Here is a 144,179-nt window from a genome sequence, read left to right on the forward strand (position 1 = left end):
GCAAGGCTCTGTACTTTCTCCGCTCCTGTTTAACCTTGCCATGCGAGGTCTTCCTCCCCTTCTGGATCAGATCTCGGATGTCAGACATGCAATTTATGCAGATGACATTACTGTCTGGGTAACGAAAGGCTCCCTCGGACACATAGAGACTCAGCTACAAGAAGCCGCTACTACCATCGAGCACTACGCCCGGCGTGGAGGCCTCACCTGTTCCCCCACGAAGTCAGAATTACTAATCGTGACCAAACACGCTCGCGGACAGACCGACCTCCCCATTACCATCACATTAGACGACAAACCCGTCCCGCGTAAATCGGCCATACGGGTGCTTGGCTTTGTGTTACAATCCAACGCCAAAGCAACTCAAACCCTCCATCAACTCACCACCCAGTGCAACCAAATTATGCACATGCTTTGTCGCGTCTCAAATCGTCGGCATGGCCTTAAAGAGGCGGATGCCCTACGCCTTGTCCAGGCCTTGATACACACTCGCTTAACCTACCACCTTCCTTACCACAACCTCACCCAGACCGAACACACTCGTATGTCTGTATTGCTGCGGAAGGCGCAGAAACTTGCTCTCGGCCTCCCTGTTCGCACAGCCACCGTTTGCCTCGACAGGCTTGGGGTGACCAACACTCTGGAGGAGCTCATGGAAGCTCATCGGGCTGCCCAGTTGACGCGCTTGCGCTGCACGGCTCAGGGGCGGGCACTCCTTGCCACCCTTGGTTTTCCACCCTGTCCCGCTACCCTCGCAGCTGAGGGTCTCTCCCCCGCTGCGCGTGCCAGACTCACTGTGGCTCCCATCCCCCGTCATATGAATCCTACCCGCCACTCGGCTCGGCGCGACCATCGCTCGCGCTACCTCCGACGCGCGTATCCGGTGGGTTGCGATACCGTTCGTGCCCTCTTCACGGACGCCAGCCCACAGGGTGTGCGCGGGGGTATTACAGTTGTCGTGGACTCTGATCTCAGGACAGTCCACGCGGCAACTGAGCGTGGTCTTACTGACGTCTCCATCCTGGAAGAACGAGCGGTCGCCAGGGCAATACTTTCTACCTCCTTTCTCTCCTCCTCCATGCCCATTCACATTCTCACTGATTCGCAGACGGCCTGTCGGCACTTCCTATATAACACCTTACATCCTTCCACTGCATCTTTACTCGACCAGTTCCTATCCTCCACCTCCCACAATTTCCGGCTGATATGGGTGCCTGGGCACGCAGCCGTCCCCGGTAATGAGCGCGCTCATGCGCTCGCCCGAGACCTCTCACACCGGGCGCCAGGGGAAGACTTTGTCAGCATCCAACCAGCCCCTTACTCCTACACCACTCACCTCGCAGAGCTACGCCTCGCTCGGCAGCATTATCCGCTTCCTCACCCTTCCCTTACTCGCAGAGACGCCGTCATATGGCGACAACTACAAACTAACACTTTCCCGACCCCCCTCTTCTACTCTTACCTCCACCCGTCACTCAGCCCGCCTCAGTGCCCGCACTGCGGCGACCGTCCCAACCTTTTTCACATGGTCTGGCAGTGCCAGCTCATTCCCGCCGTCCCACCCAATTCCAATCCCACCCCCACCTCCTGGGAGGAGCGGCTGACCGATGACACGGCCACTGGCCAGCAATCGCTGGTGGACCGCGCCAAGGCGGTCGCCGCCACATATGGGGCCCCGGACTAGGGGCTCCACCCTAGAGTTTGTCACACGTCGCTACAATAAAAGTTTATTCACTCACTCACCGGATGCTGAGGGGGCATTGGTTCGTTCAGCTTACTGCTAGAGACTCCACAGCGAGCGTTGCCCAAAGCGCAGCTCGAATGTCGGGAGGAATCGGGTTCATTTTATCCCCGGTCAGACCTACTGAGCGAAGTCATTCTTCGGCTCAGAATAACTTGGCAAAGGGTGAAGCCTACGTTTTCTGCGAGCCAATCAGAGACTCTGAGCGAAGCACGTGATAACTAAGAGCAAAACTCCGTTCCAATACTATTTTGTCCCGTGACTCGCTCCGACACACTGATTTGCTCGCCGATGGGTTTGGCGCCACCGTTTAGTAAGTTGCGCTAAGAGTGCGGCATGCTGGCTCCATCGCTTTTTGCCAGTCAGGTTTTGCTCCGCTCGTAATTTGAGAGCTGTGCGGAGGTGACCGCTTGCCCAGTCGTTCATGACTCATTCAATGGCGCTTTGATTCTCACGGGGGAGAGGTTCTCTATAGTAAAACAACATTCGCAGGTGGCTGCGGGTTGATGGACGCCAATTATAACAAGAACTTAGTCGTTGGTTTTGCGGCCGAAATGCCAAACGGCGATGCGGTCGTTTTTTGTTTTTGATTTTATCCCCTCGAGGTTTGAGCCCTGCATGACCTGGCGGCCCTTTCGGCGCCCCTCTATGAATGGCGCCCGGTGCAACTGCATAGGTCGCCCACTCCAAATGCCGGCCCTGCCTCGACCGAGAGAAAAAATACGAAAAAAGGCCTGCTGGCGGCGGACAAGTATCTCGTATCGGGTGGCCCCGGTACAGCGACCTTGGCTGGTATCGTGGTGGGCGCCGTGAACGTCGCTTTTGGGCTATGGATGACGAAGCGGCCTGGCGTTGATTGACGCCCACGGATTCACAGTTGCAAAAGTTATGGGGCTAAAGCCACACGACTGGAGTTTGTCGAAATTTCCGAAAATGAAAATGCGCCTCAGTGAAGTCTGCTGGCTGGTCGAGATTTTTAATTTTTAAGTATTGTTAAGGTTCTTTTTATATTTTTACGGCACACGCAATCACAAATATTCGCCACTCGCTACCTTGTTTCTTTCCTCGCACAACTTCCTGCGCGTCAACTTTTCCTAGAGTAGAGGATCAATCTCTGTAATCTGCGGGGGAAGCTCGGCGAATGGCGAATCCGAATTATTGTTTCGCTCTAAAAACAATGTCTTTATGACGGACAGACAACAGCCGTGTCATGCCTCTGAGTGTCCCCTCGGCGACTATTTTTCAGTCTAGACACATCAATGGCTTCGCCATTCGCCGAGCATCCTCCGTAGCTTACAGAACTGGCTCTCGAATTGCTTTGGGGAAACACAGACACACGGGAACTTTTTTTACCGAGGTATTCATTTTGGACCGGTGTCGCCCACTGTTTATTTGTTTTACCTTTATCTTTAAAATATTGAAAAGTGTCGACCAGTGCGTTTCCTCAGCAGTTGTGCACCAGCTTTCTGTATATGTACATACGCATGTCAGTAAAGATATATGTAAATATTTCGTAATTATACTGCGTATTTTATGGTATGTTGAACAAGAGGGCGGGTAAACCCCTTTTCTCCTGTGTCGCCAGCAATATGACGGCAGGAGGTTCGCTTGAAACACACAAATAGCAAGGCTTCTACGTATCTCAAATACTCTACTCAAGATACTGTAATTAAGATACTTTTGTCGGTATTTTGGTATCAGATACATTCGATTGAGAGTAATTAGCACTCTATCTTGACTACATTGCTTAGTATCTTCTACTCAGTATCTCAAATACCTTTTCCGGCGTACGAAGAAGTTTGTCCCCAAAGGGGAAGTACTAAGACTAAATGTTCTTTCTTTCTCCTTTGCACGTGTGTAGGGGGACAAATGAGGTGTACACTAGGAGGTCATCGAACGATATGCGTTTCAGCTAAGTTAATATAATCAAGATGCCCCCATTTTTTTATTTAGTTGTAATAACTTCAGCTCGTCGCGCGCTTATAAAGTATCTTCGAAAGTAATTCAATTATTTTTCAAAGTATTTGCACTTTACTCAAAATAGTTTGGCGCAAAAGTAACTTGAATACTACTCTAAATACTTTCTCACTTGGGTATTTAGTATCTTGTCTTAAATACTTTTGTCGAGTATCTTGAACAACACTGCAAATCGTTGACACCTGCACCATTTGAAGTATAGATAAAATAATCGGTTCAGATCGCCTAGACGCTGCAAACGAAAACCGCCTTGGTGTCGAAGCGCGAGGCAGTTGATCGGATTTGGTCGGACACAGTGGGTCTAACGAATACTGGCAAGTGGGTTCCTAGCGGGTTCCGGGAGGGTTGATGAGGTGATGATTTCAGCAATCCACCAGCCGGATTTCGGTGCCACACGAATCATGACATGATAGTCAGCTCTATGTACGCGAAATCATTAAAACATCCACCAAGCAAAAAGTACAGTACATTTCATTCACATCCTTCAGTCTTATCAACGAGAAGAATTTAGCACTATGATTTCGTCTCGTCCTGCGATGGTCGTCAGCCGACGCCACGGCCCGTTAGGTTCAATCGGGAGCCAGTCACGTAATGCATTACTTCGACGCGCGTATAAGAAAAGCACGCTAATGCACACGTGCCTATAACTGGTCTGTGATTGGACCTGGTGGGCCCTAACCTAGGTTGTAGATAGGGACTTTAACTTTCGGACAAATGCTATAAACTCCGTGAAACACTCGCCGGTGAAACTATCGCGAATTCGGATTTATCCGAACAACTCCGAATTCTACGGCTGTCAGTTGTAAAATCTTGAGCGGTCTTGACCTTTTCCAGGGATCCGAGGACAAGTTTTGCAACCGTTTTTCTTTGTTTTTCTTTTTTGTTTTTGTAAGCGTCAAAAGAAGCGTCTTTCTCTGCACATATTCCTTTGTTATCCTCGTGGGCAACATGAATTCAATAATCAGTCAGACTTTCGAAGTATCCGCACGGAAAAGGCAGGACTCTGCCAAGGAATACAGATATTTTGAAGTAACTGACAGAGACATTGTATTGCCTTTGAGGCTTTATCATACAACTTGAAAGTTTAATGAAAGAAAGAAAAAAAAAAAAAAGAACACCCGGTTTATAAATTAACTTCTAGAGGGAATATGGTATCAAAAGGCTAGTTCGTTTCACCTTATGGGCGAGCGAAGCCAACGCTACAAGCGCGAGCATGCTGCTTGTAACAGCGCCTGTGGTGCACGTACGCACGTGCGAAGCCGGCACGCTCGGAGCCTTGGGCTCGCGCTTCTAGCTTTGACTTCGCTCGCACATGACGTGAAACGAAGTATATACACCGACACGCGGCTCCGACGCCGTCCCTCTGCGGTGGCGCTGCCTTGAGTACGGCGCACCACGCAGAGGCGGCTTCTCTTCAAAAACGAGACGCTGCGATTCCGCAGTGCCCACACCCGGTGTGGGCAAAGCAAAAACCGTGTTTGTAAACAGGGCGGTCTTCGCGCGCTCGTCTATAGCCAAAATTGCGGGCTCGCACCGAGAGATGCCAAAGCACGTATACTCTGCATAAACAAAAAAATAAAATAAATAAATAAAAAAAAGAGGTCGGGCAGTGAAATCGCCGAGATGTCGCCACTCCGCACAAGCGAATGTGTACGAAGGCACCCTATTAACGGTGGCGAGACAAAAAAGAAAATGAAAAAACGCCTGCTCCCCGCAAAATCAACCCGCAAAAGCCTGCCGGGTAAACGCGGGCGCAGACAACTGCAGGTCTTCCACGCGCGCGGCCGGGTCTCCTCACTCTCTCTCTCTCTCTCATTCTTTCTCTGCGTGTTTTTATTTATTTCCCCCTTCGTTCCTCTCTTCGTCGACCCTCCTTTGCCCCGGGTTCGTGGTATGTTCCGTTTCTCCTTACGATGGACCGCAGAGGACCCTACGAGCTATCGGAGCCAATCCAATGCCGCGTGAGCGTCACGTCAGCTTTAGGACAGACACAACGAAGCACGAGGCGCGTGGCACGTTCATATGCGCTGGATTGGCTGCTACGACTTGTAGCTCCAGTTCCGGTCCATCGTAAGGTGCGTGCAACGGCCAAGAAACTCGCTCCGCGAATGGGCACGTTGTTTGAAGCGAGGATCGGTCGGGCAACCACGCGCAGTACTCTCGGTTTGAAGATGCACTGCCGTTGTTCGTGGGAAAGAACGTCGTCCGTCGTCACGTACGGCGACGCGGGGCTTGCGTCCTCGCCGTCGCAATGTTTAATCTTCGTCTGGGTCTTGCAGAGCCCATCTGGCTCTTGCAGAGCATAACCAACGTGTATGCTCTCAAAATAAACACCCAACTGTGTGGACAACAATCTAGACAAAGCGGCCCCTATATTTCGATCCGCTCCCCAATAGTCCAATTCACGAGACGCTCTCACTGTTCAGTAATTATTTCTAAGCCAGTTCATTCATGCTCTAACGAGTCGTAAAAATCCATCAGCCTTGCTCTTCCAAACGATAAAACGAATTCCGAGTAGGATAAATTTAAACTCGTTTCAAAGTACACTACCAAGATAAAGCCGCCCATATTAATTGTCTCTAAAACAGCAGTTGCAACATGACGAATCACGGAATTAACTCGAGATATTTAGCACATCTTAATTCAGCGGTTCTCAAACTGTGGTCCGCGGCGACGGTTGAAGGGGTCCCGGCTGATTCGAGGATCACCCTGTATATGTGTTCATGTGAGTAAAAACAGCGGCGCACAGACACAACTAAAGGGAAGAAAATTAAAACAAATGCAAATTTAATAATTCGAGCAAAATAAGCGAAACTGCACTGAACGTACGGTTGAATGCACTGACCGTGGATTCAAATAAACACTTGTCAACTACAAACACATGGGACACGAGGCGACAAAGACAATCAAAAGACATTACTTCAAAATCCGTCTTTACAAGTGGACCGGCGTGGAGAGTTCGCCAGTAGCACTGTCAATATATAATAAATATTTTTTTAATTACACAATATATTTCTCGCGATACTGTATTACATAAATGGCATTGATAAAACACTATCAAATGATCTATGCCGCGAGAGGCGCTCCGGAATATTATTTCTCACTATAAACATTGTGTTTGCAATTAACACGCTATTTATTTTGTACGAGGGGTTAGCGAGTGATTGCTTTATTCAACTATGCAGAAATAGCGGTACTGCGATTCCCGTGGCCAAACGAGCCAATTATGTTTTGGCCATAAAAAAACTGAAAACCTAGATACTTAAAATCCCTTTGGGTTTTAGCAATACGTCCAAATTTATTTACCGTCTAATGACTTTAAATATATAATTGCAATACGAGCTATAAACCCGCTCGTGGGAAACTTGATTAGCAGATTTTAGTTATTTACCCACCCAGCTTATCGCTACAATGATCTCCCATGTGGTGTTCGCCGAGCCCCCTAAAGGCACAGTGAATACGGCACTAAGGTAAATGCCTCCCCCTCTTTTAAAAGAAAAACACGTTCCAGTTAAGTAAAAACAACACTGTATATTAGGTACTTTAAAAATAAATACATAATCGAATACATATATGACAAACTACCGGCATATACCTTCGTTACTTCATCACAACTAGCCATCAGCACTGCACAACAAAGTATTTTTATACAATTTTTCACGACACTGATTGTTTCTTATAGTATTTCATAGACAATTTGTAATGATTGGCGACCGGGCAGTTTTTCATGACTTGAGAACATATCTTCCAATAGTCCTGATCCCCACAGGTTCTGCTCCTCGGAAGACTTCGTAGAAGGTTGAGCACTTTCGTGTAGTTCGTTCCACACTGCAGCAGAATCGTTCAATCTAAAAAATAAAAACAGAGAAAAACACCATGAACGGTTATAGGGTCTAGTCACGTGCTGAGTCATCGCCCACAAACATGACCACCAAACGATAAAGCAAAACTGATTCGGGAGAGTTGTGAAAATTGAAAGACAAAGCAAACTCGCCAATGGGATAACTGCTTTTGCCTTCGGTGGCCATACTTCTGTGTTGTGACTCGGCATCAAAAGGCAGTCTGACGTCATATAAATACTTGTAACCTCCTTGCCTACTAGCCCCGAGAACGAACGCAAGCGTCGCTGTTGTTCGAGGCGTTCGAGATCGTTTCATAGGTCACAAGGAAAGGGTACAGAGAGTTTAATCGCAAAAGATTACAATCGCACGAATAGAAATATAAAAAATGGCGCTAAACATAAAGCAAAAAGTTACGGTGAAGTTATCAGCGGCCAATCACCAACCGTCCGCAACGTGAGTACTAAAGGTGTCGCGAACCAGCCGACGTTCGAGTTCGACCAGGTTCGAGCTTCTCGAACCTTTCCCGCAAGTCCGACAACGTGCGTACTTGGGCACACGTACGCCCAAGTATGCATGCGCCCACTCAAACACGCACGAATTAGGCACTCATACGCATGCGCGAACACAGATACGCGGATACACGCGCAGGCACGGATGCAAATTCACGTACACACGCACAAGCACACCCGCGCACACGTACGCACGAATTACACACGCACGTGCACGCGCGCACTCGCACAGGCACGCGCACTTATGAGCAGGCAAACGCCCACGCGTGCAAACACGCACGCAGATGCACGTATAACACGCACACAGATACGCGGGTATATATACTCACGCGTAAACATGAAAACACGCATGTGCACGGGGGGCACGCACATAAGCATCCTCGCTCATGCAGGCGCACACGCAAGCAGACACGGACGCGCAATTACGTTCGCAAGCGCGAGCTCGCACGTAATAGAAAAACTAGACGAAACGTCACAAGGTGTATCGATGAAACGAACGCCGGCTATTTCCGATGGAACGATTTATCCTTGAAAAAGTGCAGCTTCGAAGAAACGAGCTGTCTAAAACGTCGTCTGACGAACTGACTGCATGGCACCGCGTATATTCGGAATGTATAGTACATAAAACAGCGGTCACTAAAACAAGCACACAAAAAGCATAACTGTTTCCAGTGCTTCGTGAGAAATCGTCACCCCAGTTGCCGAAACAAATCTTGCATTCACAGAAATACACATACAACAGAGAGGGATTCTAACCACGGTCATCTCACCATAAAAATAAACTACGCATTGCCAAATGCTCAGCGTCCGCCCAAATGTAGCCTAGCAACAGAGACTAATGTATTTTCGTGGCGAGAAAAACATGCTTCGGATTTCTTTCGAACGCACTCTAAAGAAATGTATATTATATCTACGATCAAAATTCGCGCCCCTTTTAGAGGAAGAAATGTAGTACTTACCGTACCAGAAGGAGCGTCGTTCTTGTGCCTGTACGATCGCTTTGATCACGCACAGTCTGCAACGACGGTAACAAGCGGATAGCCTTCGGCATCGATCTCGCCAGATTCCTTCGCGCGCCTCGCTTCTTCCACTCCGGCCTGTTGCATGGCTTCCCAAGCGGCATCTTCAACACCCCGAGTCAATTCGTTCTCGCAGCGCGACGACACAATGACTCAACCTCACCTGAAACCTCACCATCCGTAGTTTCAGCAGAGGGTCGCTTACGTGCAAACTCTATTTGCGACTTCGAGACCTTTCGCTTGCCATATTTATACCTCTTTGGACCCATAGCTGCGAGAACGGCCTTTCTAGTAGTGATGGGACGAATCACCGGAGATTCGGATTCGGGCAGATTCGGAAATTTCCGAACTTTTCGCGACGAATATTCGGCAGATTCGGAGATTCGTCAGATTCGTCGCTGGATGCAGGCGGCAGCATGTAGGTTGTGTCGTAAACCTCGCGTATGCGGTCAGTTGTGCGCTTCTTAAATACTGTTCCTGCATATAACCAGATATCGTCTTGTTTATTTCAACGTATGGTATGTACTGTACTGTCATTGTAAACCCTGGCACGCGCCCAGGTCCAGCTGAGCTGATCGATGTGGTTGGCGTAGGCCTAACCAATGCACGGTCTCGCTTTCTGTGCGGTTTCGCGGTGATCGGTGAAATGTAGCGAAACGCTGAGTATTATATGTAATCTGGCGCAACTCACAATAAATATATATTCAGGCAAGGAAATTATTCGTCTCCTTCTCTAGAGCTGCGTATGTCTGTACCTGTAAGGCGCGAGAGCGAGATGAATGTTGCTCGTCACAACTTAGGCCGCGTACTGGCACCGGTGGCAAAGAAAAACTGTCGTTTCTCCGTTCTCGGCAGCAAGTTTTGTGTACATGAACTTTATTTGATAAAAAAGAAACACAACACAGGGGTGTCCAACACAACTTCATTGTTCGGAAACAAACACTTAATCGGAAAGCCTGCATTAACCAGGAGTTTCAGATTGTTTCCCCGTGTTCCAATAGAAATACCTCAGTGGGCACTCGTTGGAGATAATCGAATTAAACATACTCACTTATGTGGTGTGTGCCACTGCGATAGTAATTATGGGCACGAAATGTGTCTGTACCGAACAGCATGTACGGCATCGATCTCTTGCGGCGATGGAAACATGCGCATGTGTTTCCACGTGCGTGCACCAACATGCCTATTTGGGTCGTGATCCGGAACCGAAACCAATTTTTCCGCGATGTCTGGCTAGGCTACCGTTCTCGATAAACATCCAAAATAATTATTAACAAAGCGGAACATATTATTTATTACTCTAATATTATATTACAATATTATTTCGTGCACTTTGTAGAATTTATTTAATTTAATATCACGAAAAGTTGAAACACACATCAACGTGATTTGGCAACCATGGCAACGCTCCGAATCTTTCCGAACTTTTCCGAATCGCTTGAGATTCGGCTACTTTTCCGAATCTTTCCGAATCTTCAGATTCGTCTCCGAATCTCGATTCGGATAAAGATTCGTCCCATCACTACTTTCTAGTTATGAAAACACGCACAGCTATCCGCCTGACAGAAAACACGCACAGCTATCCGCCTGACATCCCACCCCGAGAAACAAAACCACTCTGCCTGGACGGGTCTTGCCGTCTCTGGACCACCACAAGCGCGTTACTGAAGATCGCATGCGCGCGGAGTAATACAAAATCAGAGCAGCGTGCGTGGCGAAATGGTGGCGCCCTCACGCGGCGCTCGTCGAACTAGTCTTGACCGTCCAAACGAGGAAAACAAGCCACAACACCTTGGTTGAGTTTTTTCGATGTAGTTAAAGAACGGATGTACTTACAGCTATAATTTTAATATAATTGAATTCCGTGTTAAATTCCGCAGATATCCCACCAGACACATTTGTAGTTAAAAATTCACAGGTTTTTAAAAACGCGTTCTAACGTAAACACGTCAAAACAGCCAATTCCGACCGATTTCACGATTTAATATAAAATATAATAAATTTTTTGATGAAAAATATGCTCGGTGGGATAGTTGGACGAAGAATCAATCTTTTTATAGCAAAAAAGTTTGAAAAAATCGGTGTAACGGTTATTAAATGAGAATTTTCGTAAAATGGCAGAAAATCGCGTGTATTCTCTATGGGGCTTGGAGGAGCGCTCCCTCTTAACACCGTGTGCCCTCGCGATGAAAGCGATGCTAGAAGTGGTCCAAGAAAGTACTGAATATGATTTTTTTTTTTTTTGCATTCTTAGAGGGTCGATTTTTCAATTTTCTACTTCCTATAAATGCAGTTTAGAGTCAGTTCTTGACAATTATAACCTATAAAACACACGTTGTTTTTTTGTTGTTTTTTTCTCCACGCAACCGCGACGAAGACGCTTCTTGGTCAGCGGCATTGCGTTCGAGTATTCTTGGGAGCCCCTAGTGCCATTAGACTGGTGTAAAATGCGAAATGTTCCTACCCAATATCGTTGCACAACCTCTATAACATTTCGAGACAACCACCCCTTCCGCCCTCTCTCGTAAGGTTTCAACAAAACTTAAAAAACAAAAATTGTTTTCAACCGGACAACGATATACGTTGTAATATTCTCCGGAAGAATCATAGAGATCAATATTGCAACACTAATCAATACTAATCGTGAACTCGGGAAAGTGTACGTTTTATTCCTAGGACCGACATATTTGTTTACAATATTCCGTATATTTTCACTTTTGCAAAACCTTGCAGTTCTGGCCGCCGCCATGAGTAAACTCGTTATTTCCGATGGCTGCACTAGTGTGAGACTCACAGCACATCCAAAAGTTAAGATTTTATTGTTTCTATAATTACCTTCTATTCCTCAGGAAGTGAATAGACCGATCTCACCCAGCGTTCGGCGCACGGGTGACGCCGCCATAACTTTAGTTCGCAGGAAGCAAACGGCGGTGCACGAGATGATAACTCGTGCTGTCTTGTAGTCCGCACGTGCAGGCCTCTAGCGAGGTTGTCGGACGTGCAGAGAGTCTAAAGTTCCCTCGATGAATTGCGGTAGCGGTGACGTAGTCAAAGTTGCTGGTGAGATGGGTCTATTATCACAGGGCAGAGTATACTAACCTCTGTATCGATACCTCTCCCACGTACACAGCCGCACTAAGGCGAATCAAACTTTACGAACTCTCATTGTCATAAGATGGATGGTAGGAAGCCTTGTAACTCCGGTAACGTTTAGACCAGTGATGGCCAATTGATCGATTACCCTACCGATTAATCGATTAATGTTGTAATCTCGATTAATTGTTTTAATCGCTTTATTAGCAACATTTTGACGAACCAAGATAAAGTAAAAATTAAACGCTTTCAGGGCGCAAGACGCGGACGAGAACACCTGTTTGAAGGGCAAACTTTGGGTGAAATATTAACCTCAAGTAAACTGTAGGGGCGAGATTTGTAACTCAAAACAAGTGCAAAATGTCACCAAAAAAATTTACAGCTTTTTTTTTTTTTTTTTTTTTTTTTACCGCAAAAATGAACTAGGCATCGCCGAACGCTCATTCTCTGCCCAAAGGTAGCCCTAGAGGTCACAACCAGATGCCAAAGTTTCAGCCCGATCCGATACCTTATTCAAAAGTTATAAGTGATTTTCTGAAAAGTTCAATGGGAAAACGGCGGCCGACGGAGTTTTCGAATACATGCCGCTCAATGACACCAGAATCTGAAAACGATGGGGCAAAAATGGGCTTCATTTTCCTCTTGAAATTTTCAGAAAATCACTTATAACTTCTGAATAAGGTATCGAATCGGGCCGAAACTTTGGCGTCTGGTTGTGACCTCTCCCGCTACCTTTGGGCGGAGCATGAGCGTTCGGCGATGCCTAGCTTATTTTTGCGTAAAAAAAAAAAAAAAAAAAAAAAAAAAAAAAATTTTTTTTTTTTTGACTTTTTTTTAGAAAGAATGTTGCACGTGTACGGGCCACTCCAATGCCGTGCGAGTGTTCGTTTAGCGTAGCAGAGACTATTGAGGATGATCGAACTACGCCACGCTTGCCGGAGAATAGATATCAACCAACCCCTTTACCTCATACAGCTGAAGTTACAATCTGCGAGTGTGAGTGCTTTTAACTGCTCTCAACTACACATCGAGGTTGATACATAACTGAAATTGGATATTGCGTCGTTTATCACATATTCACCAAATGCAAAGAAAAAAGCCGTAAATTTTCCGTTTTAAAATTATTATACATAATAATGAAGGATACAAATTAATCGATTAATTAATCGACCAAAGGGTGGCGATTAATGTCGTTCAATGTTTTCATCGACGCCCAGCCCTAGCTTAGACATCACGTGGGGCCTCGCAACGAAGCTAAGTGAAGGTCTCACATCGCTTGCCATGATTACTTTTTATTTATTTATTTATTTGTACATACTGCTGGCCCGTGGGGCCGTGGCAGGGAGGAACAAACACACACACACACACACAAAAGAATATGACTCATACCTCCAACAGAGCTACGAACAATAAAGTGGTTACAAGATTAAATACAAAACGCGCCGAGTGCGCAAAATAGAAAACAAGAGCATTAAATGCACGTAAAAAGTGATTTGGTTTGTTTCCGCCTTATTCCCTCTTTCGTTTTCTTGTACAGTCGCGGAAGATAAGAAAACATCCCAATCGAAAGCGTGGCTTACAAGACCTTGCGCGCTATATCTGTCAGAAGAAAGTTCAACCATTATCGAGGCTTTAGCGGCTGTTAAATATTTTAGCCACACCCCAGTCGACAAGCTGCTGCTCTGCTATTCGTGCCGATGTAACCGAATATGGAGGCGTCCCGCGATAAATGAAAAAAATAAAAAATAAAAACGTGGCTGAATTCACTGGGTCGACATGCTGAGCGATCAATTTTCGGACGTTGGATAGGTTCACGAGCTAAATGGCGATTTTATTTATTTCACCGAACACTACTACTATTTGTGTTGACTCAGCAATCGTCTGCCGAGCAAATGGGGAGTGACGACAAAAATCGAAAGCCGCTGAAATACGTCTCGTTCAAACAATAGCCTCGATGATATCTCAACTTTCTTTAATCAGATAGTACTAGCGATATTCGGAGCCACGCGCTCACCCGTGATTTTTCGTGTCGTCTCTGACTCCACAAGCGCGATTTGTTCACAAGCCTAGCCAGCGACAAATAAAGTCAAAAGTTTAAAGGACATATTTTTTTTTAATAATGTTTTTCTTTTTTTTTGTGTGTGTGTGTTTTCTTTTTTCCCGCGGTCATGTTTGCCCTTATGCAATTAGTCTCCTGCTGAAAACCAAAGATGGCCCGTAAACTTTAATCTCAGATTGTTTTATTGAAGGCATATCGGGCAAAGGCGGCACATGAAAATCAGAAACCACAGTTACTTCGCGTCACTCTTCAGGATTCGATTGGATTGAAATGAATGGTGTTAGCCATTCCCTTTGTAACGGGTGGACAAAGTCCGCGCTCTGTCCCCAGCCAAAAAAAAAAAAAAACTACTTCTCCACTCTCTAACCACTGCTTGGTTGGTTCGTGCATTGCTCACTATTTCGATGAGACTGCCTCGGATGATTAACGCGGACTGTTTCTCACCTGCTGGAGTCGGGAAGTTTTAAACGGGTAGCCGCGTAGCGTCGCTCTCCCATTGGCTAAGGGCGTCGATGTTACCCTTTCTCAAGCTTTCTCTTTCGTCGCAGTAGACGTTTTTTAATCAGTTTGAATGCGCGTCGGCCACACACTCCGTTTTCCGTCTGCTACGCGGGAAGGTCGTCTGCTCGCCGTCGTCTGCTCGCGCGCTCGACCCGCGAAATCTACGCGTGAAAGAAGAGAGAAAAAAAGTAGTTGATTTAAGCCTATGATCAGCGACGGAATGTTTGTGAGTTGACGGTGCGAGGTGCGCGCTACGTGATCAACTTTTTTCTTTCTTTTGTTTTGCGATGAAACGCGAGTTTGTGCCAAGAAGTCATCAGTGGTCTGAGTCGAGGCCTTCCTGGTTTATGATCTAACTGAAGATAAAAGTGATTGCACCAGTGGAATAGACTGCCTAAAAGGTGAGTAATGTTTTGTTTGTAAGTTCGTGTTTTCTTTAAAAAGAAATTACTGGGTATTTTATGAAGCGCTTGTAAATATCAATCATAGAAAATTATAAACACATGACAGGTAGGCACGCAAATGCCCTGTAAAGTTAAAGAGATGAGATATACTTTAGCATAGTTCGGTTTCGGTGCTCTTGAGTACAAATATTATTTACAAAAGGACGATCAAACGTGTTCGTACTGTATGTCAACGAAAGTCTTAAAACGTTTTCTATTGTACTTTTCTCTATTGTTTTCTCTCCTTTTTCTCTTCGTGTTTAAAGGGACCATGAAATGATTCTCAAATCGAATTTCATACACCGCACGTCGTAAAAGGTGTGAAAAAAAAAACCACAAAAATAGGGAGCCAAAAAATTATTCGCTATGGAACTTTTAAAAGAAAACTGAACTCTTTGGCGCCTTCTTTCCTTCGAAAGCTCTCTGCCTTTTCACTGCGATGCATCCGCGGAATCGCTGCACGTCAGCCGAATCCACGTCGCCTATTGAGTAAGAGCCTACCTCACCAGCACCGCGATCGTAAACAATAAATAGCCGGCCAATGTTTCCTAAAAGTTTTGTTAAATAATATTCAGATCCACATTTTGTAGCATAATTAGAGATGTGACGAAAATTGCCAAATTTGATAATGCTGAGAGCCAAGGGCCATCTATCGTGCGGTAAACGAAGCAGGGGTTGTAGGGCCGACGGGCCGACAGCGTTGGGCTCAGTTACTTGGCCGAGACGATCAAGGAACGTTCATTTTTCTACGTGTTCTTCTCGCGCGTCCCGACTTCAAGCAGCATGAAAAAAGTACTTGAAACAGACCACGACGAACAAGAACGCTGAATCCACAAACACCCGAGAAAAGCCAGAACGGCCACGAATTCACCGACCCGCGACCAAGCGAGCTCGGCAGATAGGCCTAGCAGGCACTCCGAAGCAGGCATTCCGACTCCGGCGCAGCGTTGCTTCGACGGTACTTGGCCAAGACCGTCTTCCCGCGACCGGCTGGCCTGCTGAATGGAACATGCCCGCGCGACCCTTGTGTGCCCTTCCCGTATTTTGATCGCTGACCTCAATTTTAGATAAAGGGGTGAGGTCAATCTCTTCCCCTTGTTTTTCGAGGCAGTGTTGACGGAAACTGTAGTCGAAAAGGGACTCTCGTTGATTATATCTTCTTGTTTTGTGTGGTATAGAGCTCAAATAAACGCCGTATGGATTACCTTCGTAACACGGTATAAACACTTTGTTACTAGTATGCCATTTGTATTCTGACAGACTGCACGTCACTGTCGAGCTATAACAGTTCGTGGGAGCTACATGCAATGCCGGCCCAACCTTTTTTTGCCGAGTGTCGCGTCAGTATCGAGTTGCAATCGTAAAAGATCGGTCCCGAAGCGCTTACCAACAGCGCGAATACAGCACTTCCATCAAACGCGCGCGTCCGCTCCGAGTGTGAACAAATATTTACGTGGCTCTTGCTGGCACTGTCATAGTTCAAACGTATCTTTTTTGACGTCGGCTCGCTCCTGCATCTCCGAGGCCGCGAAAAACGCCGCGGCCTTTTGTCTCTTAGATCTATGTCGCTCTGCAAACGCAACAATGACAGTTGGGTTGACTTCTGGAGTCTTCACCGGAAGACTCGTCCCATTTCCCAAAAGGCATACCGGCGTATAAGACTAGTCCCATGCTGCCGCTGTATAGTGCAACATATCTAATTGAATCTCGCTCAGCTGCGATGTGTCCATGGCTATTGCGGCGATGAGAGGTACCGATTCAGAAAATACGTCGGTGACATCAGCGCCATCACTGCAGTAAAGCCTACCGGCACACCGCCAACTCGCCGCCGCTAACTGCCGCTAACGCTCCCATTCTCCTACTGCCGAGAGAACTTCTTGTTCCGGAAACAGGGTACGTCACGACCGTCAAAATTACGCCGCAGCTTGTTTTGCGGTCAGTTGGAGAGAAAGAAAAAGTCGATATTTCATTAATTTTTTTGTGTAGAAGTTAATAAACCGAGACGAAAACGGATGCCTGTTCGGCATTCAGTGAACATTGACGGTTTAATGTAAAAGTTATCTGGCAAAAGTAAAAAGGTCATTTTATGGTCCCTTTAACGACGCGAATACTTTCTTTGCTTTCATCGCTTTGGGTTACAAACCTCGTGCTACGAATAACTATACCTTTGTGATGCGGAATCGATCGTGGTTGAAGCGAGCCCAGCACGCGCTCGCTCAGATCATCAAGATGGACACTGGGTGAATTTCCCAACTTGATCCAGTATCGCCGTATCAAAGGCGAAACGACCTCATGGCATCGGCAGCCTGCTGTCGCTGTCTAAACACCCATGTCCGATTTTCTTTACTTGCTTCGGAATTTAGGTTGGTAGCCCGCGATCACAATAATATTCCATCGTGCTCTCTGCCGTTCTCAAATGAGTCACCAATAGTATCGTATAAGATCACTATTGATAGCCACACAGTGTGTGTCGTCCCAACGCTCCGCCGGAAAGAGGGCTGTCCTCAAAGACAACAAGACCCTTGCACATTGGCCGGGAACGTTTTCGCGCACCGGAATACGAAATCGTTCGTGCCAAAAGTCGGTGTTCCGAAAGTCGTGCTCTGTGAAGAGAGCCTTCAAAAGGGTTGAAATTAGAGGCGCACACGAAGGCACCCTAGACCTTCCCATTCGTTTTATCTCATCCACTGCTAGTCTTTTCGTGCTGCAAGAGACGATAATGAGGAGGAGGATGATGATGATGATGACACCGGCGATAATTATTATCCTTTGCAAAAGTGCACGCCATGTAGTAACTGCTGCTCCAATTATTCAGTTTTGGCAAGTAGTAATTTAAGAACATGGTACTTAAAGTACTACTTCAAGTAGGTTTAGAAAACTTGTACTTTACTCGAAGTATACACTCTGAGTATTTGTACTTGTACTTAACTTTTGTCTTTTTTCCTTTTTTTGTGTGTTTGTTTGTACTTTCTGAGGAAAGTACAGTTCCCGAGTTTCAAGAGAATTCCCTAAAATTGGGTTTCTCTTAAATATGTATTACAAAATGATGCTTTGTCAGCAAATACGTGCCTTACAAGTTGATTGCGCTAAATGGTTCGTCAGCGACAGTAAAACAACCAGACCTTGAGCCATCTATAGCGTTCACTCACTATCGTTCTGATGTCATTCTGATATCGTTCTGATGTCATTCTGATATCGTTCTGATGTCATTCTGATATCGTTCTGATGTCACCGCAACACCTGCGCACGAAGCAGACGACTTGCCGTCCGCATCACCGACACAAGCCAATCACGCACAATCAATGCGTCGCAATCCATTTTTTTTTTGCACGATTGGTTTAGCTGATAATATGACACACCCACATAGTCGACGAGCCCCGCGACGATGCACTTTTTGATTCTGCTTGAACGACTTCATCGTATCCAAGCGATCGACATATACGGTTCGACTCAAAAGTTCAAACGTATCAATCAGGCTTCCATTTTTGTTACGCACATATAAGTGTAAGCGGTTCACTTTACGCGCCAGCTCCTGCTTGTACACGACACTATAGTAGGGATCTTCTTTATTACGTTGAAGGTGGCCACGCAACTAAGAAAACGGGGCCTCGTTTGACTCTTGGGATGTATAGTTAGCGAGACCCATTGTGTACTCTATAGTCGCTCTGTCATCCTTAGGCCACCGCGCGAACCGTCCGCCGTTTGTTTTTGAAGAGATGCTCCAAGACGCCACGTTAGCGTCTGTACCGCGGTTGGATGCCCCTCGTTCTTTTCATGTAGGCAAACTGCGCGACATTGTTAGCCCAAACACAACATCGGATCATTTTTTCTTTTCTTCTCGTGCCCAGATTAGGACCCCAGTTGTACAACTTATTAAAATCGCTAATGTACGTGTTACTAAGTGAAAAAAAAAAAAAAAAGTAGTCGTTTTTTTTTATTATTTAGTGCAAAACTTTAGCTTTTTATTTTCTGTAGTCTTTTATACGTACTTTAGCTGTTTAATATGTTTTATTGCACCGTCATCGAGCCTCTCATAAAAGTTGGGGCTGTAAGTTCGACGTCACTCCGTTGTACGTCGAACTGAAGTTTTGGGGTGTATTACACGTGACGAAAGGGTGTAATGGCTACACCCTTTTTATTTTTAGAGCCCATACGCTTGCTCTCGTCTATAGAGTAATTGTTAAGTCGCAATCACACGGCTCGTACATCACACAAAATACGTAGTGTTCGCCTCAGGCCTGTTGACAGAACTGCCCGCGGGCACGTTTCACGCATGTCGGAAGTTTGACCGCTTCGTACATATGCAGGCATAGAACACGCCTCCAGGCAGTTTTTGCACAGTCATACAAGGAAGGAACACGCCTTTCTCTCTGCAGACTTTTCTTTTGTGCGACGTGTTGGCAACGCGGCCTCGGTATTATGCATTTTTTTCCCCGCGAGTCGATTTCGCGCCGCCGTAGAACTGACCTTCAGCTGCCTCGCGGAGAGGCCCAGCCAACCCTGCCTCCGATATAAGATCACTGCGGTGTCTATGGAAGGTCGACAAGTTGGCGTGCGACCCCAGCGAGGAATCGAAAAGAAGCAAAACGAAAGGAAACAAAAACAAGGCTCAGTGAGGGCGGTGCTCGCACACAGCTGCCCAAGAAATGAACTCCGTGTTTTCTGAGTTTAGTAGTTCTCGTGGAATTCGGAGTGTGTTTTTTGGAGTTTATTTTTCGCTGGGGATTCGGGGTTTATCGAAGTTTATTTCTGTTAGATTCCAAATTCTTTGAAATTGGGAGTTTTTAAAGAATTTGAAATAACAATAAATAAGGTCCGGGTGCCATGACCAGGCCGTTGTCCCGGGGAAATCCCGACGTGCTAAAAGGTAAACCCCTTTTTTCGGCAGTTGTAGCTTTTAAAGGAAACTGAAATGGAATCTCCTCGGGATCACTGACCTTGTGCTCTTATAATGTTTAATTGTAAAACTCTGTCTTTTTTGCTGTCTATTTCGTCGCTGTGACCACGAAATTCAGAGTTTTCTTGGATAAATTCGAGTTGACGGAAAATTTACCGGGCAGTATTTTCCAATTTTTTTTTTTCAGATTTATCCAAAAACACAGTGCCCTACCTATGCGATGCAGTAAATATTATATCTCATAAAGTAATGCACATGCAGTTACTCCAGTGAGACCGCACGCTCATATTGGTTTGTTTTGTTTAGTTGAGTACCGGACATCTGCACAGTATTGTTTACTTTTTTCATTATAGTGTTGAGACGTTTGTACACTAGATTTAATGAAGGATGAGAGGAAATACGGCCAATATTAATGGCGGTGCAGCATTCAAGTGGCGGCCGTGCTCAGCACGCGCTTGGTAAAACCCCTGCCTGTCTGTCGTGCCACTTCTTCCTTACAATATTCTGTAACAGTAGACCGATCCCACCAGCCAGTTTGACTATACCACCGCTGCCGTAATGCATCGAGGGAACTTTAGTCTTTTTGCACGTGCGACAACGTCGCTGGAGCTTTGCCCGTGTAGAACATGAGACTGCACGAGCCCTCGCGTGCACGGCCGTCTGCTTCCTGTGAACTAAAGTTACGGCGGCCTCAGGCATGCGCCGAACGCTTAGTGAGATCGGCCTATTGCGTTGGGAGCTGTGAAACCCTCTTGAGCATGCCTTTCTTTTCCCCTCTTTTTTCTTCTCCCTCTCTCTCTCTCCCATTCTCAGTCCATTTTTTTTTTTTTTTTTTTTTTTGTGTTGCCAGCTATGTGAAAGCAAACTTAAAGTCCATTCAATCATGAGAACTACAGAATTTGCTCCGTCCCCGGAGTTTCCTAGGGAGAAATAAAGTCAGAACACTACATACACTCTACATAAAGCCACGTGAGGTTCGAGCCCCACCCCTGCCCGTTTCGATCTGCATGAGCATCGTACCGGCGTGCGGTCGTGTATCACTACTGCGTGATGCACGTTAAAGACCCCAGGCTAGCGGCTGTACCGCACTGGCTAAATTTCTCATCTACAGCTGGGAGACGCGTCGCCCCTGTGAGGCAGACCAAGTTCTAGGCTGTATAAACACACACACAACACAATTATTAATAAAGCCACGTGAGTGCAGGGTCAAAGCTATAGCATGGCGTCACAGCCGCCCATTGTACCTTCGCAGACTGCATTTTTCTGGTCTAGCCGTATCCTATAGCTTCATCATGAGCTGGTATCCTTCAATATTTTGCTCCGATGTGCTGTATTCGTGTACTGTAAAAAAGTCAACTCACATACCTTTTTTCGTAGAGTGTATGGTCACAGATGAAGAAATGCAGAGCTCAGGTATCTTGCTTGGTTTTTTTTTTTTTTTTTGTTTTTTCATCGGTGTTTTATTAGTTTTTATTTTCTTACTAATAACCTAGAAACAATACTAAACCGCGGTGCGTGTTTCACTTTCTCTAATTACTCTCGTTTATCGAGCGTATCATCAAAGAAAACTCACTAAAATCTCCCCCACCTCGTCCTACGGAGAACAGTGTCACGATGTAGCTCTATTTTGCAAAATTCACCATTATAACCAATCACTAAAATAAGGTGAGCTTCTTCCTCCATCGTCGTACTTCTCCTCTTGTACAGATCGCTGACATAAAGTAGATGTCCCTAATTGGCGTACCAACATGTTTTTTGTGTGTGTGTGTGTGTGTGTTTTTATTCATTTACACCAAAGACCAGGCTGCATATAGAACCACCTGCCCACCTCAATCGCCACGATCATAGATATGTAATTTCTCAAACTCGTAATTGAAGTGTTTTTTTTTTATGTAACTTACATGTACTTTTTACTTCTTGTACCTTGCCAATTTCGTGTATAGTTCTGTCCACTTTCCACTCCCTTCTGTAACGCCCTCATTGCCTTGAAAATGATAAAATAACTAAATAATCAAATAAGCCATAATTCTGAAATTTTCTTGCTTGCTGAGCGATAATAAAATGCACGGGTGGCGCCTTAAGCTTTTAATGAGTATTCGCAACTCTCACGGCCCACAGGGGGCGCACTAGTTATTTCAAAATGCCTGCCATCTGAATGACCGTCGTAGGACAGCAGTACCAGGTTGAGTCTGCGACGTGTAAGTAATTATAATCTTGCGAGATATGAGTGATACAAGGGCCCTACTTTATACCTTTACGTCAGGAAGGTGTAAGCAAGCACTTTTGTTCTAAGGTTCGGTTGTCAAGGGGCTAGGGAACGCGATTCTCGCACCGCGGTATACCATCATCGCTGAAAGTTGCGAGTAGTTCAAACGCGCGGCTATAAAGTCAAAGCTCCGGTCAACGCGTAATGCGTTTCGTCTCCTTGTGCGTTGAGGGGAGGTTGTTTATTTTTTATGTACGTAAATTTAGTTTTTTTTTTTTTTTTCTGGAGTTATTATTCTGCAACAACACTATAGCTTCTGAACTTTAAGAAGATAATTTTAGTGTTGTCTTTTTTTTTTTTATCTTGGAGCAAATTCTCATGATTTAGGGCCTGCATGTGCGGTTTGACAGCCGAGCCTATCCAAATTGAGACAAATATCGTGTACTTAATGAGCCATAATTTCTCTCTACTTTTCCAAGCACTCCAAGAAACAAAAAAAAATTAATTGTGTCTACTGACATTTGAGGTCCTCCATGGACTTAGAAAACCAACAGCAGAGCTTTGCGGGTACAAAGTCAACTAATTAATTAATTTATTATTTTACTTATTCATTTGATTATTCATTCACTGACGAGTTATTAAAGGGGTGCTCAATCAAAATTTGGATTTCACGAAAATAAGGCCGCATAAGCGTCGAACGGGACGCGAACTCCCAAAACCTCCCTCACACATCTATATCTCAAACGGATGGCCGTATTTTTGGAAAAGAAGGGCGCGATCACGTGAGGTCTGTTACGTCACGATCCTGGTGGAGAAGTAGAGAATGAGGCGTAGGGGCTTTGTTTCTCTCCTCTTCGCTTTGCTTCACCTGCTCGAGAGGACGAAGCAAAGGGAGAAGGAAAGAATCGTGACGTGACATATGATATCTCATCGCATCGTCGGCCGTGTTCAATCGGGCACTTCTTTCCCAAAAATACGGCAAACCGTTAAGCCGGGGTGGGTCACACTGCTTATACATCATACAAACGATATTCTGCATACAGATTCGAACGTGAGTCATCGAGAGGTCCGTGCTTCCAATGCCGCATGGTAATGAGTTCAAGGTGGAAACTTGGCACGCGGCATTCAAACCACGGATATTGCGGTGATTCGTGTTTGCAGACTGTCTTTTGTATGATGGGGTGCGAGCAATGTGACCCCGGCTTGAGAGATATCGCTGTATGAGCGATGTTTTTGTGTCTTGCAGCGTCCCGCCTATCGCTCCAACCTTGTTTTGTGAGCTCCGAATTTCGGTTCATCATCACTTTTATCGAGGGCGCCACAGTATCTGGTGCCCCAGTAGACACCTGCTGTGTATTTATTTGTTCTTTAACGAGGTGCGCCAGGGGCGGTCAAACGTGCATGCTTTACAGTACTCAATAGCAGGTTCTCGGGAGCCGACAGCGGAGAATTGAGTAAGGTCTGCAGGTTCAGTCCACCTCGACAAGACTACGACCTGCGCATTTAAAAGAGTGGACTGACGGGATGGTTGGTTGGGGACAGATAAGGTAAAAGAGTAGCGCATAAAAGACGGGGCACAGACGAAGAAAAACGCAAGACGAGCGCTAACTTGCCACTCAAAGATTTATGAAAAAATTCCACCGAGAGAACATAACTATCGCACTCACACACGTGGCACAACGTCACAGCTATCTTGGTGAATAAAAAGGACACCGCGTTTCGCTTCCTCTGCGTCCCGTCTTTTATGGGCGCCACTCTTTCACCATGTCTGGCCTCTACGACTTCCCCCTTGTCGCGGAACATGCATGGTACAGCTAGGGCACGTGTTTCAAGCGAGACACAATGCAAACCTTTCCCGGTTGCGTCACAAGGCCGCGATTTCCAGACGCCCGTGTAGTCAAGTAGGCGTGTCTTTAGAGACGGCTTCCCCGTATTGCCAGAGGTCGCTTTAGCCCCCTTCATCCAGTAAGCTGACAGCGCGGGGGAAGCTACGTACACTCGTTGGACCGTCGTACGTCTATCTTTCGTCACGTAATAACGCCACCGCCCATGCCCACGCATGCAGAGATCGGGGTGATTCACGCAACACCTCCTGACCGACCGCAGCGGATGGTACAAGCCGTCGAGGCCAATCCAAGGCCTTGTGAGTGCCACATGACCTTTGAGAGAAGCCAGTGAGGGTCGGAGACTGTATAGTCATAGCCTCCTCTATATTCATAAAGCCGCGTGGCAGTCCGGCGACGGAGCCATAGAGTGCCCGGTCGCAGATTTGGAGCGCGAGGATCTGGTATAGCACATAGCAAAGAAGGTTCGTTTCTCGGGGAGCCTGGACGTCAGCGCACAGCTTTTGCAGCGGCGAGGACCCGAAACACACTTGTTCGCTCGGGAGAAGTGTGTTTCGGCGTCTCGCCGCAAGGGGGCGCCTGTCACGTGGCTTTCCTCTGATCCGTTGTCTGCCGCTCCGCTTTTTCCATTTCGGCGGTTGTTTCTCGTGGCGATCCGCCAGGCTTTTTTCAGTATATAGGAGGCTACGGTATATCACGTGCTGCTTTCACGGAGCAGGATTGGCTGAGATGGCTCGTAGTGGCCGCTACGGTCAGACGTATGGCGAAACGAATAATCGAGGCCTGTTCGCTGGAATTATGACGCCATTACAGTGAGATCGAGCGAAGGCATGGATTCGACACGACTAGCGCTGCGTCGTCGTTCGGTTGGGTCTCCTGTTCAATCAACGCATCCCAGGACGCTCGGCATATCGGGCTCGTGTCCAATTGCCGAGTTGGAGACATCCGACTGCTGAGGCGGCGTTCCACGGTGGAAAGCGAGAATGTTTGCATGTTTTGACGGGCGTAATCTTAAAACGCTCGACTCCGACGACTCCACCTCCGCTCGGTTGTGTGGAGTAAAAAAAGGACGGCTCCTCTCAAGAGTCATTTGGTTTCACGGACGCTTCTCGGCGATTCCTCCAGCAGAAATTCCACGAAATTTCGTACTCCACTCCAGTGTTTCTTGGGGATAACTGTGATAACTGGTAAAACATAATTTTGGTGCGAATATGATGAAAAGATGTGTTCGCTATATTTAGAATGTTCCTCTCAATCACTGAATTCGCGGATTTCGAGCTTTTCTCTAGACAGCGTGAACATTTTAGTTGTATTCTCGTTAAAACATATATAAGCGCTTTCCAGTCTGGCAAAGGTGGGAGAAAAAAAAAAAAAAAGAACAGCGGCCAGATTCTTCTTACTCGAGTTCGGCTAAAAACTAAGCCATTTTCGCATTCTGCTCCCTTGGAAGAAGTGTGTTCTCTGCTTTAACGGGGGGGTTGGTACAGACCGGGTTGTTCAGAGTGACACGGGGATAGAGCCGCTGATACAACTACAAAGGTTCAAAGAGCCGCGGGAAGAAAAGAAAAGGGGGAAAGTGAGGGGGAAGGCTATTTTTAAGAATTATCTAGAGGGAACAGTCCTTTCCCAACGGGACATGTATAATTGCCGACTACAACAAATACCACCAGGCAGCAGAACGTTTTTTCAACGGCTAAGCAAAAATTAATGCATGGTTCGCTAGCTAGGCACTGCCCCTGATGCCCGTTATGCGTATACGGTTCGAATGTTTTTCTAGAACAATCAAGGAAACAGGGTCACTGGACTCATCTGTGTGCCAAAGAACAGTCCTCCTGTATGTACGTAGTGTAATCTGCCAAGACTGTGAGCTTTCTTTTTATTTAATTCTAGAACTGTTATTTTCCTGGGGACACAGGAGGGGAAGAGGGCACGCTTACCAGAGAGCCGCGACCCATACTTGAACCGGCAAAGAGCCGCATGCGGCTCGCGAGTCGCAGTTTGGCCTTTGACCGCCGCCATGTCTCTGCACGTGCGGGTAAGCCCATGCGATTGCAAGCCAGTCAAGGCACGTTCACGCACACGCTTTGCGTGATAGTGCCCATTAAGGCAATAGTCGGGCCACTAAGCTTGCAATTGTTTTTCCTTTCACCTAATCTGCGAGCTGAAACGAAGTATAGACAGTCGCAAGTTTGGTGGCTTAGCGGAGCACGTGGAACGAAAGCTTGCGCTGTAGAACCCCAGGATCCTGGGTTCAATCCCCATCCTTGCCGGTTTCGATCTGGATGAGCATGGCGGCGAGATGTTTCGGTGGCGCCCTCCTGTGGTTACCTTTCGTGACGTCATTACCTTGTGAACAACAAGTTCAATGGTGTTTTTAAAGAACATGGTGGAAGCTTGAAACCATAGCACTCTCAACCCAACACTGCCAACACCGTCAAAGTTGAAGTTCTTCCATTCCTCTTATTTCCGTCACTGGGAAATCTTTTGCTGACGTCATAGTCAGCATTCGGGCTATCGTGAAAGACCGATCACAGCGACGCTTTCGATCGCTCACGTCGCCAATACCGGCGTACCGCACGTTAAAGACCCCAGGTTAGCGGTTCGAGTTGCCCTTGTGGCACAGGTATTATACCCGTGCCACACGGGAAACTCGAATGCCATTTACAACGAATGACATTTGAACAATCGGCGAATCAGCTCGCAATCTGTCGCGCGTGGAATGCGGTACGCCCGGAGTGTCGCGCGCTGATTGGCCGTCCGCTCAAATGTCATTCGTTGTAAATGGCATTCGAGTTGCCCGTGTGGCACGGGTATTAATTTCTCATCTACAGCTGAGACACCAGACATCCACTTGGTAGACTAACTTCCGGCTGTATAAACATACGAGCACCAATTTATCAGCAACCGAAGCCAAAACCAAGCGCGAGACCAGCGCTTTTTGCGTTTCTGCCCCGCTCGCGCGCTCCAGCAAAGCACGAACGCACGGAGTTTTTGAGTTCCCGCTTTTATACTCTGTTCACCCTTAAGCTGAGACTGCAGTCAAAGCTACAAGCGCGAGCTGACTTGCGCTTCAGGCTTTGAGACATGCATTCCTAGCGCTAGAGCTCGTTCCTTGGAAGAACGCTTCAGACCAGTGAGCTCAAGCTCTCGTGTTTGTGGCAATGACTGCAGAATAAATACTTAATCTCACCTTAATATGGACTAATTCCGAAGGCTGTGCAAGCGCGAGAGGCTAGCCTTGACCGTCTTGACTGGAGCACTCGCTGCACGAGTGCTCGAGCAGCCGCCAAGGCTGCATCTAAAGCGCTCGCTTTTAGCATGCGTGGCCAACAGTAGTTCATGCTAAGGTGAGACGAAGTATAGCTTTGTCTTCGCTCGCGCATAAGGTGAAACTAGGTGAAACAAAGCATAACTAAACTCAGCGTCAACTATTTTGTGCTGCGTTGTCAAAACTAGCCTAGCTTCCACAGTGCTCCAACTCTGCCGAAGCTATAGTCGCGTGAGCGCATGCAAATGAGGCGTAAAAGACAAATTCACGTGCTCTCGCAGCAGTGAGGGACTGTTGCACACTAAACTACTCTAGCTTTGGCAATGTAGCACAAAATAGTTGGCGCAGAGAATAGCCAGCTTTTTATCCTTGGCATGCCGTCGTAACATAACAACATAGCAAATACTGGTACCCCCTTGATGACGGCACAAATGATGATGATGGCACGGTGAAGTCTTCGCCATTTGGCACACACACACACAAAACATACTGGATCTGCCAGTGTCAGTGCGACCCATGTATTCAACATTTAAATTCCACTCCAAGCTTCATACTTAAATTTGGCACTTTGCATGTGAGGGCTGGAAGGCGTATGCTTGTCCGTAGAATAGCTGTTGCTGATGAACACATTTAGCTGCTCTAGAATGCTTTCACATCTGCATGTAGGCACACAACCCGAATGAGTTAAGGTCGATTCAAACAGTAACATTTAAACAGTAACGTTTTTTGACTTGGCATGTTAATATGACTGCGAGGGACGTCCGCGCTATGTATATGGCCTGCAGAGCTACTCCATAAATATACATTTTGCTCAATTACCCACTTACCAAGCAGCATGCTGCGAATGTATTGTAACGCGCGCTGCACGTGCTGGCGTCTGCAGCAGGTAACTTAGACCAAAAGCCTAAACAAGTGGCATCTTGCACGCGAGTTCGTCAACGCCTTCTTCTTATTCCATTGGTTGCCACGCCCGAACCACGGATGTCCCGGTATCTTGCGAGCGTAGCGTGACGGAAGCTCTCATAACGTTGATTGAAAACACGTTTTTTTGATGCAAGACTGGTACGACCTTCACTCTTGCTCTAGGTAGTCAAGCATAGACAAATGCTACTCGTGAAAAGGCCTTTAGTATAAACGCGAATTCACCTCTTTGCCACGCTTCACGCATACAGTGTTAAACAAGAAACATTACTACTTAAGTTCCGTTTATAAAAGTCTCATATTCCGAGGTCCAAATCCGCCGCGCTCCCTGAGATTTTAACAAGAGCGTGGAGCAACGTGTTGGCTATGAACCGCGACACCCGGCACACTGAGGGTTGCAACATATTTACCAGGTCGCCGATTCCGTGCACCTGAATCTCACATCGCCGTCGAACTGCGGTGCGATCAAGAGCTGAAGCATTGGAGGGACCGCCAGTCCACGATCGTTCCCGCTCTCCTCCAGCCACCGGGACTTACGGAGGCTCGCCACCGTCGCTTTCATAAAACAGCGAGAAATTCGCGGTCGTCGAACACCTCCCTCCCGTTCAGCAGGTTTCTCAAACGACGCCGTGGCGCTGATAGGCTCTCGTCTTCGCTGTCTTGTAGGAGTTCTTTGATTCTATCTTCTGAGGACAAAATCCACGAAATCGGTGAACGGAAAATTGGGTTGTGTGTATGTTTATCCAGCCTAGAGCTTGGTCTTCCTCAACGGGCGACGAGTCTCCCAGCTGTAGATGAGGAATTTAGCCAGTGCAGTACAACCGCTAATACGCGACCACCGGCCGGTACGATGCTCATCCAGATCAAAAACGGGCAGGGGTGCGGATTAAACCCAGGATCCTGGGTTCTGCAGCGCGAGCTTTCGCTTGGTGAACGGAGAATAGGTTGTGTTGGGTTAGGTGACGAATGGGGGCGGTCGATTGGTCCCGCCAACGTGTAGCTTCCAGCGCACCGTCAGCTATAGGAGTGAAACGATGTATAGACGAGTACGCGCGTCATAATAGACCCCTTTTGAAATTCAGTTTTGATCCCTATCATTATCTCAGTGCATGGAATCTGTGAAGAAATAATGGCGGCCCTCTTGAGGCTGATGAAGGAAGAAATTGAAGATACTATGAACGAGTTATGTTTGTACGTTCGACCCGTCAGTACAACACACCGCACCAAACATGGGGAAACAACTTCTCTTTGTTAGTTCTTGCTTTAGAAAAGTGGGATTAGCCCAAGAAGTTTGAAGGCGGCTACACCTGGGAATGTCCATGGTGAACGCACCTTGGACAAAAATTGCTGGTTTTTGCTACGAGCACTTTCTTTTTTATATATATCGTTTTGTTGTGTGAAGACTGAATGCCCGTTGTAGCTGGGTTTGATTCTCGTCGGGACGACGTAGGTCAACCTCCTGACTCAGAGAGACGCGTGGCTTTGTGTACTATGGTCCTTGGGGGGTTATCCCCGTGGGACATGACGCCAGGCGGGGCGAGCGATAATTAGCGAGTCAAGCACGTTCACGGATGTCATTGTTCGCCGACGGAACAATGGGTCGGGCCGGTCTTTCTCGCAACCGGGTAACCCTGAGTCCCACGGGAAAAAAAAACGGCCCTCTTTTTTTAGACAGAAGCGGATGACGTCACCCGTCACTGTCGCGGGGTCAACCAACACCACGTGCGTGCACAAACACGCGGTTCTGACGTCACGCCGCTGGGGTGGCCCTGGTGTCGGCCCGGCCCTTTCGGACACGCTTCACTTCAAGGGAATCTGAACCGGCTTGCTAGAACAACGTCTCAGCTGAGACTGGCTGCAAAAAAGCGCTGCAAAAGCTGGAGCGCGCCAGCATCTTGACACGCGGCTTGAGCCCCGCTGAGCTCGTGCGCCAGCTTTCGCCAGTGCCATAGCTTCCTCGATAATCACAAAGCCTGGTAGATCGACGACGGAGCCATAGAGTAACCGGTCGCAGATTTGGAGCGCGAGGATCTGGTAGCAGAGGGCATTTCTCGGGGAACCTGGTATTCAGCCCAGAGCTTTTGCAGCGGCGAGGACCCGAAACATGGTTTTCAAACCCGACGAGAAAAGAAGCGGTAACGCGTGGAGCACTAGCGGACATTCCATCGCTCGGGAGAAGTGTGTTTCAGCGTCTCGCCGCAGCGGGGCGCCCGTTACCTGACTATCCTCTCATCCGTTGTCCGCCACTCTACCTTTTCACTTTCGGCGGCCGCGCCTCGTGGTGATCTGCCATGCTTTGTCAGTATAGAGGAGTCCAAGACAGTGCTTTCTTTGCCCTGGTCTCAGCTTAGACGCGGTTTCTAGCAAGTCGACCCTGGTTTCTGCGCGCGCGCGCAGTGCACCAACACCTGGTGTGGGCGAACGCCAACTTGCTCGTAAACAGCGTGTAGGAGGCTGGGTTTGCACGAACACCATCGTTTAGCGCGTGGGATCGAGCCTGCAGGGTCCGATCAGACGCGCCCAGCCCCCCTACTTTTTCCTCTTCTAACCAAACAAAACAGCGCATGCGCAGTACCGACAGCAGCGCCACCGCGGCGGCGTCACGTCAGAGGGTTGAGTTGGGGTATATGACCGTCTGCTGACGTTAGGCTTAGACCGAGTAACGCAGAGTGTGGAATAATCGGAACCTGCGAAACAGCCTCCACGTAACATATCCTCGCACTCGGATGATGCTATAACTCAGCCGGTGCCCGACGCCAAGTGCCTTCGACGCGTTGACTGGACACGAGGTCCAGCCGAACGATGACGTAATACTCGGGTCCAATCTCTGTCTGCGCATTGATCTCGTCGTGGTGGCGTAACGAAATTCTGATGCGCGGGTTTTTCATTATTCTAGGAGGCGTTGGGCGGGGCCCTCGTGCGCGGGCGTTCCTTTTGGTGAATCATATTCAAGGGGTCGCGGGAGTGAAAACTAAAGTGCCTCAGTCGGCTCTGGCGTTAACATTGTAAAGCTTAATCTAATGCGGAGCGCGAGTTTATCTGCTCCGTGCAGGGGGTAGCGATGATGTCAGAACGCCGAGCTCTTATTGGCTCATTGAAAAACAAAAATAGTGGGTAGACCTAAGGCATTTAGCATCGGGGTCCACCCACTATCTGTTCAATCAAAGCCAATCAGAACTCGGCATCGTTATGACGTCACCGGAACCCCTGCGCAAGAGGCAGACGACTTGCTCCCCGGATTTTAAAATAAATGACGAGGATCAAAACTAATATAAAATTTTCCTTGGAAGAGCCAATTTGTATAGAAAAAAAAAGAAAAAACAACCCCGGTGAAGTCTATAGCCACGGAAGTGGACCCGGAAATCAGTGCCAGTAGTTGTTCTAGTCTTTATCTATCTCTCTTTCTTTATTTGTTTTTTGTGTCTCTTTCTTTCTGTTGTTCTTATAGGTGGTTTTAAATTAACCGTACTTGGCCACACTTGCACGTTACTCATTACGTAATCAAATTACTCGCAATCGATTACTTTTTAAAGTAATTTTGTAATAATTTGTTTACATTCACCGTGAAGTAATCGCGAGAGTAATCTTATTACTTAATCGGTGTAATGAATTACTTGTGACCGTAACTTTTTGCCCCTTCCTTTTCTAACGGCGTCCTTGGTTCATACAAGTATCCTATAATGGAATGCTCGAACCAAATCTCTGACAGGAGGACGGTTTACCAAAACTGGTGGATGAAGAAAACAAGTAGATCACAAATCGACAATTCTAATCCAACAATGAATGGTACGAGAGACCCATTTTTAAACCGGCCGAAACCTCTGCCGTTTCAAAAACCTGAAGTAATCGGAGAAGTAACAGTTACTCTTTCGAGCAACGGTCAACTACTTTTTTTTTTGTCTCGTGTAATCAAGTAATCAAATTGAATACTCTTTTTTGAGCAACAGTTATTGTAATTGTACTCGATTACTTTATTTCGAGTAACATGTGCAAGAGTCATGTTTAATACATCCCCTTCACAAATGCGCCCCTCAATGGTGGGCTTTTCGTCAGTTTCGATTTGCACAGCATCATGGGACAGCAAATCATCGCCACGTTTCGGTCAGCTTCCTCCACGATGAGGTGCAGCCCTACCGCGCTCTTGCATCGGAACTATTCGGAACGTCGTGTCGTCATTTCGTGATATTTCGCCACACGCAGTTCTCTTTCTCGTCATGAGCGACGCCGCCGTCAGTTTCTGCAGTTCTCACCTCGCTGTAACGTACGCAGCAGACGTTAATCACCTCATTGTACGCGGCAAATGTTCGTAATTCCTCCACTTCTGACGCCATCTTTTATGCCATCATACTAATGGGCATAGGCATCGCGGTTCCTTGTTTCATTCGAGTCCCGCTAGAATCGATCTGCCTCCTCTTGCCCTGATCCTAGCTCGTTCTGCAGCCATCGGGCGTGGTCAGCCGACACTCTACTTCGGCGAGCGTGAAATGCTGGGCAGCGACAGCGTTGCGGCGTGTGTCGTCTGCTATATAGTGACCTAAACATGGCGGCCTGTCCTAGTTCCTGTGCCCGACACTAGGGGCGCCCTTTTGCGCATGGGGTCTATTGGTCCTTTTCTGAATGATCTCATTTAGCCCCAGCCGGACGCTCATGCAGCGTTCGTCTGCTTCAGCGGAACGCTGCATCGGAAGCCGACATTCAACATTCATGTGTTGCCTTCCCCGTGGGTTTAGTTTTCAACGCGCGACGGCTGTATACCCTCCCCAAAAGACAGAGCCGGAAAAGCGCTCACTTTGCGCTTTATCAGCGCTGTATCACAGAGCACTCCGCTGCATATGACCCCGCCTTTTCCAGCATACACGGAAATTACGGCTCTTATACTCAGCGCTGAGTGAGCGCTGACGCGGTAGCGCTCATGCGGCACTCGCTTTGCATTGTCTCAAGCGCTGGGATACACGTGCGAACTGACTTTAATTCGCAGAGTTTAATCAATGTTGCTCCATTGTGACCTCCGGGGGAATACGCGAACACGACTTCCGGCTTCACTAACAATGCACACAGCGTAGGCGCCAAAGAAAGTGAGGTCGCATTTTTTTTTTTCATGTTTAGTTTCTACTTTACACGTGTACCATGCTTGCGGCACTTGGGGAGACTCATTAGAAGGCAATCTTGGTAAGATTAATTTCCATTCCCGGAAACCCCGTTTGAGCAATTCAACGCGGCCAATGAAATGAGCTAAAAAAAATTGAGATTACTTATTAAGCACGAAGAAGATGTTCCTTATCAAAAGAAAAGGAAAGAACTACTACATTCGTTTTCATTCGTAAGCCGCCTTAAAAAAGGAATATGTAAATGATTATCGTGAAGCGTGTGAGTAAGAATAATTTTAAATGTTTTGTGTAACTTTGCATGAATTCTGAAAGAGGAGCTCTAAAGAGTCTAATATGAAAAACAAATTACTAAGTATATGGATACTCAGAAGTATATGAAATGTTTACTTGCACTTATATTTAGCCATCTGACGGTCGAGGCCGCATACATGTACGGCGGGGATTGGAAATTTGAAAGTGCCAGCCTAAACGCGAAACTTCGCATGCCGAGGAAGGTGTTGCTCTTTGTTACGGCTTTGATGAACTATAAACGCGATATTCGCACGTTGTTTCGCATTACAGGGCTATTTATAGTTTTCAAATTAGACGCTCCGCGCACATGTTGCTCACTTCGCATACCGGCCGCTCTAGCGGTAGTGCCGATGGAAGCACTGGCTCTCTCGATTCAAACTTCCAACTCTTTTCGGAATTAAATTCAGACATTAGAATCTCATCATCCCAACGGAGAAGTTCAGTAAAGTACCTCCGGGAATCCGCTGGAATGTCACGGAAGCGAATGCGTCAAAATAATTCCGAATGCTACAAAGGTATAACAACGTTTCGCCTTCAACTTTTTTGTTCAATGCTCCTAAACCTAAACAGCTTGCAAGCACGGTAGGTGCTCCCGCTAGATAATTAAAAAAAAAAAAAATGCGCATTGACCCTTCTTTTTACTTTTCGTAGATTCGTAGACTCCACCCTGCCCACGGAAAAGCCCTATTGGCGGGCTTCAAATGGCATCATATTTGAAGGGGCAGTACAGAAATGCTCGTACGGTATTGCAGTTTATATAGTCGCACGACACACTACAAACTATAAGTCACTTGTAGATAGTACTGAGGTAATCAAAACTCGCCATGCCCATTGTTTTTTTTGTTTTTTTTAAGTTACTGTTTTATTGTTGGTGTATCATGCAATAAAGACGGTCTGGAGACATCAAGATAAAATTGTTTGGGGACACAACTCGAGTATGTTCGAAGCACGCTTATCATGACGATAATAAACCCTGGAGAAGACAAACAAGGGGGACAAAGGACAAACAGAACTCTCCAAATATGATAATAATTCATTAATTGCATCATCACCATGCATATCTTGCATACGTATGCGCTACGACCATGTGTGCTGAAAGCTTCCGTGCGACCAATGTGGTATACGACCGTCACACGAGGAAGACACACGCCTCAGGCAGTGGGTGCCTGCTGTCTGGATGGACGGATAGATGGATGGATGCCAACGGCTGTAGCCTTTATATCGGGCGGCAGCTTGCGCCACCTAGCCTAAAGGTTAAGAACCAAAAGTACGATTGCTTGACGGATCTCTTTCGGGGACTCGCCTATCGGCAGCCGTACGTCTCGGTAGAAGATCAGGTCAGCCCAAACTTCTTCGAGGCAGGACTGTTCGTCACACCGAATCCCTGCTGCCTGCCGCAATTAGAGACTTCTTGACCATACCATTAGCTTCTCGTAGCCCTCTGCCCACGTCGCACAATGCATCCCAGGAACTTTGCAATGTATTCGCTAGACTAATGCCTTCGCGTTTGCTGCCATCATGATCTTCACTCCCTCACCCCCTCCTCCTCTTGAATCATAATCATCACCATCGCCATCGTCATCAGCAACATCATCGTCATCACCACCACCTCCATCATCACTTCCATCATAATTTTAACGCTTCTAAAGCTGGGTAGTGCTGTAACTCCCAACGCACACGGCGGCAGGCTGGCAGACGCACACGCGTAAGGGTTTTTGCCTATCTGCTTTGCCTGGCACGCCGCCGTGTGCGCACCAATTTAAGTGCAAATAAATCACTCACTCACTCACTCACTTTCCATCGCCAATTTGCTTACCCTCCGCAATTTCGTAACTATCACCAGGCGGTGTGGGATATCACAGGGACTATCCGTCTTTTTGTACGATGTTATTGGCAGTATGACCACGGCTTTACTCTAACTGCAACTTATAATCACTCGATGAAAGGTCCTTTTACTACTCCGTATACATTACGGGCGGCGGCGGCGGCGCCTCCGCTGATACTCGAAAGGTTTGCAAGCGAGTGACACACGAACGCGTGGCCGCTCGTCTTCCGCGTGTTCCTTTTTACTGCGGGGCAATCAGTGTGACGCCATAAGGAGGGGAGAGGGTACGCCTGAGATCTCCGCCTCCGTAAGCCTCACCCTCGCCGATGAACGATTCAAGGACGTGTGAGTCGCCTCGTTTCTTTACTTTTGGTGGTCGCATAAATAAGACGGGCGCTCGTATGAGCGCCTTCGTTTTCTTTTATTTTTTTTTTTGTCGTTATCGTGGGAAAGGCAATAAACGCCGTTTCCTGAAGTCCGAACCATTCCAATAGCCGCCTTCTGCACGCTGCCAGCTTTGTTTACGGGGCTGTAGCAACACCGCCCAGAAGACAAGGCCCGTAGTGCTGCCATTTATGCGTCATCAGCGAAGGCGAACGCCGGACACAGACTGGAAACGAGTGCCGCGTCAGCGCTTGGCTGCGAGTCAAGTTTGAGTGGAACGTTGACGCAATCGTCGTGTCCAATCTGTGTCGAGCGTCGTCCTACGACATCTCTATCGGCACCACGGCTTTGTTATCCGGAGGTAAGGCTGCGGGAAGCGTTAAGGGGTGCGCAGTAAAATGTTTTATAACGCTATCCCCCTCCCCCAATCTCACAAGAGGGACTTTTCGTCAGTGTCCGTGTGAAAAATACTCAACAAAAGTATTTAATATAAGATACTAAACGTTCATTTGAGAATGTATTTAGAGTAGTACTTAAGTTACTTTTACTGCGAACTATCTTGACCAGAGTACAGATACTTTGAAAAGGTAATTGAGCTACGTTCCAAGATACTCGGCAAATAGGTTACAAGTTGGTAATAGAAGAATAAAAAAGTCAAAGGGGGTGTTCTACTTGCGACGACTTTGCTGAAAATTACATTCTGCTGTGACCTTTATGATTTTCAAGAAGCGACTTAGCTGTTGCAATCGAAGTTTATTTTGAAATAATTCCGGATATACAACATAGTAGGCACCGAAATATTTTAGGAACAAGGGAGACTCATGTATTGTAGACATGGTAACATACTTGCTTTAGTTTGGCGGTAGGGTCGGCCCATGACGCATTCCGCAATGAGTTTGTAATATGCCTTGACGCGATTCGACGGACTTGACACATGTCAGGCATTGCATATCCTTAACAGCCGAACTAGAAGTTGATCAGGCAGCCAGACTTGATGCCGAGCACACGAGTGAATGACAAACGTGCACGCACAGGAGAAACATCGGCTAGAGGACAGGAGCTTCTGTCGCTGATCAACAACCAAGTGCAAGTATTTTGTAGCCTGTACCTTCAAAACTGTCAAAAAAAGATATTAGGAAGGTCAGGAGGGAAACACAAGTAACACAAATAACACAAGTAAGTGTTTACGAAACCGCTTTCAGTCCCTGTCTCCACCTGGCAAAGAACTGGATTTGAGGATTATAGGAATTAAACAATGTGCTCATCCGGAAGGAGATAAAAGTAACTCTTTTGAAGGAGCTTGCGATCCAAAGTTAAGCCACACTAGGCACGCAAGGGGCTTTGGAGATGCCCAATCTAGGTCACTGCAATTCAATAAAACCAGCAGGATCTAGTTTTTTTTTAGTCGAGGTAGTATTCGTTCTCACTTGAAGACGTGCTCGCGCATTTTCATACCAGAACCTCTTGAGCCGGCCATTTCCGAAAATGGTCCATTGTGACCGTACCAAGCGCTGGCGTCACACTCTTTCGCTGACGACACCGCTCCAGCTTCAGACAAAAGATGTAAAATCCCGATGACGTTACCAGCACTTTGGTAGTTCCAAGCGTAAAGTAGACAGGAGGATACATAAAGGCGGGTGTACTTGTACTTGTTGGCACTTGGAGACTGCGCTTTGCTCGTGCCTTGTTTCCTGCCCTCTGTTTGGTCGCTTGCCTCCAAGTCTGCAATCGGTTCAGCCTTGGCCAGGAGAATGACGGTCCCTGGTTATGTAGATTGTTCTTGCGACAAATGTTTCCAAAGGTTGAAAAATGTGTTTGAGGTGCTGAGTACAAGATAGTGAGAAATGTAATTAAGATAGAGTAGCAAATACTCATGAAGAAATGTGTTTGCAAGATACTGAAGTACTGATAAGAGTATTTGAAATACAGTACCTTGAGTAGAGTGTTTAGGATAGGGACAAGTCTGGTTTTCGTAGACCGCGTTTCCCCTTCCGCTAAGCCCTCCGCAACGAAGAAGCCGCTACTGCGCCTGCGCGCCGATGACCTCGGCTGTAGAGTTCCGGGTGTCGTAGCGAATTGCGGAAAGTGTCGCGGGACGCCAAAAACGATCTACGAAAACTCTCTATTATAGCTGCCCGTCCGCCCGTGCATTTTCCGCTAGATTTAGCGGGGAAGGGTGCGTCACGTGACTTGTATACACGTTGGGGAAACTGATGTCACGTGCCCGAAACGTCGACTCAGTTTCCTCGCCAAATTTAGCGGCAAAATTCGCCTCCTGTGGCCAAAACATCAATTCAGTTTCCCCGCTAAATTTAGCGGGAAATTGGCGTCACGTCACCTACACACCAATTTTGTTACCGGCTAAAATTAGCGGGAAAATTTACGTCTTGTGACCTCGACACCGATCCAGTTTCCCGACTAAATTTAGTGAAGAAAATCGGCGTCCCGTGACCCATACAACCATTCGGTTTCCCCGCTAGATTTAGCGGGAAAATATACGTCATATGACACACCAATCCACTCACCAATCATGCATTATAGAACTTAAACATTAAAAGTCGCTGCCATTTTTTTTTTTACAGCATATTTGATTTTGCCCATGAACCCACAGCCAATGGACTCAGCCTTTTTGGCCTTAGTAAAGAGCGCTGGAAAGGTATTACGGCATGCAAATTCGTGCGCTCCTTGTACACCTCGCGGCTTTGTTTACTCCTCAAACTCGTCCACGTGCTTCTGCCCCCCCCCCCCCCCTCCGACCTCAACCAATGACGGTGCGTGCGTGGCTGCCTCTTCGTCGTCGCGCATTCTCGGCGCCGTCTCCATGTTGTCCTCTGATTGGCGCGCTCCTCCTTGCGTTTCGATTCGACAAAGACGCAATTTGGAACACTTGCTCGCCGTATATTCGCCTTTTTTTTTTGGCAACAAACTCAGTGGTGTTATCTATTGGGTAGCCCCGGCACACGTCCGGTTCACGTATATTTCCTCATTTTTTTTTTTTTTTTTACTTATCATTCTTTTATTGTAAGGGTGAATTAAGTCTGGCAGTGCAATATAAGTGGCCATATCCAGAACGTACGTTGCGTGTATATTTGATTTCGCGAATACTGGTCAAACCTGCCGTCTATATAGTACAGGACCGGATCAACTCATATGGGGCACTACTACCTATACCAACCTCCACAAAATCTTTATGCTACAAAAAAAGATATTAAGAAGTATCTCTAATGTGCCACTAGAACATCCAACCGATGATCTTTTTTGTAAGATTGGTGTGATGAAAATTTTTGATTTATATAAATATCGTTTATGTGCAAGGTATAAAATAGAAACAAATTTATCCCAATGTCACCTTAAAAACTTAGCGAAGCTAACAGATAAAATTTATAGGTACCCAACACGAATTAAAGAACCTTGGGAGGTACCCTTTTTTAGAACAAACTACGGCCACCAAAGTTTAAAATATACTTTGCCCTCTACCCTTAACCAGCTTAGTAGGCAAGGCAATGAGCTTAGCAATATATCGGTGAGCATCTTACGAGAAATGTTTATTTCAAATGTTTATTTCGAGCCAAATTGTCCGTGATAAGCGCTAAAATCTTTTGAATCGATGGTTTCTTTCGCGTTTATTTCAGTGGTGTTTAACGTTCTGTGTGTGTATTCACTATTGTGTAAACTGTATCAATATGCTACTTATCTTGTTTAGCGTCAGTTCTTTCTTTGTAAAGTTGTTCAAACATGTAGTACACATGTCATGTTTCAATTTTGTATAAATCTTTAGTGCCTGCATCGCGACTGCTGGTGTAGGTGGTTTGGGGCTCGTCAAGCTGTTTTTACAGCTTTTTTCCCAAGTCACCTTTCCAACATTGTTTTTGTTGGAAAAAATAAAGGTACTAATTTTATTATTATAAGTGGTCGAGGTCTATCTGCACACTGGCGCGACCACGTTTCAACTCGCGTGAAAGGAATCTAATAGGCTGCCTGTACTGTACGTATTACAAGTAATAAAAAAACCTTGTAATCGACTCCTTTATGGAGTAATTTTTTAGTAATTTGATTACATTTATTGGAAAGTAATCAAAATACTAAGTTGCCTACTTTCGGAAGTACTAGAAATTACGTGTAATCGATTCCATTTTGGAGTAATTTCATAATTATTTCATTACCTTTATTAGTAAATAATCAAAATAGTAATATTTATTTATTTATTTATTTATTTATTTACTTCATATACCGTCAGGGCCAATGGCATTAGAGAGGGGAGTGGGTACAATGCATAAGTATAAATTTAAAAAAAAATGCAGTGATTATTAGTACAGTAAATTGACTCCGAGTTATACAATATTAGCTATGGCGTTCTTGAACTGTGGGTGATCCTTGATTGTTGCTGTGGGGGCGGGAAGGCCATTCCTCTCCACTGATGTGCGAGGAAAGAATGACTGAAAAAAAGCATTAGTTCTACACGATGGAATCCCGACTTTATGAACAGGATCATAGCCTCCTCTATAGAGGAGGCTATGACAGGATCTAATCGAGATGACATGTATTGGGGGGGGGGGGGGGGGGGGTAAAATAAGTTTTAGGATGAAGAAAAAGGATGAAGAAAAAGTTAGTGAAAGAGACAAAGACGAGAGGTTTTGCGCCGGGGTGTTAGGGAGGGCAGATCAAGGTTAGATTTCATTGTACTGATGCTTGCAGCTCTATTATAGTTAGACACTATGACACGAACAGAATTATTTTGAACCATTTCAAGTGAGTGTCTCAAGTTTTCATGGCTCGGATCCCAAACTGAAACAGAATATTTGAGTTTAGAGCGAATTAAGACCTTGTATTGTAGTAGCTTTAGGGTTGAAGGTGATTTTGCAAAGTTACGTCGAAGATAACCCAACATGCGGTTAGCGTTAATAATAGCGTACGAAGTGTGAACGCTCCAAGTAAGGTTAGATGAAATCTGAACACCAAGGTATTTATAAGAAGATACGGCGTCTAAAGGCAGATTTTTAAGCGAGTAAACGGGTGAGTTAATATTTTTTCTAGAGACACGCATAAGTTTACATTTGCTAATGTTTAGTTCCATGCACCATGTTTTGCACCATGCAGAGATGGCGTTAAGATCAGATTACTTTCGGAAGTATTAAAATTACGTGTAAGCGTTACTATTTTTTGTCTCCCTTTTTCAATGGCGCCCTTTGTTTCTACAAGTTTACCTCCCAAGGAATCCTCGAAACCCAGGATGTTTTGCCAAAAATTGGTGGATTAAAAATATAAGTAGTTTATAATTCGGTAATTCTAGTCCAATAATGAACAGAAGGAAATAACCATTTTCAAACCAGCAGAAAAATTGGTCATATTAAAAATCGGAAGTCATTAAAAACGTAACGGTTACTTTTATCTAAGTGAAGGCCAATTACTTTTTTTTCTCTCTCGAGCATCGAGTAATCTAATGGAGTGCTTTTTTAACCAACGGTAATGGTAATTGTAATCGATACTTGTTTCGACTAACGTGTACAAGTCTGCTGTAACCTCTAGCTGAACTGGTGGACGCGTGTTCTCAGCATGGGCAGTAGGTTTATTCAGCTTTTTTTTTTTATTGTGTAGAATATTTAACTACTTGGTCACAGTGTATAAAGGAGCGGATTTGTTTGCCGGTGCCGTGGCCTCAGCTGGGCCCGCGCGGAAACCCGTTTTCCGAAGAGCGATGGCGTCTGTGCAGGCGCCAGCATCACTGTCTCGGTATGACGTCAGAAATATGAATTGGTAAAGTATGCATTAAAATAATGCGACAGGAGGGTTTTTAAGACCAACCAGTCGTTGGCCTATCTATAAACTTAGAACTGAAATGCAAAAACGTTTTCCGTATAGTGATACATGATGGGGAAAACAGCTCAGAAAACACGGACAACGAAGAAGAACAAGCGCGACAGGACAATGCCGTGCTCGCAACTGAAGAATTTTAAGGAAGGAAACAAAGGCAGAAAAAACATACACAGTATCTTAAAAGATTGCACACAACAAAGGACCACACTCGCCAAACGCGAAGGTTCACTACGTGACTCATTTTTTTTTCCCACAGGAAAGATATCTATCTTGCTGGCAGCACCAAAGAAGGTTCACTAACACATGAATGCCCATGACATGAAATGTGGAAGGCCTCTATAATCTCTCTCATCACCCTGTTCCTGTGTGTGCCCAGAATGGTGACCCTGCCAAAGTCAGGCCGACAATTGCAGTCGTTGTAGTAAATTGGCAAAAGCCCTCCCAACCGTGACTTCGAGGGAATAAGAATGTTCTCGTAATCTACCATTCAAACATCTTCCTGTTTGTCCCAGATAGCACCTGTTACATGGCAAAGGGATCTTATACACCACACACGAAGCACAACTGAACTGTACGGGGGGGGGCAGAGGCTCTGTCAGGCACCAGGCCTTTATCTCTGCCCCCCACGCGGATTTTTTCCGCAAAACAAATAAAGGAAAAAAAAAAAAAAAAAAAAAGTGACAAAAGGTTTTCTTTGCGCCTTCGTGCACTTTCCACTCGAATGACCATCAGCCCCCGCACCAACCCTGGAACATATCTGGCCTATATTTTGGGGCACGGAAAACACTACCGGTATTCCGTATCTACTACCAACTTTCTTCAAGTTATGGGACGCAGGGTGCAGGTAAGGGACCACCACCATGCACTTATTTTCCCTTTGCGCCTTCGTCCTCTCTGCCCCCTTCGATTTTTTTAAGAAGTATACTCGCTGCTTCCGCCAAGAGTGCCAACGGAAACCCCGACTCTTTCAGTCTCCCAATTTGTCTTCCAATACCTTCTGTGATCTTGTGGGCAGATGATTTTTTGAGGGCCGACCCTAGGCATGATGCCGCTATGGCCCTCTTGACCACGTTTGAGTGGGAAGATTTAAAATCCAGAATCGCCTTTTTAGAACGCGGGCAAAACGACCAACATATAGTTTTGCCACCCACGTAGTCCGTGCTTTGTGAGCTGCTTTCGCCATCATGTATAACGTCAACAACTGGCCCAGTTCACCACCTTATTTCCGTTTAGTGAGCCTTTTTTTTACATTTTTTTTTGGGGGGGGAGGAGGGGCTGTTATTATGATTCGATTAAAGCGTAGCTATAATTACTGGCACTTTTAGAAACGCTTTCCACGATTGAACAGTCTCGGAGAGGCCACCACATCGACGCTCCTGGTCACCCACTTCGCTGATAGAAACCTACAGTTCTGCTAGCGTTTTGATTCGTCAAGAAATCTCAATTCGGCTGAAAAGTTTATATTCCGCCGCTCTTTTTATCCGAAGCAGCTAATGGGTGTCTCAGTTCGACTCGAGCATCTTGATTCGGTCGTTGCCGGGGGGAAAGCAACGTCGTTCCGAGACGTTCTTGAGATCCCCCTTCAACAACGAGAACGGCAAAAACAGGGGCGCCTGAAAGCGCGCTATATCTATCGTTTTAAAGTGTCCCCGCAAGCGTCGAGTTTACTTCTGCCCAATTCCATCTAATTCCGCCTCCTATACTTCCCGTTCCACCTGACGTTGGACCGCGGAGAATGTTACGGGCCATCCCAGCCAACCCGGCGCTCCGAATGTGTCGCGCGACTATACGCGATCCACGCGCCTCCCCGAAGTCACGTGACACTGACAAGGCACGTGGATTGGCTGGGATATGGCTCGTAGTGTCCCCTCTGCCGCACGGTATACGTTGGAGCGGTAAACGTTGTCGGCAGCACTGATGGAAGGTAAACGTCGAAGGCCATTTACCAGAAGGCCGCCCCGTTTTGATAGGCATCTTATCGCACGATCCGCGCACTCCACGGCCTCGCTTTACGCGACTTCCTTCCTCCATGGACGCTATTGCTTGTAATTTAAAGAAAAACAAAATGGAGACTCGCTCGTGATCTTCGGTGCTTTGGGTGCGCGGTCTTGAAGTTGACCAGGGGTGCAGTGTCGACGTATACGCCAGCGTTGAGATACCACAGGACTCGGCCAGAGAGCACCGCACGCGGCAACCGAAACGGCGCACCACGCTCGTTGGCAAGTTCAAGGACCGCAGTTTAAAAGACGCAGTCGCACCTTATAATACGTCGTATACAAAGGAAAAGTCTTCAGTCACTGTCTGGGGCATGACAGTCCTGTCACGTTGGACATACAGAGAACAGTCTATGGAAGTGTTCCAAGCAGAGGATCCTTCGAACATACTTGACACGCAGACAACTCGTCCATCATGTCTGCAGACCGCGGGTTTTTTGTCTGATCTACGAGCAGTCACACTGCGCATACATTATTCATTGGGCCCTTCCAGCCCACATTTCGTTGACAGGGACATGGCCGGGGAAATCCCGCTTAATCGTCGACGTTACACGCATGACTTATGTCGCCTTTGAAAGAAAAACACATTTAGTATTACTACAACGAAAACACCACTTGCGGTGCTTTGGGAGTGGTAACGTCTTGTCTTCTAGGCGTTATAGTTTGTAAGGCCATGTCCTTTAGGTGTTAGTCTTTTATACGTCCCCCTTTCGCCTCCTACATCCGTCCAAAGCTCAAATTATGCCCCCCCCCCCCCCCCCCTCAAAACGGCCCGAATTCTGTACGCAAAATGCACAAACCTTTTGTGAGATTTGTACGATATTCTCATTACAAGTGATCGAATTACTTGTAATCGCTTACTTTTTGAAGTCTTAATGTAATCATTTCGGAACCATTATTAGGTAGTAAGAAATCACGAGAGTTATATGATTAAGTTTGTATGTACTAAAATTAATCGTAATCGCTACTATCTTTCTTTTTCCTTTTCAATGACTCCCTTTGTACGAGCTTTCTACCAAGGTATTCTTGAACAACGTCTCCGACAGGAGTATCTCTGAAAATCTGAAGTAATCGGTAAAGTAACGATTACTTTTTCAAGTAATGGCTCATTATCTTTCTTTTTGAGTAATCGAGTAATCTAATTCAACACATTTTTAAGCAAGAGTAAGTGTAATTGCAATCGACTGCGTTTTTTTAGTAACGTGGACAAGACCACCTCTAATTCTCTCCCCCAGCAACCCCTATCGAAATTTTTAACACCCCAATTAGAGTGGCAAATCTATACCATCTCCCCTGTGCCATCACTGACTTAAGCTATTTTTGTTGCATGTATAGAGAGGTCGTGTACTACTGTACGGCCTTTCGAGCCCCTCGTCAAAGCGGAACTCAATTCCACCTACTCGTTTTTTTTAATGCGCATCGAATAAAACTAGTCCCTATAATAAAAAAAAAAACACAGAAAAACAGACTGATTCGAGGCAGAGTCAGGAAACAACCGCAATGTATTTATTTTATCTGCATACTAATAGAGACAGGATTAAAATCGATTTGCCGCTTTTCAACATGTACACTCAGTCTCCCCGCGTTCAAGACATGTGCACCATGCAACGCTTCACCAAAGCGTTCACGAGGAATAAATCATCTTACTGGTGACTCTGAAGCCAAGTGTGAACTTTTTTGGGTGCATGGGTCGAACACCTTAAAAGTGCTCGGCGCCAGGTTCTTTGAGTAAGAAGAATGCAAAATGTACTAAAAACGTAGACACTTCTCTTTTTTTTTTTTTCGCTATCGTGTGGGGGAGCACATTGTGATGACGTATCAATGCACCAAAGCTTAGCATACCACAGCGTTTTCACCTGATAACTAGACTTTAAGTGGTTCTCAAGCAGTTCTGTAGACACTGAATTCCCTGGGGATGTATTGTTCAATGATTGGTTCTTTAGTGTGTCCCAGAAGACCGCGAGCATAAACCTTGACCTTCATCCGAACTGCCCGGAACTTCTTTCATCTTGGTGACGAAGTGTGCCTCCACTCTTCGCTGGCCCGCACCATCTCTGGCAGATTGAAAATTCCTCCCCAGTAACAACGCGTCGAAGAACATAATCTCCCTCGGCTCCATATCGTCAGAGAAGTGCTTCGCACACATCCACACGGCTCTCTTGAATGTCTGTCTCAAGTTGTCTTGGTCCCCACATGGCGGACACCTCATGGTTAGGCAGAATATCGTGAATCATTTGGTTCACCGAACAACGACTGGTGTTCACTTCTGAGCCATATTGATGAGAGGGACACGGTGGTTTTTCTGTATGAGCCATTCAGCTTCTGATATTGAGTGCGGCGTCGTCAAAGTGCAACCCCGGCCGGAGCGAGGTTCGTCAAAGAGACTTGACTCCACGCTTTAAAAAAAAACAAAAAAATGTGTGTACCCACCTGTCGAAGTGAGATGCAGCGCCTCCATACTGATTCAACTTTCCGCGATAAATACCCGCGAAGGTTTTTGCCCCCCTGCACCCAAAAACCGGATTACTGAGTCCCCCCCCCCCCCCCCGTTGCACAACTTTCAAGAAGGCGGCCGATTTGAGAGTGCTGTGGTCATGTAACTATTTCCAGCAGGACGATAGGCCGATGTCCACAGCTTACGTAAGTGAAGCACCAAGCAATAATTGAAGCACAGCACTCTTTCGTGTAATTTGGACTTCTTTTTTTTATATACATAAAAATAAATAAATTAAAAAAATTATAAATAAAAAATAAAACGAAATAAAAAAGTGAGAAAAGAAACATTTGTTTCGTAGTCCATTTAAATCTCCCTTGGCTTAAGGCCGCATTCAATACACAAGACTTGGTAACGCCTTTCTTCGGATGATTTTACTTACTGACCTTCGCACGCGACGTTTCCAAATCTTTACGATGCCTTGGTAAGCCTGCAAGTCTGAGTGTCCTCCAACAAGACACATAGTAGCGCCTAGTTCGCCAATCTTGTACGTAAAATCCCTGCTCGCATACCAATCACGAGTTTATATGCTCCAAACTGTGTTATATCTTTCTTTTTTTTTACTTTTGTTTTGTGTTCACTTGTTCAATAATTATCTTTGAATCTTTATTTATTTTACCTTTCTCAATAAGGTCGCTACGTCTTGGGCTATCTTTCCTGGTGCTGGCAGAACTGGCTTCGATACATTAATTAATTAATTTATATTATCAACAATAAACACTATGAAGGTACATAGGTAAAAGCTCTAATACGGCGAGCCACCGAAATAGCAGACGCGGGCACCAAAATGATTTACAAATTAAAATAAAGACATGAATGCAGACCATATACACCAGAGACAAAGGACACTATACAAAACCATTGGTATCATTATAACATAAATCAATCGATTTGAACAGACTAGATCATTAACAGGCAAAGCGAGGCTAACAACAACCTCAATCTTTAAAAATCAGCACTTATCGTCTGTCAGTTTTATTTGGTTTGGTTTAAGATGAGTATGTTTAATTCTCGTAAGCTGCTCACCGATACATTGTTGAGTTCTATATTTGCTCTACTGAACTGATTCAGTGTAGTCATGGGTGTATTATGTAGTGTGTGACCGAAATTGTTATAAACCATGTTTCTACATTTCGTGTTGGATATGTATATACCCTTTTTGTTAAAATTTCCCTAGTTCTCAAGATGATGTTGAGATAACCTTTGTTCTAATATATATTTCGAGCATAAACGATATTTGTATAAATAAAAACTTTCCTATTTTAAGTTGACTGAAAGCAATGTTCATAAGACAATCTAGTGTAACATGAGAAATGCTTCTTAACAATCCAATGTAACATAAGAAATGCTTCTTAATATCTCCTTTCTTTTGTAATATAAATATTTTGAAGATTGGTATATGTAGTGGTTCCCTATATAAGATGACTATTATTTATATGTAAGTAAAATAATAAATTATATAGTAACAACTTTGTCTTAAGAGGCAAGATGTCTTAATGACGATATAAAATACCAACGATGCTTGATAATTTATATACGATGCAATTAATATGATCGTCTCGTGACATGTTTTCTTGAAAAAACAAAACCTAAAGTTTTAAGCATGGGTTTAATTTTTGAAGAATAACGAAACTTTGTCTTAAGAGGCAAGATGTCTTAATGACGATATAAAATACCAACGATGCTTGATAATTTATATACGATGCAATTAATATGATCGTCTCGTGACATGTTTTCTTGAAAAAACAAAACCTAAAGTTTTAAGCATGGGTTTAATTTTTGAAGAATAACGAAACTATTTGGTAATGTTGACACGCTTATTTCTTAGTCGGAATAACACTCCCTTTGTATTACTGGCGTTTATTTTTAAAGCATTTTATTTACTCCAACCATCAAGTTTTTTCTAAAGTTCCATTCGTGTCACATATAAGCTCTGTAACGTTTTCTCCAGTAAAAAAAAACAAAAAAACTAGCATTATTAGCGTAAATATTGAACTTCGTAAACGAACTAAAGTTTACTATGTCATTTATGTAGATATTAAATAAGGAAGGTCTCAAAATACTTCCTTGGGTAACGCCCGATTTAATAGGTTTTACTTCAGATGCCTGACCGTTGATGTCTAAAGACTAACCAAGCAGAGGGCTGCCGAATGTAAACCTTCAATACTGTCCACGGGAAGACAAATAGGAATTCAGAAGTGATACTAGGTCACAAAATTCATGCTTATTTAATTTTCTAATTAGCAAATTAGGGTGCAGATAGTCAAATTCTTTAGTGAGGTCAACGCATAAACTGAAGGTAAGTTTTTTTATCCTCAAAAGTTTGAAGAATTGGTTCTTTCTGGGCTCGAAGAGCGAGTTCGGTAGAGCGCTGTTTCCGGAAACCAAATTGACATAAACCTATATAGGGTTATGGTTATCCGCAACCGTTGTCATTCTACACAGTATAAATTTTTCTAGACCTTTTAAAAATACCGATAGGATTGAAACAGGTCGGTAATTACCTAGGTAATTTTTATTACATTTTTATATCCGACTGTTAATTTTCCTGGGAAATCCGCCGACTAGCAAGCAGAGATTAAAGATGTGCCTTACGCAAGGAGAAATAAGATCAATTGCATGTTTAACTGGTATGGGAAATGTCATACAAGCAATCATTTCTGTATGTCATCACTTTTGTGATTGATTGATTGATTGATTGATTCGAATGAATGAGAAATATAGCGGGTTTCCTTGCCAGCCATAGTTGCTGGTGTAAGAGGATAGAAAAAACGAAAGACAGTCGTGAAAGCACTCGATGAAATGATGACGACGACAAAAACTAGAATAGAAACGATACTACAAACCCCTTCCACGTGCACACAAAGCACACCTAGAAAGCAGGTGATAGTACCGTATTTGTAAGGAACAGTACCCAGGGTCTTGAATGCCTTTGCAGATTTGCCTGTCGTGTTACAGCTGTCAAGCCCCTTTTAAACACGAAAAAAAGAGTCACACACCTTGCAGCCTTCGGGGATCATATACAACAACTCATCTCTGTGACGTCACGGCGCGGTGGTGGCGCGTCGGTCGCACTTCCGGTCTGGGGCGGTGGGCAGAAGTCCCCATGCCAGACGTGTATTCCTGCGTTGTTTTGAAAGGAACCAGACAAAAACCTGCCTTCTCGTCAAAACGCCGCGACTGGGGCCGTACCAAAAGTCTCGAGAAAGGTTTGAAGGTCAGTTTTCAGGTGCTCGATTCGTCCGAGAATCTGGATATGTGCCGTAAAAAGGAAAAAGCAGACGCCTTCGGACAACGATTGCTTGGGCGGGAAGCACTTTGGGTTGAATTCACGGATACTTGTGGTCATCAGATTTATTTGTTTTGTTGCAACATGAACGCCAGAGAACCATCAACTTGTACGTACCACCATGCGGACTACGTTCAGTGCGTCTTCAAGTTCAATCGGCCGCCTGATCGTTCGAGTTGTCGTCTGCTCTCTCAAACGTTTCTGCTTGTCGTCTGCTCTCTTAGACGACGCCGGCCCGTATATGTTGGCCCGGTACTTGCGATAAGAAGTAAGTGCAGGCCTCAAAAGACTTACGTTTGAAGGTTGGTAAGCAAGCTCGATGTAAACAGTAAATAAAAGATGTTGATCATTGTTACCAGTGACTATCACTGACTTGCTTTGCCTACGGTAATTGACTTGGTCCGATTCTGCTTGCGATTTTCAGTATCGACGTCGACCATCTCAGCTACTGTTCACGCTTTTGCAGCCCAAGCGGCGTCGCGACTGAAAATTGCGAGCGAAATCTCATCATGCGAATCAGGTTTTATCGTTCATACTGCGGCGTCCACGCGGAATGAATCGCCACATGTCACATTATTCGCGCGAAGTTTCGCGGTGTAACGAGCCTCGGTAATTTCGCTGACGCCGCTCAAGTAGTCGGACATCGCCAGGAAGACGTAAAATCAACAATTCGAACGCGAAAAAGAGCAGGGGGACTCACACCGACGCCGACAACATCGCATTTCAATGGTTTGTCTATGGGCGACGGCGAGCTTTTTGCCCACACCCCCCTCGCGCATGCGCGGCGCCGGTGGCGTCCGCTAGGGGCGCTCCGGTTTGTTTGTAAACATGAGTTGGTGTATAGGCTCAGTCCCTACCCTAACCCCTTTCGATCCGGATGCGCATCGTACTGGCGTGCGATCGTGTATCACTATTATTGCGTGATGCATGTAGACCCAAGGCCAGCAATCTTACATTCCACTGGTTAAGTTTCTCGTCTACAGTGCGAAACAATATTGCCCAAAACTCTGGCAGACTGACCTCACGCTGTCGAAACATCCAACGACAAATTTGCAACATATCTCACATATCTATCCGTCGCAATGTCCAAGGCCTGCTGTTGGCCTCCACAATTGGGGCTCTCACGGGGAATGTGAGCTATTGATCTTGATGCACGTCGAAGGTTCGGGGTTATTTTTAGAATACAATGTGGGGCTCGAAGATAAGAACAAAAGTAGAACTGTGCAACACTACGCACTCCACACACAGGAAAAAAGGGTATATTCTTACACCCCTTGTCATATATAGTACGCCCCAAAACTTCAGTTCGATGTACAGCGAGCGCACTGACGTTGAACAGAAAGGTACCAACTTTCACGAGCGGATTGATAGCCGAGTTGTACAACTTATTAAAATATCTAATGCACGTATGACTCAATGCAAAAAAAGTTATCGGGGTTTTCTTGGCCCTACTGCAAACCCTCAGTGGTTTTTTTTTTTGTTTTTGTTTTTGTAGTATTTGATACGCAGTTTATCTGTTTAATAGGTTATATCCCACCGTCATCACGTTCTTCTTAAAAGTTGGGGTCGTCAGTTTGACGCCGGTGCGTGCGCTGTTCGTCGAACTGAAGTTTTGGGGTGTCTTATGTGTTACAAGGGGTGTAATGGCTACACCCTTTTTTTTTTAGAGTGAAGGTTCAACAACAACTAGGGTGACCACCTTCCTGCAGGCGAAATGCGAGACACCCTGAGCGGGGGGGGGGGGGGGGGGGGGGGGGTAAGGAGGGGGGAGTAAGAGGAGGACGGTATTTTTACGACTCAAGAAAAAAGTATTAAAAAAGATTCACCATCACGCACACTCCGATATCATGTGCATGCAGTCCGAAAGCATAGTATGCACCTGAAAATTGTGTGGCGGCAATTAAGCTAAAATAAATTTCCCTCACAGTGATATATGCTTAGTGTAATTGTAATGGTGAGTATTTCATTATGGGTGTCTAAGTTTCAAACGTAAAAATCGGCTGCAGCAGATCCCAATGCACGAGAGGGAAATAAGAAACACTAAATCTTTTTCGACTTATTATTTCCTCTTGATACTTACTCTTATACTAAAATGCTCTTACACAAAAGTAGAACCCTACGTTGTTGCTTTTTCGACCCTTGTGAGTTGCACGTTTTGGACCTGTGTGGCGGTCTTCACTAAGAAAAGCTTTCCAGAGCAGCCCTTTTGCATGACACGGTACGATTTACAAATAATTACAATAGTTTATTTTTCAACTTTTGGTGAGCAATTTTCGCTCGCCATACTTTGCCATCAAGAGGAGAGGCACAACGGGACATGCGCGTTAGACTCCTGCAAGAACGACGGTCGCTTCCCGCAGTGCTTTGCATGCCATCGAGATTCACACGCTTATCCGCGACCTCCGCGCTACCCCATGGCCCGTTCTTCGGAAGCGCCGTAATTAACATAGTGAACACTCCGACAATGTGAAATGTGGGACATTTGAAAGATTTTGCTATTTCTTGACGGGACGCGGGACACGATCCATTAATGCGGGAGAGTCCCGCGAGTCACTGGAAGGGTGGTCACCCTAGCGCCAACTCGCTCAACGACCCGCAATATTCACTTTTAATTAACAGTACATCAGGACTTTTTTTTACCAATAGCAAACAGTGATGTCCAGTTCACCTCCTTTTGTCCCTGACTAAGAGCCGCTACCATGCATTCTATATAATATTTCGCACCAGTTCGCTCAACAGTCAGCACTACTTAGTCCCAAGGTAGCAATCGCACTGCACTGGCCATATGGACGCTCTGTAGCTGAGACGGGCATCGCGATACCTGGAAGCGGAAGGATACACTTGTTTTAATTTTCGTGCAAACAACTTTGTTATTGCACGAGGAATAAAAGAAGCACTTCCTCGTGTCCTCACTGGCCATGCTTCCTGGTCCGCTTGCCTGAACCTTAAATGCCATGCGAAACATGGTGACAACTTCTCTTAAGAGTGATTAAAATAATCCCTGGAGAAGGGGAACAAGAGGGACAAAGGACAAAAACAAATCTCCAAACATAGCTAGGTGACTAATGAGCGACCGTAAAGAGCTTCCTCCTGCTTAACTCCTTTTCCTTTCACAATGTGACTTTCTGTGCCACGTTCAAGGATGGACGTAAGAAAAGCTTTCTACCAAGCAACAAAACGAAAATAATTCACAATTCCCAGACACATATGCTACCTTTCATACGCTTGAGCCTAATCGATGGGCCGCAGAAAAGCACGCTTCAAATCCGATTTAAATGGGTAGCAAAAATCAGTTTGTTGATGTATCGTGCTGCGATTTTCTACAGAGGTTCGGCTAGGGGGTGGAAGCTTGGAGTTAAAATATCAATGGATAAACTTACCTTCTTCAAAAAAGAAAAAAAAAGAAGCTGTTTCCAGCAATCCATGGCAGCCTTCGCAGACGGTGTCATGATCCGCGCACTCGCCTAGGTGTATTTGCCGGCGACAGATGGAAGCGTTGAGGGCGCGCCGTAGAGAGCCTGTGTTACAAAGAGTTTCCAACTGCTAGATCGTGGTCACGTGGTTTGTGGGCCGCATTTGCAACACGAGCTGGGACGAGGTGACGAACGCGTTGATCGTCTGCAAACGCCTCCGCCTTTCCTCCTGCTTCTCTCCTTGACGAAAACGCAGCGCCTGCGCACTTGCGAACCGATCGCCGCAAGAGGTGTCCGCCATTAAATTGCAAACGCTCCTTCAGGGTTCGAGAAATTGAGTGGCCCCTCTCTTCAACCTAGGCTCTCTGGGGCGCCGAAGCCAAGCTTAGCATGCGGTCAACTTAAAAGATTCACTGTGCCGACGCTCGTCTATCTAATGTAGAACTCTAAAATTGCGATAATTTATTCGTAAAAAAACTAAACGGCAAAACAGATATCTAAATTCCTCGTGGCTCTCGCTTCTCACGTTGCGCCATCTGTTGGCGGCAAATAGACGCTTTGCAGCAGCTGTGCATGAGCGCCACCTTAACCGACCTTCCGTTTTTGTTTCCTCTTATTCGGTTTACTTCACTTCATCATTACCGCAGCAGCACAGGTTGTTGCCCTTTTAGATTCTACTGTGTTCTAGCTTCTCCACAGCATTGGCCTTTGTTGAGGCTCGTCAACGCCCGTTTCAGTGGCTCGGTATCTCGGTTAAACAAAAGAAAGTGAGCAATGGCGGATGTAATATGGCGCAAACTGGGCGAGCACGGGCAGGACATCGTCTACGAATGTTGTAAAAAACTGCCCAAAAAATGTTTTATTTTTTTGAGCGATGCGAGTTTTTTGTTCGTGTTTTCTCTCCACGCTTCCATCCACCCCACTGCCGCATCTTTGTAGTAAACCGTAAGGCGATACGTTGAGAAATCGATTTTTACTGTTCTTCTTAAGTGGGTTCGAAGCAGGATGGAGAAAAAATCAACATGATTTAAATGATTATTTAAATCATGATTTATATTGTGATTAGATCAGATCAGTTTCACTAGCTGTGATGATTTAAATCGAACCTTTGCTGAAAAGTAATCCCGCAAATATTTCTTTATTTACTGTTTGTATATCATTTGAGGCTTTCTGTGTGCATTTTATGTTTGTCTATTTAAAACATAAAAACGCCCTTCTGATGAAATCAGAGCGTTGGGCTTGATTTTAACCTTTCACTTCATTTTTCACCTACGCAACGTAATGTTGCAACAAAATCAAAACGCAAAATCAACGAAAACTCGAAAATTAATGTCATATTCCAATCAAGTATGCCCTCAAAACAAATATAAAAATATTTTTTTTTATTTATTAGGAAAAATACATTGTCTTCGTTTTAGTATGGCGGGGTTACAGTAATAAAATGTGTTAATTAATTTGCACCTTACATTTGCAGTAGTTCTTCCTTCCGCATTGTTGCGAGTGATTGGACGAATATATCAATCAATCAATCTGTCATGTCTTTATCTAGTGGTAAATAATCAGTATTTTCCAGCTAAAATGATTTAAATGAATCTAATCTGATGTAAATCAAATAAATCTAATTTTTGTAATTAATATTTGTTTTCCTTTTTTTTCTTTTTTTAATTTGATTACAAAAAGGCTGATTTTGCAATGTTGGGAGACAGAGATTGTTGTGTCGTACTCAAATTCGCCTCAAGAAAAAAAAAAAAGTTCTGCGCCCCGTTCAGACGCATCGCGAAGTACTTCTTACGAGATTTGGTTGCTGGAGGCACGAAACGATGCATTTAGCTTTTGAAACGATGTACGTCTTGATAAAGGTAACATATATCTTACCTCGAAAGCACCCACATATACCTTAATTATCTACAGAAAGGGGGAATTCGGTAGTGCTGGGCGCTCGATAGATTAGCCTACCAATCAATCGATTAATGCTTTAATCGCGACTAATTTATTTGACTAACAAAAAAGTAGAAATGTAACGCTTTACCAGGCAGACGTGGACCTGCATGAGGGCAAAACGTTCGGTAAAATTTCAAACTTTTCCGCTTACTCTCTCCCCCGACCGCTAAGTATGGGCGACGGAATAATAATCCAACGTTTCAACCTGCAAATAGGAAAAAAATAAAGGGGAGGCAAAACGAGAAAGTGCGACGGTTACGCTTAGATCCTAAATGCCTTCTATTGGCGTGGCAAAGGCAAAACAATGTTTTCGCCCATACTGGAAGTGACGTCAATTCAAGATGGCGGCGCACTGTAACTCCAAACAAATGCAGAAGGTTCTACATGTCCCGATAACTTCAACGCCACGCGGGTGTCCGTTTAGCGCAGCAGAGGCGGTCGTAGACGATCAACGGAGTTCGCTATTGGCGAAGATTACCTCTTTTCCTCCGCTGCTCAAGTAATAACTTATGAATAGGTGTCTTTTGACTGTTCTCAACTACACATCGAAGTCGATTTAAAATCTGAAATTGTACATTTTACCGTTCTTCCCATAAACAGTGAAAGCAAAACAAAATGTAATTTTGAATTTAAAAAAAAATTATTATGCATGGGAATGAATGCATGGGAAACCGATTAATCGATTAATTAGTCGGGTAAAGGGATTAGAAAAATACAAAGCCTAAAGCACATCATTTGTTTTGTGCCCAGGAAATTGTGACCGAGAATGTTGCTTGATGGGGTTAGAGCAATTACGTTTTTCCCGCTAAATCTAAGGGGGAAGTTACGTATTACACTTTCGCTTTAAACGTTTAGGGGACTTTTTTTTTATGAAATTTTATTTTTAAAGAGATTGGGAGTAATAAACGAAAGCAAAATTCTCTGGGTGAGGAAGGTCACGCTGGGACCGTAAGTTTGCATACAGAATGTGTTTTATCGGACGAATAGTATGAGAAAAATGTCACCAAGAACTGACACGAAGGGCATTGACGTCGCGTGACATCGTCACGTCACGTTCGTGGCACCATTGGCGTTGTGTAAAGGCCCGTTCACACACTTGCGACCTCTTAGAATCGAGTGTCTTGGAACCCCTTAATATCTCTTACGACGACAGCAGAGCCGTGTATATAGAGAGTTTGGTCAATGGGAGGCGCGGGCAGGGCCAGGGCGTGCACCAGACTCAGAAAGAGGGCTTGGCGTGCTCTCTTGACCAACCATGCAGAAGCCGAAAAAAATCCCCTAAAGGTGGTAGCGAGAAACAGTTCTGATCGAAGGTGTATGTTCGTATGTGGTTTGAATAATCGCGCATGAGTGAAGTGTAGTAACTCTGCGTGGTTGAATATAGAATGCACGTGATGTTTTGATCATGATCATGCAGAAAGATGTAAGAAACGAATGCGCCGCTCAACTCCTTTTTTCTCGGACAGAGTGTGACCGCTCGGACGGCAGATTCCAGGCCCTCGGCGCTTGGCGTAAGGATTATGTCGATCGTTCCGATAGTCGCAATCTTCCATTGTCATTTTGGATGAGCGTGATTGAAACATCACGTGTACCATGTTTTCAGTCACCGAGAGTTACTCCGATGCAGTTATCAGATTTGTTTCTTGCGACCACCGCCAGGGTATTATTTGCGGCTTCTGGTTGGTCACATTCGAATTTGTGAAGACGCCCTGGAACACGCCCAGCCCGCTTTTGGCCAATGGCGCCTCCTCATTTGTTTCCTATACTTCCCCAACGAATGGCCAAGCTCTCTACATATACGGCTCTGGACGACAGGACACACTGGCGCCATTTATTGGGTAGCAGTGTAAACTTGGTGGTCCGGCATATTTCCTATTTTTCTCGCGTATAATCCTTTCTTTCTTAGCTCGAAAAACTTTTTTCAACGTTATGAACGAGATTTTCTCATAGTTATTACACACATTTTACCTCGGAAATCCCGCAAAACCTTCGCTCTAGTGAAATGCAGTTGCAAGGTCTCCGCATAGATGGCGCCAGCGTGCCAGTGTGTTTTCTCGTCCTAAGAAATTTAAAAAGGTTTCAACGCGTCTCATCTCTCTCGGTCGTACTCGGTTGCTAGTGTGTGAACGGGCCTTAACAGTGACGTGACGCCCTGATGTCACCTGACATCGCGACATCCCAAATATCACGTGACTCTGTGACGTCACGATGTCACGTGACATTACGAGACGTCACGTGACGTCACGCACACATAGCATGTGCCCGGCTCATTCACAACACATTTTGTGCTTCCCGATCATTGTCATCATAGTCGGGCTAATGTAATTTATGACTTTCTTCTTTTTTTGTGTGTTAATCCGATTCAGGTGCGCGGTCAAGATGCCGAGTGTACAGTTCTTTGGCCGCCGTTGGACGATGGCCAGCGACGACTTCCTCCTTCCCCCAATCTTCGAGGCTCTATTCCGAGCAGGATGGTAAGTGCTGGATCGTCCGACCTTGGAGCGCAAGTTACGCCACCTTTGTTTTCCTTTCGTCGCCGTAATCGGGGCTGGAATTACAGACACGCTTGGTCTCTCCGTCTGCTCTGGTCCTTCACCTTGTTTGCGCTGTTTTTAGTTCTTAAAGACCCTCGCTCGATTACGCCAGGATGATATCTCCCGGTCTTTAGGCGGCTTTAGCCGGGGTCACACTACTTACACCATCACACAAAAGACAGTCTGCAAAGATTCGAACACAAGCCAACACGAGGTACGTGCTTCAAATGCCCCGTGGCAACGAACTCATGGAGATCGAAACTCGGCATGCGGTATTCGAACCATCGCGTGTCTGATGTTTGCAGACTGTCTTTTGTATAATGGTGTGGGTAGTGTGACCCCTCCTTAAAGGCCCGCTTAAACACTGCGTTTGGCATCCGAGGCTCACGTCGGGGATAGGAGGGAGGGGGGGGGGGGGGGGGGGGGGGTAAGGCCAAAGCAGCACCGCAGGTGCGTAAAACGTGGAATACGACTAAAACGTGCTTCCATTCAAACCCCAGCCTCCCTCCAAACCCAGGAATTTCAGACATTTACATGTATACATTCAAGGGAAGCAAAATGGACAGTTAGGCTAGTGTACATCGAAAGAAGAATTAGCGCCTCAAAGACAGGGACAGAGAACAAGACGACACCGAGCGCTACTTACAAGTTACAAGATTGTTTAGTGAAAAACGAAAGCACACCTTATTTATACACCTTTGCAAGTGGGATCCCGGCTTAACCTCGAACCGCGCGCCAAGGTGAGGCGGACCTACTCTCCAGCCAGGACGTTTGCTGGTTGTCGTACAATGTTGCCAAGCGTCTCTCGCCGGAGCGTACACCACTGAGCGCAGAAAGAAATTAAAAAAATAATTATAAAACGTACACGTGTCGTCTTCGACCGCGAAAGAGCACGGACAATTAAATAGAATGCCTAAACCGGTAACAAATAAAAAAATTTCAAAAATATCTGAAGTCTCAAGGCGCTCTTCAGAATGCGCCACAAGTCGCATGGCCTTTGCATCAACGATGGCTGCGCTCGCGGCAGCTCTGGTTTCCACAACATGCAGGAACAGAGGCTGCGATCGTTATAAAGTCGACTCCAACCCTTAAAGATGTCCCGTCCTACAATATGTGATGCTACGATACTGTGTGGATACCTCCTCCTGCGTTCCGAGACAGTAAGTGTGCCGCTAACTTTAGCCATCGGCGATGCAGCAAACGGCACCATCTTGTCATCGCGCACCCCACTGACGTGCCCCTGGCGCACCCCAGCATGGCGGAAACGGTACGGGGCGCCAGCATCGCTCAAAATGGCAGCGCACAGGAGCCTTTCTTGCAAACGTGTATACACATCGTCATGTTCCCGGCACAGGAAGGCGAATGTCTTATCAGATAGGTGCAGTGACGGTGAACTTACACAGTCTGTCTTTCCCCTCGCCCGCATGTTATACGTAGGGTTCTGTTTTTGTTTTTTTTTGTTTTTTTTTTCGGTAAATACCGATAAACCCCGATAATTAACTTCCGAGACGGTTTTATAAGAATCAATGAAAACCGAAGAACCCCGAACTGGAGCTCTCCTTGACTAAGAAAAGCCAAAGCTGAAAATTTGTGTTTGCAGTTTCATTTTGTGTTAACCCTAAATGTACGCCTCATTGAACTGTCCGTGAGGCTGCTTAATTCTTTAAAAACTCAATCCCTGTCCCATTTCTTTTCTTCTTTTGTTTTTTTTACGACACAAATACGTTCTTAGATCATAACCAGTATTCTCTGCAGGCTGGGAAATCCAATTCCCGTGTTTTATTTTCTGAAACTTAAGTCCCGGTAAACGCCGATTCCTTTACTGACTCGAAAAATTGACATCGAAAAACACCGAATCTGTGTGTGTGTGTGTGTGTGTGTGTGTGTGTGTGTGTGTTTGGGGGGGGGGGGGGGGCGTAGACCTAAAGAAACACCCCTGATTTTGACCCAAAATAAACCCCCAAACCACGGAACCTATAATTATACGCTTCGGAAATTTCCCTGTCAGTGTTATTCTTGAGTTTTCCTATTATTTTTTTGTGTTTATTGCAGATACGAATTACTTGGGCATCTGTCCAACACCTGAATTTTCCTACATCCCTAAGGAAGGCCACCGTAGACCGCATATTGGATACGGCGTCAGAGTTCGGTTGGATCTCGGGTCCAATCAGTGAGAACAAGACTCCCAGCCGAACGCTTACGTCATAGTCGCGTCCAATCTCTGGCCTGCGGTGGCCTTCCTTAGTGAGGCAGGAAAATTCAGCACTTAGGATTTCGTATCGAGGAAGTGTTGATCTTTCGTGGTGCTCGGCGAGGTTGCCCGAACGTAGACACCGCACGCTGGCGCATCTTGTCACCGAAGCACCTTCCCGTCCGTCCCATGTGCCCATTTATACACCTTGTCGCACGTCATTGAGATTCCATACACGACTGGCGTAGCACATTCAATGAACGGAGTGGTGTGTTTCTTTACAAATGTTTTTTTTTTCTTTTTTTTTTTTTTTTTTTATTCTTTCGCAGAGAGAGGTAGAGAGAGATAGAATGCCTTTATTCAAACTGCCCATGTCCGGGCTGTGGTTACTCATAGTGAGGCCTTCTGGTGGTCCTTGACAAGGGTCAGGTCGGAGCTTGGGGGAGTGTTGTCGAGGTCAACGGGTCCCGCACACGAGAGATGTGCAGCGCTAGGCGAGGCCAGAGGATAGGGCGGAGGTCCAAGAAGAGAGTAGCCCAGATCGCCGCAGGTAAAGGGAATGGGGGAAGCGAGGATATGTGAAAGAAGAAAGTGTGGAGATTGGTGGGCGCGAGGACAATACCAGCAGGTGTGTCTGGCGTCGACGCGTCACGCACCTGACCGGGGGGGAGGGGGGAGGGGGTTCCGGCCAATTTTTAATGTGGTAGGTTATGACTTCGCACAGCAGGGAGAATGTCTGTGCCTGGCGAACGTATGCAACCTTGCGGCGTGTGAGTTTAGGGATGGGAGGGTGAAGGGTCCGGGCGGGAAAGGCGGAGGTCATTCAGGCGCTCTCTTCGAGCCTTGCAATGGGTGGTACGTTTTTCTTTGGGATTGTAGTCCGGGGGACCAGGACTCAGGGTTGCTCGGAATCTCGTTTGCGCGAGCAAGGACGTGGGCCTTTTCGTTTCCTGCGATTCCTTGGAATCCGGTTACCCACTCAAGAAAGACGTGGAGATGTGGCTGCCATGTAGGAGGCCAAGTCGTGTTTTATGTGTGCTGGTATGCGGAGTTGGTTTAGAAGTCTCTGAGGGCTCCTCGATTATCTGAACGGATAGTAATAAAATCGGACAAGTCGGGCTAGTAAGTGTATGGCTTCTCATATGAACTGTGCCTCTGCCGCTGCAGGGAAGAGTACATGTGCATGGTGTCAGACTGTATCTCTTTTGAGGCTATGACAGCGGTAGATATGCCATCGGAGAAGCGGCGTCCGTGTAATGCAAAGAGAAAGTCGTCTGCTTCTTGCACACGGGTTGCGGAGACCTCAGAATGACACCGAGCTCTGAATGGCTTTAGTTGAAAGAATAGTGGGTATACATTAATGCTAGATGCCTCGAGGTCTACCCACTATTGTTTTCGATCAGCCAATAGGAGCTCGGTGTTCTGACATAATCGCAACCCCTGTGCAAGACGCAGACAGACTTGCGCTTTGCATATACATCGTGCGGTGCATGGTGTGGGAAGACGAGGGGCTCTCCTTTGTCGTCTTCCGAGATCCACGGTGGGGTTCATCTGTCGAGGAATGGGCTTGACCGCAATGCGAGGAATCGTATCCCATGGTGGGGGTTTTTCGGGAAGGGGAGAGAGGTGGGCAATCGGATATCCGAGGGTGGACACAACGGCGCGGCTTTGCTTGGACATGGTGAGTCGGTGGTATTGAGCAACGACGTGGGCTTCCGTTTTCTCCTCGAGGCTGTTGTGAAGAGCAGTGGCCGTGATGAGGCAGAGACCGGACAGCTTTGACGGGGCGGAATAAACGACGGGCGTCTCAAGGTGTGCGGCAACTCTTTGTAGATTGTGCGAAAGCTGATGAACCACCGTTGTGGCTTTTGCATAATCTAAAAACAGTTTCCGCACACTTTAAAGTAACCGTCGTTTTTTTTTAAAGTTGTTTGGTTTAAAACCTACTTGCGAACGCTACTTCGTTACTTTCTTTATTCAATATCAACCGGCAGCGCCTCTATCGGGCATTATCGCGGAGGTGAACAAACATTTAAAGAAAAATGTTTCCGCATTTGCGGCACGAGCAAAGCATTCCATTCCTTGATTGTCTTAACAAAAAAAGAATTCTTACCCGATTCCGTTCTGTTACAGAGCTCACGCATTTTTTTAGAAATGGCGTTTACGTTGTAAAATATACTTTGGTGGTAAAAGGTACGAATAACTATTGATGCCAGTGGTTTTATGATAGATACTATATAAGACCTTTAATCAAGTATTTTTTTTCGTCTGAGTGACAATGAATTTTATCTTAGCTTTTTTATTGTGGCAGTGACGCTTGCATAACGGTCGTACCGTCCCAGGACGAAGCGAGCAGCACAGGCTTGTAAGCTCTTCAGATTTTCAATTTCGTTTCTTTGGGAAGGGTTTCAGCCAGTTCAGGCTTACTCCAGAGCGGGAAAAGCCAGGCAACATATGCAAGCTTTTCTTTCTTTTTTTTTTTTTTTTTTAAATTGGGATAATATTTTTTTTTAATGTTTTGACGCAGAAAGGTAAGTGCTCGTCCGGTCATCATGACAACATCGTCGATATGTGCGTTCCATGTGCAGTCAGCTGAAAGTGTGACATCTAGATATTTTATTGTTGTTTTTGTTTGGCACAACTCTATTGTGTAATTATTATTGCGTTTCAATTTTATTTTTATTATTCCGTGCAAAACTAACACGAAGACATCTCTTTACGGTGAGGTTCATCTTCCACTCATTGCGCCATTGAGTAGTTCGATTCAAGTCATTCTGAAACTGTGTGAAAATATCCTTTTCCGTTACATATCGATAAATGACATAATCATCGTCAAACAGGCGCACCTTTCAACTCATCCCAACATTAATATCATTCACAATATTAAAAATAACAAAGACCCCAGCACGCCAGATGCAACGGCAATAAAATTAGATTTTCCACCGTTGAAGATGACATATTGACGATGCAATAGGTCAGGAGTGGCCCGGCTGACCGGGCCTAAGATCCGCAAACAAAACCACGAAAGCTCCAAGAGCCGGGAAGGGGGTGGGGGGGGGGGGGGGGGGGGGTAAACTTTTGTCCAGAGCAGTAAACGAAAGTCGAACTACTTTTAATCAATCTGAGTCAAAAGCAGTCCAACTGCACGTAAGGTAGCAGTCATAAGACTCCAAATTGCAACCTGTCTTTCGATTTAGAACGCGTTCCATTTCTCTTTTTGTGAGAAGGCTCGTGTGGCCGGGAGGGAGGCAGAAGAGCCGTGGGGGGGGGGGGGGGGGGGGGGGGGGGGGGGGGGGGGGCGGGGCGGTGCCGCGTGTTGCACTTCAATCGCGATGAGCCGCTGCTTGGCCACCCCTGCAATAGATACACATTTATCCACTTAAAAATGGCAGTGTTTATGCTTAAAAAGCTCTAACTTGAGTAATAACAGTGAATGTGATACACCGTCGAAAGTCTTCCTGAATTCTGAGAATGCACCGTCAGTCTGTCCACCTCCATCAACACTTACAATTAGATCATGATACAGCTCAGTCGATTGCATTACACACGAGTACCCCTTTCTAAAACCATGTTGGGGACTAATAAAAAGTCATGTAAGCTTAGATGTTTCATGATCTGACAAAATAAAACATGCTCAAGTAATTTACAACATATATCGATGCTGGTGAAATTGATCTGTAACTTGTTATATCTTTCTTGAGTCCTTTTTTTTTTTTGTGCAGGCACTACATGTGCCACTTTCTAGTCGTTTGGTAATAAGCCGACAGGCAATGATTTGTTATATATTATAAAAAGGTATGGGGCGATTGCGTCGGCGCAGCATCTTAAAATTCTGGGTGAAAATCCATCTGAACCAATTGGCTCAGCTTCATCTACGAAGCTGCCCTGCACTGTTCAAGCTAGAGCCCCTGAAAGAGTAATTAAATGGCTGTTTATACTCCGACGTCGAGTGCAGTGAATGCAGCGTAGCGCAGAACGCGGGCCTTTCATTGGTCGGCAACCAGGAACTCGATATCTGCGACCAATCAATATCTGTGCGCGCCGCGCTACGCCGCGCCCGTCGACGTTACGTTGGAGTATAAACGTACCTTTAAGCTTCGTGGTAATAACAATTCAGCCATATTGGCGCTAAAACGGGCGATGCAACGATTTTTGTATTTTGCGAAAATACCGCTTAGAACGGATCCCTGACTTCAATGACCTGTGAAACACCCGTTCGTTTTTCACCACACAGCGTCGAAGTCGAAAAATGAAACAAAAACGAGCAGCGTTCACCCCAACTCGCAGCCAGAGCAAGGGGCCACGTGATCTGGAGCCGATTATAGACGCTTTCAGGCAGCTGTGCATGGGGGCCACCATAGCCGACCTTCAGTTTTTGTACCCTCTTATTCTGTTCTCTACACTTCATCATTACCATAGCAGGCCAGGTTATTGCCATTTTACATTCTACTGCGTCCTTCTCTCCAGCATAGGCCATTGTGGAAACTCGTCAATGCATGCTTCAGTGGCTCGGCATCTCGGTAAGACAAGAGAAGGTCGGCTATGGCGGCTCAATCTGGCGCGCGCTGAAAGCGTCTATATGCCGCCAATGTTTCTCATAGCCACGCCTTGGGGTTGTCAAGGCACAGGACACGCGCTGAGTTCCAGGTATTGTTATGGTTCGGCTATTTTCGCCATTGCAGCTATTGAACACGGGCCACTGCCCGAATGCTTACCGAGTTATCGAATATCAGGAGCCAAAATCGAGTGCCCACACAATGATCGGGTCCAATCTATGAGCCGCATTCAAATATCGTCACTGGGCAGTACTGCGACCGTCCAGCTAAGTCATCAAGTTTCGCGAAGGAAAGATTGAATGAAAACGCTCGCTTTTGTCCTTGAAATTACACCGCAACAAAGGAGTTTCTTGGCCAGTGGCATAGCCTGCGAGTATCCTTGAGCCCCACTAGTGCCAGTAAGCTAGTGTAAAGTGAAAAACATTCCAAATTAATATCATTGCACCGCCCTTTTAAAATCACTGTCGTCACCTGTCTAAAGCTTTGTCTAAAATTGCAAAAAAAAATCTTTTTTTTTTCAGATTAGTTAACAACTGTTTGCGACAGAGCAAAATGAGGTTGTCTGAGCTCGCTAACACCGCATTTAAAGCTCACGAAGTCACATTTTCGAATCGTCACAACCGCCAATAAACCAGTTGCCAAATTATGCCCACGCACCAAGGAGCAGGCTGCGAGTGTATCTAGTCTTTTCAGCAGCTGCGCATAGGCACCGCCGTAACCGACCTTCAGTTTTTGTTTCCTCCGTTTACTTCATTTCATCATTACCATGGAAGCTCAGGTTATTGTCGTTTTAGATATTAGCCAGTCCTTCTCCCCCAGACTTGGTCTTTGTGGAGGTTTGTCAACGCCCGTTTCGTTGGTTCTGTATCTCGGGCAGAACAAAAGAGGTCAGCAATGGCGGATGTAATCTGGCGCGTTTGCAAAGCGTGTATAGTTACACGCGCTGCTTTAGGTTTCTTGAGCAAGAAACCTAAAGCAAGTGGCACTTTGCGCGGTGCGTTCGTCAACACCTCATTTGGATTGTTCACTTCTGATCTCTTCCACCGATAAGTCGAGCTTGTGGAGCACGTGTACCTATACGTCTCCAACATCCTTCTTGGGTAATTTGGCGCAAGGTATTTTCGCAGCGGAAGTTCGTCTGCGTCTTTAGCAGGGGTTGAGGTGACATCAGAAGGACGCCAAGCTGTGACTGGTTCTGATTGAAGGATAGCGGGTAGACCTCCAGGCAGCTTGCATTGAGGTCTATCCGCCATCCTCCTAATCAAAGCCATTCAGAACACGGCGTCCTTCTGACCTCACCAGAATCCCAGCAAAAGAAGCAGAAGAACTTGCGCTCCACATAGGCGACGCTGCATGGATCCATTATTGATGATGTTTGTTGGTTACGGTGCCGGGAGCGCGTCTCCGGTTAACGTGTTTACCCCGTCCAAAAAACAAAAACAAAAGTGGTCCCTTGATTTGTTTTGCTTGGTGACGTTATAAAAGCGCCATGCCGTCGCTGGCCGCGACCCTGCGTCAACAACAGCGGTGACGCAGGTCGCTTTCCCGGCTTGAAGGTCCAGGTTCGACAGCCATGGAGTCGGGACGCAGTGAAATATGGCAGCGACACTCAGGTTCGCACGGTGCTTTTCGCCGGCATTTCTACGACCGACCGCCAGGATCGTGACATCCGACAGCGCGACACTCCGACTTCCGCTGTGACGTCATTTGCTGCCGCTTCCGAGACCTCTTCCGACCCTGCTCAACTTGCCGGTTGTAGAAAAAAAAAGTTGGGTTTTGTGTATGTTTATACAGCCTAGAACTTGGGTTTCCCTCAACGGGCCCGTTGCCTCCCAGCTGTAGATAAGACATTTAGCCTGTGCAGTACGACCGCTAGCGCAGTGCTACACGACCGCACGCCGGTACGATGCTTATCCAGATCGAAACGGGCAGGGGTCGGGATTGAGCCCAGAATCCCTGGGTACTGCAGCACGAGCTTTCGCTCCACGTGCTCCACGTTGGTGTGCGCTAGACCACTCGGTCGCCAGGCACAGCAGTCTGTGTGTGTGTGTGTGTGGGGGGGGGGGGGGGGGGGGGGGGGAAGGGAGGGGGAAGTAATTGATTACAATTATTCTTGCTTAAAAGCACTCAGTTAGGTATATCGATTACTTAAGAAGATATTGAGTCTTACGACTACTCTTAGGTTCCTTCCGATTTTCTAAACGGCAGATTTATCTGCCAGTTTAAAAACGGGTGGGTCTTTCGTGCTGTCCATTGTTGGATAAGAATCACCGAATTAAAAAACTACTTATATTCTTAATCCGCCGATTTTGGTAAACCACTCTTCCCATACGTATCACACTTGGTTCGAGGATTCATTGGTATGAAACTTGTACGAACAAAGGACGTAAGTATATGAAGGGGAGGGGAGAATAGTAATGGTTACATGTAATATTGGCACTTCCAAATGTAATCAGATTACTCTCGCAATCGCTCCTAATAAATGTATTCAAATGATTACGAAATTACTCCAAGAAGCTATCAATTACGAGAAATTCGATTGATTGAGATGGAGTGCCGTACCCAAATCTGCATATATATGCGGGTGGCTTCATCTCAAATCAATTAGCAGCATCAAAGAGTATAAAGTTTAATTTTAACAATATATATATATATATATATATATATATATATATATATATATTTTTTTTTGGCAATTCCTAAATGACGGACGGCGCAAACCGCATGTTCCCCAGATTTTTTGCTCTCGAGTTAGGAAGCGTAGAAGCCGCCGTCGCAGAAACAAGTATTTTTGACTGCCGTCGCAGGTTGCGTGCTTGACACCCTCTGCTGGTGCTAGTGTTTTCCTTCTCCCTCTTAACTTTGCCCTCATTTAATAGATATTTTAAAGGTACCTTAACGTATTCAAATATTTTTTAAGAATTTTATTTTTTTCTATAAAAAATGTCAAAGTGGTCGTTTAGGTCTATTTTTCATCAACTTTGCCAGGTCCTTAGTTTGTACTTTAGGGGGATATGGGGCTTCAGAGTAATTTTCTTAATTATGAAAGTATACTCATCGTATATGCACTGGTATAACGCATCTCGTACTTATTCCAAATATGCAATCTGATATTGAATATCTTTACTGAAAGCCGAGTTATGGAAGATTAGTCTAATTTGATTAGGTTATTTGTTACGGGTCGTTAAAGAAATGTTATTCGTAAATTATCGAAATTGGCAATCCAACTACATTCACAAAGGTGTAATTTGTGCGGTGATTCTACTCTAGATCTCACCTGAGATGGTTCTGTTACTAAAAGACGATTGTAATTATAGTGTAAAGGACGTGCTTCCTCGTCATTTAAGAAAGTAATCAATTGAATATAACTCTTAAGTTGGAAAATTATAAAAATAGCATCACTGCACAGCCCCATTCTTCCCGACTAAAATAGGCACCAAACGTGTTAATATTGTCCAAGACGAACTTCAGAAAACGCCTGTAAGTCATCGGTACTTGTGAAAGAGAAGGGAAGAGAGAAAAAACATTTGAAGTATGCGTATTCCTACTAACTATAGTTCATAGAAAATCAAGACTTCATATTTTTTTAATATTTGAAAATTAGATAGAGCAATATTAGTTTGTACAGAGCTGGGTGGGTATGTCTAAATATCAGAAAAGCCGTTTTTTTTTTTCAAAAAAACCTTTTCCCAACTTTTTGCTATTTAAAGACCAGCCTCCCTCCTTCAGGGAAATTTTCTTTCTTTAGCATCAGAGGAAGTCCAAAGCAAGCCCATAATAGACATAATAATATCATTATGATCTGTTGACTAGCTGCTCTGCCACATTCACGTAAATGTTCTCATAAATAACAAATGTTTAAAGTTCGAAGTCGATTTTCTCAAAAACCTTAATTTTGTAAATTTTTATTTTTTTTATATTATTTAGTCGACTACAAAAAAAATAGAAAAAATCTAGAAATATTTTGGTTGCATGTTCTCTATTTGAGCCGCAGTCGTGTGAAATGTGGGCTTATTTGACTAAAATACAGCAACCTTACCGGCAATGTGCGCCTCTATGATTTCAAAAATATATTTTCATTAGAGTAGATTGTTGGGCTAGTTGGTTTTGGAACTTGGAATACATTTTAGCGCTCAAAAAACATGGACAAAGAGACGAGAAACAGACAGCACAGTGCGCTACTAACTTCTTATTTTGGTTAAAGATTTTGCAAAAGACCCCTTCGCAAGACTGCTTCTTACTAGAATATGAAGTCTGTTTGAAAAGGAACGACGCATCGTTGGCTAAGCTAGGACTCCAACTCGAAGACGTACCGGAGCTTGCCTTGTAAAAATGCAATAAGTTTTTAAAAAAACAATTCGATGTTACGTGTTTTTTTAACGAGTTTCAGAAGTGGAAAAAAAATGCATTCCCGACTTCTTCACCAGACGGGCCCAGCAAAAAGTCATATGGCTAGGGAAAGTGCATGTGAAGTCACGTGCTGTCATCTTGCACTTCGATTTTGCTGAAAACTAGAGCGTCGTGATCCAGCGTGCGGTGCAAGCTAGACATCACTGGAAGAGCAAGATGGTTTCCATCTTTACCTGCGTGGCTACGACCGAACAGGGAACGTTAATCTTCGTCGCAGTGAGCGACGACATCGTCTACGACTCGTCCCACGCGCTCTTTGCGCTCAGCGCCGTCGAAGGGCGGCTGGAGGAAGTATTATTTTCAAGCAACTTGTTTACATTTCAGAGGGCGCTCCAAGCCACTTCAAAAACAGGCACCAGGTGTACGAATTCAATAAAGAGAATGTCGTCACCAAGTGGATTTCCACATCAGGGCACGGAAAAAGCTCGTATGATAGAGTTGGCGGCATGCTCAAGCACCAGGCATCGTAACTTGAAACTACAGAATTGTGCTTCATAACGAGAATGTATGTATGTATGAAAAACTTTATTAAAGGTATATCATGAGGGAGGTAGTTTGAGGTGGCCCGGAGGGGGCCATCTCTCACAAGCACTAGGTGGACTCCTCAGTACAGGAGCCCATTGGCGACTGCCGCGGTTCGGGCTCGGTCAACCAGGGCCTTCTGGCCCTCCAGGTCGGAGCAGTCGAGCAGGGCTGCCTCCCAGTCCTCCCGGGTGGGGTTGGGTTTTGGGACGAGGTTGGCGCAAAGCTTCGTTGAGGCACTCAGACCGAAAGTCAACGGGGTCGTTCTACTCTCAATCGCCAAAGTGAAGCTCACGCGTTTCCGGGAGCTAAAGAAAAAAAGAGTGGGAGGAGGTAAACCTACCCAAGGGGCATCCGATCCTCACACGAGTGGAGGAAGACACTCGAGGAAGGCGCCTTGAACGTTGACCTAGAAAAGATTTACGAAAGCCCAAAGTACCTGCGCACACGTGTCAAGGCATGCACGTACCGCTTTATGTCCCGAAGTTTAGAAGATCATCAGTGAGTGCGTGCCGGCATGTTCAAAACTGCAATTGTGGACTGCGTGGCTCCTACACAGGGTGAAAACTGATGCACAGTTACGTCGAATTAGTAAAAAAGTGTACTGCCTTCAAAAAACGTACCATCGATGTTTTGATGTTTTTTTTTTTTACTGGTTCTGTGCGCGCGTTTCTACATTACTGAGGTGCAAGAACTGTGCAGTCAACCGTCGATGATCTGCAAGATGTGAGGAGAACAAAACCCTGCGCATATTTCCAGAAGATTTATGTACAAGATTTGAAATTTTTTTGAGAGTTTATCGTTTTATCGTAATAGGCTGGATAATGAATAGCCACCTTCGTTTACTTTGAACCGTTCTATATAGAATTCTTTTTTTGACATGTTGCGTGGCCTTTTGATTTGTATATTCTTGTTACTCATTGTTTTGTAGTGTGCTTATATGGCTTCTCTCTAATTTCAAGTTTTAAATTACAATGAGTAACACAACTTCGCCTTCTTTACGTTCAATTTAAACAAAATAAACAAAATTAAAAAAAAAAATTTTTTTTGAAATCGTAGAGGCTCACAATGCCGGTAAGGTTGCTCTATTTTACTCAAATGAGCACACATTTCGCACAAATGCGGCTCAAATAGAGGAAACACAACCAAAATATTACATCTCTAGATTGTTATTTTCTTGTAGTTAACTAATATTTCTAAGTGATCTATTTTTGTTAATTTACAAAAATGTGCTTTTTGAGAAATTATATTTCAAACTTTCAACATTTGTTATTTCTTACAACGTTTACGTGAATGTGGCCGACCGGCTACTTGACTGATCATAATGGTATTATTGTATCTATAATGGACCTTCCATAGAGCTAAAGAAGGAAAATTTACCTTACGGAAAAAGTAAGGACCTGTCAAAGTTGGTCAAAAATCGACCTGAACGACAAGTATGATATTTCTACTTTTTTTTCGAAAAAATTATAAATATTTGAATACATCAAGCCATCTTTATAGTATCTAATAAATAAGTTAAAAAAAGCTAAGACGGTGGAGGAAAAAAACTAGCGTCAGCAGAGGGTGTCGAACACGCGACCTGCAGCGGCAGGCAAAAATATTAGTTTCTGCCACTACGCCTTCTACGCTTCCAGAACAAAAATCTGGAGAACATGCGGTTTGCGGCCTCTTTCATTTGAGAAATGCCCCCGTAACATTTTTTTTTTTTTTTGTCAAAATAAAAAACTAGACCCTTTTAGCCTGCACGATTTGAGATGAAACCACCCAGATGGTATGGATTGCGTCCGTTGTGCACAAAGCATCAGAATGGCGGCGGCAAGCAGAAATTTGGGGAATCAAGTGCCGATACTCGAAGCACAGCTTACTTAGTCTCTTGTTGTAGCCTGAAGCAGTGTTGTACACGTTCCTCAGAAAAAAAAAAAAGAACCAAAGCTCGCTCCTCGTTCCTTCTGATTTTTGGAACGCGTTCCCGTTACAAGTTCCACCTGCGAGAAAGGAACTCGTTCCCGTCATAATTAAACAAATGGAACGTATCGTTTCATATACGTTACTTTTGTATTATGCCAATTCCTAGATCAAACGATGTCTTTTTTTTTTATTTATCTATTCTATCAAATGGCAACATACGAATTTGAATGCCGTGATGGAAGGACACCAGGGAAGAAAACAAGCGGAAACAGGGTGTTACTTGTTAATATATTCAAGTTTGAAATTGTTCACCTTTTAACCATATTCATGTTTGTGGTGGACGATTTAGACGAACCAAATGTACGGTTACCCCACTTTGCACGAGCGTTTCGCAACAACCTCACATGTTTACAAAAGTATCTTGTTCGAACTTAACAACAGTTGCTTCTCGATGTTGCTGTCCGCAGGTCGAGCAAGTAAAGAAGGGGTTAGGGCTTTTGGAAGGTCAGTCTTGAAAACTAGAAGTGCTTCTTCATAAATATTGGATTCGTTGTTCAATTTGAAGGTGGGGGACAAGGGGAGAAGGAATGAAGTAAATTTTTGGCTATCTCTTCACTGACCACTGTTCGGGGCGCATGGGTGCGTCCGATGTCTGGTAACCTGTTATTGTGTTGTAACTGTACGTCTCGTTGTGGTAGTTTAGTGATGGCTGTAGTCGGCCTTACATATCTCGGAGTATCAAGATCCGTGGAAGCAAAAAAAGTAGCTGAGTTTGAAACGTCCCTCTTTCTGTGTATTTTCCTTCGACTAAAGTTTTGCTCTTTGTACGGCAGTGGGGCACTCAAAGAAGATTCAATGTTCACTAGCTCTCCTGCACCCGACTGTTACCAAGCGAGGACCACACAAGATAAACCCTAAGAGAAGTAACCAAACAGTTAACGAGATCCTGCTCTTCGTAAAGATATTGTTTTCATACTTTTAGCATTTCCCTCTTGGAAATAAAATAAAAATCACTCCACTTAACGAAAAAAAGAAATGCCGTTCCTTTTTCCGTTCCAGTAAAAATGTAACAAGTTCTCGTTCCACTTCCACGGATGCAAAATGGAACGGTGGCGTTCCTTCGTTCCTCCTAAAAGGAACGCGTTCTAGGAACGCCGTTCCGTACAACACTGGCCTAAAGTGTGCCCCCTCTGGAGTCTGGACTCACGGAGGTCACTTCTAACGCAGGTTAATAGCTGCCTCGCTCCTCTTCTGGGATCACCAAGACTCCTGGCTGTGCCCGGAGTCCCTGCACATCTACGTGTACCTGGCCGGCGCCCAGGTCTTTGCCGCCGCAGTCATTATTCTGTGCATAATCTGCGTTCTGGTCAGCACACGGGGCACGATCCTCCAGGTAAGCCGTGGGCGGCGACGTTTAAACTGCTGCAGTAGCAAAGCCCCATTAATAGACCCTTTTCAAAAGTGCTCGCCATCTGGTGGTTTGTGCGCCAATTACCCGAGTCCGCCATTCTTTGGGCACGTGCTCTGAGCATGTATTAGACGCGAGAGCTGAGTCAGCGTTCGACGTGAGCTCGACTCAGTTCGTTTCAAAAACAAGTGGTGCGTCAGCGCTCCGCAAAGATTTGGATCCCGTCCTCGCGCTAAGTGCCCAATGGATAGATGAATGGATGTTAATGGTCATACCCAGAGCGTTCTATGGACTATAGAGAGAGTTTGGTCAATGGGAGGAGCGAGCAGAGCCAGGGTGCACACCAGATACAGAAAGATGGCTTGACATGCCCTCATGGCCAACCAAAAGCCAAAAAGAATCCCCTAGTGGTGGTAGCGAGAAACTGTTTTAATCAAAGGCGTATGTTGGTATATGGTTTTAATAAGCGCGTAAGAGTTAAATGTAGTAACCCTTCGTGGTTGATAATAGGGTGCATGTGATGTTTCGATTATGATCGTGCAGAAAGATGTAAGAAACGAATGTGGCCACTCGAACTCTGTTTTGCTCCAACAAAGTGTGGCCGCTCGGACGGCAGGTTCCCGACCCTCGGTACCTGGCGTACGGATTATGTCGATCGTTCCGCTAGTCGCGCTCTTCCAACATGATTTTGGATGACCGTAATTGAAACATAACGTGCACCATATTATCAGTCACCGAGAGTTACTCGGACGCACTTATTAATTTTGTTTCTCGCGACCACCGCCAGGGCATTATTTCCGGCTTCTGGTTGGCCACAGTCGAATTTATGAAGACGTCCTGGAACACGCCCAGGACGCTTTCGGCCATTGGCGTCACCTCATTTGACTCGTATTCTTCCCAATGAATGGCCAAACTCTCTGTATGTATGGCTCTGGCTATAGCCTTTATAACGGGCGGTACCTATAGCGCCACCTAGCCTAAATCTAAAAAATAAATGGTGACCGCCATTGTTGCTTAATGGGATTTTGAAAAAACAATGTCTGTTAAAGCCCATTTCACGTGCTGCGTTGACTGACGTGCTCCGCAACAAACATTGCAGCCGCACTTTCGCAGCGGTTTTATATATTTGCGATCGGTGCAAACGCTGCCTCACTAACCGCAAGTCGCGCGGTGACGTGTCACGTGACCGGAAGAAGCAGAGCAGAAGCTGCGTGGCCGGAGTCACTCTCTGGACAGTTGTTTCAGCTGCTCTAGGGGAGCATCGAGAGCGATATTTATTGTAGCTTAGAAGGGTCACGGATTCAAGACCCAAACTAATATATGAGCACCTTAAACCTTTTGTTCGAATGATGTAAAACGCGTAGTTTTTAGTTACTTAAACATTAAAGTCCAACCTTTATGTCGTTTACGTTTCATCACAAGCAAAAACAACCGCACCGCAGCAAGCAAAGCAGCAATCTTATGGTGGATGGGGCATGTGAAACCAATCATTGCAAATAGCGTTGCTGTGCAAACTGCCACATCTATGTTTTCTGCAAGGGCGCTGCATGTGAAACCCCCTTATTGCGTGACCACTAAGCAGCCAATGCCATCGCAGAAACACCCGGCAACGACAATCATCCAGTACAATTAATACTACCATGTATTTGCACCTCTCGAGGTCCCTAAACGTACATTGCGCCTCAGTGCACTACGAGCACCAATTGTCGATTGCCATTGGATCACTACAGCCAACGAAACGAGCTTGCGGTACCGCACACGAATATTCGTGCTGCCTCAGCGAAACAAATAAACCGTCTACCATAAAGGCTTGGGCCGGCTATATGGGTAGTACGCTCACTAGTAGAGATTACATATTCCAGAACGTAATACCGAAGGTTTGGTGAAGAAAGCCAAGGCACAGTTGGCCACCTTGGATTCAATCCGCCAGCCAATCACTTCCACTCATTCTTTGACGTCACTGACGTCAGGGGCTGATGAACTGGCGCACGCTAATTTCAACGTCGTTCTCGCCAAGGAACGCCGACCTCCAGAAGTGCACCCGGGTTTACGTCGCAGAGCTGTGCCGTCATTCGTTTTTGTGCGCGGTAATTTCTGTGCGACGATGTGCGATTTCTGCGATCTTCTCGCCGTCCAACTTAGTCGCTGTCGGCGTCCTAAGTGCCTCTGCCCGGACGATCGCGTAAGCCTCGTTGGACGAGACCGACAAAAACGGTGCCGATCGCTTCTTTTCAACCGTTTTATAGTGTTCCCCACTGAGACAAGCCGCGTTGCAAACTCGTGGGGATACGAGCGTTTTGTCGTGATAGTTTTTGTGTGACGATGTGAGAGTTGTACAGTCGTGTTCTCTGTTCTCTCTGCTCTCTGCCTTCGCTTGGAAAATCGCGTCCCGTCGTGACCAACGAAGCTTCCTCTAAGCCGATGTCTTCTCTTCGTTCGTTTAGTGTTCGCCCTTGTGACAAGGAATGTCGCAAAATCGTTATGGTGTACGCGCTTTTTCGTGGTGGCGTGACAATGTTGCCGACCCACAACTATCGATGCCAGCAGTGCTGCTTCACTGAACCCGGCCCGCTTCCCAGCTTGCTTTAATAAATAAAGCATGCCAACTGCGATATTCAGTTATCCTTGGAGCTGGCGCCCTCGCCGAGCCTAGTCGTTGTGATCGGTCGGTGGTAAATCGGATAAGCAGTAAAAGACCTATTGCTATGTTACCCAAGCATCAAGGAGAAGGCAGATATTCGTGTTCCATGCGCCGCACGTGCCGGCCTCAGCATTAGTAAATGCCTAAAACAAAATGCATCTTGCACGCGCGTTCGTCAACGCTTTATTTTGGTTATTTATTTCGAATCTTTTATACCGGGAAGGCGTGCGCGTGTGGTGCGTGGAACACCAATTCCTGCATTCTCTTTGATGCTTGGGTAATATAGCAAAAGGTCTATTTCCTCCTCCTACCAATGTCACACATGATGCTGCCGTCACCCTAGAAAAAGAGGTAGGAAATCTACCAGCTTCTAGCCTCGCTCGAGATAACACCTCGCAGCGATGTCGTCCCGTTCAAAAAGCAGCGAGATCGCGCCCGAAACCGACGTTGCTGTTCAGTGGCGTACCAACTTGTTTTTGAGTGGGGAGGCAAACCAGACACCCCCCCAGAGCCTGTGGGCGGTGCCCTTGGTATCCTTTGGGCGCCGCCGGCCAGTGTTTGCCTTGCCCAGTGTCGGCTGTTTTGAAGGGGAACGCGGGGGGGGGGGGACGGGGGGGGGGGGGCGCAAAACACATGCCTTGCCCCCCCCCCCCCCCCAACTCTGAGGACTGGGGGCGATAAGCGCCCCCCTTGCCCCCCGGTTGGTACGCCCATGTTGCCGATGTCACCATATCGACCAAGTCGCGGAGCAGACGACGCACTACGTGTTGCCACAGCTCGCACGACTCCGCCGGCTCCCCAATTTCACGGTGATATATAACAGCCCTTGTGCACTGTGACTAAGCGAGGTAGTAACGCGTTGACGCCACCAAATGTCAACGCTCATAACCACGGGACGCTTGGCCATAGGGAGGCTGATGACGCCGCGGGCAAGTAGCGGGCTGACGGGCATCTCTACACGTACCGCGCTTTTCAATGGCCGATTTCGAAGCGCTCGCCAGAATCGAACATTTAGAACAAAGAATACAGCCAATCGTTCAAAATTCAAGCGTGCGATAGTCATAAACAGATAGAGTTGATCATGTTCAACTTGTTCCGGAATGTCAGAGGTATATTTTAAGTTTCGACTCACCGCCACTTTAAGACTACAACAGAAAACGATCACTCGTTTTCGGGCACCTCTACCTCTTTCAGGCGACGCCCCGTAAGCACATGTCTCTGGTGCTGTACATCAAGACAGCACTGGTCGTCACCGAGATCTTCTGGCAGGGGTTCGGCACGGTCAGGATCTACTTCTACCAGGACGAGTGCGTGCCGCTGGAGCTCTGGCACACGCTACGAGTAGGTACACCTCGCCCTCTGACGCGATACGATTGTCTGTAGACGCAAGGCCGATTGTCTCCTCGTCTAGATATTGTCTCAAAATTTAACCATCGTCCACGTGTCTAACCATTGTCCCTAGATCTAACCCAAAGATATAATCTACAGGTTAGATTTGGACACCTAGAAGCAGTGTCTGTGCAGCGCGCAAAGCCACGATCCCGCAGCTACTACCATCCTACAGAAGGCAGTCTGCAAACGCAGCCTGAGGAACGTTTCTTTCTTGTGTGACGGTACTGTCATTTTGTTCGTACAAAAACTTTCTACGAACCTTTTCCAAGAACATAAATGTACGAAGCAAACAGACTTGGAGCATTCATGAGGCGTGTCCGCAGAGACTTTCGTCATCATGTGGCCGTGTCTTTTGTTTGGTGTATCAGCGGTGCGACTCTGGCTTTAAGCAAGAATTAACATACTGAAAAAAACAAACGCACCCATATGACCGATGTTCCCTGTAATGCCGCGTGAGAAGAAATATTTAAAAAATTAGTAGATTTATCGGTGCACTCTACAATTTTGAGAGGTTCGAAACAGCTTTATTGTACTCGTACACGCGTTCTACATTGAAAACGTGCGAAATATTATCGAGAGATTCTGTCTCATCCATCTAATTAAAATATCGCTAAATAGCAAATGAGTCGGAACAAATAAAAAAACCTACCCATTTATGTGCTTTTTTATTGATACCTAAATGAGTATGAAAACAAAATACAGGTCGCAGCTCAACATGAGTGCATCATCCGAACTCCGCCCTCGTTTTATGAAACAGTGCTTTAGCAAACAATGTGGCATTAGTCATAGAATAATTTCTGCTTGCATAAGCTATGTTTTTCATGTTTTTAGTTTTGCGATTAAAACATTTAGTGTTAATAGGGTGGGTTTATCGATATCGAAAAGCTAGTGGCGTGGCAAAATACCTGAGAGGTCGCGATAATTTTTTGTTTGGTAGGTCGTAGGATAGCGGAGTTTTGAAAACACCATGTATAATGATGTTGTAACACATCTATAGATACTAACTACTTCTTTTCTCCAGCTCAGCATGGTTTTCGAAAGGGCCTTTCGTACGTGACTCAGCTTGTTGAACTTTACCATGATCAATTGTTACAACAACTGAGAGTGGAAGTTAAACGCATGCTATTATCCTTGACTTCGGGAAGGCTTCTCATTCTGTGTCCCACCCTTTGTTGTTATATAAACTGCGCTTGTTGGGCCTCGATAATTTTTTGAAAGAAAGCAGTGGTGTGGTCATTAACGGTGCAAAATCTGAATTTTTTGCTGCGACATCTGGCATTCCGCAGGGGTCAGTATTGGGGCCTCTCTTATTCCTCGTTTTTATAAATGACATAGCTGTAGGTATTGACTCGCCTGCGAGGCTGTGCGCAGATGATTACGTTTTATATCGCAGAGTAGAACATTTACGTGTTCTGCACTTTTACAATCTGATTTAGATAAAATATCCAGTTGGTGCCGGACGTGGGAATTAAGTCTCAATGCTGACAAGTGTGTCCACGTCACTTTCGGGAAAAAACGCGACAGCATCTTATCGTGTTACTCTATGAATTATCGACATTTACATAGAAACATGCATCTGAAATATCTTGGAGTCATTTTATCAAGCGATCTTTCTTTTATTGCTTACGTAACACAATGTGTACAAAAGGCTGGTAGAATGTTAAATTTTATTAACAGAAATCTACGCAGTGCTCCCAAAGAGCTAAAAGAAACTGCTTACTGTTGCTTGGTAGGACCGATGCTTGAATATCCGTGTGTTTTGTGGGACCCGCACCAAGCGTACCTCGTCATTAAAATAGAAAAAATTTTAAACCGTACTGCAAGGTTTGTATCGGGAAAGTACGATAGAACATTCAGTGTGACAGAAATTAAACGTGAGATCGGTTGGGAACTATTAGATTTAAGGAGAAAAAAATTTCGTCAAAAGTTTTTATTTTCTATATTTAGTAACGTCACTAGAATTGATAAGTATAAATATCTTGAATTACCAAACTATATTTCAACCAGAATAGATCATCGTAACAAGATCAAGGAAATATTTTGCCGAACTGATTATAAAAAATATTCATTTTTCCCGCGTACAATAATGGACTGAAATTCATTGCCTGCATCAAAATTTAGTACAGATTACGTAGGATATTTTTTTCCTGTGTCCCGAATTTTTTAACATTCAAGAGTTTGTGTGTGTTCTTTTACCTAACAGTATTTATTGTATTTTTGCCATTGTATTTATGTTCCTGATAATGTGTTTTATTTTGCGTTTCCCTGCTGTAATGCTCCGGCGCTGCAGGTTGTTTCTGTAAATGAAAACAAAAATACGTCATAAAGGTTATATCGTAATAAAAAAAGGAATACGTTTGTGTTTAGAGAGTGTAAGGTCGGTCAGCCATTGACGTATGTCGCCGCGGTCGAGCGTACGGTGAGAGGGTCATGGCCGTTTTCTTCGTCAGAGTCCAGCAAAGCATTGTGTCGTGGTGGTGGGCGCGCTTCGACAAAGAACTGCGACAGCGAGACTTCTGTTGAATGTGGATGGACCCTCTTCGTTCTAGTCTTTGTGTTTGCGTTGTTCTCTGCGTCCCGCGACGGCGTACGCGTCTATCACATACTACATTAGATTGCCATTCTCTTTGTATGTGCTATGATAGTGATAAAAGGGGAAACGGTCGTCCATATTTACTCGTTCTGCTTCCCTCTTGATCTCCGTAGTCCTTCACGTTTGGTTTGTAAGGCAAACATATGTGGCGGTAGCACTGAGTTCGATCTCTGTCGCGTGCTTGGCTCTCCGTCATCCTTAGGCAGTTCTTCGTTCTTTTTGTGTGTGCACAAGCCCACAGATAACCACATTACCCATTTTTTTGTCACTTTTACTTTCTTGTATTAGACAACTGATGGTGGTAAGCATCATAAGACATCTCTACGTGGCTGGGGAAAAAAAGTACTGTGGTTTGTGTTTGCACGAGGGCTTAGAATAAAGTCAAGTGAAAGCAGTGATTTATTTTCTATCCACTCTCATTCTTTCTCTCTCTCTCTTTTTCTTTCTCTCTCTCTCTCTCTCTCTCTCTCTCTCTCTCTCTCTCTCTCTCTCTCTCTTGGGTGGGGTCGGGTCGGATCGGGTGAAAGAGGTCCAGTTATTGAACGGAGGGTTCGAGTCGCTTGGAGCCGATTGGTTCGAAATCAGGTCGGTGGTGATCCAGTTGAGTTGTGCCAGTTGCTGCAACGTGGGAAATCATGTCGTAGTCGCGGTTGTTCGCACAGCCCTAGTGGTCGAATGGTGATCGTCGTCCTTGCTGAGAGGAACTTCGTGGTGGGCGGGCTTGAGACAGTCTACTCAAGCGATTTCGTGACGATTAGGTCATTGATGACAGTTTTTGCTCCTCTTGTAATTAACTGATAGCAACAACTGTAAGGTTGTTAGAGGGGTCTCTTAACTCCGTCCTTGCGTAGGAAAGCATGCGTGCACATGTACAAGGTGTGTGAGGCGTAGATGGTATGCCGTTTTTGTTCTCGCGATCTTGTGGGCGGACACCCCGCGTTGACCATCGAGGTTTGAGTTGCTAAACTCGTAGGATCAGGAGCAAGCTCATCTGGTTAGAGGTAAAAGATTCTAAGGGAGGCGTAGCGTGTAGTCGTACCAGCTCGACCACACCACGGCCGCGGTCGCGTTCGACAGCTGCTCGTCTTCCCAGTAGGACCATGGGTGAGGTAGTGCTCCACCTAGTCGGGTGTTCTTGGGTCATGGGTGATGAAAGCGTTCCACGAGGCCGTTGGCCATCGAGTGGTAGGCTGCTGTGCGGATACAGCTAGTTCCCAGAAGTATGAGTAGTTTCTCGAACAGCGTCGGGCTCAAAATGACGGCATGGATTTGTCGTAATGGTTGAAGGGACGCCGAATCGAGAAATCCACCTCTGCACCAGAGCTCGAGCAATGGTGTGAACCTGTCAGTTCTTCGGGCAAAGGTGTGAGCCTGTCGATGCCGGTGGGCAGGAAGCGGTGCCTCCCAGATGGAGGCAGGGGAATGTGAATATGGTCGAAGTGTTGCATAGTATCTGGTCAAGATCCATTTGGTACAGATCTATGGCACTGAACCTTGAATTTTGGATGTTGGAGGCAGCTTCGAGCCCAGGATCGCACATTTTTGTTGATGCCCGGCCAGAGGTACCGTTCAGTCACTAAGTAATGTGTATCCCGGATACCAGGGTGAGCTATATTGCGCGGGGAATCGAAGACTTGTCTGCGGAAGTCGGCAGGGACGATTGGTCTTGTTGCTCTAGTGGAGACGTCGCACACGACTTTCGCGACGCCACCGGGCAACGAAACCTTTTGAAAGAGGAGTTGGCCCGGCGAGCAACGTAAGCGTTGAAGTTTCTATGTTGAGCTTTTCTAAGCCACTAAATCAGAAGATCTTTAAAAAAATTTGGAGCGCACGGGAAGTGTGCTGGTGCGCTAAAGTTACCACTCATGCAGCCGGAGCAAGGCTGGCGGCTCGAAATGTGGAGGATCATCTTTTTACCCGCGTCAACCCTAACAAATCCTCGAAAATATACGCATTTCGAGCAGCATCGTCATAAAGTACGGATGGTTCGCTTGTTTTTTACGCATTCGTTCATCTCTTGAAACCTGGCCACAAGCGCCTCGAGAGGGAACTTTTTGAGGACATCCCAGCACCTAACTACAGTCGGGATATAAAATCTAAGGCCTTCGAGCGCATCTTGGAACTGTGGCAAATCCTTCAATAATTGTCCTTTTTGAGAAAACCGGTCTCAAAGTGGGGATGATTCGGCTGTTTTGACGCCGAGCTATCCCTACGTGATAAGGGTCCTATGGGTCATATCTTCTTTCCTCATGTAAATTTCCCTGGTAGACCTTGCCTAAAACTGCATCCGAGTTTCTTGTCAAAAGTCATCGGCCTGATCCAGGCATATCCGACGCCCTTGTGCATCGCTGCAGACGCTCCTGTGGGTGGTCTGGGTCATGCTGTTCCTGCTGCTCCTATGTGCGTACTCCGTCTACAACCCGTCGGGCTCCATCAAACACCACCCGCGCAGGGACCTGTCCGATCTGGAAATCAGCGAGGACGTCAAGAACCTCTTCCTCGAACCCACGGAAAAGGGAAGCCGCAGGCTGCATAGGCAGTGGTTCAAACGGTGAGCATGCGCAATATCTATACACCTACTCATGTTTTCGAACAAACCCCGGAGCGCGGCACGGCACCGAATCCGCGCATGCGCGATGGGGTGTGGGCAAGAAGCGCCGCGTCCCGAATCAACACACCGTTGGAATGCGATGTCTTCGTCGTCGGTGGGAGTCCCTTCGCTCTTTTTCGTGTTGTAATTGTTGATTCTTTGTCTTTATAGAAATGTCTCATTACTTTAGTTGCCTGAGCGAAATTAACGAGGCTCGTTACACCACAAACCTTTTAGTAAAAAATGGGACGGTCGGCGATTGATTCCGGGTGAGCGCCGTAGAATTGACGCTAAAGCCTAATATACATGTTGAGATACGGCTCGCTATTTTCAGTCGCGACGTAGCTCGGGCTGCAAAAACGTGAACGGTAGCTGTGATTTTCGACGTCGATAGTAAAAATCGCAAGCGGAATCGAACCAAGTGATTCAGGCGTAACAAGTCGGAGTCGGCCACTTGTATAAAACGATCAACATCTCCTTGTATCCACTGTTTACACCGAGCCTGCTTAACCCCAGTCAACTTTTGAACTTAAAAGTATTCTAAGAGCTGCACTTACCGGAGCGTCTGGTCTACTGGCCGCTGTCGTATACGAACGAGTTTGAAAGAGAGCACGACAGTTTAAACGATCAGACGGCCGTGTGAACATGAAGACGCACTGAACGTGGTTCGAGGGTGGTATGGACTTGACGGTTTTTCCGCGTTCACGTTGGAACAAAAAACAAGTAAATCTGACTACCACAAGTCTCCGTGAACTGAAACCTAAAGTGCTTCCTGCACAAGCAATCGTGGTCCGACGATGTCCGATTTTCTCTTTTCACGGCACCCATCAACATTCTCCGACGAACCGAGCGAGCAGAAATCACGTGAAAGCTGATCTTCACACATTTCCCGACTCTTTGGAACAGCCCCGGTCGCGGCGTTACGTCAAGAAGGCAGGTCTGGTTTTGTCCAAAAGGACGCAGAAAATGCCCCGTCCCGCATGTCGACTTCCGCCCACAACCCCCAGACCGGAACTGTAAACGCTGTTACGCCAGCACCGCGGCGTGACGTAACAGCGTCGCCGCACGCTTTCATCTCCTCCTCTCCTTCAGTTTCTCTCCGTACATGGCGCAAACTGAGGGGAAGGGCGAGGCGAGAGCTCACAGTGGGACGTTAGAACACCGAGCTCTGGATGTAATGACTTGTAGATGAACGCATATCTATAGCTGCCTCTACTCGCTCTTCGAACGCATTCGAACGGCGAACTCCAAGTCCTGCGTTCGCGTACGGACGCGTTCGAAGAGTACCTAGAGACGAAGGCACTAATAGTAACTGTTATCAACTTCTGTTTTTAGAGGAGTATGTACTGTCGAGACCGATTATAACAAAGTCAACGGTAATCGGAAATCACGTCGCTGTATCCGCTATTTCATTTTAACCGACTTCGGTTATAATGAGGTGCAAAAGGGAATAGGAGCTCGTGATCGCTTCGCTGTGGCCACTATTTTGTTATAACGGACTTTGTTATAACCGGTATTGACAGTACAAAGATGGAGACGCTAAGGATTGCCTCCCTCGTCTCTACCCGCCGTCTCCGTTCGATCAGAGCTTTCCGTCCACTCACTAACCATTCTGTCCAGAGCTCGGTGTTCTGACGTCCTCGCACGCTCTCGCCTCCTCCTCTTCCTCGGTTTCTCGCCGTATAGACCTTTTCATTTCAGTAGTTGCCTGACCGGCGGGTAGAGGGCGCTGGCGCACTCGCCGCCATTAGGTTGCTTCAATTTGGTCGGTTTCTGTTTCAACGTTCAAGCGATTGTGATGCTGTTTCATGCCACTTTCGATTAATTTTGCGATATGAATTTCTTTCTAGTAGCACACAGCGAATGAAACAATAGTATTGAGCCACTTGGCAAATCACAGAGTGGTTCCGAGCCTAAATTGCGATCTTTTTTTTATGAACACCAAATGCGTCTGATTCCCCCCATCGTTAATTTCGGCCAGGTTCGGTGGTGAAACAACTGCGCTGATGCACAGGGAGGAGCACCATTGTCCACGGCCGTACCCGCGGACACTAATTTTAAGAAGAAAAAAAAAAGTAAAGAGCAGGACAAACTCAGCCTGCAGCGTGCGCTCGTTGCCTGCCGCCGTGCTTTGGCTGTGCGTGCACCGAGTGGTACGCAAGGTAGATAGCTCGCGCCCAAGTCAGATATTGAACTGATCATCTTATATTGCAACAGACTATATTGCATGAGTGCTTAGTGAAAAGCAGGTCGACAACATGATTAACAATATGCTGAATCACCAAGAACAGATGAACTGACAAGTTTGCTGTTCGATGTTTGGTTTCCGTACACCAACCTTTTCTAACTTCGAGACTCGAAACGTATTTTATAATGACTAGAAAGGTTTCATATAATCACGTAGACAAGGACCTGTGTAGAAAGCTGTTCACTGATTTGAAGCGATGCGCTTTGCACATTTTGACGTCGCCAGCTACTGAAAGTAAATCCCTATTCGCCGTCGACAACCGGCTGCACTCGGGTGATTTTTATGCAGAAGGATTCTTTTCGGCGCCGAATTTTGTGAATCATAGGCACTATCAAGCTGTCTGTGACAGTTTCTTACGCGGGAAGTTCAAATATTTGTGTTGAAATAAATTAATTGAAACTGCATGGTTCTATTAAAAAATGACTCGAGCAACTGAAACACTATGGACATGGGACCAAGCACGATATACAATTCCGTGGAATTCCTAAATAAACCGATGAAGCGAATGCTCATATCACACACGCGATTAAGAACGTAAAACAGATATAGGTGTGATATTGCGAACAAACAAGTTGCCTAATGTTAAGGTACCATTGTTCCTAGCATAAAAATAATTCAAACTAAATTTTTGTTCCCGCGCGCCTTGTTCACAAGTTTCCTGGTGTAATCAAAAGAAACTGTTTTCGATCTTTTGGAGCAACAAAACACCATGTTTTCAGGAAAAACACGTGGCTAATTACGCTGAGTGTTTTTCTTTCCTTCCTTGACACCAATGCGCACTCATATATAAGAACATTGGGTTTCCTATTGCAAATGTTCCGCCCTTATTAGTAATCAAACCTCAGTTCTCATAAGTTATTGGTTTTTGAACTCTCGATATTCAATGTGCGCAAGTGCTAACGCTGATTCCTGTTCCTCTAAAACCTTTTCACACGTATCCCGCACGCCGACGGTAAAAAATATTCAAAACGTGTTACAAAATCAACTACAGAAGTTGTGCGCATAATGTTGTAATGCAATTATATGGAAGACACTTTACGGAGTGAGGCAACTTGCAAGAGACGCGGTGAAACGCGACGAAAAACACAAATTCAACGCATCCGCCAAGGCGCGGACGGGAGAGCGGAGCAACAAGTTGAAGCAACCTAATGGCGGCCGCATCACGTGATTCCAAGATGGCAGCGCCCATGCGGCGGGGGGTGAAAAGGTCTATAGGAAAAGAAACTGAAGGATTTGAAGGAAAGTGGGGAGTCGCCAGACTTGTATACGGAACTTATTGCAAGTGACCAAATCCCTTGTCATCGATTACTCTTTTTTTATTTTTGTAATTATTTTAATCTGCCTTTCATTATAGGTGTTAATCACGATAGCAATTTGATTACTTCTAAAAGTAATACAACTCCTTGTAGCCATTTAATCATATACTATATTTCTTCCTCCCCTTCGAATGGCGCCCGTCGTTTCCGCAATATTCCTGCTAAGGAATCCTCGGCCCAAGTGTCCGACACGGGGATACCGTCTGCCATAAGTTGAGGATTTCAAAGAAAAGTAGTTTGTAATTCGGTGATCCTAATCAAATACCGGACAATACGAAAGGCCCGTTTTCGAACCGGCGGAGAGATGTGCCATTGGGAAAATCTGAAGTAGTCGGAAAGGTAACGGTTAGCTTTTTAAAGTAGTAACCGTCAATTACTTTTTTCTCTCAATTACTCATGTAGTCTAAAGGAATAGTCTCTAACCAGGAGTAATAGTAATTGTAATCAATGACTGTTTTTAGTAATGTGCACAAGACTGGTAGACGTTACCTAGCTGTCCTTGCCCCTACCCACAGTCTTTCTCTAACCAGAGTAATCGAGAACGTCGTCTGTTCCTCGATCAGGGTCTGGTGTTAAGCGTTCGGCATTCTAACTCAAAGATCCTGTCTCAATTGTCCGCATACTGCTGAGCGACCGGACGCCATTATTAGGCAGTTGAGCGTACCGCCATTTCAACCTCCTTGCGATAAACTTTATCTTTTTGGCAACTCGGCCCTGAAAGTTGTCTCGTTAGATGCTGATGCGTTTAGAACCTACCACACTCGGTTGCCAAAGTGGCCAGCTCGCACCGATGGATTGATTTTTGCTACTGTACTGCGTTGCAAATCACGGAGGATGCCTATCTGCAGCCGTGGCATCGTTTCAGCGTTTGACCAGTCGGGACGTGGTTACCGGAACGACACGTTTTGTTCTCACGCGTTGTTAACAACCAAAGGCGGCGACCGCGTTACGACGCGTACCATAATGCGGCGTGCCTTTGTTTGCAGGACGAAACGCTGCTTCTGCTGCATCTCCAGCAACGAGGAGAGCAAAGAGGCGTACTGGTACGTCGCCGAGCTGCTGGCTACATACTACGGGGTAAGGGTTCGAATGCTATGCACCGTTTCATACCGGGTCAGCTAGGCCACACAAGGTCGTGACCAAGACCAAACACTCCCAGAGGGAGCCTCGCGAACAGGAAAAAAAGTAGCGGGATTCCGATCTGTTCGTAAAGCGCTGGATATTCCTACTTACCCGGGTTCAATATACCAACGTTTGATCGCGCAGGCGGCGCCTCCTTTCAGGCAACATTTCATGGGCGCCGCCATCTTGACGTCACGTGACCCAGCCGCCATAGCCGCCCTTCAGTTTCTCGCCGTTCCTCCGCGTTGTGTGCTGCACCGGCCACTACCGGAGCTTTGTTTTCGCGTTCTTTCACGTTCCCCGTTGAAATCGTGTGATTTCTTTAGGTCTTTTCGATATTTCGGGCTTTCATTTAATCATTTGATGTCTATATTTCAACATAGCTCTTGAATTTTCTTATTTATGAAATGGAATAGGACAGCGAATGGATCGACGGTACAAGATTATGGCTTCAGAAACCATGTAAGTTCATCGCATTCTAACGTTTTTTTCGCTAATAAAGGGCAGTCAACACCATCGCGACATATGCAAATTTCAACTGACGCAGAAAGGCTATCCAGTCGTGCGGCTTGCTGCATGTGCGCGCTCGTTTCCGTAAAGCCGACCCCCATGTAAGCGATTTAGCCTGCGACGAGACGAGCGACGGCGACAACGACGACAGTCATCGACGAAGATTTCTCACTGTCGCCTGCTACATCGCTTGGTTTTTTGGGTTTCGTAGCTCACCGTCTTGGTCGCTTGCTCCCGTCGCTTTCATGCGGTTTGCCTCGTCGCGCGACTGCCCGAGCAACAGCGAAGCGGGTCACCGTCGCTTGTCTCGTTGCTCGCCGAATCGCTTGCTTGTGGTTTATTCTTAATATCGAGGCGCCAATGGTTACATACTGTGTGCATCGAAATTAATTGAGTATAAACCACATGTAAGCGATTTGGCGAGCGACCAGATAAGCGATTTGGCGAGCGACCAGATAGGCGACGGCAACCCGCTTCGCTGTCGCTCAGTCAGTCGCACGACGAGGCAAACCGCATGGAAGCGACGGAGCAAGCGACCAAGACGGTGAGCGACGTTTTCTAGAAATCCAAAAACCGAGCGATGCGACGGGCGACAGTGAGAAATCTGCGTTGCTCGTCTCATCGCACGCTAAATCGCTTACATGCGGGTCGGCTTTACGGAATCGAGCGCGCACATGCAGCGAGAAGCACGACTGTGATAGCCTTACTGCGTCAGTTGCAATTTACATATGTCGCAATAGTGTTACCGCCCTTTATTAGCGACAAAAACGTAAGAATGGCATGAACTTACATGGCCATTGAAGCCTCATAATCTTGTATCGTCGACCCATTCGCTGTCCGATTCCATTCCATAAATAAGAAAATACAAGAGCTATGTCGAAATATAAATATCGAATGATTAAATGAAAGTCCTAAATATCGAAAAGACCTAAAGAAAATACAAGATTTCAACGCGAAACGCAAAAGAACACAAAAACGAAGCTCCGGTAGTGGCCTGTGCAGCACACAATGCGGAGCAACGGCGCAAAAATGAAGGTCGGCTATGGCGGCCCGGAAAGCGCGCGAAGGGCGCGCCGACTGGTGGCAGCTCGAGTAACTGACTCGCTGAAAGCGTCTATAGTCAGCGCGGCTGGTGCGCAAGAAGAGCAGCTTTGGAAGGGCTATATGCCACCTAGGAGCGGACCCAACCTCGAACATAGGAGTTCGAGGTTGGGTCCAATGATCGCGGTCGTAGGCCGTCTCAGAGTTGCGAAAATTTCGCATTAGATGGTACCTCCTGTCTAGCTAAACTTAGCTAAGCTTGGCTTTCTTGTCGTCATGCGGGAAGAAAGTGAGGTAGAAGAGGAGAGGAGAGCGAACACCGGAGCTCTGGTTGGAATGATTAGAGGGTAGGTCCAAAGCTAGCTGTCTTTTTGTGTTCACTCCACCCGCCGAACGCGTTCAAAGGCGAATAACAAACACCGGACGCCGGCGTTCTACCTTCCGACGGATTTGACGAATGCAGTGGAGACGAAGGCAGCTAGCTTTAGGTCTACCCACTAATCATTCCAACCAGAGCTCGGTGCTCTGAAGTGCCCGTGCTAACTCGTCTTCTCCTGCCCTCAGATTCTGCCCGCATTAGAAGCTGACGTCGAGTTGCCAATTTGGGCTAATGGCGCATCCCACATTCAAAAGCCATGGGTTGAAACGCCCATGCCACTGTTGGTTGAGCGTGACATGCATGCCGAAGACGCGCCGTCGTTTTGCACGCGCGCTACGATGGGTCTGCGGTGGCTGTCGGCTGCGCGCCACTATTCGCCTCGAGACTCGATTGTCACCGCTCATGCGGGGAAAAGCAGAACTACACGCTTTGTTTTACACTTACTGGGAGCAAAAACGCATGATATACGGAAACGAAGTCGATGCCACGGGAGGCGCTGATGCAGCGTTCGCGGACTGGAAGCAACTGCTGAGAGCTCGTGCTCTGTATTCTTGCCCGTGCCGTTATCAAAGCCAAAGCTACAAGCGCGAGCTAGCCCCAGCTCCATGGCTTTGAGCATAGCAACCTCTATAACCGCTCATTCACACTGGAAGCGGATCCGCGTTCGAAAAGCGGTTGCGAACGCGGTTGTATAAAGATCCAGTACAATTGCACGCGCACTTGATGTCATCGAGTGCACGTGCAATTGTACTGGATCTTCATACAACCGCGTTCGCAACCGCTTTGCGAACGCGGATCCGCTTCCAGTGTGAATGAGCGGTTAGCGATGTGCGCGACCAAAAGCGTCGCTGCGCTCAGCTTTCCACGATTGGCCAAACCATGGGCATGTGAGCATTGTCAGATTGTCAACTTTGACGGTGTTAGTCTCGGATCGCGATGGCTCCTAGCTTCCACTGTGCTTTTTTAAACACACCACCAAACTCGTCGTCGCACCTGATTGTAAGTAGCCAGGATAACGACTGGTGACGTCACGGCGAGGCAAATCCCAGTCGTGACGTCACGAATGGAAACCATAAGAGGGCGCCACCGAAACATCTAGGCGCTAATATTCACAAAGCCTGGCAGTTCGACGACGGAGCCATAGAGTGGTCGGTCGCAGATTTGGAGCTCAAGGATACAGAGCATTTCTCGAAGAACCTGGACGTCAAAACACACCTTTTGCAGCGGCGAGGACCCGAAACATGATTTTCAAACCCGACGAGAAAAGAAGTGGTAGCGCGAGGAACGCGAGGAGCACGAGCGCACATTCCATCGCTCGGGAGAAGTGTTTCGGCGTCTCGTCGCAGCGCAGCGCCCGTCACGTGGCTCTCCTCTCATCCGTTGCCCGCCGGTCTACCTTTTTCATTTCGGCGGCTACTTCTTTGAGACATGCATTTCTAGTGCCAACGCTCGTCCTGCAGAAGAACGCTTCAAAGCAGCGACCTCGTGGACAAATAGAATCACCACGCGTCTTTTAGAGAACCATGGATAACCAAGAGCACGTTTCCCCTAAACTCAATCTGGGTCTCGAAGCGAATTGAGGTGATGTGCGAGTTTCATTACCTCAAAAGACCCTTTTCAAAAGCCCATGTGAACGCCTGTCCGCCATCTTTTGATTACGCACTTGGGGCATTCATTGGACACGAGGGCTGTGTCGGCGTTCGGCGTGAACTCGGCTCAGCTCGCATTGGACACGAGCGCTGACGTCATCGTTCGACGATGACTCGGATCCAATCATGCGCTTCGTGTCCAAGCAATGGCGGTGGCCAGTGTTGCCCGATGGACTTTTGAAAAGTGTGTACGTCACGGTTGCATCGGGTTCTAAGGCGAGAGTTTCTGACAAACAGATATCAAAACACGACTTTGCTCAATTATCATTCATTCCAAGCTCGTTCCTTGAGCGCGGAAATTCAGAATAATGCCCTCTTGTGCGCTGCACTGGGCGCTGATTTCTGCAATTCCAACGAGAAAATGCCGGCTTGCAAGCAGACATTAAAGTTGGTATCACAAAAAAAGAAAAACTCCTCAGTGATTAACAGACCTTCTTCAAGAAGAGTTTTGCGCGTGCACAGGTCCTCGTCACGCAGTGGGCGCGTTCAGTAGCGGCCCGGAGTCAAGGAGTCACTGACTCCTTCCACTGGACGGCCAAAAGTAACTTCCGGTGCACGTAACTCCGGGGCTTCGGAGTCAAGCTCCGAAGCACCGAGTCCGGAGACGGTGCACGTAGAGTCAAAGGAGCTAAAGATGACGTCATTTCCTGACTGGTGATTATTTCCGGCAATAAAAGAGGAAAAAAACAAACAAAATGGCGGGATAAGCTGCTTCGGTTCTGTCCAATTCTGTCGCGGGTGTGCGGTTTGCTCGCTTTTGCTAATGAAAAGTGCTCAAGGTAAGACGAATAACGTGTTCGAATTTCTTTTTCAGGTAAGGCTCCTTAGGGAAATGCATTGGACCGTATTTTGTTTCGTTTGAATATGCTAATAAACAACGTAAACGTTCATTTGACGCCGTGTCTTGATCGCCGTTGCACGGAAACTCGGTGAATATCGACGATAGTCCTCTCCGCGCTGAACAGAGCAAGGCAGGGTATGAACGCGAATTCGGTAGCTGGTTGAACACTCACGCAGAGCATGATCCCGATTGATGTTTTGTTTGCGTAGCTAAATCGGGGTGCACGTTGGCTGACGCTCGCTTCGGCCGACAAAACCTCGATCGCCGAGCGCGGCCGAACTTCCCGTGTGTATACGAATACATTTTATAGAAAGTTCGTTACGGGGGGCAGAACAAACGTACGGCCGTATAAACGTATCGCAACCTGCGGCGTAGATTCGCCGAGCTCTATATTTTGCGTGTGCTGACGACGTTTTTGTTGGTTTTTATAGCAGTAGCTGCCTTTGCACTGCCAAGCTAAGGGCTCGATCGCGTTGCATCGCTTCGAACAGCAGCGCTAATGTGTACAGTCACTCGCTTTTTCTTCAAAGACCTTGTCAAGACTTCTTCAATACCGGCGTCAAATAAAAGCGATCGTGCTCGCCATCGTCTGCTTCCAGGTTATTTGGAGACCGGCTGGCACAGGGAAGGACGCGGAAATTGCGTAGAGGCAGGTTTGGAGCCGCGGCGTTTTTTTGCCGTTCAGTAGGCGCTCCGATGACTCCCACTCGAGTCACTCCGTTCGGGGGCAAGGGAGGCGCTACTTAACGCGCCCAGTGGCAATCCCGGAAGGGGCTGGAGAGGTAGCGCAACTTCTTTTCTCGGACACCAATCACAGCTCGAGATTTCCCCGCTTAGTGTCGTTTTGAGGCAAAAAAATGAAATATATCCATTCCCCGAAATGCATTTTGCAGGAATGCGAAATACATCTACGAAAATAAAAAAAGCCAGACAACGGGACCACAAAGGCAACACAAACAAAGCGCTACTATCAACTGAGAAACACAAAACTTGAAAGGTCATGTTCTCTTGTTCTTTAATTCAGGCATCTGAACATTGTACCCCCCCCCCCCCCCCCCCCCCCCCCCCGCTAGCCCGCCTTTCCATTCTAAAGAAATATAACTTTTTCGCCTCTTTTTTTTTTTTTTTTTTTTTTTTTTTTTTAGGGGGCGGTTATTTTGAAACAATGGAGCTAATCGGACGTTCCACTTTTTTGTGACGTTAGACAAAACGCTGCGTTAAAGTAGGTCGTGATTAAAGCCAACGTTACTACAGTGTAATCCACTTATAACGATACCAGATATAACGATATATCGCTTATAGCGATCAAATTTTTTAGATTTGATCGCTATTTTTCAGATATAACGATATATCGCTTATAGCGATCAAATTTTTTAGATTTGATCGCTATTTTTTTAGATTTGATTTGATCCAGATATAACGATAATCGGCTATAACGATTGGATTTTGCGGTTTTCTCAATATCGTTATAAGTGGACTGCACTGTATATTACCTCAGTTGTGGAACTCCCGCGGAGGGGGGCACCCCCCCCCCCCCCCCCCCCTTTCCCGCACTCACTTCCGTTCGCCACCCGTCGGTTGAAGCGCCATCTAGATTTTCTTTTCGAAACTAGGTGTTCCATAGAGTATGGTGGAAGGCCATCTAGACGCTGCGCTTCGAAACGCACGTATTCCATAAAATACAGTACAGTTCCCATAGCAGCCGTCCGGCGCGTCAAACGACGGGAGGCGAGTCGTGGTGAGTGAGGGGGGAGGGGGTACTGCTCGTGCAAACAGCGTCTATGACAGGGTGTAAGATAGACAGGTGGTGAAACGAGAGCCAAATGAGCGACCGGATTGTGTCCCCCTCGGTTTTCTCTTTTTCTGTGGCGCCATCTATGTAGAGCACCGCGAACCCTCACTTTAGGTGGACGAACGCTGGCGACCGGTTTAACTGACGGAGGAGGTTTCTCGTGGATTTTCAATGGAGGACTGTCGTGCACTCAGTTTATTTTGCGCACTCTCCCATAGAGTTCCATGCAAATTCGATTCCAATTTTTTTCTTCTCGCCGCAGCGCCATCTGTCGCAAATCGGGGGTACCCGCAAGCCACCCGCAAGCAGACGAGTACACAATCCGGTCACGGCGCTGCGGTAGGTTTCTATGGGCCGTTTCCCCACCTGTCTATCTTACACCCTGGTCTATGAGCAGTTTGGTAACTGAGCTTATCTAATAACGTTGGTTAAAGCTAGCGGCCGTTGTCTCAACTGCTGTCGTCGAAAGCGATAAAACGCGGTGTTTGACTTTCGTCTTGGAACGTGTTCGACGAGTGCAGACGTCGCAAAAGGCTTAAAAACCGGTTTGGTCTCTTTTGGTCTTACTCGATCGCAAGAGTGTGAACGGGCCTTAAAGCGCGAAACATATGTACGACGAAACCGTGCGATCCGACGTCCGATCCAACGTCCGATCGCTGCTCTGGCTCGCCGCAAACAATAATCTGATACGCATGCTTCTGACCGAGCTTGCAATGCATCATTCCGACGGTTCTGATCGGCTCCGCCCAGTTCCGTGACCAGTGCGTGTTGCCTGACTTTCTACAGTCGCCCTTAAATCCGTCAGAAGAGGCTTAAAAACCGCTCGTCTGGAAGTCGGTCGTAGTAGGTCGCAAGAGTGTTTGAACGCGGCTTTAGGTGTACCCACTAATCCTTCTAACGAGAGCTCGGCGTTCTGATGTCTCCGCGCACACTCTTCTCCTACTCTCTCTCAGTTTCTCGACCCATAGAAAAAAGAAAGAAAGGTGTGACCGGCAGAACGGTGGACGGCTTATTGACGTAGAATTTCGTAGTTTTCGAACGCGCTGCTCGGTAGCGAGTCCGGAGGTGGCGTCAGCAGGTTCTTGGCGCCATTCTAGAAGCCCGCCGCTTTCAGCGAGTCAGTTACTCGGGCAGCCACCAGTCGGCGCGCCCTTCGCGCGCTTTCCGGGCCGCCATAGCCGACCTTCAGTTTCTCGCCGTTCCTCCGCGTTGTGTGCTGCACAGGCCACTACCGGAGCTTCGTTTTCGTGTTCATTTACGTTCCGCGTTGAAATCTTGCACTTTCTTTGGGTCTTTTCGCTATTTAGAACTTTCATCTAATCATTTGATATTTATATTTCGACATAGCTCTTGTATTTTCTTATTTATGGAATGGAATCGGACAGCGAATGGGTCGACGATACTTATGAGGCTTCAATGACCATGTAAGTTCATCCCATTCTTACGTTTTTGTCGCTAATAAAGGGCAGTCAACACTATTGCGACATATGCAAATTGCAACTGACGCAGTAAGGCTATCACAGTCGTGCTTCTCGCTGCATGTGCGCGCTCGTTTCCGTAAAGCCGACCCGCATGTCAGCGATTTAGCGTGCGACGAGACGAGCGACGGAGATTTTTTTTATTTACAAATACTGTCGCCTGTTGCATCGCTCGTTTTTTGGGGTTTTTAGAAAACGTCGCTCACCGTCTTGGTCGCTTGCTCCGTCACTTCCATGCGGTTTGCCTCGTCGCGCGATTGATTGAGCGACAGCAAAGCGGGTCGCCGTCGCTTATCTGGTCGCTCGCCAAATCGCTTACATGCGGTTTATACTCAATTAATTTCCATGCACACAGCAATGAACCATTGGCGCCTCGATATTAAGTATAAACCGCGTGCAAGCGATTCGGCGAGCAACGAGACAAGCGACGGTGACCCCCTCGCTGTCGCTCGGGCAGTCGCGCGACGAGGCAAACCGCATGGAAGCGACGGGAGCAAGCGACCAAGACGATGAGCGACGTTTTCTAAAAACCCAAAAAACCGAGCGATGCAACAGGCGACAGTGAGAAATCTTCGTCGCTGACTCTCGTCGTTGTCGCCGTCGCTCGTCTCGTCGCACGCTAAATCGCTTACATGCGGGTTGGCTTTACGGAAACAAGCGCGCACATGCATCGAGAAGCACGACTGGATAGCCTTACTGCGTCAGTTGAAATTTGCATATGTCGCAAATGGTGTTGACTGCCTTTATCAGCGAGAAAAACGTTATAATCGGTTGAACTTACATGGTCTCTGAAGTCGTGTATCGTCGATCCGTTCGCTGTCCGATTCCATTTCATAAATAAGAAAATACAAGAGATATGTTGAAATATAGATATCAAATGATTAAATGAAAGCCCGAAATATCGAAAAGACCTAAATTAAATACACGATTTCAACGCGGAACGTAAAAGAACGCGAAAACAAAGCTCCGGTAGGGGCCGGTGCAGCACACAGCGCGGAGGAACGGTGAGAAACTGAAGGGCGGCTATGGCGGCAGGGTCACGTGACGCCAAGATGGCAGCGCCCATGAAATGTTGCCTGAAAGGGTCTATAGTTATGCTATAGTTAAACAGACCGCGTCGCACAGGGCCCGGCTCCATTAGAGCTCCATTGTATGCTGGACATAAAAACGTGGGACTAAAACGAGCCTTTGTGGCGAAAAACACCGTCTCAACGACGTCATACGCATCTGTTAAGAAATGTACGAGGAAAGAGAAAGACCTAAAGACTGGGTCCACGAAGTTTCCCTACTCATCCGTAGGCTAATCCGCCCGCCGGTCCATTACGCAATGTCGGTCCTCCCGCCGACAACGAGAATGGTGTTACTTCCTGGGGAAAAAAATACATTAATAAAAGTACATCTTGCAACTGCTGGATGGCACAAAGCAAATTATAGTTAATTATATATATTTTTTTTAAATGCAAGTCTGGTTAGTCTTTCTTCTGGTTAGTCCCACCTAACGGCCAACGCTATAGCTGCAACACAAAATGAAGAGACAGCACGCACTATTCGCTGGCATAATAAAATTCCATTGTTTGGCCACCCTAGAAATATATACCGCTTGAACGCGAACATATATATATATGGCTTGCGCAAACGTCCATCACTAGTCATTGTGGTGGCCTTGCAACTAAGACCCCGGTATTTGTTTTGTTTTTTTGCAAGGACAAGCAGACTTAACGGTACTCATCAGAACTAATCAAATTACTTGAAACCCCTAACTATTTTAGTAATCTTGTTGCTATTTGAATAAATTCATTAGAAACTAATCGCAACAATAATCAGATTACCTTCGAAAGTAATACTTTTCACCATTACCATTTCTTCCCTCCCCTTCCACACGTCCCCCTTTGTTTGTACAAGCTTCCTGCCAAGGAATCCTCGAACCAAGTCTCCGACAGTTTGCTGAAATTGGTGGATTAAAGGGGCCCTGCAACCATATTTAAGCGTCTACCTTTTTTGCGGTTTCCACGTCCCTCGAAGTTCGGGCAAGCCAGTGGGCACGGAGAGAGTAACTAAATATCAGTGCGTCATATTTTAACCGGACGACGCGGAAACCTCCTCCACCTACAGGGGCAACCCACGGTACCGAAAGCGCTCGAAATGTGAGGTATTTGGTCCTGGGCTTACTACTGGTCAGAGCCGCTAAAAGATTCTTTTTGGTCGAAATACAAAATATTAAGTGGCACCGAACCGTTTCAGTTATTTATAAAAGTAGTTTTTGTTCACTATTTTGGATCGGTCGTACGAACTGGAGGATCAGACCGGTTTCGAGTGTTCCCAAGGCCTTCGGCGAGCACCTTTGGCTTGCGGTTTCGCCTTTTTGCCGGTATGGTAGCGCGAAGTGGCTCCCGTTCTGAACTAATCTTTACCCCGTGTTTGCTGTCGTTTGTGGCCAATGAAGTGTCATGCCGAATCAGTGTTTAATCGCGCAGCAAATACGATGCGAGCCGCTCTGGCTGCCCGCTTCAAACAGCCTATCCAAAACATGGTTTAGTGGCGCCCTCTCGAGCCGTCGACACGGAGCGCGGCAGCCGTGACCGCTCGCTGAGCTCACTACCCCTCGTCTAGTTCACGGCCATCCAAGGAACCCAGGACGTCAAGAAGGGGGTTATTTTTTGCTTGTTTTTGTAATTTTGATTTGCCTATAACTTATAAAATAAAGCGAAATTTTAGGAAAGAAAATTTTCATTAAGTTACTACGTTCAGTGCGCTCAGGTTCGGTGAAAATTAAAAAACAGTAAAAAAGTCCTTGCAGGGTTCAGAAAACATGTAGTTTATAATATCGATTAGATAGATGGATAGATGTTAATGGCTATACCCTTTGTAATTGGTGGTAGCTTGCGCCACCTAGCCTAAGTCGAATTTAAGAATCTACAGTACGGAAGACACGTTTTCAGACAGACAGAAAATACTGGCGTTTCGAAAATCCGAAGTAATCGGAAAAGTAACGGTTACTGTTTCAGAAAACGACCAATCACGTTTCTTCCTAAGTAATCATGTAACCGAACTGAATACGTTTTTAACTAAGAGTAATTTTAATTGTAATCGGTTATCTTTTTAGAGTAGCGTGTACAAGACTGAGTACAGGAATGAGCACCAGCATGGTGCGCTCACAATCATGTGCAAGCCATGTATACACATGGCTTGCACGCGACATTACCACATCCCCTGCTGGTGGTCATCGTTCTAACCGAGGGAAACAAGTTCGATGGCATGTAATGTCTACCGCAGGCAATGCGAGCTCATGCAGCTAGCCCTCCGCGCTTCTTTGGCTTACCTGAGCAGGTTTTATTAGATAGAATCTTTGCTCCAAACGTGCATATGGAACGCGAAGCTTAGGTTTTCACCTTTGAGCTCTTTGACAGTTCGAGAGAAAATGGAGCTTGTAAGAACTGTGAGTGTAGCAAGAGTTCAGATCGAATGTTTCTGCTCATATTGCCCGCGCGTGTACACGCGCAGCAGCAAGGCCATCAAAATGTGACGTCGGTGTAAGCCATGTAATTGCGGTAATTTTTCTTTTTTTTTTTTTTTTATTTAAGCCCATTGGCGAAAAACGAAATTGCTACCATTACAAGTTTTATTATCTGGGGGAACCGTCCTGTGTGGCAACACTTGATCGAAACACACCCTAGATATACTCTAAATTGCTCTCCGAGTTCTTTTTTTTACCCTAAAATTACACGCGTGTTGACATGTTACCGAGTTCGGTACACGCTCCGTAGGTTTTTTGTCCTTTTGACCCCGGCACATATTTATTGAGTACGCGATGGGCCTCGCCTAACACTATAGCTGTACAGGCATTCACCAACTACTTCCACACCCGCTATAGTTATCCGTTAAGAATAGACCACTTGCAAAATCAAAGCAATTCTAGCGGCATAGCGCTGTGCAAAGCATCTCGGGTATCCCGTCACAGGCAAATATAGGGCTTGCATTTATGAATGTTTAACTTTTCTTACATTTGTAATGCTCTACGTGTTGCCTACCAATACAAATAAAATGCTAAAACGCGTTTTCCTTTCTTTTCTTTTCTTAGAGGGGGGGGGGGGGGGGGGGTGTTTTTGACATATCAGAGTTTGTGCGCGTGTAAAGAGTACTACGAAGGCACATGGAGGAAGTATGCTTGGCCGGCCATCCTGTTTCATCTTCTGCTCAATATGCTTCCTAAATGAGCCGGGAGGGTCATGCTGCACTATGTCGAAAGCGCACGAGTTGCGGTGACGTCAGAACGACGTCGCCGCAATCAAAGCCGATTGGCTTTGATTAAATGGATATTGGATAGACCTCAATGCTAAATGCCGTAAGGTATACCCATTTTTTTTTTTCAATTAGCCAATAGACTACTTCCATTAAGCCCTGCATGCAACACGGCGCGCGTTGCACTCTGGCGACTATACTTCGTATCATCCTACGATGGACTAGAGGCCAAAGCCACGGGCCGCAAGGTCCAATCACGTTGCAAGTTAAAATATGACACGCTTAACATTGGATAGGGGTGGACGAATGATCCTCCGTGTCCAAAAGCGCTGCATCACTTTTATAGCTTCGACACTGCAAAGAGCCTGTATGACATAGATTTCTTTCCAATGTAAAATTGTTGAGTCACTCAGTGCTATTCAATCCAAACTAGCGTCCGCCCCTCCCCATTAGTGATTCGAGACGCGGGTGCCGATACGCGCATCGAAGCGAAATACCGCGCAACTTGTAAGTGGCTCGTGATTGGATCTGGCGGTCCGTAGCTTCTGCCTTTAGTCCATCGTAGGGTGAGACGAAGTATAGTTGGCCAGGGCCGGGAGGAGAGTAGCATGGTTTCGGTTTCGATCGACACGTCGAGAAGAGATTACACACAGAGCGTGGACTATTACAGCCGTTATCTCATGTTTTCTGGTCCCGAGAGCGTCATTTGTGGCATCTAAACTAACCTAAAGGGCCAGATCTACAAGCTTTAGCACAAGCCCGAGACGTATCGCTTGTCTTAACACATGCTTGTTGTATTTTTGTATTTGAGCCTTTCTGTTAGCGATTCGAGGTATGGTGGACGAGCCAGTGCTGGGAATGTCGACGCTGCGAAGCTCGGGGATCTTGCTTGTGCACGAATCAACAAGCTGTAGCAGCCAATAAGTATGACGAAAATAATCCCTGGAGAAGGGGAACAAGAGGGACAAAGGGCAAACATAAATCTCCAAACACAGCTAGGCGACTGGTGAGCGACCGAAAAAAACAACCTGGTCCGAGTATCGAACCCGGGACCTCTCCATTACAAGTGGAGCGCTCTACCAACTGAGCTATCCAGGGGTTTCACGTCAGTAGAGCAAACGGGTTTTATCAGCTGCCACCAGTCTAACACCAACAAGGGTGAAGCTTGCAAATTTAAGGTTATAATTATAATGCAATTAAATGCAAAGGTGCAAGCGAGCTGCACAATAATGACGAAAATAATCCCTGGAGAAGGGGATTAGACTGGTGGCAGCTGATAAAGCCCGTTTGCTCTACTGACGTCTAACCCGTGGTTAGCTCAGTTGGTAGAGCGCTTCACCTGTAATGGAGAGGTCCCGGGTTCGATACCCGGACCAGGCGGATTTTATCGGTCGCTCACCAGTCGCCTAGCTGTGTTTGGAAATTTATGTTTGTCTTTTGTCCCTCTTGTTCCCCTTCTCCAGGGATTATTTTCGTCATTCTTGTCCAGCTCGCTTGCACCTTTGCATTTAATTGCATTAAAATTATAACCTTATATTTGCAAGCTAACACCCTTGTTGGTGTTAGACCGGTGGCAGCTGATAAAGCCCGTTTGCTCTACTGACGTCTAACCCCTGGTTAGCTCAGTTGGTAGAGCGCTCCTCCACCTGTAATGGAGAGGTCCCGGGTTCGATACCCGGACCAGGCGGATTTTTTCGGTCGCTCACCAATCGCCTAGCTGTGTTTGAAGATTTACGTTTGTCCTTTGTCCCTCTTGTTCCCCTTCCCCAGGGATTATTTTCGTCATTCTTGTCCAGCTCGCTTGCATCTTTGCATTTAACTCCATTATAACAATAAGTATGCGTGCATCGAGCTCGCGCCTTTACATTAGTGTTGATGATCAGAAAGTTTAATTGTTTCGTGCGTCCATAGACGAAATATTACTTTTTGCAATTACTGTTTTCCTAATACGCCTGAGTACGCGAGGCAAAACTCGGAGGCGCCATTGAAAAGCTAAATTATAACAACTTCGCATCTCCTATCTGTACTGCCCCGCAGCACTGCACGAAGAGAAGTCCCCGCCCGCTTGCATTTTACTAACATTCAACATCGCGTATGCGCATAACGTTATCCTGCCAATCATATAGGCACATTCGCACATACAAACCGTTTTAAGAAAGCAAAAGTCGTGCACTTGTGTGAAAAATGTTGCACCGTTCCTCAGAAGTACGCCGGACAGGCATGAACCCCTATGCGGTGTGCCAAACGAACGAAATTATTCAAGGTGCATTTGACGGTTGCTAATGGCCATAATATTTGTTATGTGTTTGCTTTCATCCTGCCTGAGCATGCCGAGATAATTTCAGACACACCGTTCAGGCACAGATCTTAGGCGTCAGTAAAAGCTCGTCCAAAAAGGCTTAGCGAGGAGTAGGGGACGCTTGTTAGGGCCTCTGTCGTAGCTAGCCGATCTCAGCGTTTGCGAAAACTTAATCTTCCATCGGCATAAAATTTGAGTGGGAGATATATGATGACGCGAGGAAGACATCATAGTAACTTTGGTGCAGTAGTGAGGTCGAATTTATTGCGTTTCCTTAAAAGTTCATGCATCAACGCTGGGCTCAACTTTGATACTCCTGTGACAATGCGGCTTCCTTTTCGCCCAATGAAGTTACAAGAAGCGGTCGTTTGGCAAACAAAATACGTGTAAGGCTCCAGGTGACCAAATTTCAGTTGTAGTTCACTGGTACTAGACGGGACTATTGAAATTAAACTCAAAGGTGAAATGACTAAGCCACGTCTTACTACGTTTGCCTACGCACTCCTAATATCCGGTGTTTCGGGAACCAAGGAAAGTGCCCCAGTTTTTGTTTTGTATCGCTCGAGAATGAGTGTATCGTACGTTCGTGAAAAGTCAGATAATCGAAAACGCAAGCAGAGCGTTCGGTCGTGGCGCGATAGCATGAGATGGAGCTGCTCAGTCGAAACCGAAACTGAGTGGTCAATTAGTTCCCAGGGAGCACTGCGTGGTATTTCGCCGCGATGGGGCGCGTCGGTTTTGGAAGAAGTCCATTGGACTTTCTGACATCATCGCAACCCCTGTGCGAAAAAAGCAGGCAAAATTGCACTCCACATAGGCAAAGTCCTTGAGCCGCTGGACGTGCCCGTTTCAAAAGGGGCTCTCACGAAGATGAATGGGTGCGTTGCGAGAGAGCGCGGATTTTATTTTCATACAACGCTGAGATGCACTACTTCGTCAATGGAGCAATCCAAATTGAAACCATGCTACTCCTCTCCACGGCCCAAGAGGTTCCATAATGTAACGCGCGCAGTAGTGCGTGCAGGGATTTTTGGAAGTGGTCTATTCAGTAGATGCTACTGAATGCTACGCCTTCAGCGTTAGCTTTTTGCCTTTTATAGCACTTTGTCACACGTGCAGCCAGCGCCCGGCGAAGGGCAAGAAGCGCGTGGTAGAGACGGAGCTCGCTAACGAATTCCTAGTTTATCAACGACTATGGTTCATTTGACCGCCTCCCTGAGGTAGAATGCTCACTGTTCCATTAGGGTCATACCAGAGAGAATAAAAGAGAAAAAAAATGCACTCCCCCTCTCACCCCGCGTATCGTCCGCTCCGCCGAGTGGGCTGTAGCTAGCGTCCGGCTGGCGTGCAAACTGTTTAAAATCGCGTCATCTTGGAACTTTCAAGCGCAGTTGAGCAGATTTTGGTATGCCAGTTGTCGTGTTATACTATGCTAGATAAAAAGACTCACAGGGTCCAATTGCGCTGTTAACTGCGTGCAAATAAAAAAAATAGGAAAAACTGTGTCAGATTGGCCGGTCTCTTCCCTGCTGGAAATGGACGATGTGAAATGAGGCCAAAATTCACATTGAACCAATGTGCAACTGTAGGTCCAGACACATTGAGCAATATGCATTTATGAAACAAAAACCTATGTGCACCAATTGGTAATCCTTTAGGGAATTCACATTGGGCTGAATTGGTAATCCTTTAGGGAATTCACATTGGGCTGATTGCATTTATGAAACAAAAACCAATGAGCAGCAATTGGCAACAGGTACCCCAGTGCACATTGCATTGAGGGTATTTATGGGGCAAAAACCAATGAGCAGCAATTGGCAACAGGTGCTCCTGTGCACATTGGGTTGATGGTATTTATGGGGCAAAAACTAATGAGCGGCTATTGGCAACGGGCCCCCCTGTGCACATTGGATTGATGGTATTTATGGGGCGAAAACCAATAAGCGGCAATTGACGACAGGCACCCCTGTGCACATTGGGTTGATGGCGTTTAGGGGGCGAAAACCAATGAGCGGTAATTGACAACAGGTGCCCCGGTGCACATTGGTTTGATGGTACCCAGTCAACCAGCAACCGTCTATTAAACATCCGAAAGATGTGTTGTTCGGACATTTAACATATCCAGTGGATATCTGCTATGATTCATCCAACATTGAAAGTATCTACTGTGCAGTGCAAAATGGTTTCCCAGAAAACGTACCACTAACACAATCTGGTTGATGCAGCTGGACATTCAGGACCATTGTAGGATGTTCAGCCTGATCCTGTGGATGTACCATGTACATACCTCAGAAATATTACCTTTCCTGGTATAGGGACCAGCCCTATGCCAGGAGGGCAAGGAAGTGCCTAAGCAGCCTTCATTTTATGCTAGCATATAGCGTGTAAACTGTCCTACAGAAAAATTTAAACGGATAAGAGTCGAATTCTTTACAAAACAAGAGCTCAGAGGGCAGATTTGCTGTATGGCCCGTGCATGCTCTCAATGTATACCCAAATGGCGCATTACAGATGTATAATGTAGCAATCAGGCCCGCAGCAGACATTCTTTATATTGAAGTTTTTTTTTCACCATCAAGCTCAGAAGCTTTACCACAGGATCAGTACAGACGACACTGACAAGGAAGGCGACACTACTGATGCTGACTCGTTTTAGTGAGGTGGACCTCGCCACATGCGAGAGAACTGAAATACGGGACACAAACATTGTCATAAGCTATGACGAACGGCCCTGAGGAATTGACTACTGAAGTCTAAGGCTTCAGTAGTCATATGCTCTAGTGACGAGGACACCGGAATTTTATGAGAGCTGTAGCACCGACTGCATGGCAAAAGATGCCGCTGCAGTCTTGCAGCGTAACTCTGAACGTGAGTAGCGCACTAAATTCCTGCCCAGCCTGTCAGGCATGCAGATCCGTTCTGTAGAAAAAGTTGCAGTGCCAAACAAATCACCATTAACTCTTTATTGTTACTGTTAGACAGACGAGCAGTGCTTGATGCTTTTAAAATAAAGTATAATTTTTGAACAATGCTGCATAGACAGCATGAGGTTTTCAAAATAAAGTATACTTACTGAACAATGCAGGATACTTTGCTTAAAAAAAATGTCTGATAAACATAATAAAAAGCTCAGCACATTCAAGGCCCACTTAAGGCAGTTCACATCTCTATCTCCTGTGGTGCAGAATGTTCCTGAAAAGCAACGAAAAAATGTTACGTTAAAGATATGTGAGCAGTGGTTTACCATTCTATGAAACAAAACTAATAAAACAGTGAAGTTCAAAGTGAAGTGACTCAAATATGCAAGAATTGGAACTGATGTAAATAAATCACAAGTATTTTATGCCTTGTTTTTAAAGCACATTCATGCTGGATGTGTGTACTGTATTGCCAACTTTTGTTTGTTAGATTTACATCAAATATCAGTGTTTTTAAAATTCGTTGTCTATGCATTCTCTTTAATCCATAATAAGGTACTATTACATAATGAAATTTTTCCTCTTAGAGAAACACTCCAAACAAAATTTTTTTAATTTAAAATTATTCAATACTGTTCACACCTGTAGTATTTGCTCTCAAATTACACCAAAAAAGGTGTATTTAAAGCATTCAAATACTCTCATATAGAAATTATGCTTTGAAGAAATTGCACACCATACTTACTGTTCTAGAAAAGTTTGATTTTTGTGCTAACATCAGCTTAATAAGACCAGCTTACCATTTGAGATGACTGATGTCAGGCAGGTGCGTGGCGAAGTTAATCCGTGACCATGGTTTCTACCTTGAAGTCTTCACATTTATGGCAGCTCTGCACTGCATCTGATAAAAGAAAGCAACAGAAGTATGACACCAACAATTCCATAAATCTGGTTCCATGTGAAGCGATCTGCACTACTGTTCCAGAGATTACTTACTTATGATGCACTCAGCAAGGTGAAGGTTCCTGAATGTCAACTTTCTCTTGCGTCCTTCCCACAAACATTTTCGCCCCAACTGGTCAGTCAGCAACCGCTTCGTGATCTGTCTCGTACAGGAAGCATAACCAGATCCACAGACTTTGCTGAGCTGTCGAACATAAAAAAACATCCACATAGCAACCGCTTAGTGCAATCATAACTATAGATTGTATGTTTCTGTCTATTTTTAGTCAACCTTGGCAGGTGTTTATCGGCATCAATTTCTTCATTAAATGTGCTGCAAAAATATTCCAAAAGCCGGGAATCATAATGATAAAAAAACTGCACCGACTTACTCAAGAAGATTAACAATTTAATCAAACGTTTCGTCTCCCATGTGGGAAACATCGTCGGTGAAACCTTGAAGCAGGAATGAGCGAAAGAAACTTCAACAGTCCTATTTAAGCAAGTCCGCATACACATTGAGGAGGGGGCCGCAGCTGGAGTTACAAGCTGATGAGTCATTTCGGATGAACCATGATTCTACGAACCTGCTTGGACCCCACCTTTGTTCAAGCGCCAGAGTGGACGCATTCTCAAAAGTCGAAACTGTGTCCCGTATTCCAACAATGGTCTACGAGTTCCGTCTTCGCTCTTGTCGCATGCGTGGCCTTTGCCATGTCCCTTTTGTGACTTTCATTTAGCTTTAAACAGCATTGAATCATCAATCCAATTCACACATGAAGTTGAACAGAACGGTGCAAAGCCTTTTCTGTATGTTAATGTGTTCCGAAATAGTACCGGTCGCTTATATACAACAGTGTACCGCAAAGCTGTGATACAGGCAACCTCTTAAGCTTTAACTCGCATCATTCTGTCGAACATAAAAGGGCTGTCGTAAAAAACCTACTACACCGGTCCGAACGCATTTCTTCTAATCCTCAATTGCGCGCTTCTGAGAAAAAAGTCAAATTTGGGGGATTTACGTGCTAAACCAACGACGGGCATCTGGCACGCCCCAGCGGAGGACTGAGGATTAATTTGGACTACCTGGGGATCTTTTGACGTGCAACTGAAAGCTCGGTTACACGGCGCCTGCTCCGCAATAAGCCTCTGCCACATGGGGATCCGTAGGCCAGCGCTCTCGCCTCGGAGCCACCGAGGCGGCTTGCGCGCTTCTGAGGATGCTGTTATTGTTGACCTGCTGATGAAGCGGAATTATCCGAAACGTTTTATTGATAACACGCACAAACAGATGGGACAAAGAAGTCAGGATAATGGACAACTTAGGACAGGGCAGGCAACAATACCCTATTTGAGAGGTGCTTTTGAGTCCATTCGCAGGGCCCTCGCCCCTTTGAATATCCGCGCAGCTTTCAAACCCCACCATAAACTATGTGACTTCATTTCTAAACCTAAAGATTACACCCCCCCAGAGTCCCAGTGCGGTGTTGTGTATAAAGTGAACTGTCTAGACTGTGACACATCCTACATTGGGGAGACAGGCTGGAAGCGCTGCACTTGCCTAAACAAACACAGCGAAGACGGAACTCGTAGACCATTGTTGGAATACGGGTCACAGTTTCGACTTTGAGAATGCTTCCACTCTGGCGTGTGAACAAAGGTGGGGTCCACGAAGGTTGGTGGAATCATGGTTCATCTGAAGTGACTCATCAGCTTGCAACTCCAACCGCGGCCCCCTCCCCCGATGTTTATGCGGACTTGCTTAAATAAGATTGTTGAAGTTTTTTCGCTCATTCCTGCTTGAAGGTTTCACTGATGATGTTCCCCGCATGGGAGACGAAACGCTTGATTAAACTGTTAATCTTGTTGAGTAAAGTCGGCGCAGTTTTTTTATCATTAAATTTGCTACTAATATTTATACCTGCTCTTATTGAGGCACTTCCGACATTTAAACTGAGGAATTTTGACGTCTTTATCTCAATATGGCGATTGGATTAAAGATTATACCACTGGGCACGGGCTTGGGCTTACCCGAAAGCCCAGGCCTGGGATGGGCTCGGACTTTTGACTGTGGGCCCGGGCCGGGCTCGGGCCAGCACGTTGATTGGCCTGGTTCGGGCCAGCACGTTGATTGGCCTGGTTTGGGCCAGCTGTAATTGACCATGATGCTGACAGAGGCCATCGTAGAAATCGGCGTCTCGGTTATCTCAGCAACATCAACTCCAGAACCACTAGACAAGTACCCATGAACGTAGGCCCACCTTAAGACAGTGGACGGCAGCGTCGTTAATCATGAGGTGAGCTTCGGGTTAATCCCAGTGGCGTGATGTTTTTGCTTGTGGTGATAAATAGCGGCAAACCAAAAATAAACCGACATTGAAGCGCTCTGTCAGGAATTAAAAATGGGGGACTCAAAAGCATTAACGCTAAACAATCTCAACCTAATTGATCATGAGAAACACTTATCTCTCTCGAATAATAGCTGGGAAGCGTTAACATAACGGCAATGATGTAGTGGGGAAGCTTACAGGCCTAGTAAACAATTATACACATACTGGGGAATGCCTGGCACATATTCAGGTATGAATACATGCTCAGATCTACAAAATATTTTAGGAGAAGATACAAACTGCAAATTAGTAGTCTTTCTTAGAAAACACATTGACGTATCTTAATCACAGTGCTAAAACCCATAAAAACACTTGATTACAATTATTTTAATAAAAAAAAGTTCTGAATATGTACATGACACCAGCAGTCATAACTTTGATTTAGTTCATCTTTCAACTGTGCAGTGAACCAGAATTAATACAATACGACAAAGTTTCCGTATACCACTTTAAAATAACCACAAACAACGCTTTTCAGATCAGTATGTTTTGCTATAAAAGGCTTATTATAAAGCCATAGTCCTTACAGTATATTATAAAGCTTTTAGTCTTGCTGCATCCAGTTGTGGCTTTGCTTAGCCTTTGTGCGGTTTGAAGGTCTGCCGGTTACAATTCGCCAAGGAGGCCATCTGTGGCGGAGATAATTACCAAACCTTACCGGATGAACATTGATTCCCTCTTCTATTTGAGAACTTTCGTGTGTGAAGTCTTGTTGAGCCACATGCCATTGCCAATGCACACATAGAAGACATAAACTTCAGTTCATCTTTGAAGCAGCACTATGTACAGGAAATTTGCCAGCGCAATATTCGTGACTCCAGCGAAATCGACGCCGCGTAGCGGCAGCGCCGAGAAGCTCAGGAGAGGAGGTTGTCCCGACTCTGTCGTCTGCTATCGCTGCTTGGTTCTCGTAGGCAGCATAGAAACAAACATTGTTTCCAGTAATTATTTTAATGATTCCACCGGGTCCTCCCTACGCACTGAGTAGACGAACGTTTCTAGGGTCGAAAAATCGCTTTGCATTCAAATGTAACACCGATTTTATGCTGCAGTGCAGGAATTTGTGATGGTCCGCATACTGAACAACGAAAACGACCTTCTTTCGTCCCAATTTTGCCTGAGCAGCGCGCCATCTATAGTTCGCTGGAGTCGCGAATAACCTGGACTGGGATTGAAAACAGGGGTCCTATTTGTCAACGGCATGCCTCAAAATTAATTTTGTTGATGAAAAAAAAATTGTAGCAATATTTACGCGGCAAAACGCAATTTGAGTTTGGCACAAAACCGAACCGGTGTAACTAGCAGGTATCCTTCTTACCTCATTACTGTCGGAGTTAACGATTTGAATGATTCGACGTGATCCCTCACCCTCCTCCTCTTCTTCATCTCCTCTCTCTACCCCAACGAACTAACAAACAAACAAACATGCACGCACGCATGCACACAGATACCTCTTCTCCAAATAGACACAGACTGCGCCACGCCTTGACAGATATAATTCATTCTAACCTTAAGCCTATCAGCACAGAAAAAATGTTAAAACACATTAACGAGAAAAGAGTCAAAGTACAGGCTAGCTGGTGGAAGTCAACCATTTCGTCGTTTACCCTGAGACTGGGGGTTTTTTGAAGAGCAGAAGTAACAGAAAAAACAGACAGGTCTTGAGACCTGTATGTTTTTTCTGCTACTTCTGCTCTTCAAAAACCCCCCAGTCTCAGAGTAAACGACGAAATGGTTAAAACACATAACCTTTACCTAGTTTCTGGGCATATGAAAACAAACACACGGCACCCCTATCAATGAAATTCCTTGTACTTGTGACGGCATAACTAAAGAAAATCTCAAATTTAAAATACGTCTTATGAATAGCTTCGCAAGCGCGAAAATGAAATTACAATTACCTGACTCACACAAGCTTCCTCCAGCCCTCCCGGGCAGTCACTCATCTCGTCGGAGGTACTAGCACCCGCTTACTGTCACTGGGTTTCCGCGTCACTCTGCGATCCTGAAACAACCGGCGCCGAGAGTTACTCCCACATATTGTGCTTAAAGAAGGAGATGGTCACTAGACTGGGCACAACGCGTGTGGAGACTAGAACTTACCAAACAACTTTAGGATCCGCGCCTTGAAGAAGTCCGATTCCGTTTCGTCACAATGCTTGACGGGCAGAAATTTGAGATGATATGTGGCTCATGGTCGTCCTCAAGACGTACGCTTGCATAATCGTTCGTAAAATTCCGGCCGCTCAACTGGTCTCGACTCTGCAACGTGCTTCAAGCGGTTAGACTTCCCGCGAACGTTGCTTCGACAGCTTCGGTTCTTCTTCCACGCTTCCTTGTCCTCCGGCCGGACCGTTCGGTTTATCACGTCGGGCCACTTCCTGACGCAGGGGATGTATCACGTGACTATAATACTTCGTATTTTAACTCTTGTTTTTGTTTGCTGAAGTAAACAAATACTTATAAATTTTACTTATTGACCTTAATTTAGCAAAAAATTTGCATAAATTGCACTTTGAAAACTTATTTTGTACGCAAGGCAGATAACTGCCTTGCGTACTCCAAAATGATGGAAGCAATAAGTTGCCAAAACCTGTTTTTAGGGTTTCAAGCCGAGTAAACAAGACAAATATAATTAAACTTCGTTGTTTGTATGCAGGAGGACTTATATAACACAACAATACATTTTTTCCAAAACGAAAAAGAAAGTAAAACTTCGTCCGCCGTATATGGCAGCAACTTCTCCACTGCGAAACCTATGCTGGCAACGTAAGCGGTTTTAATATGGCAGCCTCCGCTTTGCGCCGCGTTTCCTTTCCCTCCTTCCCCCCCCTGGTTTTATATGTCATGCGGGCTATGCATGCGGGTGACCCCACTGTTCACTCTATTGACTCCAGCTCACTTTATATTGTCACGTGGTGTAACCCGCAAGCCCGCAAGTGTGACTGATGCACTTAAGAAAATAATAAACGTTTCTAAAAATTATAGTATTACTTAATTGTCAAATGTAAATACTGAATATATATTAAACTTATAATGGAGTAATTTTTATTTGTCATTTTAATTAAAAAATTGCATTTGCTGCGGGACGACGTCGGTGCGAATTTTAAAATTTGGATTTGAGACACGTAGGGTGTCGCGCTGTGCGACCATGAACCCAAACAAAAAAATATACTTGGAGCCACTAAGTATACCCAGCTTGCCAAGGACAACAGTCCTGAGACGAAGTTGTGTCCTGAAAAATGCTACAACAGGCCAGGGACCAGAACCGACGTCGCCGACAGCAGTTTCTGTAAGCTCGGTTGTCTCGGAACACTGTGAGACAAAAACTCCCCGTGAACTAAGTAGTACCAATGAAACCAGAAGCGGTCACAGTACTGGGCCAGTTAGTGAAGACACAAGTGATAAAATTGTGAAAGTGACGGGAGATTTGAAGACCGATTTCCTGTCCAAGTTTCCGAAAAGGCTACTGCCAAAGACGAATGTAACGAGTCTGACGTACCCTGTTTCGGCTGGCCTTCATTTTAATTGGACGCAAAATGAAGGGCTTCTGAATCTCGAAAACTCCATTGCTGGAGTGTACACTCTTCCCGGCATCAAGGAAAACTACAACATTGGGAAGCCAGAAGCCAAACTAAAGGCCCAAACTGCCAACAAGCGCGTAAAATGCCTTTCAAAAAGGAACTTCCTTGCTCAACTACAAAGTGGAAAGCGCTGCCTGACACTTAAGGCCCGTTCACACTCTTGCAACCGAGTGCGACCGAGAGAGACCAAACCGGTTTTTAAGCCTCTTGCGATCTCTTAGGACCAGCTCCGCTCAGTGCATCCGGTCCCAAGAAGTCTTTCTCGGTCGTAGTCGGTTGCAAGAGTGTGAACGCGCCTTTACTGTGCGTGAAACAAGGTGCAATCATCATTTCGGGAAGGTCATCCTTATTTCGTGTGTGTGTGTGTGTGTGCGCGCATTTTATGTGCTTTTTTTAATGACTTCTACGGTGTTAATAATTATTGGATGTTATTCGGCACTACCGGCTTTTCTTTTCTGTTAATAAAAAGCATGCCCACGATAGAATGTGCACGTGATCTGCCGCCCCAGAACGAGCGCGTAGCCTCTGCTAGGGCTCAAACAGGATACGTTCACATGGCAAAATGGAAGCCTGAAGTATCGCACTTTTTCGCCAACTCCGCCAAAGTTTTAAAGTCCCGACGTCGGAAGTCTGAGAGCTTTGGACCAATCGTGAAAGATGATAATAGGATTTTTGAGTCAGTGTTATTCTGTTTTTGACCCGGTTTTACTCTGATTTGCTCGGTTCTGGAGCGAAATTTATACAAAAACGAGAACGTTCCACTCCGAAACCAGGTAAAACTGAATAAAACGGAGCAAAGTCTAATGTGAATACATAATCCAGTTGGTGCAATCGTTTACGCTATTACTGTTACTGAAACATCCTGGAAAACAAAAGGACAGAATACACCGCTAAAACTGCAGAGTTCCGATGATACCTGAATTTCGTGGCTTGCCTATATATAATTATTCATGAATCTTGTGCATACTATGTGCACACACAATGTTCCCGTTCCCCATAGTCTTTTCTTTATGTTTTACTGGCAGCCGCATGTTTTATAATACGAAGGAGGACAGTACATAATCAGGAAATTCTAAAACACGTGACAAAAAAGAGTTTATATTCACTTTATTAACTGAATGTTTTATTTAATTGGTGTCTACATGGCCCAACCCAAGTTATATAGCTAAAAAAAGATGTTTATTTGACAGAGAGGAACCCATCGGGCACGCACGTATCTGCACGGGGGGAAGGGCGGGGGGGGGGGGGGGGGGGACCATGGCCCCCCCCCCCCCCCTCCTCCCAAACCTTTCATTTGGTGGGGCCTCCTTTCCCCCCTCCCCCTCATACAGTATTTTGTCATGGGCGAATCAAAATCCTGGCTGCGTGCCTGTCATCGGGTATATTTGCGGCAAAAATTATTTTCCTGTGCTCAAAACATAAAACTTTAGTATATAACAACTCTAATTTCTCCACTAAGCATACTGTTTAACCTGATAGATGCCCACTTAATAGATTTTATGTTCTGTATTCTCAGTCGACCATTAAAAGTTCTCGATCCGAAATGCATTCCATTTCACCAATGAAGCTTTCAGTTTAACCAGTACAACTTGTTATTGGTCCTATTGAAAGACCAATAGGCACTTGTATTCCGGACCAGAAAACATTCGTGTTGTTCCCATAGAAGTTTCTACTTGTCCCATAGAAGTTCCTGCTTGTCCCACAGAAGTTCCTAATGGTACAAGAGAAGTCTGTATTGGTACGATATAACTTGTTATCGGCCCAGTAGAAATGCCCATCGGTACGATGAAATCCTATTGATCGCATAAAAATCTCTATCGGTCCCATAGAAAATTTTTGCAAGGGTGTGCTAATTTGGCGATTGAGCATTGTCACTGCCATACTGCACCGAGTTCACTTCTCTGCAGTGCATGGCTCTTGGCTATCTCCCGTACAATGTCTCTGCCACATAGCGCCACTGGCTGCAATGAGCGGTAATGAGCAAACTGAGTGTCGTGCACATTGACACAATTGGCATCATGGCGCTTGCCCCCTAAAGTTGACTTTCCCTCAACCGATTCTTTGGCCTTCCCCCGTGCTGCGGCTTCTCTGCAGCATTTCCAGTTGCACCAATGTGCAAAACATCGGATTTTTTCATCGGCGCCAATTGCACATTCATGCTCATAGGCTTTGGCTATGCATTTCAAATGGAACAGGCCTGCCATTTCCAGCAGGGCGATGATACCTGAATTTCGTGGTTTGCCTATATATAATTATTCATAAATCTTGTGCGTACTATATGCCCACACAATGTTCCCGTTCTCCATAGTCTTTTTTTTATGCTCCACTGGCAGCCGCATGTTTTATAATACGAAAGAGGACTATACGTAAGTAATCAGGAAATTCTAAAACACATGACAAAAAGATGTTCATTTTCACTTTATTAACTGAATGTTTTAATTAGTGTCTATATGGCCCAACCCAAGTTATATAGCTAAAAAGAAAAGGTTTGTTTGGCAGATAGGAACCCATCGGGCAGGTACGTATCTGCAGGGGGAAGGGGGGGGGGGGGGGAACCCATGGGGCCTGCCCTTCCTCCCCCCCCCCCCCCCCCCCAAACCTTCCATTTGGTGGGACCTCCTCTCCCCTCTCTCCCTCATACAGCATTTTGTCATGGGCAAATCAAAATCCTGGCTGCGTGCCTGCCACCGGCTATGTTTGCGGTAAAAGTATTTTCCTGTGCTCAAAACATTTCTCCACTAAACATACTGTTTAACCTGATAGATGCCCACTTAATCGATTTCATGTTCGGTATGATCCTCACCTTAAATGGTCCAATAAAAATTCCCAGTAGACCATTAAAAGTTCTCCATCCGAAATTCATTTTATTTGACCAATAAAGCTTTCAGTTTAACCAGTACAACTTGTTATTGCTCCTATAGAAGGACCAGTAGGCACTTGTATTGAACCAGAAGACATTCGTGTTGTTCCCATAGAAGTTTCTACTTGTCCAATAGAAGTTGCTAATGGTACAATAGAAGTCTGTATTGGTACGATATAACTTTTTAGCGGCCGAGTAGAAATGCCTATTGGTACGATAAAATCCTATTGATCCCTTAAAATCTCTATGGGTCCCATAAAAAAGTTTTACTAGGGTGTGTTAATTTGGCAATTGAGCACTGTCACTACTGCACCGAGTTCGCGTCTCTGCAGTGCATGGCTCATTGCTATCCCCCGCGCAATGGCTCTGCCACGTAGCGCTACTGGCTGCAATGAACGGCAATGAGCAAACTGAGTGTCGTGCACATTGAAACAATTGGCATCATGGCGCTTGCCCCCTAAAGTTGACTTTCCCTCAACCTATTCTTGTGCCTTCCCCCGTGCTGCGGCTTCTCTGCAGCATTTCCAATTGCACCAATGTGCAAAACATCGGATTTTCTCATTGGCGCCAATCGCACATTCATGCTCATAGGTTTTGGCTATGCATTTCAATTGGAAAAGGCCTGCCATTTCCAGCAGGGTTTGGCGAAAAGTAAATCCGGTTGCTGTACAAAGCTCGTACTGGTGTAGGCCTTTAGCGACCATGAGTGGAAGTCTGAAATAATAAATAAAACGGGCTCTCCTGCCGCAATACACGCAGTAGTTGAGGGTAGTACTGCCGGCTGACTCAACTGCTATTTAAGTAACGGAAAAAAGATATGCTAGTTGGTCATTTAGCAAAATAGAACAACAGAGAGCTATAGGCTGATCTTGGAGTAGCCACAACTATTCTAAGAACGCGAACCACTTCACAACGGCAGCCACGAGCGAGAGTTCGATGTTCGGTAGAGCCCGCCGATACAGCCCAAAGATGGAGAACGGCAACCTCCCGGTTCGTCGACTGCTAGTGGAGTCGGGCGCGTGCCCTCTCTCTCGTTTTACCCCGCCGAACCCGCTGAACTTCCCGGATCTGTGGAGAGGGCGCTGCGGTCGAACAAAATGGTGCCGCCCAGAGAGAGCGCAGATTCCTGATTCCTGAGCTAAAATATTGACCAAATTAGTTGCGTACGTTAAAGGAGGACAATTTAGCTAAAGTCAGTGGCAGGTTAAAAACTCAGTAGTATACGTGCTTTTAACGACACTTCGACGCACGCCCAGTCAACGCCCGGCGAAAGGCGACGAGCGCGTGTTGGAGGCGGAGCATCTATACGGTGACAGGTTCAGAGCAAAGTGGAAGCTCCTCCCACATCTTTCCACTTTAGCAAAGTGAACGCTGGCGAGGAGGCGACCTCCTCTCCAGCGTTCGCTCTGCTAAAGTGGAAAGGGGTGGGATTGAGCTGGGGAACTTTACTCTTAACCTATCACCGACCAAACTTGGTTCTCACAACCTGGCATGTTTGACGCGAATCACGAAGTAGTAATTACGTTGCTGCACGCCGGTTGAAGCGACCCAAGTTTCTCGCAGTCTGACAGAGGACTATTCGACCTTGGCGCCGTGCAAATAAGGTACCACTTGCGCGTTCAAGGGTCTTTAATCCCCCCTCCCCCCCCCCCCCCCCCACACACACACACACGAAAACATATTTCCTTTTTTTTGGGGGGGGGGGGAGGGGGGGGGGGGGGGGTCAAGCGTTTTTCAGACCGGAAGTACGTTGGTTGCAAGATTCATAAGAGGTGCATCACCTGCACGCTCGCAGACCGTCGACGTGATGCCGTCTGACCTGTTCTCGGCGCTGTGCCTGATGCGGAAAAAGCAGCGACGCCTGCTGGCTCTTACGGGGTCGACCACCGAGACGCCGCCCATCGGTGCCCTGGTGCCCTACGGCTGCTGTTCCATTGGTACGTGTTCATAACCACTCACGGATGGGTGTGCCTTACTAAGGCCGCTCTATGGCGATTTTGTAAAATTAACAGCGCAAATGCGACAATTAAGGATAGACAAGGGAGACAGGATAGAGCGCCGACTAACAACTGACGTTTAATGAAAAAGAGAAAGACGAAAAAGAACCTAAAAATGCTTTTAAAATGTGCCTTGTCTATCCTTGTCGTATTTGCGCTGTTAATTCCACAAAATGATCAACCAACTAGCCCACCATATGATTGTGATGCAGTTTTCCTCTATGGCAACATCATCTAGATTCTAGAATAATGTGGGCCTCTGAACGCCCCACTCTTCCTCCCTGGTACGTCATCACAGCCGAGCGTCCTTCGACGCGCTGATTGGACATGAGGACAAGCCGAGCACTGACGCAGCACTCGTATCCAATCTCTGTCTTCGCTCCATCTCACCGCGATGGCGTCAAAATTCTAGTCCACAGGATTTGATTGTCCTAGGTGGTGATGTTTAGGGGGGGTATTCACTAGATACCGTTTCTGAGTGCGCTGTTCAGCGCGCACGCTTAGAACGAGCTCTCATTTATGGGTTGCTAAGCACCAGCGATCTTGACAGTGTGGAATGCGCGTTGCAAAAGAACTGTGAAAGCTCGCCGTCTGCACACACTTAGCGGCCGCGTACTCAGCCATGGCTTTCCTTCTTACCAACACGCTCATCCTCAAATATTTATCTGCCCCTTTCCGACAGACGACGCCATTTATGAGTGCAGCTAGAGGTGAAAGAGACTTTGTCGGCGGTTGGCTAAGAGATGTGCACTTGTCGTCAGTGATTGTGATGACATGAGTCTCCGTTGAACTCTGACGTAACATTCGTGTCCACGATCATCTTTAAGGGGTATTCAGACAAGGGAAAAATCCCTGGAGATTTCTCCACAGCACTCGCATCCGGCGACGAAAACGTCAGGCTTTGCGATGTGCAAAAGCCTCGCGTTTTCGTCTCGTGATGCGCGCGCGCCGGGGAGAAATTCGCGGGATTTCTCCCTCGTGTGAATTTAGGAGTCGGCGATAATTCATTCAGACCCACTGCCGGGACGTCAAATATTTTAGTGCACTGGCTTTGATTGTTCTAGGTGGTGTTGCCTGAACGCTCATCCTGCCTGAATTACAATAGTGTGCCTAGATTTCAGAGTATTTGCAATATGAGCTGCGAGGAGGTGACGAGAGTTGATCGCCTGAAAGCGACTCTTCCTTCCCTCCCGCCTTTCTCCTCGCCGCGTGACAATGCAACGGATGCGCTGCGCAATTGCAACCAATCTACGCCGGTGATGTCAGCCATTAAAATGCTCTCTACGGTTTGGGCGCGTCTCCCTCTAAAATGTATTCTGTCTACCATGCCATCACCTGCAGACATTCCACCAATGGCCATCAACGGTGTGGCCAAGTCACCACCGCCGTCGTCGGGTGACCCCATCATGACCAGCAAACCGAAGCGAGTGGTGGTCAAGCGCTCGCCGAGCATCGGGGTTCCGGCCTGGATGACACCGGAAGACGCCCTGCACTTTCTGCGTTTCGCGTGGGGCTGCTACGGATGGCCAGCCTACATGATGTCGCATCTCTGCACGGGACTCTGCAACCTCTGGAGCGACATCAGGTGCGCTGACATGCCTCGGGGCGCATCCTGCACTGTAAAACATTTCCCACTCTCAAAGGCCGGTTAGTAGAACGCTGATGCAAGGCTATTTTGAACAGAACTTAGCACTGATGCGGCGCTGTATCACTGCTGTGTTACTAATACAGTGTGAAGTCGTCGCTGCGTCGGCAAAGTCAGCGATATGTCAAGCGTTGACTCATAGCGCTGAGTACCGCTGTGGTGTATTCGGGAACAGGCCTTTATGGTGAACTCTGCCATGATGTATGCTGACTAGTACAGAAGTTCCAGAAAGTGCTAGCCCCTTTCTCTTTATCTCTGCTACTTTCTGGAACTTTCACTTACCTTCAGATCAGGGGCTCTAAGCTGGACATTTGGTGGGAATGTCGCCGAGATTTCTGACGGCCGCGATTGGACAGCGCCGCGCTTGGCCTTGGCGCTGGCCAGTCGGGGTCGTCAAAAATCTCGCAGACTTTTTCGCCGAGTGACCAGTTTAGAGCCCCAGCATAGGGTCAATTTGCGTGGTGGTAAAATTCCTACCAGCTTACCTGCACCCTTTATTATTTTATTTTCTGCATTGGGGGAAGGGGGGGGGGGGACTTAGCGTTTTAAAGGTGACCACTAAGGTCAGTTACGTCCCTCCGGTAAACCGGAAACGGTTAGGTGCCAACCAGGGATGGGCAAAATACATGCAAATATGTATCGAAATACAAACACAAAATACTTCGTCAAAAATGTATTTAATTACAAATCTAATTACACTTCCAAAAAAGCATTTAAGTACAAGATACAAATACAACCAAATGTATTTGGTCTCCTCCAAATATATTTTCCAGATACATTCCTCAAAATTTGCGTCAGCGGGGTTTCTGGCTATCTCATTTTAATTTTGCATCGCACACTCGGGAGTTAGTGTGCGAGGCTCTACTAACGTAAGAGGAATATAATTTTTAAAAAATGTAATCAGCTTGGACGTAATAGGTGAAAAAAGTACAGAGCTTCAAGCAGCTTTTTTTGTCGATTACATTTTGGTATACATGCCTTGCACGTGACGTCATATGGCACCGTACCAGCCGCCATTGCTCCGTACCAGGTTCCTGTATGGAGCCTTCTGCGGCATACATTTGGCACCATCGAATCAGCTCTTCTCGGCAAGCCTTGACCAGAAAAACAAATTCAATGGTGTCAAATGTAGGCTGCAGAATTTACGGGCACAGGAGAACGGTACGGAGCAATGGCGGCTGATGTGACGTCAATGCAAGCCATGTATAGACCAACAAAGAACCGAGACGACCAAAACGCGCAGCACTAGCTAGAGAATTTTTTTATTGTTGCAGCTCGCACCAGTTACGAAAATCTAGACGACCCGCGCATTCAGAATGTTCCAGGCATGGAGAATAGAAGGGTAGGAGAGGGCATGACGTCAGCCGCGTAGCCTCCACAAGCCATGCTCCCTTGATGCCTCGCCTCTTTCTCATTTTCCTCCTTACTCTCCTCACTTACCATGCCAACGTGACCACATCACGTGACCGGAGCTAGCCTTGGCCTCGCTATGGGGTACTAGAATACACCACAGTCTAGTCTTCGATCTGATAAAACCTACCGGACGGAGCGCGCGCAAGCCTGCAAGGAGTCCTACAATCAACCATCCATCTCACACGTGACATGTCACGCGCACCAATCACCAGACAGATCTGCGGTCACGCTGGGCACAAAATCGTTTAAACTTTTTATGACTAGGCTTCACCAATATTGCAACGTGCCCCCTCCTAGTACTTCTAACCTCCTTGGTTCCAGGCAAAGATATGGATGGAAATCAGGCTGGAAAGCATCACAAGTTGTCACAGGCACTCCCAGTTAAAAATAACCATTGGGTCCAATTAGTTATTGACAATTAGAACCAATGGGGAATCCTATCTGTGATTTCGGACTCCTAGTTAGAAAAAGTCAATTGGTTCCAATTAGTTGTCGACAATTAGAACCAATGGGGAATCCTATCTGTGATTTCAGACTCCTAGTTAGAAAAAGTCAATTGGTTCCAATTAGTTATCGACAATTAGAACCAATGAGGAATCCTATCTGTGATTTCGGACTCCTAGTTAGAAAAAGTCGATTGGTTCCAATTGTCGAAATCTAATTGAACATCACCAATTCGAACCAGTTCGGCATTGTCAATAGGATGCAACCAATTGGAAAAACCTATTTCTGTTTTCGGACTCCCAATACAAAAAAAAAGCAATTGGTCCAACTGTTCAAATCATATTGACAGATACGAATTGGGACAACTGTTAGTGTTTGGATATTCCAAACTAGAAAAAGTTGCAACTAGATCTAAAGGTAGATAATCATGACAGTCTTTATTTAACTTATTAGAAATGATTTCTTGCTTCCAGGCATCGTTGTTTTCTTCCAGGATAGCAGCTGCAGCTTCCCTAAAATAAAGGATAAATATGCATTAAATGACCTTATGAGACTATAAATGTTTAAATCAAGCTTAGAAACATACTAAACATTTTTTTTTTTTTTTTTTGCTGCAAAAGAAATTAGTTGTTGTGGTATAAACCTGCAGGCCTTGCATTAAAAGGCAAACATCCCTGGGTGACTGAAAAACTCTGGTCAAAATTAGGAGATGAAGCTTTTGCCGAGACTGGGCTAAATTTGCATCTGGGATGGTTTAAGACTACTAAGTTTCCTATGAGCCTGTAAGACATATTCTCTGCTATAAAGAGAAAAAACAGTCAAATCAAAGGCATCTCTGTAAAGCTGGCTAGTGCACCTGAAAAATGCTTAAAGTGTGCATGGGTACGTGAAAAAATAAGCGTCTTTCGTATCTCGAAAAGAAATCATGCATTGCAGGCTGTGTTCCAAATCTTACTCAAATGGATCAGAGGCAACGCTGGATGCGGGTAGGTTTCTCAACTTACCCTGATTGAGACAGAGTAAATTTTGAAACATAGCTGCAAATAGTCCGCCGGATGAGATGCGAAATTTTCGGCACCTACTGTTATTAAGAAGTCATCAACTTTCGGAGGTAATGACCCATCATCACCGACCGACCGACCCCCCCACCCCACTTCCCACTCATCGAAACTTCCCCCGAAATTACTTAATTTTGAATCCCAAAGCTTCAATTTTTGAAGCTGTGCCCAGTCAGTGTTTTCAGCAATTCATAGTTTAGTTTTGAGATGCTTAAAACGCACTTAACTTTCCTCGCAGATATTCAACAACTTCCGAACTGATAGCTGCCCGGAAAATGTTCTTCTCTAAAGCTATACATTCACGCTCGTATCGTTCACCCAAGATCAAGCGACGAGTGTCTCAGCAGATCTAACAATCCGAAATCCCCAAACTGCAGCGCAGCAAGGACAAAGAAAATTTCTTACCTTGCTCCCATAAACGTTTGTTGCCAATCCTTCGCGCTCTAACAAGCTGGCAGGTCAAATGAAGTAATTATCACCGCACCATTGAGCACTCTGCAGCACTAAAACACAAAAGAACTTTCTTGAATCATCGCCATAACCATGCTACGAATGCCGTGCACGCCAACGTCGCCATGTGCTTCACGCTCCCACCGTCCTCGCGGCGCCATCTTTGCCGCCCAGTGTACACCGACGCTGCCCGCATTTCCGACTAATTCTAGCAACAGATTTTTTTTTCTTTTTTTTTTTCGTTTTTTTTTTTTTTAATTTAATAGTGTACAAATTTTTTCCCCTCTTTCAAATTGCGATGTTGAAAAAATTTAGTGCAACGCAATACTGAAAAAAAAAAAATTGCGATCTTTGGAAACTTTGTGGTGAGGATAAAGAAATAATGGCAAGTTCTGTCTAACTGGTTTGACCAATTAGGTGACCCAGTGATCCCAATCGGAGATCAATAAAATTCAATTGGAAACATTGAAAACATAAAGTTGGAAACATTGAATCCAACTAGAGTGACCAATTAGGTGACCCAGTGCCAACTGAATTTTATTGATCCTAATTGGGATAACCAGTTGGAAACATTGAATCCAATTGAGTGACCAATTAGGTGGCCCAGTAACCAGTTGGAAACATTGAATCCAATTAGAGTGACCAATTAGGTGGCTGAGTGCCAATTGAATTTTGTTGGTCCTAATTGGGGTAACCAGTTAGAAACATTGAATCCAATTAGAGTGACCAATTAGGTGGCCCAGTGCCAATTGAATTTTGTTGGTCCTAATTGGTGTAACCAATTGGAAACATTGAAACTAATTAGAATGACCAGTTGGATGACCCAGAACCAATTGAATTCCATTGACTCCAATTGGTTCCAATTGAATATCCTAATTGGAGCCAATGGTTATTTTTAACTGGGCTTATTTAGCCAGTCTGCCTGCGAACGTCGATTTCGTCACTATTCTTGCCCTGGACTAGCACCGTAATCACAAAGTCACTAAACGCTTGTGCTTGATTGAGAGACACTGCATTCGGTGCAGAACGTAGTTTTCTTCCTACTCTGGACAGTGATAATAAATTTGAGGAAAGTATTTTCGCCCACAAAATTGTATTTAATTACAATTGTATTTGAAATACCCACGTTTTAGTATTTAAATACACACGTCAAATACAATACCCAATTTGTAATTAAATACAAATGCAAAATACACAAAGTATTTGAAATAAGTATTTGAAATACTTGTATTTGAAATACTGCCCATCCCTGGTGCCAAACATATCGCACAGTCTCTGCTAAAAAAAAAAGTTCCGCTTAATGAGGTTTTAGGGTGAACCTTTCCGTCGGTCTTCCAACTGAGCAGGATTAAACTTGTTTCTGCTCTTCACCCACTTCCTCACTCGCTGCAAGCGCACGACTTTAATGACAGTCTACCGTTCGTTTTGACCTTCAAAACGAACGGCTCAACAACTTCTAGGTAAGAGGGCCGTAGCGCGGGAGTTTCTCATCGGAGATCAGCGCGAGATATTGAACACGAGTGCGCGCTCGGTATGTAGTCGTGTTTGTTCACTGGGGACACCAAATTCAGTTGAACGCTGACCCATAACTCGAGTCCAATTAAGTCTTGTGTAGCATCATTTTGATGCCGCTAGTCTGCTACTTGAAACTGCCAGGAGCCAGCCATTTATCACGTTGAGGATACGCAAGATTGCTCGAATCGCCATAAAGGTATATGCAGCGTTGTTCTATTTATTAACCCTGTCATTCGTTTTTTTTAATCATGGGGCTGGAAGGCAGCGACGCTGGTTCATGCCCCCTCCTTCGTTTTTGTCTCTGCTTGCGCATACAAGTTCCCTACGTGTCATGCACCAACTAGCCTGAAAACAAGTCGCGCAAGACCATGTTGTTGCTTAGGATAATGACGACGGCAATGATGATGTTGGTGGTGCTGCTGCTGATGATAATGAACCGGGTTTTGCTATCGTCACCATGACGTTGTCTCTCCTCCAGGTGCTGCACGTGCCTCCGCGGCCCCAGCGAGAACGTAACCGGAGACAATTGCTGTGAGTGCCACCTGGCGACCGTAAAGCACCTGACCAAGGTGCCCCCCGAAGACCTGCTCTTCTCGTGCTTCGAGAACGGTTTCTGCAGAGTGCCCTTCTACGTGGCCCTTGATCACCAGACGCGCTCCATCATGGTGGTCGTCAGGGGCACCCTCTCGGCGGACGATCTGCTCACGGACCTCACGAGCGTCCTTGAAGGTATTAGTGCCAAGACGTTTGAATGGCGCCCTCTTGTGGCTTCCGTTCGTGACGTCACGACCAATTTTGCCTCGCCGTGACGTCACAAGTAGTGATCCTCGATACTTGCCGTCGGTTTCAAGCGATAGGTTCGAATTTGTTTCTAAAAACACGGGGGAAGCTCAAAGAGGTAATCTTGAATGGCAACTAAGCAATTTTTAATTAATGAAAATTGAATATAATATTACATACTTAAAGATAGCTTTGCTCGCACATCGTTTGTTTCCTTTGGATTCTAGGGCGAGCTATTGAGGACATATATGTCAATTAGTTAAATAGATTATTACTAGAAAATGTTGCCGCGTGCTTCTCAATTGCCTTCTTCAATAGTAACGTTATGAGAGTGATGATTTCACACTGTGTCCTCAGCAATATAATAAAAAAGTGAAAAAGAGCTTTCTCAGAAATTTTCGTTTTAAAGGGTTTTTAAAATAACATATTTTTTCGTGCAGACTGCTTATTTCTTTGACACAATATGAAATAAAAAACCTAGGAAAGTTTTTGTCCACTTCTATATAAGAATACTGAGTTCGCGGTGGAAACTTTCACACTCTTAACTTTAATATTAGAGAATAAAAGTTTGAAGCACGCGTAAATAGACTTACTCGTTCAATTTCTAAATAAATAAATAACCATTTCTAACTTTCTTGGGCATCAATGCCTCAGCGCATGCATTATAATTCCCGGGAGTATTTTAGATCACAATCATAAAATATCAAGAAGCAGTAACTACACTCTTGGACGCATGTAATTTTTATTTCACAGCATACTTCTTTTTTGCACTAAATTTTGTGGGTTAATTTATGAAATCGTCAATTTCTGTTTTTCTTGACAAAACAGTGTAATGTTCCCTGGGACTGTAATTGCCTGGGTATCTAGAACGCAAAATCAAATATAATATTGATATTTCCCTGGAAACTATTTATGGTGGGGAATGTCTCAGGAAGTTGGTCATGCTGCAGCTATGATAACTTGTTCTAGAATCCCCAAGAACACAGGGAATATGAAAACTAAGTACGTTTGAATATGCAAATTTTGATTCCCTTTAAGAAAAAAAAAAAAAATGGTTGGTACCCATTCAAGATGGTCGCTGTGGAATTGGAGCTTTAAACCAACACCCTCAGAGTTCCTGACGCCTTAGCAAGGCTTCGTAATCGGATTATGACGCGTCCAAACGCACCCCAACTTAGCAAGATGGCAGCGCCCTGATGCCGGACTGCACTCACTCGCCTTCTCTGTGGGAAAAAATTGCAACATAATACGAAAGACAATGAAAAATGCACGTGCATAGTGCCAACTGTTTTAGAGTTTTGCATTGAAAAAAAAAAAATTACTGCTCTAGATGCAAGTACCTGCAGCGCTTATAAATACAACCCCAGCATTCTCTTTGCCGTTTGGAATTTTTTGTTATGACTGTCTTTTCGGTACTTTAGGGTATAGCCGTATAAAAATCAAGTTAGGACATCAAAATGCACATACAGGCCGTTTGCATTTAAATTCAAATTCTAAAAAAAAAAAAAAAAGGTTGAGAGTTAGATTAGTGCCATTTTCGCCATGTAGTTATCAGGCTCGGTGGACATTAGATCAGATGATAATCGTTATGATAAGTAGACTGATTAACTAAAAACAGTTAATATAATTTGCTAAAAAATATGTAATGTTGTTTTAGGTGTTAATTGATGAATGTTAATTTTTTTTTTTATCACGATTTGAAAATTGCGACGCTTAGAAGAGCGAATTGCTCATTTCAATCATGCTGTAACTATTTCGGCAGCGTGTCCTTGGTGGGTAGGCAGACGATACAAGTGACCAAGTGACTGGAACGACTACGTCACTCTTCCAAGCGTCATTGTGGGCAAGGCTTGAGACCCGCTTTCTGCGCACAATTTTGAAATCGGGCGAAAAACCTGAAATTGTATTTAATAATATCTAAAAAAAGCATTACAGTTTTGCAATATTTTTCGACTGGTCTGGCCTTCGCCAGACCTGCTTTCGACTGGTCTGGTCTGGTCTGACCTGAAATTGTATTTAATAATATCTAAAAAAAGCATTACAGTTTTGCAATATTTTTCGACTGGTCTGGCCTCCCAATTGCAAGTGCCGTACATACTTCAATTGCAACCTGACCTCTAAAACCAACCATTAAAATGTTGTTGTTTTGTTTTGTTTCTTTAGACAGTGTGTGTATATGTGTACGTGGTAGGTGATAACTTCTGACCGAGCATTCTCTTGCTATTGTTGCCACTTTCCGTTGTGTTAGCATTGTGTAAACTGTAAATTGTGGTTTCTTGTTAGTATAGTTGTGAACAACTTTGTCGCATTGACATCCCTTATGCTGCACCTTTCCCCCGGTCTTACGATGCCTTCCGTGAGAAGGTAGTAGTATCAAAAAATAAATAAAAAAATTAAATAAAGAAATAAATAAACAGATTTTATTTAATTGGTGAACATATCATGACGATTATTTCCTCATCTAATGTTTGCCGAGCCTTATAAATGCATGGTGAAGACAGCACTTGTCTAACACTCACTCCCCTTTATTTTTTTAATGCGTTCGAATTAAAATTCTACACCCTGTATATCCTGTATCCACCGAGTTAGAGGAAAAGATAAACATAATATTATACTTACCGTCATCGCGTCAATATTATATTTCTTCTTCTTGATCCCCGGTATTTTGTTTTCTGTCTTGAGGTCCACAGACGAAACCCAGACGGTTAGAATATAGAAAGAAAAAATATATATGATTTCATCTCAAATCGGACAGTCTAAAAGAGTCTAAGTTTTCATTTTGACGAAAAAAAAAATGTTTTGCGGGCATTTCTCAAATGAAGGAAGGCGAAAAACCGCATGTTCCACCGGATTTTTGTTCTCGAGTTACGAAGCCTAGAAGCCACAGTGGCAGAAACTAGTATTTTTGCCTGCCGTCGCTGGTTGCGTGTTTGACACCCTCTGCTGGAGCCAGTTTTCTTCCTCCACCTTCTTAACTTTTTCCCCTCCTTTAATAGGTATTATAAAGATAATTTAATATATTCAAATATTTTTAGTAGTATTTTTTTTTCTAAACAATATGTCAGACTCGTTGTTCAGGTCGATTTTTGGTAAACTTTGACAGGTCCCTACTCTGTCTGTACTTAATGTAAATTTTCTTTCTTGAACTCTATACAAAGCCCAAAGCAAGCCCATAGTAGATATAATAATATCATTATGATTTGTTGACTAGCCGCTCCGCCACCTTCACGTAAACATTGTGAGAAATAACAAATGTTGAAGTTTGGAATCGATTTTTCTTAAAAACCCCATTTTTTTACAATTTTATTTTTTTATGTTTTCAATATAGTGGTCGACTATAAGAAAACACAATCTAGAATTGTAATATTTTGGTTGTATGTCCTCTATCTGAGCCGCGATCGTGGGAAATCTGTGCTCACTTGACTAAAATACAGCAACCTTACCCGCATTGTGTGCCCCCACGATTTTGAAAAATATATTTTTATTTTCGTTTACGTTTCTGAAAAAGGAACGTAAAGTAGGCCGAGCTTGTGATATTCATTGTAATTTCAAACTTGAAATAAAAGAGAAGCCATATAAGCACACTACAAAACAATGAGTAACAAGTATATACAAATCAAAAGGCCACGCAACATGTCAAAAATTGTTTATATGTAGATTAGAACGGTTCAAAGTAAACGAGGGTGGCCACTGATTATCCACCTATTACGATCTGAATGATAAATTGTCACACCATTCAAATCTGGTACATAAATCTTCTGGAAGTATGCGCAGGGTTTTGTTCTCCTCATATCTTGCAGATCGGCGACGGTTGACTGCACAGTTCTTGCACCTCGCTAATATAGAAATGCACGCACAGAACCCGTAAAAAACACAAAAACATCGACAGCACATTTTCCGAAGGCAGTAATTTTTTTACTAGTACGACGTAACTGTGAATCAGTTTTCGCACTGTAGGAGCCACGCAGTCCACGGGTTTAGATTTCAACATGCCGGCACGCACTTATTATTGATCTTCTGATTTTCGGCACACAAAGCGGTACTGCATGCCTTGACACGTGTATGCAACTAGTCTGGGTTTTCGCCAATCTTTTCTATGGCAAAGTTCAATGCGCCTTCCTCGAGTGTCTTCCTCCACACGTGTGAGGATCAGATGCCCCTTGGTGGGTTTACCTTCTTCCACTTTTTTTTTTTTTTTTAGCTCCCGGAAACACGTGATTTTCACTTTGGCAATTGAGAGTAGAACGATCCCGTTGACTTTCGCTCTGAGTACCTCAACAAAGCTTTGCGCGTTCGTTATGGAGTACAATTCTGCAGTTGTCAAGTTACAGATGGATACCTGGTGCTTGAGCACTTTCCCCACTCCATCACACGAGCTTTTCCCGTGCTCTGATGCGGAGAATATCAACTTGGTGACGACATTAATTGTATTGAATTCGTATACCTGATGCCTGTTTCTGAAGTGGCTTGAAGAACCGTATGAAGTATAAACGAGTTACGTGAAAATAGGCAATACTTCCTCCAGCCACCCTTCAACGACGTTGAGCGCAAAGAGTGCATGGGACAAGTCATGGGCGATGTTGTCGCTCACGTAGCCGAAGCTTAACGTTCCCTGTTCGGTCGTAGCCTGGCAGGTAAAGATGGAAACCATCTTGCTCTTCCATTGATGACCTAGCACCGCGCGCCAGATCACGACCCTCCAGTTTCCAGCAAAATCGAAGTGCAAGATGGTGGCACATTGACTTCACATGCGCTTTCTCGAGCCATATGGCTCTTCGCTGCGCGTATAATGAAGAAGTGGGGAATGTATTTTTTTTTTTTTTTCAACTTTTGAAACTCGTTAAAAAATTTTCCAGAAGATTTATGTACAAGATTTGAATGGTGTAAGAACTTATCATTCAATCGTAATAGGCCAGATAATGAATAGCCACCCTCGTTCACTTTGAACATGTTCTATATAGAAACAATTTTTTTACGTCTTGTGTGGTGATTTTGATTTCTATATACATGTTACTCACAGTTTTGTGGTGTGCTTATGTGGTTTTTCTTTTATTTCAAGTTCTAAATGACAATGAATATCACAAGCTCGCCTACTTTACATTCTTTTTTTTTTTTTTTTTTTTTGAAACCGTGAACAAAATTAAAAACATATTTTCGAAATTGTAGTGGCGCACAATGCCGGTAAGCGTTGCTAAATTTTAGTCGAATGAGCATACATTTCACACGATTGCGGCTCAAGGAGAGGACATACAACCAAAATATTTCTAGATATTTTTTTTGTAGTCGACTATTATACTTAAAAGTATTTAAAAAAATACAAATTTACTAAAATGGCGTTTTTGAGAAAATCAATTTCAAACTTTCAACATTTGTTCTTTCTCACAACGTTTACGTGAAGGTGGCGGAGCGGCTAGTGAAGAGATCATAATGGTATTATTATATCTATAATGGGCTTGCTTTGGGCTTTCTATAGAGCTAAAGAACAACAATTTACATTAAGTATATAGACAAAGTGAGGACCTGTCAAAGTTGATCAAAAATTAACCTGAACGAGGAGTTTGACTTTTTTTTTTAATAATGTTTTAAAGTATTTGATTACAGCAAGGCATATAGTGCCTATTAAATGAGTTAAAAAAATTGACACGGGGAGGAAAAATATATCGATATATATATATATATATACCAAAGTTTCAGAACGAACCGTCATCTCATTCAAAACATTCGAAAGTTATAAGTGCATTTCTAAAATTTTATGTTGGAAAATAGGGCCCATTTTCGGTAACTGGTGCCATCTTCGAGGCTTATGTCGGCCGTCATTTTCCCATTGAAAATATCCCCTGAGGACTACTACAAATGGACCAGAGTGAACGCGCATGCCGGAGCCCTTTTGGGCTTTATACGGGATGCACACATAGCGCACCTAATCTAAACTCTCAAGCTTTGCTTGTTGCACGAATTAAAAAAAAAAAAAAAATAAAAATAAAAAAAAAATCACTTACAACTTTTGAGTAAGAAAATGTTTGTTCGGAAATTTTGGCATCTTGTTCGGACTCCATCGTTGCATTTTAGCGGAGAAGGAGCATTCAGCAAAGCGTCGTTTAATTTTGCAATAAAAAAACTTTTTTTTTTGGGGGGGAGGGGGGTACATTTTGTACAGAAGGCAAAGTGAGACGGACCCATGTTATGTATCAACTGTGTGGCATAGCCATATGCTCCCCTCAAGCATCTGCCTCAGCTGGACCTCATATAACTTGGTTCTCCCCTGCAGAACTTCCCAACGGTGGCGGCATCTTCCACCGGGGCGTGCTACGGAGCGCCCAGCGGGTACTGTCAATGCTCGACAAGCCACTGGCCGACGCCCTGGCCCGGCACCCGGACTACGATCTGGTGACGACGGGCCACAGCCTCGGGGCCGCCGTGGCCGCCGTCCTCGCCTACTTCCTCAGGCCGCGCTTCCCAGGTACCAGAGCAGAGGGGCCTGGAGGTCTCGCAGGCAGTCTTGTGCACGCGTTGCTCGTAAAAAATAACCGATTACAATTACAGTTACTCTTAGTGAAAAAGTATTCAATAAACCGATCTCACCAGCCACCTTGACTACGCCACCATGGTGGCGTAGTTCCCTCGATGCCTTGCGGAAGCTCGCTTCCGCAATGCATCAAGGGAACTTTAGTGTTTCTGCACGTGCGACAACCTCGCTGGAGCTCTGAGCGTGGAGAGCACGAGAAGGCGCACGAGCCCTCTCGCGCGCTGACGTCTGCCTCTTGTGAACTAAGGTTATGGCAGTATCCTGCATGCACGAACGCTTTGTGAGATCGGTGTATTAGATTACTTGATTACTTGAGAACGAAAGTAATTGGCCGTCACTTTTCCGATGGTAGCTAATCATGTCATTTAACACTTCAAACCGTGGTGCAGAAAAGAAAAAAAAAGAAGAAAGGTTTAGTCGAAGGAACAGGCACAGAAGGGAACGTCCCAAACTCAGCTAACCTGGTTTATCTCTCAAACATCCTGTATATATTCCCGCACAGCCACTCTGAACCACCTTCTACGCAGAGATGTCCTTTGTTGGAAGCATTTTCAAACACACACAAAAAAAATATACACGTTCACAAGAGCCCCCAAGCACACTATACGATTATTCTCGACCACCTTCTACGCAGAAATCTCCTTTGTTGTCGGTTTTGAAAGAGGGTCCTTTGTACTGTACATTCTTGGATTGGACTTAGGCTAGGTGACGCAAGCTACCGCCTGTTATAAAGCGAATAGCCATTAACTTCCATCCATCCATCCATCCAACCGAATAATAAACCACTCATTTTCTCAATCCACCAATTTCGGTAAACCTGTCGGGGACTTGGTTCAATGATATCTTGGCAGCAAACTTGTGCAAAGGGCGCCATTAAAAAGGGGATGGGGAAATAGCAATGGTTACAAGTAATTCTAGTACTTCCAAAAGTACTCATATTACTCTCTTGATATTACTTTCTAATAAATGTATTCAAATGATTAGAAATTCATTCCAAAAATAATCAATTACGAGTAATTTGATTACTTGTAATGCACCCGGGAAAAGATAGCAAGGGCCACAGAATTGGGGCTTCTAGCTGTTTCTGTTCCGCAGGTTCATTTCCAAACGTAGCCACGTTTACTGACACAGCCTTAGAAAGTCAGGGACTGGAGGGTCCCAACCATCTTTCTATCGCTCGGTAACCAATCATATTGCGGCATTAGTTAATGAGAGCGCCGAAGGACCAATCACGAAGCAAAAAACGCAAATATAATGAGCCCCACTGCAGCCTGGGCTTCTTGCGCTACCGGTGACAAAACGTCGAGGTAGACACGCTGCCAAAAAGTCCTCCAGAACGAGAACGTGCTGAAGGCGCAGCATCATCAGGGTTCTTTACCTGTCACCGACAGTGTGTCGTGTTTCACACTGCCCTAGCGAATAAAAGCAATGACGTCTGTTCTGCTATATCTGTGTAGCTTAGTTGACGTAGTGAAACAGCCACTGGGTGGAAAGACAGCACCGCTCGCGTCGTGGCAACACCTTATTTGTACGTCCTTAGTGCTGTTGCTTCATGAACCGATCATCGGAATCCCGACAATTTTCTAGTGTTCTTTACCGGCGCCTGTGACATGTTTTTTTTTTTTTTTTTCGTATCTGGCACACCTTGATGTATGGTGGGTACCAGAGGTTGAGCACACCAGTCAGAGGTTGCAGGCGCCATAGTCTCAAGGCAGTGATGCCAAATCTGTTGTAGAGCTTATACGGTCACTCGCAAAGGACGTGGTTCACTGGCTGAGAATTTCCTCTTAGCCCCTCGGCCAATGGGAATCGAGCATTAGCCGACAAGAACGCTAGAAAACAAGTCACGGAGCAAACATTTCGTGAGCCACGTCCTCCGTTTCGTAAGCTGTCACTGCCACAACTTGTCAACACAGTGACAACCAATCATCTTCGGCATCGTCTTCAGATGGCAAATGGGAGATTAAAGGTGACTACGCCGTGAACAGGTCCCTTTTTGAAGACGCCGTGTAAGCTGCGATCGTCGGCACCAATGTCCACGGCCCCGATGTTTGCAGGTGTTCGCTGCTTCGCCTTCTCGCCCCCTTCCGGTACGGTGGACGAGACGAGGGGTCTGGCCATGCGGGACTTCGTGATGACGGTCGTGGTGGGAGACGACATGGTGCCCCGGCTGGGCCACAATCAGCTCGAAGCTCTGAACAGGGAGATGGTGTCCGTCCTGCTTCAGTGCGACATGGCCAAGGTACGTACTGGACTACGCTATACGTGAATTCCATTCATTTTCGATCATGGTTTAAGGAGATAATGAAACGAAATGAAGAAGTACCAGGACAATATCGGTAAAGCAACGATAAAATTGACGAAGGGCACAAAAAAAATCTGTACAAGGAACCCCCTAAAAATTTTGCAAGGTCTTTTTTTTTTTGTGCGAAGATTAATAACGTTTTAGAGAGCACTTATTCTCGATCCAAATGTAGCGCTAGCGGTCGTAACTAAATGCAAAAGTTTAAGAAATAACATTCATCTTCGTCAAAAGTGATGCGATCTTTTTAACATTTCAATGGAAAAATGTTTGTCCCGCGGAGCCTTCGATAGGAGTTTTTTGGAGGGGCACACGCTGTACACAAAAAATCCGTCGTGTTTGTGTACATCTCTTCCATGTATGCCCTGTTATTTCTTTTTTTTAACACTGTTTTATTTATTTTTTTATAATTCTGTACCAACTAGCCCAACTGAATGTCTCGCTACCATGAGCGATACAAGAAAACGTTTCATCTCGCAGCAACACGTTCACTGCAGCCAACACGGGCAGAAGCGGCCATAAAGGAACTCGGAATGCTCCACGGTAATATTTAAGGATCACTGACAGGGTATTTTTGCTCGCCAAGGTGTTTATTTTTACACGACACAAGAGAGCCCAACTACCCAGAACACAGTTTGCGGATCAAAATTTTTTTTCTTTTCGCCCCAAAAACTGCCGATCGAGAATTGGCCGGTTTGAGTCGCGCTCACTCTCTTCTCTGTGGTCACGTGCCGTTTTCTATGGTTTTAGACACAACCACCAAATACGTGATCAAAGTCGTCGGTCATCAAAGACACACACTCAGTATTAAAAATAGAAACAACAACTGTGATAATCATTTTTTTTTACTTCTAAAAAACGGCAAATACATTGATTGAAAAAAAAAAAGAAAGTTGCACAGCCACGTAGTTTTTTTCCTCCCAGTCCAGTTTCAATCTCGATTTCAAACAACGAGTTTTTTTTTTTTTTTTTTTGCTTTGCTTTATTAAAATTATAGGTGACACTCTAGCAAAATATTGATTGGGTAGTCTTCTGACATTATTACAAATCACCTAACCAAAATTTAAAAAGAAATTTGGGGGGGTGTCAGTGTTCCTTTTAAAAGCCATGGTCAAACTGCTCCTATATCGCACAAAGGGCAATCTGGAGACAGCCGGAGAAGTGTTTCTTCCTCGCAGATACAAAAACTGTCTGCAGGCATGTTTGAATCATGTATGAAGTCAACATGCTTCGAACATGGCTGAGGCATGTCCACACTCCACAGATGTCATTGGGTCTGCTTCAGACCTCGTGCCTTTTGTATAATGAACGAACAGTAATGTCGGTTTGGGAAGCATACTGATACATTGGGCGTTACCCGAGCATACGCAGAGCTCTCTTCTGCCTAGATACTTCGTATCTTTCACCTCGGTCGCTAGAAGGTTATTGCGACGGATTCGCCGCGATGTGTGCGGTCTCCTGCAACACGAAAGACCCTCTCGTCGATGCAGTTTTGCGCGGCGGCACTATAGGAGCACTTTGGCCAGCTGCACTTTATTTCTGGGGTGAGAATAGAATGAAGGTTCTTTTTTTATATTTCCTCACCCCAAGGAATGTGGGCACGCATAGAAGCGAATCCAGCGCAGCTACCTGAAACTGCCTCGTCAAACGGGTTCTTTCGCATTGTTGGAGCCTTTGTTGATGACGTATGCTCCCGAACGTCGTCGATGCGCCGAGGCCGGTGGTCAAGAAGGCACTTTGTTCCCCGCAGGACGACCTTAACTCCCAGGGCCTGCGGTCACTCTTGTGTGGTATCCGGATGACACCCAAGCTCTCTTCGGACCCAGCCAAGTTCGAGGTCATGGGTGCCCCCACCGGAAAGCTGGCACCTAGCCTCGAAGTCAAGAACCCCAAGCCAGTGAGTGAAACTCGCAAGTCACAATTACTCTATCGATGATGACGACCTCAGTGTTCCCCCAACAAAATGCGTTTCTATACTTCGCTTCAGCGTAGGTCCAGACGCAGCCGACGCTGCCAGCTAATCGGACCAACCAAACAGCGTCAAAAGCGCAAGTCACCGTTTATAATTGGTTTGGCAGTTATAGAACACTACGGAAACAGGAGGAACACCATGAGTGTGCACTTTTGACGCTGTCTGATTGCTCCCATCAGCTTGTAGCGTCGGCAGCTGCGTCCGGACTTAAGATGAAACGAAGTACAGGGTGTTTCAAATAGAGGCTGCAGGCTCTTTAAAGTTTTTGTTTTCTTTTTTCACTTTTTCCTCAGGTAAGTTCGTTTTTTGTATATTTTATAGGAAACAATGTACCAGCTGTGGGCAACGCTGCACAAAATCATAGTGCGATAAATTAAGAAACTCTATGTTTTCGATCGATTTAAAGAGCCTGGCCGCTATTTGTAGATGACCCGAAAGCAGCAGGAAACCTGGCGCTCGTATTGGGGAAAAGACCCAACCGTCACGCTCCTAGCGGCTAAGTGGCGAGCTACACCCACGGGGACAACGACATGAATTGTCATAAATGATTTGTTTGGATTTCTGACGCAGTGCTCGTCAGACGTCTCTAACGTTGCGTTAGTGTTGAACAGGGGCACGTGTTCAACCAGTGAAACACAAATTCAACGCGCAGGTCCCACCCGAACAGTGTCAAGGCAGCCATGTCCAGTCATAGCCCCAAGCTTGATTGAGACAAATGACGTAAATAATTAAATATGCGGGTCTCGGGTAAACACCGAGCTCCGAGAAAAACAAGCTGGACAAAGCGCCCCCTTTGTTTCGATCTCCTCGCCAATAGTATACTGTAACATAAGTTCCGCACTAGAAGCCAATGCGGGCTTCTGCTGCAGCCCTTCCGTAACACTTCGGCGCAAGTGTGGCCAAAGCACGACGGAAGGCAACAGGCCCGTGCTGGATCTGCAGAGCTTCTTCAGATCTTACGTTGCAACAGAGTATGGTCGTGGTTGACCTAAGTCACCTCGTCAGGAGGCTTAGGCCGCATTTTTCTCCTACATCCCAGGCATGATTGTCTAAATTTTGGGTTCTCAAACTGAGTACCTAGGAACCGAAGTGTTCCTCGGAGTACTACCACGGGTTCCCCGAGCTCCCGAATTCCCATGAACATCCTTGCCCCTAAATAACGAAAAAATAGTCAGAGTGCAGGCGAGCTTGGTGTAAGTTGAACATAATTGTGAACCTGAGTTCGGGGTAGGAAAAGGAAAATGCAAAGGAAGACAGAAAAAGAACAGGGGACGTCTCATCGTTGCCCTTTTTTTTTTCTGTCTTCCTTTGCGCTTTTTGTTTTCCTACCCCAGTCTCAAGTTCATCATGTTCCCCTAAATAAAATGTATTTATTAAGGACTGTTTTAGGAGATCTGAGCCTCCCATTCACACATAACTATGGGTCAATCAATCTTAATTAATCTGCAGACTTGTTTACAATGTCCGTAAGTGTTTTTTTTTTTTTGTAAATTGTTTGTAAGTTTTTGTAATGCATCAGAGCGGAAAGTGGAAAGGCCATCTGTCTTCCATTAAGGGCTGCAGGGGTTCCTCAAGATGAAGACGATTGACAACCCTTGGTGTTAAGAAACGTCCATTCATTAAAATGCACGCCGTTGGTGTTGTGGATAGGTGTTGTTGACCAAACAGAATGATTTTTTTTTAATCAATCATTAATATTAGCAGGACGCATCTAGCGAATGGCGAAACCCGTAGAACGGTCTTGCTCCTTATACGGAGAGGAACGGAAGGAGAGGAGGAGATGGGAGAGCCACGGTGTCAGAGCCCCGAGCTTGTACTTGTAGGGTATTGGGTGTGCAATGAAAGCATAGCTTCCTTTGTCCCTACCCGCTGCCTCCCTACAATCAAAACGAATACGAGCGCCGCCTGCTCCTCAGGCTTGGCGTTCGAACGCTCTTCTTCGCTCTGATTGGAGGAAAGGCAGCTGGCCCCGGCATCTACCCACTAAACCATTCAGTCAGAGCTCGGCGCTCTTGACCTAACCTCGCGCTCTCGACTCCTTCTCTCCTTCGGTGTCTCTATGTACAGACCGATCGCTGCAATTCACCGGTGTGCATTGAATGCCGATACGCGTCTCGATCGGCAGGGACACGTGTACACGCGGGTATCACAGCGACAAACTCATTAGGTCGATTTTCCTTTACTGTCCAACACATGCTCGCTCGTGTCGATTGCAGGGTGTGCGGCCAGCGACCATCGACGAGATCCTAGACCGTGCCCTCCCGACCACCAAGTGGCCGCTCATGCTGACTCCTGGCAGGATCCTGCACATCGCGCGAACGGAACACGGGTATCGTGCACCGCGCCCTCTTTGGAATCTTGTAGAAGACTTTTGCGTGAATGCTGCTCAGAAATACACGGAGTACAGCAGCCAGTGCTATTTAGCCTGGCTCGCACGTTGGTTGGCGTTTGACTGTGACCGAGTTCGTCGTGATCTCTCGTGGCCGCCTTTAGACGAGAAAACACACCCCAGTCGGCTAGTAATCTGTTTATTAGTGGGAAAAATCAGGACTGCTTTGACAGATATCATCTAGCCTAACCACAAACCTTGTCGTTTAATGTCTAACCTCAAACCAGTGGAACACGCTGGCACACTGGCGCCACCTGTGAGGCAGTCCTGGAGCTGCGTACAACTACGCTGGAGGCGCACACCTCCCATTTCCGCTCACCCTAAAATAAAAAGACAGCATTCGCGAGTTCAAATCTACGCGCTATTGATGGGAAATTGTCGCTTATAAGACTGCCTGAAAGTGTTTCGGGCCCGTGGTGAAAGTATGATGCGTAAAAAATCTGGGAATAAACGCAGGTTGGAAGTGTTCCAGAGGAACCCGACAGATGGCGCCATTGTAGTGCCTCGTTGAGTTAATTTTAATTAGAAACTACGGCTAGGTGGCGCGAGCCACCGCCTGATTTAAAGGTTTCAGCCGTACCTATCCATCCATCCGTCATATGGGGTCACGAGAAATCGCAGCACACTCGGTCGAAGTCCACCGCAAACGTGACCCACAGCCTTTGTGAGAGCGAGCGGAAGCCTTCTCCAAGGATCCTGCATTCTCTGTGACACAAGGTGTAAATGTATCTTTACTATATATGGACTACGTGGCTATTATAGCTCAGTATATATCCATTCGTCCCCCTCGCTGGCTAAGCAGTTCGAAAGGAAATCACTATTCGAAAATTTTATTTTATCTTTCTTTTTTTGTAGTTCTAAATTATTTTTTCCTATAAAGCCAAAAACCAAAAATGCAGATACTTTATAATAGATCACTAAATTTAAGTAGGGCTTTAGATTATTGATTTACGGGATCGTTTAGCATAGCGCCGAAAAGCTTTGCGTACGCACGGAAATAGGTTTGTCGATGCATGCGACAATCCAAAACGCGGTTTAGGCTGGACGCATGCGCAATGACGAGGACGCTTTATTTTGAACACGCTAAGCTGTTACGCTTGCTAATAATTAAAAAAAACGCTAAGTTTGCGTGGAAACATACCATTAACTCTCTGCTGTCGGGCCTTTTTTTTTGTTTTTGTTTCAGGTACCGGATGTACTGGGCAGCGCCAGAGTACTTCGACCACGTCGTCATAAGCCCGCACATGATGGGAGACCATCTACCAGACGTTATTCTCCACGCGCTGCGCAGTGTGACCAGCACCACATACCTCTGAGGACCTGGTCGCTCTACGGCGACGGACAACGGACAATGCTCTCGGACAATTCGTGACTCGCGCGTGACGTCTTCTTGCCATGCTGGTTGTCACTGCTACTCGATCTCGACGTGGAGAACAAACTCGAGCGTGTTCATGCTCGAGGCTCACGGGACGTTGAAGTGTTATCGAAGGTAGGAAGCCCAGGCTGGAGACTCGTGGCTGGATCAGAGTCACGTATAGAGAGAGCTTGGCCAATAGGAGGCGCGAGCAGAGCCAGGGCGTGCACCAGACGCAGATAGAGGGCTTGGCGTGCTCTCTCGGACAACCAGAAGCCGAAAAGAATCCCCTAGCGGTGATAGCGAGAAACAGTTTTAATAAGAGCATAAGGGTTGAATGTAGTAACTCTTTATGGTTGAAAATATGATGCGCCTGATGTTTCGATTGTAATCATGCAGAAAAATGTAAAAAACGAATGTGCCGCTCGAACTTGGTTTTCCTCGGACAGAGTGTGACCGCTCGGACGGCAGATTCCCGGCCCCCAGCGCCTGGCGTACGGATTATGTCGATCGCTCCACTAGTCGCGCTCTTCCATCGTGATTTTGGATGACCGCGATTGAAACATCACGTGCACCATATTTTCAGACACGAGAGTTACTTATTAATTTCGTTTCTCGCGACCACCACCAGGGTATCATTTCCGGCGTCTGGTTGGCACATTCAGATTATGAAGACGCCCTGCAACACGCCCAGCCCGCTTTCTGCCAATGGCGCCTCCTCATTTGTCTCCTATACATCCCAGTGAATGGCCAAATTCTCTCCATATACGGCTCTGGGCTGGATGACTGAAGGAAGACTGAAGAACCTCCTGTCTGAGCCTGAATCTAAAGCTCGCCTTAAACAGAGCCTAAACGTCGCGTTCGCGACGCTTATGCGAGACGGCCAGTTGGGTGAGGACGGGCATCTGACAGGCAAACATATTTCGTATCATATCCATTAAACAGTGTTCGAGCACATTAACGTTTATGTTTGCCGGTTTGCCAAAAAACATTGTTCGACGTTGCCCGACGAAGACCAGACGACACGCTGTCCTAAGCATCCACATGGAAGAAGCCTCGGCGGAAGTTTCGCCGTTTTTGAGGCAAGTTCCACGTGAAAGCAGACGCCAAGAGTGACGAATGGATAGACCAACGCGCGGCTCTGACGTCACGCCGCTCAGGTAGCGCTGCTGTCGACGCAATGCACGCCCACGAGTACATCGCGGAAATTTAATTTCTGCGCACGCCTGGTGTCCGGTGCCCCGCCTGGTGTCCGGAAAAGCGGGCCTGTCTTTGCGGTGCCGCGGCTTTTCTGGACCAATAAAGATTATTATTATTAATATTATTATTTATTATTATTATTATTAGTGTTATTAGTTTATCATATTTTTTTCTTACTAACAGTTCTCCGGTTGTGGGTCAATATGTTTGCGTTGCTGAATTTAGCAAAGGTCCTACGACCTTTAAAAAAAAACTTTGTTTTATAAACATAACATTTGACCCGATATCAGCCGGAAATGTGAAGGGTCTGTATTAAAAATAATGAGAATATGACCGGTCAGACCATCGTGTAGGTTGTTTCAATACCATGGACACGCTCTAACATCGCCGGAATAATTTTCACCCGAAAGCAGCGGTCTCGAATGCATACTGGTAGACTTTCTGGTGGACTTTCAAAATGCATACTCCTGTGGAAAATGTGAGCAACACCCTTGACTCCCCTTCCCGATAGGCGTAGCAGGCAGACTACGTAGAAGTCCGCTGGCTCCATTTATCGGGAGATGGCGCCGCAAGCGCGACCCTCTGCATCGGTCTGCGTTGACTTCCGCAGTTGACTATGCTAAGGGCGTTGATTTCTTTTGTCACAAGAAGGAAGCCCTTTAATATCTCACGAAGTGAAATCCACCAAAAAATACACCTTTGATTAAAGTTATGAGATCATCGCACCAATTTTTCCGATCGATTTCAGCGCGAACCCGTTAATAATAACACCCTTTATGTCGCAACATTTTACTCTTTTTTTTTATGTATATTTGCGAAAGTGACACAAATTAAGCAGCTGAAAACACTCGATTATTCGATTAACTTTTTACCTCGTATGCCGCGCAAACTAGGTATGCATGTCTCGCAGGCTGCAAACGTTTTTTGACAGACAAAAGTATTGGTCGGTTTTGTGCATCTTTAAACTAAAAGAAAGTTTCTGAGAATGCTAACACCATATCGGAAGTTTTACACTCAGCAGTTTTCTCCGCCACCACCCACGAATGAATTTCCTTTTCGGAACCATTTTTATGGCCTCTGTCATTAAAGGCATTGAACAAGCAATATTTGAAAGGAAACGACTAGCTGAAAGCTGAACGAAAGGCATACTAATTACAGGATGGAACATACTCTTTGTTTGAAGACAATACTAATCAACAGGAGTAAGATACGTGTCTGTATCCGTGGGTGCTAAAAGGATCGCAATATAACCATAATGATATCCGTAGAATAAAGTTCTACTCTGGCTTTAATTTTCTCCTGTACTCTTCCCTCGCTCTTATTCCTTTCATTACATTTGTGTGTGTTCTTTGAAGTATTTCTCTTCTCATTTTAAGCGTTTCACTGAGTGCCAGCTCAAATCTTTTTCTTAGAACAGCCTCTCGTTTTCTATCTTTGTGACATTACTTCCCCTCCTTCGGTCGTAAAACATGAACAAATGATTGCGCTCTGACACTATCAAAAAATTACCCACGAGAAAGTATAACTTCGATGCATCGGAGTATCCGCGAATCGGCAACAAAATACCCCATGAGACCAACTGAGGGAACGCTATCCGGAGCAGTGATGTCAAAACGCCGTGCTGTAATATGCTCTGATTGGAGGGATAGTGGGTAGACTTCAATGTGGATGCATTGAGGTCTACCCACCGTCCTTCTAATCCGAGGTTTTCAAAGATCGGCGTTCTGACGTAGGAGCGAGAGCATAGGCGCAGAACAACCATACCAAAGCGTAACCGTCAAAGAATTTCGATAAACGTTCGTTCCAACCAGGGGCGAATTCAGAGGGGGGGGGGGGGGGGGGGGGGTCCGGATGTCCTGACCCCCCTCTTAAATTCTGCATGTGTAAAAATTTAGGGCGTGGAAACGGGAAAAGGGGGGGAGGTAATGGGGGGGGGGGGGGGGGGGGGGGGAAGCAGGGGTGTCCATGCAGCACACCGTGCCTCGCAGCCTCCGAGACCGGCAATCCAAGAGGCCATGGACCATCGAAGCAAGTTCGTACGGCGCCCAGCGGATGGATGGATGGATGGATGAATACGGCTGAGCCCTTTGGATCGGGCGGTAGCTTACGCCACCTAGCCATTTTGTTTTACCATTTAAGCTTAGAATATTTAAATGTGAAATCTATATTCACTCCGCAGTGCAAAGAAAGTGAGGCTATGAAACCCCCTTGCCATCAGTGATTAAGAAAATACCTAGTTTTCTCTCGATTTCTGCCACCATTCACTTAATCTTTGCTTGGTAATCTCTACAGTCTTGAAATCCACTCTCCCTTCGCTGTCTCTAAAACCCAATGACTTTATTAAATCTATGTTGTCTTCGGTAGGCATAGGGTGAAGCCCTTTACAGTAGAGTATCAAGTGCTCAGCCGTCTCGTCCTCCTCTCCACAAGCAGTGCACACTGTATCAATTTCCTGGTACTTCACTCTGTATGTTCTGGTTCGCAGAACACCCGTTCTTGCCTCAAACAGCAATGAGCTTCCCCTAGAATTGTCATAAATGCTTTCTTTGGCAATAACTCTTTTGTTTAATCTATAGCTTTCCAGAGCAGTCTTTGTCTGCATTCCCTCTAGCCACCGATCTCTTTCTGTGGCCTTAACTTTCTTCTTAACTGAGACTTGCTCTTCCGTATCTTCGCTATAGCCCAAAAACCTTCCTCTTAATTTCCTAGTGCGCTGTCTCCACTTTGTGTCTACACTCCTCATGTATAAATAGCTGAAAACCTTTCGTGCCCATTGCTCCCCATCCATTAGCCTCAACCTATCCTCAAATTCTACCTTGCTCACCGCTTCCCTGCTCTCAAATGATGCCCATCCCATGTCTCCTTGTACTCCCTGGTTTGGCGTTTTGCAATGCGCCCCCAAAGCCAGTCTACCTACTCCGCGCTGTTTTATTTCTAGTTTCGCATGCACTTCGGATTTCATGCATAGCACTGCGTTTCCAAAAGTCAAGCCAGGCACCATGACCCCTTTCCAAATCTCTCTCACCACCTCATACCTGCTGTAATTCCAAAGTGCTCTATTTTTCATTACAGCTGCATTTCTGTTGCCCTTACCTATTATATACTTTTCATGGTCTCTGAGATATTCTGCACCATCACATATCCATACTCCTAGATACTTGTATTTACTAGCTCTCTCAACTGTAATATTCTGTATCTTCAGCCTCTCAACTTCATCCTCGTTAAAAATCATGACTGCCGATTTTTCGCTACTGAATTCTAAACCTAATTCCTCTCCTTCCCTACCACAGATGCTCATTAATTCCTGCAACTCTGTCCTGTTGTTAGCCATTAGTACAATATCATCCGCATACATCAATCCCGGTAAGGATTGCTGAATTTTTTGGCCTAGCTTACTGTAAGAAAGGTTGAACCCAAGCCCACTCTTCTCTAGTCTATCCTCCAATCCTCTCAGATACAACATAAACAGCAAAGGCGATAACGGGCACCCCTGCCTAAGGCCTCGTCTTATCTCTATTTTCCCTGTCGCCATTCCTTCCCATGTTATAATCACCTTGTTATCTTTGTAAATGTTCCTTAATAGTGCTGTTAGTCCTTCATCTAGGTTTAAGTTCTCCATTATGTCCCACAGGTTTCTTTGGTTCACATTGTCATAGGCACCCTTGATATCCAGAAATGCCAGCCAGAGCTGTCTGTTTTCTTTTTGCGCTATTTCTATACACTGTGTTAGAGAAAATAAGTTGTCCTCCAACCTTCTTTGTTTTCGAAACCCGTTCTGTAACTCGCCCAGTATGCCCTCGCAATCTACCCATTCCTCCAGTCTGTTCTTTATAATCTGCATTACCAACCTGTAAATAACCGGTGTCACGGTTATAGGACGATAATTCCTAATATCAGACTTATCTCCCTTTCCCTTATATATCATACTCATCCTACTAAGCCTCCATTCATCTGGAATATTTCCTTTTGTTATCATGGTACTCACTACCTCCCTTAGTTTTGCCTTAGATTTAGGACCCAAATTCTTCACCAGCTTGATAGGGATACCATCTGTGCCTGTCGACGTGCCACTAGGGACTCTTCGTTCCGCCTTTTCCCATTCTCTTTGTCCAAAATCCACGATGTCACAAACTGGACTGCTACTTCCTTCGGTTCTCCTATCTTCCACATGTACCCGTTCCCGAAATTTCTCCTCCATCACTGCTCCTATATATTGTATCGCATCATCTCCCTCTAATTGATCTCCCTGATGCGAGAGTATAAACCTCTGTCTAGCTTGCGTTGTTTCACCGAGTGAGTTCAAGTGCTCCCAAAACTTCTTGGCAGCATTTCTATCTTTCTTACTTACATTACTCATCCATTCCTCACCCTTTCTCTGAATTTTCGCATTGATCAAACTGGATGCCTCTCGGCGACATGTTACAAAATTGTCCCATTTTCTTTTTACTTCCGTTTCGGACTCCCCACTACGCTTGGAATACCTGTGTTCTCTAGAGGCTTCCTGACGTTTTTGTATTGCTTGCTTCACTTCTTTGTCCCACCAACTTTTTGGTCTATGTCCTTGCTTCCCCTTTCGTTTACTCTTAACTTTGTCTAGTTCTAGAGAAAAAAGCCTAGTTAGGCTCTCATAGGTCCAATCTGTATGCCCTTGCCCTGAAACTGCTGCCTCTATTCTTTCAACAACTATTTCCAACTCTTTGTCGCTGCAGAAAGTTTGCTTTGAATTATGTTGTCTAGTTTCAGCATTTACTTCTCTGGCAAAATTCAGCTTAATACGTTTGTGATCACTACCAAGACTTTTGGAACCTTCTTCATCTATTTTCATTACTTGTAACTTACCATATATTTTGTGTGACATGAGTACGTAATCTATAGTTGAATGCAGATTGCCAGTTTCCCAAGTTATGTGCCCGTCACACTTCTGACTGGTATTACATAAAACTAAGTCATGTTTTTCCACCAGTTCTAGTAATATGCTTCCAGTTGAGTCCGTATACCCATCCAGACCCTCAATATGGGCATTCATGTCTCCCATAATAATTATTTCGGAGCCTTCCCCTAGTTCACTAATGTCTCTTGATATGCAATCAATCATTTTTCTGTTTTCCTCTTTAGCACCTGTCCCTGTCCATAAGTAAACCACTCCAAGGACTGTTGATTCCCCAGCGACTTTTCCTTTCAGCCACAAATGTTCGGCGCACTCCTTTCTGATCCTTTGAAAGTTCATATTCTTCTTAATGAATGCTCCAATTCCACCTCCCTTCCTCGTTCCCTCCATTCTGTTGCATTCTTCCCACACATAGTCAGGGTTGCAAGGTGGCTGCTCCATGTCTCTGAGATGTGTTTCCACAAACCCATACACCATTAAATCCTCCTTTCTTAGTTGCTCCTCTACCTCTTCCCATTTTAACCTATTTCTACCACCCTGCATGTTAATATATCCAATGTCTGATTGTGCTGATTTTTTATACCTGTTCTTACGTTTTCTCCTCTTTTTTTTTTTAACCCTGGGTGCCTCTCCTGACTTTGTTGGGTTTTCAGTTACTTCAGTGCCCCCAGGGCCCTCGGTCCCCCCAAAAAAGCAGTCACCGTGCGGCCCATCCTATCCCCCACCCTGTAACCCGTGGCCTCACTGTAGTGAATGCCATCTGCAAAAGGGCGGGAGCCAGCCTCGTACACTTCTCTGTTTACTTCCATTACGTCGTACCGAAGCTGTCGACTCATACCCTTAATTACTCCGTTGGCTTCGACAACCCTCCTCTCCGTTAACCCGGACTGCCCCCGAACTTCTGGAATGGTGCACACAACCACATGCACATTCTCAGACACGTCCCCTCAGCTTACGTATTCCCACGTTTAGCTGCTTTTCCGAGGTTCTGGCTCCTACCCTTCAGCACATCATTAA

General features: G+C 45.6%; 2 protein-coding genes and 1 long non-coding RNA gene across 3 annotated transcripts; 2 read left to right on the top strand and 1 right to left on the bottom strand.

Annotated features, from left to right (window-relative positions):
• Positions 1 to 22,214: 22,214 nt before the first annotated feature.
• LOC8029571 (diacylglycerol lipase-beta) lies at positions 22,215 to 116,878 on the top strand. Its single transcript, XM_042294822.1, has 8 exons — positions 22,215 to 22,279; positions 57,240 to 57,347; positions 72,225 to 72,390; positions 76,241 to 76,387; positions 81,386 to 81,582; positions 86,172 to 86,262; positions 115,025 to 115,166; positions 116,568 to 116,878. Exons 2-8 carry the CDS (start codon positions 57,253 to 57,255, stop codon positions 116,876 to 116,878), a joined length of 1,149 nt encoding a protein of 382 aa, XP_042150756.1. The 5' UTR covers positions 22,215 to 22,279; positions 57,240 to 57,252.
• Positions 103,484 to 109,233, bottom strand: LOC121838290. The gene is made up of 5 exons (XR_006078444.1): positions 108,889 to 109,233; positions 106,427 to 108,790; positions 104,450 to 104,600; positions 104,254 to 104,354; positions 103,484 to 103,727 (listed from the first exon to the last, which is right to left on the bottom strand). It is a non-coding gene; the product is annotated as an uncharacterized LOC121838290 (long non-coding RNA).
• A 5,121-nt stretch (positions 116,879 to 121,999) lies between the features above and the next one.
• On the top strand, positions 122,000 to 138,398 carry LOC121832913 (diacylglycerol lipase-beta-like). The gene is made up of 7 exons (XM_042294824.1): positions 122,000 to 122,004; positions 122,230 to 122,480; positions 128,800 to 128,991; positions 131,115 to 131,299; positions 133,110 to 133,256; positions 135,548 to 135,660; positions 136,907 to 138,398. The coding sequence occupies exons 1-7, from the start codon at positions 122,000 to 122,002 to the stop codon at positions 137,034 to 137,036; spliced, it is 1,023 nt and encodes a 340-aa protein (XP_042150758.1). The 3' UTR covers positions 137,037 to 138,398.
• The last annotated feature ends 5,781 nt before the right edge of the window (positions 138,399 to 144,179 follow it).

Source organism: Ixodes scapularis, unplaced genomic scaffold (genome assembly GCF_016920785.2).
Source record: "Ixodes scapularis isolate PalLabHiFi unplaced genomic scaffold, ASM1692078v2 PGA_scaffold6__148_contigs__length_123643588, whole genome shotgun sequence".
In the NCBI taxonomy this organism is placed as follows: Eukaryota; Metazoa; Arthropoda; class Arachnida; order Ixodida; family Ixodidae; genus Ixodes; species Ixodes scapularis.

Bases quoted from the DNA above. Each gene is read 5' to 3' on its own strand.
- LOC8029571 (XM_042294822.1), top strand. From the start codon at position 57,253: ATGCCGAGTGTACAGTTCTTTGGCCGCCGTTGGACGATGGCCAGCGAC. The intron at 76,388-81,385 runs GTAGGTACACCT...GCATCGCTGCAG, and splicing joins AGCTCTGGCACACGCTACGA to ACGCTCCTGTGGGTGGTCTG. The intron at 115,167-116,567 runs GTACGTGTTCAT...CATCACCTGCAG, and splicing joins CTACGGCTGCTGTTCCATTG to ACATTCCACCAATGGCCATC.
- LOC121832913 (XM_042294824.1), top strand. The intron at 122,481-128,799 runs GTATTAGTGCCA...TCTCCCCTGCAG, and splicing joins CCTCACGAGCGTCCTTGAAG to AACTTCCCAACGGTGGCGGC. The intron at 131,300-133,109 runs GTACGTACTGGA...TGTTCCCCGCAG, and splicing joins TTCAGTGCGACATGGCCAAG to GACGACCTTAACTCCCAGGG.